The sequence below is a fragment of the Crassostrea angulata genome, chromosome 9 (genome assembly GCF_025612915.1).
Source record: "Crassostrea angulata isolate pt1a10 chromosome 9, ASM2561291v2, whole genome shotgun sequence".
Classification (NCBI taxonomy): domain Eukaryota; kingdom Metazoa; phylum Mollusca; class Bivalvia; order Ostreida; family Ostreidae; genus Magallana; species Magallana angulata.
In genome coordinates, this window is record NC_069119.1 from 33,746,770 (window position 1) to 33,890,948 (window position 144,179).

Consider the following 144,179-nt stretch of genomic DNA (forward strand, 5'->3'; position numbering starts at 1 on the left):
TGGATTGGCCTTTATCTTGTTAAAAAGGTTCTTGAGAAGGACTTAAAAATGTATGAACGGCAGTTGACTTAAATTATACCTGACCGGAATTAGATCCTCCATTCAATCAACAAAGCACCCTGAAAAGAGAGAATAACATGACCCTAAAAAAAAGCAAGCGTTTTGAAGTTGATGTTGAAAAAGACACCAATGGATCCCCCAATCATATTGAAAAGAGCTTTGGGGGGGGGGGGGGTTGTAAAGACAAAGATGTCACCTTTAATAAAAATGCACGCGCTCTGAGGCTAAAGAAAATATTGACCCCAAATTTTCCTGTCAAGGTGGTGAAAATCCGTCAGATACTTTCTGATGTGAAAAGACAGTGACAACATTATAGTTGGGCACTATGAAGGGATCACGTTTGTGGACTTGTGATTAATGACAGAGAAAGAAATCTGTCATGTTTGTTGTTCAAAGAAGAAACATCAAATGGCAATGGAAAACGAACATCACAGCAGAACCAGGAAAGTTTGTAAACATAAAATGAGAAGGGAACTGTTTGTTCCACGCATTTTGTTTCAATTTCTTTTGGATTCAATCGTATTACAAAAGCGATAAAGAAATACTAGCCTTAGACTCTTTCACGTAGGAAAATAGCATTTTGTTTGCAAAGGTAGAAAGCCCAACAATTAAAAGGTATCTTTCAGTGGAGGATTGATACCCTAAAAGTGTCATTTGAATATGAATTATAATGTCAAGTTACTTTTTGTTTAATACAATAAAATGACAATATTGCATAGGCTAGTTTACAAATAACAAGAAATGATGCTGAAAGTCGTAAACTTATTATAAAGGTTTTAATATTCTACAAGGGTCAGTTTTTCACTCATTTTTATACAAATAGGGCTTATTATTCATGCAAAAGGGTCATTATTCTAGGCTGAAAAATGACATCTCGGGTAATCTTCTCGGGTAAACGTTTTGTTTTTTCGGTGTATTTCCTGGTTATTTACTTCAGTTTATTACAATGTTATAAGATATATACACAGTGTTGTGTGTATTTTCTGAGCCTTGTATATTAGTTCTGAGTGTTCTTTGGACCTCAGACATAAAAAATCGAGTTTGATCTGCCCATAAACACAAAGAAGATGACAATATTCAGTCCATTATACACATTACGTTTTAGTGTGAACTTCAAATTAGGAAAAAGACAAAAAACAAAAACGTTAATTGATCAAGAAATCAACTGAAGAGTGTATATATGTATAAAGCTGTCAGTTAAATGTTAAAAATAAACGTCAGAAGGCACAACATAATACAATTACAGAGAATTAAATCCAAGTAATGAAGGATTCCGTTTTTATTGGAGGATTCTCAACGATAGCAACAGTAAATATGAATCAACATATATATACAAACAAGACGGATATAATGAGGACTAGGCTTTTGTTTTTGCAAACTCAAATTCCATAAAGTGCAGTTGTTTATTACAGCAAATCGATTAATCAATATTGAATTTTAAAAAATATGATAAAACAAATGTTGAATTTAAAGGTAAAGTCGAATATAAAAATAATTTTTAACAGTAAAATCTCCATTGTTATAACTGCTTTATGCCCGAATAGATCTAATCTTCGAAATTGCGTTGCGGTGTTTTAGAAAACCAGAACAAGTCCCAAAATAAAAAAAATGGACAAAAATGTCGATCGACCTCCTTTTCGCTGCTTCAAAAGTAAGTATACACCCCGTTTACATCAGAGTATGCAGCCCGCATGGTGAGGTATGTTTGGTGTATATAGAGAAGTAAGGTGATTTTTAGCCGGGCTCAGCTGAAAACAGAGTTCTGGCTATAGGCAGGCAAATCGCCAATGTTACTATAAATAGCAGAACTTCAAAAGTAAACAAAAAACCAAATATCGTCAAAGTAAAAGCTACCGCTATACCAAATAGTTACACAAAGAGCCACGTTTTGTCAAAAGTGTTGGCATTTTGTTTCTTTTTTTTCAATTTCGAGAGAATTGTCTTTTTTAGTTTTCCTATTAGTAACGTGTTTTGAAAACAAGACTATGCATTTTGGACACATACAATGTGCATGAATTTCCATGAACTACTTTGCCGCGCATTGAAGAAATGAGGATTGAATATATAACGCTTGCTGCAAAATTTTGAGAGAGAGAGAGAGAGAGAGAGAGAGAGAGAGAGATTTTCAGTCTTCACTACACAATATGCATAATTAAAGACCCGCCAAAAGAGCCCGGCTTTCATTACTTCAATACTTTGTTTGATTGCTTTTATCCTAATCTTTACAAAGTTTGAACGCCTACCTAAAAACAAAAACCAAGGTATGCGCCTTTATTCTAAATGAAAAATTGTCATCTTTTTATTACTGTGCATTGACAATGAATAATTTTATTACTGTGCATTGACAATGAATAATTGAACTATGTTTGTTGTGTGTTTAAATGTGTATAAACCGCATGCTCCACATAAAATTCAAGATCGGTATTTGCAAATTCCACAGCAACAAACTGCTATAAAGTTTTCACACTTTAAATATTTTTTTGCATCCTCATGTATAGTTTAATTCATGACATCATCAATAGCATTTCAAACCAGTTTTTATTACAGAAGGTAAAAATAAATATGTTGAAAACAGTACCCAATGCAGTAAAATTATATTTGGTAATATTGCTTGAGTTTTGACCAATTTATAAATATATTTAGTGAATTGGCAAAACAAAACATGACAATTGTATCATTATCAACAAAAAAAGATCAAAATGAACAAAAACACACTTAACAAAACTTTAACACGTCAGACATACATTCATAATCAAATATAACCAAAACACTTTAGTAACACCTGCTATAAAAAAATCAAAATATCATGATTGTTACAACTACAGTATTTAGTAAATAAATTCTAGCAATATATTTTTTTCTTTAAATGGGACGTTGCCATTGCACTAATCAAAGTACTGAAGTACTGACGGGAGTTGATTTTATCGATTATCATTGATTTTAAAATCAACTTATCTTGCATGGCAATTAGTTTGTAGTCTGTATTTGAATTACGCGCTTTTTTATTCTATAAATTTTTAAACTTTTCCGACAATAATGTCGAGAAACCCCATATGAATCAAGTTGTGTAATATTTAAAGATAGATTTCAAACTATGTATCCGTAATCGAAACAATTCTAAAAATCGTATGGATCCAAGCACTATTGATATCGAATTCTAGTCTCGTTCAACCAGACGCTCGGCTGTCTCCGTTAATATCCGATTTCATTTTGGTTTGGATTTCATAGATATCACTTACCTATGGGTATAAGTGCCAACAAACAATGCAATTCATTCCTGGTCATCATTCACCATTTAAAAAAAATAGTTTCATTATCTATAGCCATTTTAAATGCCCCCCCCCCCCCTGCCAATAAAAAAAAATCAAATGAGTCCATAGAAGCATAATCCTTTGTATGAGGTAAACAAATTTTCAGTTTGTTGGCACACAGTTTACATGTTATACAGGATTTTCTTCACATATACTCAGCCACAAAAAGATGATCTTTTGTGCTTACATATATACCCCAAGGACAGTTTATATCACAGTTGCTAATGTAGCGGAGATAATGTCCGTCCTTATTTAGGATATGGATAAAACTGTTGTCAAAGTCTGCTGCCATGATTTGACATTGGCTATCTGTAGCCGACTGGATAAAATGTCCCTTTGCTATGGTAGCTGGTGTAGACAAACCGGAGATTTCCGGCCTGGTTGACCACCACTACTGCTCGGCCTCCATTGTCAGCAACGCATATGTCTAGATTTCTGTCATAACCAGATGAATAAAAAGGAATATCTTTCTTATTGAACTGAATAACCTGTACTTCTATTGAACCAAAGTAACGCACAGCTCTTGTTTGTTCTTCATCGTCATCATTGAGCATAATAACACACAAGCCACCAGAAGAAGTATAACATATGTTAAGCGGTATCCAACTGGATTACTTTTTAATCTGCGTACTAATATTTCTTTTTCTGTATACAGATTGATTTTCGCCAAGGGTATAAACTGTATTCCCATTATTTTCCACAGCTATATATCGTGGTATATTCCCTTTCTTTGTTTCGATCGACCTCACAAGATCATCCTGGATGTTGTACAGCCTCCAGTTTCTCTCTTCACTACTGGTCCATATTTCCACGTCATTGACGCAGGTCACACTGTGCAAATACTTATAGCCTGTGTCTATTCTTGCGATTGTCTTCGGGACATTAATCAATTGTTTGTTTATCATGGATGTAGAGTTCCATAGTCTTTGGGGCCCCAGAGGGGGTTCAAACTTTAACATAGATATCCGTAGAAAACATGATTAAAATCTTCGAGAAGTACAATGTTACAGTTTGTGAGATTCTTATGCAAGGATCCTTAGTGAAGATTCTAAATTATAAAAGCATTACCCAAGGACCAACACTGGGAACTCAGAAGGGATTCAATGCTTAACATGCTAAAACATTGCCGGGAAACTAGAGCTGATTTCGACAAAACAGTAATAAATACAAACAAAACACAAACTTCATATCCTATTTATTACAACACTTGTACAGGAATATGTTCACTCAGACAAAACAAGAGAAACAATATAAATATATATATCATCTTGATTTAATTAGGTAAATAAGAATGAAACAATTATTTACATTGATATTCAAAGCTCAATGATGACTTAGTGAAGACAGACGATCACCAAACGTAGTGATATATCAAATGTAATGGTTTTTTTTTTCATTTATGTACAAAGTGTTATCTCTTTCATGTGCATATAATTACACAAACCGTGAAATCATTACTATATCTTGATTTTTTAATTTATGAAATTGACTAATGATTGTTACATGTATATATACATAAAAGCGATTCAACAAAATAAAAAAAATTGGACCCCGCAAAGTTTTACGATTCCACAATAATGTGGAAAAATTGTTCATTTTCAAGCTATTCTTTGTCCAAAGATATTTATGCAGCACACGTGGACGACTCTGGATAAATAATATGCATTCCTAAAAAAATGTCAACTGAAAGAAAATTTCATTCACCCATTATCCTCTTAACTAAAAAACCCACAAGAACGAAAATTGATTTCTTACGAAGATCGATAAATGGGAATATTGACATCTTTTTCTCCATTTGGAAATCATTTGGAATACCTCGCACAAATTTTCAACGTTGTTTAGGAGTATTTTGCAATACAAATCCCCGTAGACATCACATTTTTCAGCTACAATGAGTGTTTTAAAAGAGAAATATTGGAAATTTTTCATACTCTCACTCGAATTCTGAGGTAATCACAAATATCGAGAGATTTAGCAAAGTGTGACTGATATGCTTGGACAGATTTGAGTGTGTGCAATTCATGTATACACAATTAGAAGGACACACTTTTGTAGTAAATTAACACAGGATGAATGCTTGCAATTTTGTAGAGCATAGTCTGATCCAGCTGCTATTCTTCTTCGACTCAATGACGTTATTTGATGGTTGATTTTTTCAGTGCTGTGCAATGCTGAAAAAGACAATTAATTATGCATTTTTGAATTTAGATTGATATTTGAATACCCGTTTATCAGTAATTTTCTAACAAAGCCTCTACCTAAATGAGCTTCCCTATGTACATAATGTACATTCCCTATATACATAATTGTAAAAGCGCTTTGAGAAATACATCAGCAATTTATAAGCGCTATAGAACAATTGCAATTATTTAAGTCATGTATTACGTAATTAGGGGTTTTTAGGGGCCAAAAGTCAAGAATTTTGATCACCAATATCTCAGAAAGGAAAAATATTTTGAAATGCAGTATAGAAGAAAAGATGCTCAGAATGATGTATTAAATCATATCCAATTTTCAAAATTTTGTTAAACGGCCCCTACAAGGAGTTAAGGGATCGGCCCCTAAAATGTTCCTTATCATATAGCTCAAGAACGGTAACGAATTTCTAAACAGTTGTTGAACAAAATGGGTTGAGATTTAAATGCCCTTTTATTTGATATCAAGAAAAAGAGCCTGGCCCCTTAAATTAAGGGACCAAAGGGCTCTAAAGTCTTTTATCTGTAGCCCTTTACTGAGGGATATTTTGTGAACGGTTATAGAGGCAAATATGTTTATCTTAAAGTTATGTATCCAAGCAGTGTAATGATTTTATCATGTGTAACAAAATAACGGTTTTTAGGAGCCAAAATTCCAGAATTTTGATCACCGATATCTCAGACAGGATAAATATTTAGAAATGCATTATAGAAGAAAAGATACTCAGAATGATGTACTTCATAATATGCGATTTTTAAAATTTTGTTAAACGGCCCCTATAAGGAGTTAAAGTAACGGCCCCTAAAATGTTCTTTATCATAAATCTCAAGAACGGTAACGAATTTCTAAACAGTTGTTGAACAAAATGTGTTGAGATTTAAATGACCTTTTATTTGATATCAAGAAAAAGGGGCTGACCCTGCAAATTTGGGAACTAAAGGGCTCTAAAAATGTTCATATGTAGCTCTTTGATGAGGGAAACTTTATGAAAGGCTATAGAAGCAAATATGTTTATCTTACAGTTTTGTATCCAAGTAATGTAATTATTATTATTATTACAGGTACCAAAATTTTTGTTAAATTGAAGTAGTTTAACAGAAAAATGACAATTCCTGACAATAATATGTAATAATAATTCAAAATTATAATGAATTATATCATATGATACAATAATATACAAATATTGACAGAGTTGGGTGCTACATGGATCATATTAGCCCCCAAAGAACAACATGTTTTCCGACGCAAAACATAAGGCAATAAATTCGTCCGAAGGGGGTTAATATAATAAATGTTCCCGAGAAACATAGTCAACATTTGTTTTTTATATGAATTAACAAACCAAAAAAAAAAATTAAAAACAAATTACAGTTTTTACAACGACATGATTATATCATATAATAACTATATTATTTGATATTGTTGCAATGTTGTATTATACAAATGAATTCACTCATTCTTCGCAAACTGTTCTTGAAATTGTGTTCAGTGTTCAAATATCGTTTACTCACCATTTACTCACATGTACATGTTATGGGAAAGTTTGAGGAATGAATTGTTCATGATAGTGTTTAGGAAGTGGTAGGTTCCTGTTGAATTTGTCTTCTTTTGAATAAATCCTTTCATAACCTACTGATGAATAACACACGTTAAGAACAGCTTAACGAGTGTGTTCGAGTTCAAATTGAACTAGTATTTAAAAAATATGATGGTTTGTACACTTGACAAATAAAGAAGATGAAAAAAATCACTTAAAAAATGAACAAAGATGTTATGAGTTGATATTCATTTTGGTGAAGTCATTTGATTAATCCAAACTGTCTGGTCGGTATCTCTACAGCCTTTATACACAATTTTTTTTCTCCTCTACCATCGACTAAATTGAGTTGTATTCAAAAACAACCACCATCATGTTTTCCGATTTGTGACCATGTATTTTACCCGTCAAGTTCTATAATTCTCTTAGTATTGATGATACTATAATCAATAAATAGTTCTGTTCGCCGTTATTTGCCAGTTCTTTGCTTGGTCTCGGGAGAGATGTAATCTTATGGCATGTCAACCCATATTGCATGCAAACAGACGACTTACCATAACAGCTGCAACTAGCAGACCTAAATAGACCTAAATAGATGTGTTTTGTACGCATAACGATACATGCACATGTATTAAACGGATATCATTCTATAATACCCACATACAATGAACGTAGAAATGCAATGCAACAAAAACTTATCCCCACTCCAGAGGCTGTTTTAAAGAATAGATGGACAGATTAGGTAGTTATTCAAATTAAAGCAACATGTCAACAAGTCGTTGAGCTTTACTATGGTTGGTTTTATAAAATGATATACAAGTAATAATGTACTCTATTTACAGATTGGGGTTGGAAGGAACAAAGTATCAAATTTTGAAGTATAACATAATAAGAAAAAAAAATACTTACTGTTTTTTCCATTTTAAAAAGCATGTTAGCAATATTTCTTAAAGATTGTATTTTCTTAACTATTTTTCACCTACATATCTTGAGAAAATTAGACAAAATAGCCACATCAAACATTTGGAATATACGCCAAATTTGAGTCACCAGCTTCAAAATAAGCATGAAAATGGCTTTTCTCTTGTATCATGTACAGCTATAAATGCCATGTAAATAGTATAGGTAAATAATATTGAAGGTACTGATAAAAAAAACATTTCATATGACATCACATTCACAATATTGTCTTACTTTAAATGTGTCTCTTTCAATGGAAACCAAGGTAGTGAAAGTAAATTTGATTATTAGTAATGACAAACTTAATTATCTGTCACTTGAGAAAATTTCCTAAAAATCCGAGGTGCATTAACTCCACTGTAATATTTTGGTTTTTTAACAGTTAATTGATGTTAAAAGCCAAAGAATAATCCTTATCCCTAAAAGACTGACTCAGTTTTAGACAATTACGTGTTCTTTATAAAGAAACAAGACCAAATAAGACTTATACACTTACGCTCTGTCTCATGTATACATTTACGAATGCAACGCTTGATTTTATTGCGGAAACACCACAGGCAGATTATAAGAGATACTATTAGAAATATCCTTTGCTGTGCTCTAGTGATGACACAACAAGTTTCGTATTCAGTAAGGTTGTCCTTTGATTGTTTGTTTCCAATAGTTTCTGTGACGAATTAAGGTTGTTGTTGCGATGTTGGGCGGTTTATGGGTTAAATATATACTTCTAAATTCAAGAAAAAGGACATTATTAAACAACTCTGTGTGTATAGCTGAAATATTTCTATTTCAAAGCAAATCTTAGCATTAAACAAACAATGCAGTTTCATTCTAACAAACGCAATTTCATTCAAAATAAGAATTTACATTTTCAGTTCTTTAATCAAATGTCCAAATTTAAGCTATGCATTAGAGCTTGTCACACGGTTCCATTCTATAAACCACATATTCCCACCGCATTTAATTGACCGTGATATTTCACTGCTGCCTGCACTACATGCAGATGGCATCAATACTATCTCTGAAATATGGCATCAAAATCTTCCTGACATAATTGGGGGGGGGGGGGGTTCAAGAATTTCTAAGCATGCAATGTACGAATGTCTTTATGCTCAATTGAGTGTAATTTTTGTCCAGCCCTTTCTTCTCTCTGCTGTTCGTTGACACCCCTCCCTTCCAAGTTGGTAAAGTTGGTAAAGTGGTGTCGCGGTGGTCACCCTCCCAGTAAGTTTCTATTAAACCCTACCTCGTTCATTATGTCTTTTAAATACTTAAAATAAATTTCTACCAAATGCATTAAATGGAATAATACACTTGGAACAGGATTGTAACACGTTGTAAACACTATTTGGATTATTAATCATATTCAACTAGTTAATGATTTAACATATCACGTATGTCTTTATGAGTGTCACTCCCGGTTTTTTTTTTAGAATGACCTCCCTAAAAGTGTAGATAATTACCGATTTTTTGTCCAAAATGATATTGTTCTAATTGAAGATTGTTACGCTTGTCCTTGAAATGCAGACCAAGAGTTTAACGAGAATATTTTTGCTGTGGTTAGTTTAAATATGACACCAAGATGACGCACGCAAAGTTTATAGAATTAAAATAAACAGTCTTGTTATCATGCCTAGTCTCTTCTAACATTAATCTTTTAATTCAAAACTGCACTATCCCACTTAACGTCTTCTTTGCTCACATCTGTTCTAGAATCAAGAGGGAGTTCTTCAAAGGTTTTCATATTTTGACGTTTGTTCCTTATATTATAGTAAGGTAATCCCTGACCGTCAGTTAACGTTACTTATTCTGTTGACAAAAAATTGAGATATTTTCTTTTCGTTTCTGGGGTGTCTTATGACCAAAATACAGTTAAGACCACCACAACAAAATGAATTGGAGTTAACCGCAATTGAGCAATTACTTATTTTTTTACTTATATTATTTGCATCATTGAGCATTAATTCCCACAGTTTGTATCGGCTTCCCCCCCCGGAAAAAAGCATACTGTTTGTACCTGTCGTTACGCCGTGATGTCCGGCAACATCAACAATTTAGTCAATTTTAAAAGAAATATCTGTCTTCTGTAATCAATTTTTATATTTCTATATTATTTGGTTTGTTTGATATGACAATACTTAATTTGAGATTTTAGTAATATTTGGTTTTAAGGCCAATTCATTGAAATATCACTTTCTACATTAAATGATATATTGTTGACCTAACACAAATTTTGACCATGCGCCGTGACCTCTTCTTTCGAAGAAAAAAATTAAGATACGTATTTCTAAAATAATAATAAAGAAATATTTTTGATTTGTTGATTTTAAATTATTTCAAGCGATTGCTCAATTATTTTTACCAAATATTGTAATAATTAGACGTTAAGTTAAAAAGCTATAGCTAGCTCTATACTTTTGATTGGCCTTCGTTCCAAAGCAATGCGTTGATTTGAAGGCTTTAATTACAATTAACCTCTTTGTTTCTAGCATGTATATGGTTTGAACATATTTTATTGTATAAACATATACAAATGGTTCGAACACAAGTTCTTACAACTTACGAGGTTCTTACCAAATATAACAATTTACAACTGTATAGTAGTTTGGAATGGAAAGTACATAGAAATGGATATTACTAATATAGTTAAGTTATTGAACAAACATACATGTATAAACAGTTCTGTTGAATTTGGTCTAGGCAGTAAAATTGAAATTACAAGAATCTGCCACAATCTCTTATAAATCTTTGAACAGCTAAAAAAATATGTTGGTTTAAATTGACACTCAGAGATTCATCTCCCCACAAAAGTAAATGACAATTAATAAAATTAATTTGATTTAAGTTCAAAAGGTTTGAAAACAATTCATTTCGTGCATTGGTATAATTTTTACAACCAAAAAACAAATGATACGAATCTTCTGGTAATCCGCATTGGCAATTAGGGCTTTCCAAAATATTTTTTTCTGAAAAGGTCGAAGTTTAAGATACAGTTGTGTCTAAGTTTTGTGTGTATGATGTTAAGTCGTCTCTTGCCGAAGCAAAAATAGGACGGAGGTTTAATTTGGTTTAATTGAATACTGCTTTTGAAACTTGTAAAGGAGGAATTGTTTCTGATAAGTAAACTTAAACTATTCCATTTATTGATCGTGTCAGGAACAAACGATTTCTTGAATATTTCTAGTCTACATTTCGGAATAGTATAGTTTTCTCGATTGCGTGTATTGTAATTCAATTTTAAAGTCCTGATAGAAGGGAAAATTTCTTTTAAATAATCAGTTACCAAATTATTATGAATTTTATACATTGTGCTCAATTTTGTTAATTTTCGTCTCTCGGAAAGAGGCGTCCAACCTGTTTCTAAATAAAGGAACTCTCTTGAAGATAATGTGGGTAAGCCAGTGATGATTCTTGCTGCATAGAGTTGAACTTTTTCTAATTTTTCGACATCTTGTAATGAACAACCATCCCAGACAACTGAGCAGTATTCAATTAAAGGTCGAATAAAAGTCATGTACATTTTTGATAAAGTATTTCTTCCTATGCTAAATTTGAGCTTCTTCAACAAGCCAAGTCTTTGGTATGCATTTTTAACAATATTATCGATATACTCTGGTTTTGACAAAAAAGTAATCTTAAGTGTTTGTGTGATAAAACATATTCTAATCGACTATTTTGGAATTGGAGTTTGGGAGGATAAAAATTTGTTTTGAGTGTAAAAAATATTGCTTTTGTTTTGGATGGATTAAATCTTAACAGCCAAGTGGATGACAAGTTTTCTAGAACTTTCAGATCGTGATTCAGGACATATTCAATATTGGCAACATTGTATGAAGAAGATTGTAAAGAGTTATCATCAGCGAACAGTCTACACAGTGAAAGCATATTTTCTGACACATCGTTAACATAAATCAAAAATAGAAGAGGGCCAAGAACTGAGCCCTGTGGTACACCAGCAATGACACCTCTACAGGAGGATAATATGTCCTTATACATAACTTTTTGTTTACGATTACATAAGTAGCTTTCAAACCAATTAAGAATATTGCCACATATACCATATGTTTGTAATTTAAAAAGTAGACCTTTGTGCCACACTCTGTAAAAAGCTTTCGACAAATCCAAAAAAAACCATGCAACAAAATTTCCCTTCATCTATAGCTTTAACAATACTGTGATATGTTTCTAGCAATCGATATAAAGTTGAGTGGCCAGGCAAAAAACAAGCTTGATATTTATAAAATAGGTTATTTTTAATAAAATAAATGTAGACATGTTTGAATATAATTCTTTCCATAATTTTGCTAACACAGCTCAAAAGTGATACAGGTCTGTAGTTTGTTGCTACAGAAGGGTCGTCCTTTTTAAACAATGGTAAGACATGAGCAATTTTCCAATCATTTGGATACACATTTTCAGTCAAAGATTTGTTGAATAAGAAACATAGTGGTTTGGCGACAGATTGTAAAGTAGATTTTAACAGTTTGTGACTTATTGCATCTGGACCTATGGCTTTGTTAACAGGGAGTATTTTTATTATCTCAATAACTTCTTGCTCCTCAATAGTTACATTGTTTAATTTGTCATTACATATGTGATATAGTTGAGGTAGTTGACTTAGAGAGTCATCAACGTTTGAAACAGATGAAAAATATTTGTTTAATACATCAACTTTTTCTGTATCGGTAAAAACAATATTAAATCCACCCGTATCAGACGTATACTGTATCGGTGGAATGTCTTTCGTTGGTTTTGCATGGAAAGCGTCTTTAATAACTTCCAGTATAATTTGTTATTATTATTCGAGCTCGCGTCCGACAATTGTAAGTCAATACTCTCATAATTCTTACAAAGTGCACGTTTTTTCATGTTGTTAACTTTGTTTCTGTGTTTACGATAATTTATTCAATCAGATTCATTCTTTGTTTTTAAAGCTTTGTTTCGAAGCCGGTTGCGTATTCTAATGGTTTTTCTAAGCGTTGAGTCAAACCATGGTTTGTCCTTGGGCCGGATAGTGACCGATTTTTCGGGTATACATTCACGTACAAGCTTTAAATATTGTAAAGTTAAGTGTTCAGTTGCAGTATTGACATTTTCTGCGTTGCTTAGTATGTTGCGCCAGTCACAGTCATTAATTAGTTTGTTAAGTTTATCGAAATCCGCATCTTTGTATCGCCAGACATCGCCATATCGCATGTATATGCACAACTACTTACCATTTAAGAATTGAATTAGTACTAGTTCAAAACGCCAACGATTGAAAACTGATTTACCTGTTACAAGATGGTTCGGCAAGAAAACACCCATTTCTAATAGACACACACCGCTGATCTGATATAAATATTAACTATTTTTAAAAATACGCATGCTAGACATGAAGGGGTATTTTTCCGATCTTTTTTTTCAGGATTATATAACAAGCGTTTAAGTAAAATAAAAAGAGAAAACTTTTAACTTAAACGTGTCCCTTCAATCAGATAAAAGAAATATATATTGTGTTAATCTGGCATTTAAAGCAATATGAGCTGTATTTTTTAGAATTTTATTTTGCTGCAAAAACCTGCTAGTATGATAAGTCTGCATATAACTTAAACTTTTATGATAAATAAGGTTTGAAAAAATCATTAATTTTTGTCAAAGGAAATATTTCTCTTCTAAGGAATATATAGCAAATCAATTTTTGTACAGGACGACAATAATTCAATTTTGCTCCGAATAAGGCTTCTTAACGGCCTTTTCCACAAAAATATGGCAAACAGAAATTTAAAAACCATGATATTTTTGTCATTTAAGTAGAAAAGAACATTTTAGTAAAAACAAAAATTCAACATGAAAAATGCAGCTCATATTGCTTTAACTGTATTTAACCAAAGCAGACATTTGCATAATTCATTTTGATTCACTTTTCTGTTTATTACTTCACTATTTACCGTTAAACATATTTAAGATTAAAACGAAGAATCTGAAAAATGTATACCAAATTATGTAATGTACTTTATATACTAATAGTAGCATATATCTGCACTCATTGAATAAAATCTCAGACTTGGAATATGAAATAAACTAATAGTTGTATTTTTTCATTTTGTTCTTCTACCAAACGTTACACGTTTAATTATAAATAGTGAACTTATTTAAAGAAGTTGCAAAATTCATTGTGTTAAAATCAAATATTGCATCTTAAATATTAGTTTTATATGATTTGACATTCGATATACATCTAAATCAATTGATACAGTTTAACAAAACATTTAAATTGCCATCTTGTGACGTAGTGTTTTAAAAAGTACAAGTCTCGGTGAAGTGAAGTACCTTAAGAGCGCTTTTGTGGAAAAATAAATATACTAACTGCAATTTTTAGGCTGAAATTAAAGCTATACCCGCTTTCCCGTGGATCTACAGTTCTGCAGCTACTAGTACTAAATTTAAATGACTGTTCTTGTAAATATCTGTATATTGTACACAAGAATCGCTCACTAAAAGAATACCAAAAAAATCTGCCCTTAACATGTGGTCCAGGCCCCCTATACATGTTGCGAGTTGTCGTATAAACAAGGCACTTGTTAGAGATAATGGTGTTTAGATTGTTCAAAGAACTTAAAATCAATGTATTTTGTTTATATTTACCAGGATCATCACATGCGTGGTTTGCAAACTCCTCCAAGTCTCGAAAAAGGCATTGACATGTATCACATTCACAGAGCGTGGCTCTGTTTTGTGCATTCGTCGCCATGTTGAATTCTGGCTGCACTACCTCTTGCACGTGGACAGAGAGAACAGTCCGAGAACAGCGTATTTTTGCACTCCTTTGACTTTGCACATGTGCGGGGTGTTCCGAACAGTCAATGGAGCGCAGCAAATGTTCACATTGAAGATAAGTGGTAAACTTTGGCTTTTTATCATGTTACTTCCAAATGTGTGTAACTCATCTGTGTATGGAGGCGTTTTTTATCAAATCTCATAGCATACCATGGCATAGCAAGCATACAATATCAATAAGCCCTTTATATCAATCTCTCAGCATAGCATACAAATCTAATAGCATTGCATTGCATTGAAACCTCATAGCATATCATTAAAATCGCATACCATAGCATAAAATTGAAAAGATATGCATGAAATGGTTGTAGTCTTTGTCTTTGGTTGCTGAAGCTGTAGATCGATAAATAAACTGATTAGTAGTGGATTGTGTACTAGATTTTATCTTGTCAGCTGTGAATTACAATCAATTTCCGTAAGAAATATAGGGAGTCATAATTGGATGTAAATATTGAGTTTTAGGTAAAAAAAATAATTTGTATACATGTAATTGGAGAGACAGATCAGTGCATAAGTTGTTAAATCATTTGATATTAAATGTTCAATTAAGTTAATGGTTGAGTTGATTTGTTATATTTACAAATAATCTGGACATTACTGATTTAGATAAAAAGTAGAACTTGAACTCATGATATAGCATAGAGCATGACATGTTTAAGAGTCCCTAGGTGATTTGTATATCTCATTAGCATGTACTTTAGCATCACAGGAAAATATAAAGTTTAGAGAATATCATAAGTAATATATGGATAATATTAATTATTATATTAATTTGATTAAGATTGGTAATTTAATGGTTTTTATTTAATGATAAGTTGTACATTACTCTAGTATTACTTTTCGGGATACGCAATTTTAAATTATTCAACGAGTATTTGACAGTGGCTCGACTTAAAACTCCGATACCTTGAATGTTATCCGTGTGAAAGGTATTACCAATAAGATATTAATACTCTACAAGATAATACTCTAATTATGGATCTTAATATCGCTGTGGGAAATTAAATTCCTATTATATGCAAACAACTAATTTGCATTTTTTTGTTCACTGCGTATCCAATACAATTTTTTTTTACCAAACAAAACAAATTAAACATAATTCAAAAATAATGAAAAGTGCAGAATTGTAAAAATGGTAAGATTGAAAACAAACGGTTTCATTTTTCACTAGATTACATTCATATGGTTTTGCTTTAAAGTTTTTGTCCTCATTGGTTAAAGATAATTTGCTTTAATAAAAAGAGGCAATAAATGTCTATAAATAGTCACTCATAATGGATATTCAAACAATAAAAGCTTTTTTGGCTACTTATGTTGGTATGAACGAGGCTATCATCTCAGAAAAGAACTTATTATCGCGGGATATAGAATTTTTTGCTAGCAATATATACTTTTATAGCTCAATTAGAATATCAAAAAAATTAAATGAAGATATTTACATCCATATCTGAATTATTCAATTAATACGTATTTAAAAGTGAATAAAAGTATATAAGTTATCATTTTTGCCGCTTAGACAGATGAAATAGCAAATTCCATACATATGAAGGTTAATTTTCGATCGATCAGTAACAATCCAAATGAAGTTAACATCGAAAGTATGAAAAAACCAATAATGAATTATGTTAACATTACCTATCAGGGCTATTTAAATTAGAATTAGAATATAGTAAGCTCAACAATGAATTCGAAAGTTAAAGGAGTGAATTTATTTATTCGCAAATTTAGACAAAAATCATCATAATTTATCAAAAAGATATTTGAATGATATATACATGTTATTTCAATAAAGTAGAATTTCAATGAAATATACTGTAAACCAACTTTTATTCGCGAGCGTGAAATATTCGCGAGAATCGCTACAGCCTCCTTGTCGCAAGTGTATCTTGCCGGGAACTAGTCTTTGTTGTATGGGTTTCATATACAGTAAAGCGTGTTCGAAAAAAAATAGCCGTGAATCTTTTTATCTTCGGTAAATGGCAGAATAAAGTCGTTGCGAATAATAGTTGGTTTACTTTAACACCATTGTTCATTTCGCATGCGTTTATGACGTGACAAAAAAGGGTCATTTCCGCTGTTTCCTAAAACATGTAAAATCATTTAAGGTCAGACGACACGTTCCTCGAGAATCTATTTTGTATCTCCTCGTAATAAAGAGTTGCAATAATAAATATTAATTTTATAATTACTTTAAAAATTATCAAAATTTACGTGGATTTGATTAATGTCTACATGGTCGAGTGGTTAGAACCGTGGCCGCTTACTGCCAGTAGCGTAAAGGTTTTAGAGGTCGTGAGTGCAAAGCCCCGCCCCGGCGGAGATTTAGTTCTAATCTAGTGAATTTCGCTGTGCTGTAGATGTATTTATTTTTATATCAGCAAGTCAAGTGTATTTTCAAGAAGAGGATATATAGGAAATTGCATACTCTAGTATTTTCCAGAAATGCCTGGTAAGGTACCCTAATTTTTGCAAGAAAGCTTGTCAAAGTAGTAGTAAACCATTAACAAATTCCTGGAAAAAGTTATCTAAAATTGAGGAACGTGTCGTCTGACCTTAAATCTCTATTCAGATTCAACAGAAGGAAGTATAGTGCGATAGATTATTCAATAACCTGTTTCACATAAATAAAAGTCCATATTGTCATGCAGTAAAAATTTAAAATCGATACATGATTTCTATATACTTGTATAGTTCACCTGCATGATGCAAACAAATTTCATTAATCAAAAATTTCGGGAAAGATATAGAACAAAATATGCAATATCAATATTACATCAATGAACTTATGCAAAATATTCTACAATTGTTTATGGATAAAAAAGTTGATAAGATGTAAAATATTAATTCAAATACATAAATGACGGTTGTTAGAAAAGTTAGCTGACAAAGTAAATTACGGAAAAATTACTGTGTTGTTTGACTGATGACATATTTTTTATTAAAAGACTATCGATTAAAATGAAGTATGCAAAAATATCACACGATTTTAAGAACTTTTAAGAATAAACAGTGATTTTTACTTTGCATGAATTCGGTTTACGGGGCACCATTTTATATATTCCACGACGTCAGGTGACGTCAAACAACTGAAAGGCAAACCCGCACTCTTTTACAAAGTCAGTACCTTTTAGTTCCACACGCTATTCATGTCATTAAACCCATTTATAAAATGCATTTTTAAGTTTTTGTATAATGTCTTGTTGCATAACATAGTCAATTTAGGCCCACAAATCTCTGTTTCAGCAGTTTTGAGTTTAGATAAGGAAATAAAACGAAATCCATAGGTGCAAAATTCGAGCTTGGGTTCTCAAGAAATCAGTTCCTTCACCTTTAAACCTCTCATTCCAATTGTGAACCTTTGGTTTACAAAAATAAACACATGTTGGTCATCTCCGGTAGCATCTAAAAACCTTTTGGTCACCATCAGAGATTTTCCTGCTTGCACACAAAATTTTATGATTGCTCGGTGCTCCAAGATGACAATCGACATTAATGTTTTTGACTCAATTTTCAAGCGTTAATTGTTCATATTCGGCAAAAAAAAAAACAGTAAAAAAAGTCTTCAATTGAATTGAAAATTTCACAAACCGACTTTTACGAGTTATTTTGACGTCATATGAAATATCGTGCATTTTTTGGGCTTAAACGGTACCTTTTTAATAAGGAAAAATGCGTACGATTTTTTTTAAAAAGTCAAAAACTGACATGCTTCGTGGATCATATCTTATAACAATGATTAAGCTGTATATTTTTATGGTGCATTTAACAACTAAATCTTTACTTTTTTTTAAAAAAAAAATACGTCAAGTTAAATTCTTAAAAGTTTCGCTGAAATCATGCAAATATTCTGCTTACATTTAGACTTGTCCGCAAACTTTTCTAACAACCCTTATAGATATTTTAATACATCACTTAAAAAAATTTTTATTGTTAAAAAATTAAGAACCTGATAAAGCATGCAAAAATCATAAAATCATGACATTAACAATACAAAATAAAAAAAAATTAAAACAAAAAAGCAAAAAGATTTCATATATCAAATGGATAATTATGATCCTTATATACACAATAAAGATAATAACAGATAGAGGGGCTCTCACATAGTCCTGGACTTAGGCTTAACAAACAAAAATACTCATTTTATTCCAATTAATTTGATGGGTTTTCTTTATAACGCATATTTTACGTAAATGTAAAGCGTTTTGTTGCATAGCTAATCACACACTGTTGTTATAAATCAAATTCAGTACACCTGGCGATGACACTACACTACTATAAAGTCGTACAATGTTACTGCACTAAGCAGTATACTCAGATTACCATTCAGTAGTAACACTTCTTCCTGTTGTCTCGAACCGTTGAAAAACCACTCCTTATAATTATCAAAATCCGAACAAAAGCCTCTTATATGTCATGAAAAAGATATAAAATTGAAAAAAATAAATAAATCGTATATCAGAGAGCGCTGTTCTAATTTTCACGTTATGGACAACATGTTCATTCGCGCTTTACTTTCGTTGTAAATAATGATCTTTTTTCTTATTAACAATTTTAAGCTATCACATAAATCGAGATTAGTACAATTGAATGAAATACTGTTTTTGTAAACAGTTTCTTCCAGTCTTTCCTAAATCTAAGAAAAATTTTAAATACCGCGCTGCTAAAGATCACAGCCTGTCCTAACATCATTGTTCGCATACAATGCTTAATATGAAAAAACGGACAAAAACAAAAACCAATGAACCTAATGGGATGACCTAAAAATTTGCAGCCAAATATAAATATAAATACTACAGTACTTGTCTGTGGTTTTGGAAATTTTTTTATGGATACAATGTTAGTTTCGTAAATGTAACTATAAACAGAATATATGCAAAAGATGCAACACCGCGCCGATATAAGATGTTTAAATACAGTCAATAAAAATCTATGATGATATTTGAATTTAATAATTATCGAAGTTGTAAGTTTTGTCTATCTATTTGCAGACCATATTTTATTGAAGTAGCAATGTGTATCTATGTAAAGTCCTTGGATTTTATTGTATTCCTCAGGACTATATAATTTCCTAGTGACCAAAATAACATCACAATGTTGAAAAAAAATCTAAGATAAAAATTAACCTGTGACAAAACATGGACACAGATAAAATGTTTAAAAAATTACAAATTTCAAAATATAATACGCAAATTTTATTGTTATTAACAAGCGCATTTGTTGTTGCAAAACCTCACGTTGCTCCAAGTCTCGAGATACGTCAGTTTTTGTAGAGGAGCAAGAGCACCATTGCACCGAGTGTTGATATCAGCCAAGTATTGATACTAAATTGTTGGCGCGGTGAGTTGGAAGGTTTATGTACCGAAGCAACTAGATCATCTGCAATTTACACGTTTAAAAGAATTACAAAATTAAAATACTTTCTGGTTGAAATTTCAAAATATGAAATAATTACCTTATTTATTACAGAACATCGAAATATTAATAAATTCTATGAACTTCATATTCATAATAATTCAGCCAAAAAACAGGTCTCTTCTAATATAGCCAATATTGGAATTTCGATAACAAGTATTAGTCTACTTTAATGTTTTATTGGAAATATTACAATAAGCGAGACATGTACATTCATCTAGTTTTTCAATATAACAATAACAATATCCTCCCCATAAAATGAAAAATTTCATAATTTCTCCTCTAAAACACCCCTCCGTCTTGTCTGGTTGACACGGCTAAACTTAAAAGCATTTTATATGACAATAAACTGACCGGATACAGAATAGAAAAATACCCTAAGACGTTCTGAGCGATTTCCGTGCAAGAATTTCCCATAAGAAGTTTCTGAATGAAATTACAAGTAGTTATCTTTCTTGTGATTTTTAATTTTCTAAATAAAAAAGAGATAGTGTGGAAAGAGAAAACTTTTATCTTCTTCCTTTCCATCGAATTATGTTGATGTGTGATATATATATATATATATATATATATATATATATATATATATATATATATATATATATATATATATATATATATATATATATATATATATATATATATATATATATATAACCTTTTGATTGCAGACAGCTGATAAAAACATCCTTTCCTGAGGAACATTTAGAGTAATGTTCCCATGTGCATTCCTTAATGCTTCTTTCAGATACATCACAATTCAGAATTTCCTCCGTGTAAAAACGTTTCCTGTCCACAGCCTTAGAGGAATTCCTGAAATAATGGAAACGCAGCAAAAGTCGATTTAATATTTTTATCCGAATCATTATTTTCACCGTACTATGCAACAGATCATTTATATCTTAGGTATTTCACAAATAAGCTAACGTCACAAAAGTTCACAATGTTTACTTATACAGGTAATAACTTATGTCGTTGAATTGGTTACAATATTAAAAGCTACCATTCAGTGAACTGAATTTTAACTGAAAGGGTTGGACAAGTGATTTAATGGCTACGTTTATTCAGTTACCTTTTATTTCCTTTTTAGTCACCTTTTAGTTGGCTGAATAAAAGAGTTTTATTCTGTGGATGTCACTTGTGTTGACCAACATTTGTGCGTTGGACATGCAATTATAGCTTAACTTCGAGTACAAATCACAAAAAGGGACACACATTACGAATAAAAACAAAATTGGAATCTAAGCAATGGATCTGACATTTTCAAGGTATACATATACGGTGTCTGATTTCCAGTAAACCTGTTTTCTTAGAATCAATTCATCATCTTTGAAGGAATTAAAACTGTGTTATTACATATAAACCAACTTGTTAGATGAAATACAAATGATATTTACTGTCAGTTTAAAACATAACTTAGTAATAAAAAAAAACCTTACCAAAGCAGACCTAATGATTGACACACGGTATCATAGAATGGAATAATCCGATCATCAAAACACACTGTTCCCCATCTTTCCAATTTGTAAACCAACAACCGACCTTCATAATCTGACGCCTCTCCAACAAGTCGGAAATCGTATTCTTTATATTAAGTAAATAAACATTACTGTTAAATCTAAACAAGTGTTAAGTGAAAACGTGAGTTTAGCTAACAATAATGATTCACGGAACATTATCAGAATAGTTTGTAGGGAATTGTTGATATCTAAGGTCCTTATAATAATAACTAGCGTCACTAGCGGTTTTCTTTTAATTACTCATGTTAAAAACCATGACTAGGAATTCTGGGAAATATTCATAAGTGCTCTTTCCAATTCATATAGTTGTCATGTTACTATGTATGCTTATTATTCAAGCTTTATTCAACCCATTCTACGCATAAAAATAAAATTTAGCCAACTTTTTATTTGGGCATCAGACTAGAATGTAGCAATTAATGTGACTACAGCGCACCTAACGATTGATGCAGTGACAACTTTTTGTACGTGTACTTTTCCAACAGAGCTCGGAATTCATTTTCTTGAATTGTGACCCAAGAAATCGCATGTAGTGATTACCTTTTTTATCTCGTTGACTACAACATGGTGGCATATGTTTTGTTGATTGCGTTTGAATGAAAAATATAAAAAATGTTTTATATAAAGACATTTGGTTTTGGTCCTTTGCAAAAATTGTAAACTTTATCGTTCCTCATTTTATATAGACTTAAAAGACCAAACATACATGTAGACAGACATCTAAGTTAAAGATTCTTAACCATTTTAAAAAATAATTTGGTAAAATCGTTTCTTTCATTTTACCTTGTTGTGATATATTGACGTGTTTTCAGATAGCTTAGAAACATTCAGACAAAAAGTTGTGAAGGATATATAATAAATGTATGAGCTTTTGACCTGTTGAAAGTATAAGTTTGTGTAAATGCACTTTGATCCGAAATAACACATCACCATAAATTCCTTATATTTCGCGAGTACTTTATTCTGCGATCCAGCTGTATTGTATCAAATCGCGAGAATATAAAATCGTGAATTTTGAATTCTTCTCTTTATTTCTGATTGTTTTCAACTTTCAGAAAATAATGGCGAGATTTAAAAATCCACGAAGGATCCTTATGGGGATTATAAGTGGATATTAATTCCTCGCGTTTAATTAGGAATTTACAGTCATACCATTAAGCGGTTTTTGATTGTTTCAGGAAGTCAGATTGAGTCATTAGTACTCATCTTGCTGACAGTGCTAATCACAGTTCTCATGAAAAACATTCATATGTGGTATAAATGTTTTTGGGGTTTTTTTTCTTTTTTTTTTTTTTTTTTTTTACACTTTTTAATAATCTTATTGTAAGGAGAAACTATTACTTTTGAAAAGTAAATGCAGTAAAAGAAAATCACATTTTTGAGTTTAATAGTATGGTTTTCAGGAAAACTAAAAATTTGTTACGAGTACAGAAAAGGTCTTCTGTTATACTTCATCTTGTTCGGAATGAAAAGTTTTAATGCATTGCTCCTTATACAAGCTCAAACCACCATAAAAACCAAACATAAGAGAAAAAAAATTAAATATGTTTTTCTTCAGACCGGAACATATAACAGTAAACCATTTCAAAACAGTGCTAACCGACTTTTGGTGTTATCCTATTCATAAAAACTCAGATTTCATTTCCTTAACGTCAAAGCAATTTATAATGGCTCTTGCAAATTTAAAGTGGGAACAATCGAAAAATAAAACCCTTTCCCCTCTCTGAGATTTCCTGGTATATTCCTACAAAGTTCACGTAGTTTTAACGGCATAAACCTGTCGATTTTTAGCAGCCCTAATTACTGAAGATACTTAAGATATCAAGAACATTAACATTGCTCTTGTTTATGTAATGGAAGTACCATTCCACCATCGTTCAACTTTGTGAATGCATCTTTTTGGTATAACAAACAAAAAATGTGAATAACATGTTAATCAAAGTACACGACTGATAATGTTCATATTCTAAAATGTCATTATACAAGCTCTACGCAATACAGTGTATGTATAATATGGAATACGTTTGTCTCAAAACAATAAACAATGTCAGAAAAAATGGGAATGCAGGCTTTTACCTTCAGGTGGCAAACAGAAGATAAAAACTTCTGATTGACAAATGTATCGTTGTTTCTTGCATTTGTCAACGCTTCTCTCAGACCCATTGCATAGTATACGCAATTTATACGCTCCATCAATGAATGGTTCATTCGCAAAAACCATTGATGTATTCCTAAATATTTCAAAACAAAGAGTATCATAATGAAAATCGGCTGGGTTTTCTAATCCAATTTTTAATTGATAAGACTTAAAAAAATATATATAAAATTGTACTTTGTTGTTATATTACAAATGTCGCTTTTGTTTTTCATTAAACCTCACCAAGGTAGGTCAAGAGATCGACACACCACGGCAGATAGTTTATCATCCAACTCATTAAAACACACTGATCTCCATCTTCCAAATTTGTACACCTGTAAACGACCTTCATTGTCAGTCACTCCTCCAATTAGTTGGACTGCGTTATCTGAATATACAGTGATTAACAAGATGCATTTAAGACTGTTGTTAAATCTTATCCAGTCAGTGTTTATAAAATAAAACTAAGAGTTGGTAACTATAAAGTATTTATCACGAACTATTTCCAGTGTGTAACGGCTATGAACGGATAACATGTAATATTGTTATAAATAATGACAATAAAAAAACCCAGACTATATAACTTTAAGTTTAGAAAAACATACTATATTTGTTTGAATGAATGAACAGTCCTACAGTAAACTCAGCGTAGTTAACCGCATATAGGTTTACTGCTTAAGTGGCACTTTAGGTAACAGGCACAAAATGCCCGTTGTTGCCGGAGATAAAACGTGTAGAAATAGATTGGACATATATGTAAGACTCCAAAGTCTGATGGTCACGCCAAAGTCCGATGGTCTCGCCAAAGTCCGATGGGTTGTTGGAGATACATGTAGGGACGCCAAAGCCCGATCGTTACGCTAGGGCCCGACGGTCTATCTCCTATAGACACGTTACGCCAAAGTCAGACAGTCGAACACGCCAAAGTCCGATGTTCCGCCGTTTGTTTACGCGCAAAGCTACTCCGATGTTGCGCAAAAAAAAGATTACGTCTATGACGTCACGTCACGAGAACGTTATTGGTAACGTCGATAATAAACAATTTAAATCCAAGAATCCTAAGATGGATGCGGCAGGCCTTCGAGATGAGGGATATTTTTTGAGAAAGTGAGGAAAAAAGCGAGAGACAAATGTTATTTTCATATTTTGTTTAGTCTGTTGTAAGTTCATACTACACGGACCCGTACGAACGAAGATTTCAAAGTCCACCAGACACACACAACAAAAGACGGTACTCGAACTCCTTATGGGAAATGAAAGAGGTAGGATCGATACTCGTATACTTTTTCGTTGGAATTCGATAATAACAAAGATGGAAACGTTCTTTCAGTGCATTAACTCTGGTTAGTTTTTTGTTTAAAGGGGCATGGTCACGATTTTGGTCAAATTCTATTTTCATGGCTTTATTATTTACAATGCTTTAGAAATGCATTTCTAATAATCAAATAAAATTTGAGAGTCATTCGTAGAGTTATAAGCAAGATACTGGGCTTACATAATTTTGTCATGTAAACAAGACTCGTGGCCTTGTTTTTGTTTACATAGGTTCAATATACCAGTAAAAATCTTTATCCAGCTTATTTGTCTATCTTTTTATTTATTTTAAGCATAAATAAACAGTTCCTAAAGTTAAACCCATTCGTTTTAGGTTTAAAACTGAAATTGTTACTTCAACGTTCAAAATGTAAACAAACGCTTATTTTACATAATGTAGATTTTCATGCTCTGTAACTCTCTTATAACTCAACAAATAACACTCAAATTTCGGTTGACTTTTTAAAATGCCTTTCTGAAGCATTGTAAATATTAAAATCGGAAAAATGATTTTTTACCAAAATCGTGACCATGCCCCTTTAAATTTCTTACAGAACCCTGATCATTGGAACCATGATCACTACCCCCTTGAACTGTTTTCCAAGAAACCGGCTCCGTTAAGGACACTGGAAAAATTCGACCCGAGCGTGGGCGACTTTGTTGATTTTAAACAAAATTCTGCCATTTCCGCCGGAACAAATGTGTTTCTGTCTGGTTACTGGAGAAAGGGACAGATGATGAAAATTGACACAGATGATTCCAAGGGGTCTCTACGGTGGAAGATTGTGAAAACGGAAAAGTGCACCGTCTCTCGAAATATATTTTGCGCCCCAATTTGCTTTGAAACGGGAGGCGGAAAGTAAACTATATAAATAATGACTATGGCCTCAGTGGTTTTGTTTTTAATTTCTAATTCGGTTTAATTTCGAACTTACGTAAGTCGTTTCGTTTAAACATTGATTGTATTAAAGCGGATCGTGAAAAGTTTCGCGCTTTTTTGTGAACCATTGGATTTTGGCGTGACACACCATCGGACTTTGGGGAATGACGTCAAGCATCGGACTTTGGAGTGACACACCATCGGACATTGGCGAATGACGTCAACCGTCGGACTTTGGCGAGTCACACCATTGGACTTTGGCGTAGACCATCGGACTTTGGCGTGACCGTCGGACTTTGGAGTGCCAACACAGTTTGGAGTCCTACATATATATTAATTGGAGTACAGGTAGTGTTATGCGGCTATGTTGCTGCAATTTCTAAATACCGATCTCGATCTATAATACTAACCTTTATCCAAAAACCGCCATCTTAGTCGATTTTAAGGAGTCTCGGGGGAGAATGTTTCAAACATACGATTTTTAAATTTTTTTTTACAGTGAAATGTCAACTTATGAGTAAACTATGTGCAAAATATAAAGTAAATTGACCAAATAGTTTATCTGTTTGTCGCGCTCAAATTTTGGTCGTATGTCCGATTCATCACCGACATTTTATATAGGATTATACAGGAAAATGAGGGTTTTAAAATTTTCAATTTCATATTTAAAAAATTAAAAACATACGATTTTCTTTCAATTTTCAGCGATGGAAGGTTAACGTATAAGTAAACTTTTTACCAAATTAAAACGAAATTGACCGGATGGTTTTTAGGCTATCCGTTCTCACATTTTGATCCAATAAACGTGCCGTGCCAGCCATTTTACATTATAGAATTGTATAAAACAAAAGGATGTTTACGAATCAAATTTAATTTTATTTGTATTAGAAGAAAAAATATATTCCCACTCACACAGAACGTAGAAGGGTCGCGTATATGATTTTATTTTGCAAATTATAGTTTTTGATTTTAATTATTGATGCAGTAATAGAAAATGCACGACGTTAATTTTTGTCAATTGTTACGTCAGAGTCTCAACTGACGTCATCCTAAGACGTTGACCCCGACGACAAGAACGTCGATTTTGAAGAAGCGGCGAAAAAAATAAAATACTTCTGACATTATTCTAACGATTCATTTCACTTAAAATAATTTTTTGATAAGTCATTTTTCTGACATAAAAACGTTACATGATAACCTGTATCATTGAACATTTTAATTTAAATTTGTGTTTTACAACAGTAATGCGCAATACCCCGCGCAGAGGGTGCAAAATTTTAAACCCACTACCGACCTTAAATGATACATTATGTGCAGTTTTTTTCAATCATGTTTTCTATAATAACAATAAGTTAAAAATATGTTTTAGAGTTATGAAATAACTAACCTTCGCAACGTTTTAATTTTACGGAACTTTTTTGAAAATATGTATCTTATTAATTTTATACAAAAAATACGCCCAATGTGATCCTTAAAAGGCCGGAGTAATTCTATTTTCGATTGATTAGGGGTTTTAAGGGGTAAATTATATCAATATCTCAGAGAATTCTGAACATAAAATAAAATACAAGTGGTTAAATTCTCTTTAAGACATAACACGTTATTATCTTGATATTCATAGAAGTAAAAAATAACAAATACCATAGCAAAATCTTTTGAACAAATATTAGGAATATTGAACTGCGTTTCGCTTTTCTTTACAACAAAAAAGAATGATGAATCTGATCTTATTGTTACTTTAATGTTGTCTAAAAAATTTGTTCATGACGTCATATATATTTTATCAAATTTATGTTCAGTAAAATTTATGAGTAATAAATTTCGTTCAAGCGTTTAAAAAAAAAGTTCGTTTGCCCGACTGCTAGGGAGCAACTAATCGAAATATCTGCAGTAGTGTACTACAGCAGCAGTAGAAGTTTCTATCTGGTGGAGAAAAATGTATGGGACAAGAAGGAAGACGATAACAGCAGCAATACTGAGAAATGTAGAAGTCTGCTACCCCAGAGAGGGGATGATCCCAGTTTTTAAATTCAACGCCTGCATCAGCAAAGATAAGCAGAAAAATAAAAACGAAAATTAATCTATTTTTTTTCGCATTTAAGACTGAAAACCATTCGTTTTACGCTGGTTTTTTTAAAATCTCTAAAAATCTGACTAAAAGCATTACGAAATTAATTATTAAAACGAACCGTCGAAAACCGAGTTTGATCATTTTCTTTTTTTTGTAGAAAATTATTGGTTTCTCTTTTTTATGTTCCAGGCATTTTTTGTGATCGTTGCAATAAGAATAAATAATTTTCTCACCGTCAGATGGCAAGCAGTTAATAGATACGTCCTCGCTATGCCAACAGTAGTGTGATTCCCAACCCTTGTGTTTGCACTCCGTAATACTTGTCTCAGATCCAGAACAGTTTACATTATACAACCAGATGGGACCTGACCCTTCTCCGTATGCAGCATTTCTATAAGCCTCAGATGTTTTCCTTAAAATTTAAAATCCATGACCATGATTTGTTCATGATAATTTGTGTGCAAAGATATAGTTTAATATTTAAAAAAAAGTTATTTGATCTTAAGATTTTTTGTGTAATTGAGACATTTATCGCCTCATGTTATTAAAATGGCTTTTTCTATTACGCAAAGCAATCATTTGAAAAGTTCATGGATTTTGAAACATAAATTACATTTGTAGACAAGCTGGGAAATTTTAAAAAAAATGTAAATCTAATCATTGAATTAAATTTTTTAAAAGACGTTGCCATAGTCATTGCAAATTGTCGACTACAAACACGCAATAACAAATTTGTTTGTAGTACATCTCTCTAAAAAACAAGGATTTTAAGACAATATATTGGTTATCATTTTACCAAGGTAAACCTAGAGATCGACACACCACGACAGAAAGATTGTTATTCAAATAATCGTCACAGACCGTCCCCCATCTTCCAAATTTGGACACCTCTAATCGACCTTCATATTGAGTCGGTCCTCCAACAAGTCGAACAAGACCTTCTAGATATACAAAAATATAATAATAAATGGCCTGACTGCTTTTTTTTTTGTCATAGTACAGTTTTGTTTGTTAAATACACATTAAAAGTAAATTGTTGTAAACTTTATTGTTATAAATAATTTTTTTTTACATTATTGTGCACGCGTAGAATTGCTTCGTATCGTTTTTCAAAATTACTGAGCTTTTTAAATACACAATAACGGTAATTTGCCGTAAACCCCATTGTTATAAATAAAACCAATTTTGTTCACACAGATCTAGAATTGCTTTGTATTGTCTTTCAAAATTAATGAGCTTTTTAATCTGATTTTTTAGAAATTGATAATATGGTAGTCTAATCAAGACCAATTATTCATGAACATCGGAGGCTTTTTTGAAGTTCTAGTTTTTATTAAATTATTAAAACAAAACGTCGAAAACCGAGTTTTATTATTTCTATTTTTATGGAAATTTATTGGTTTCTCTTTTTTATGTTCCAGGCATTTTTTGTGATCGTTGCAATAAGAATAAATAATTTTCTCACCGTCAGGTGGCAAGCAGTTAATAGATACGTCCACACCATGGTCACAGTAGTGTGATCTCCAACCCGTGTGTTTGCACTCCTTAATACTTGTCTCAGATCCAGAACAGATCACATTATTCAACCAGATGGGACCTGACCCTTCTCCGTATGCAGCATTTCCATAAGCCACAGATGTTTTCCTTAAAATTTAAAATCCATGACCATTATAATCATTTGTTTATAATAATTTGTGTGCAAAGATATAGTTTAATATTTAAAAAAAAGTTATTTGATCTTAAGATTTTTTGTGTAATTGGGGCATTTATCGCCTCATGTTATTAGAATGGCTTTTTCTATTACGCAAAACAATCATTTGAAAAGTTCATGGATTTTGAAACATAAATTACATTTGTAGACAAGGCTGGGAAATTTAAAAAAAAAATGTAAATCTAATCATTGAATTAAATTTTTTAAAAGACGTTGCCATAGTCATTGCAAATTGTCGACTACAAACACGCAATAACAAATTTGTTTGTAGTACATCTCCCTAAAAAACAAGGATTTTAAGACAATATATTGGTTATCATTTTACCAAGGTAAACCTAGAGATCGACACACCACGACAGAAAGATTGTTATTCAAATAATCGTCACAGACCGTCCCCCATCTTCCAAATTTGGACACCTCTAATCGACCTTCATATTGAGTCGGTCCTCCAACAAGTCGAACAAGACCTTCTAGATATACAAAAAATATAATAATGAATGGCTTGACTGTTGTTTTATTATAGTACAATTGTGTTTGTTAAATACACATTAAAGGCAAATTGTTGTGAACTTTATTGTTACAAAAAAAACAATTTTACATTATTTTGGTTTCACAGAATTGCTTCGTATTGTCTTTCAAAATTATTGAGCTTTTTAATCCGATTTTATAGTAATTTATAATATGGTAGTCTAATCAATTAATTAGCCATGAAAATCTGAGGCTTTTTTAAATTCCAGTTTTTATTTTTTTTTATTTTGTTAGACATATTAACAAGTCGGCATTTCGATATGACATGACAACTAAAGAACATAATTTGTTCTCCCTTTAAAAACTATTGATTTGTTAATCTAAGCCTAAAAATCGACAAATCACCACAGAAAGTTAACTATTTAAAAGACTTTGACAGACTGTCCCTCATCTTCTAAATTTTGCTATAGAAGGTGAACAAAGAGTGCATTTCCCCGCCGGACTGAATGAAAATCAGAATTTTACGTCTACTCATGGGTAATGCTTTTTTCAACATATCAACTATTTCATGTTATAGAAAGGATACTTAACGGTAGGTCACATTTAAATAAGTGTGGACACCTATTATTAAAACAACAATGTTTCAACATCAGGCTGCAACGTTTAAATCAGAGTTGAACTATGGTTGCATATGAAAGTGGAGCAAAATAAAAAATTTAACTTTGTTTCAACGTCATATCAGCGTTGATTCAGCGTAGAAATCATGTTGAAATCTAGTTGAAAATATGTGACAAGAAAATCTAGTTACATTTAATTGTTACAACTTGCTTATAAATATATTTGTTCATTAGTTCGTGCTTTCCCTACTTCAGAATTAAATGTATTGAAGCGAAGTTATGATCAAAATCGAAAATATCCCTTCGGTTCCCTGTGGTAGAATTGTGCTGACTAACTTCCGGTTTAATGTACTCATCCCATTCGATCCTCAGCTGGTCACGTGATACCCGAAGGGTATATAAGCCGAGAAAAATCAGTAGGATCGGGGATTCTGTGTTTGACGGCCGAGACATCAACACATCGAAGCCAGGGAAGTAATTAAGGTCGGTAACCTGTCAATGGTCTTACGTGCCTGTAATAGGCTTTCGAGACTATAGGAGTATATTTGGATTAATAAATATACAGATTGGCTTGTTAGTACGCTACAGTCCCGGAACAGCGCGTGCGCTCCTGTCTCCGAGCAGCGCATACGCAATAGTAATTTGAAGTGCGTGCGCCACAGAGAGCCAGGGGATATTATATGTACATATTTCAAATTAAAATCTGTGATTGAGGAAATAGATTATTTAATTCACTCTTTGACTTGCTCAGGCAGAGCAGCCGAATCCCATATCGAACTCAGAAACGTTACAGTATACAGTATCTATAATAATCGTCTTATGTTGTCTTTATATTAATGTTGATATCCTCTAATATTTTATGATAATGGAATTGTAAATACACTGTCATTAAGATGTCAGATTTTAAAAAGATTTCAAAAAATAAATGAAAAATAAACCAGTTTAATCTTTATATAATCATTTTTTAAACCATTTTGTTTTCCGTCATTTTAATTTTTTTCTTTCAATTCTGTAAATAAGGAATATCTTCTGACCGTTGGGTGGCAAACAGTTGATTGATACGTCCTTTCCATGATCACAATCACTGACTCCCCAACCTCTGTGTCTACATTCCGTTAAGTTTGCCTCGGATCCACTACAGTTAACAGTATCCATCCAGATAGGACCTGACCCTACTCCAAATATAGCACCTCCGTAAGCCTTAGATGTATTCCTAGCCATATTAAAATAACAAAAAATACAATTTGACTTTATAACTTTTTATTTCATTTGGGTAAAAATCAGAGTTAAGAATTTGAATAGGGATAAATATTATGCTTTGTGGATAATTGGGTATGTAAGATGAGTTTTAGATATTCCTATCATTTGTCTACTCATACCAAGATAGGCCTAGAGATCGACACACGACCACAGCCAAGTTATCATTCAAATCAGCATCACATACAGTTCCCCATCTTCCTTGTTTGTACACTTCTAATCGACCTTCCAATTCGTTTTCTCCTCCATAAAGTCGGACAGCGGTAACTAAAAAAGTATAAATATCAAAATCGATACCGCTGGTTTTTTTTAAAAAGAAAGTACAAGTCTTCTTAGATATATTGTAGGGTTGTTAATAGGCTGATAATATTTCTTTATTCGTATTACCGTAATCTAGATTGTTTAAATCAATTTTGTCAATATATATATATATATATATATATATATATATATATATATATATATATATATATATATATATATATATATATATATATATATATATATATATATATATATATATATATATATATATATATATATATATATTATTTATGATTAACCGTGTTTCGTCTAAAACCAACAGACAAACGTACACAAAACAAGCATGGGTAAACAAATTTATCACGTGACTACTAATACCCAGACGAACTGCTACCTAGTTAAGTGATAGCTTTTAACCGATGACATGGTTAACTAGACTTTAAACGATTTTAAACTTTAACCCGTCAAACGGAAGTAGCAAATTGGATGATAAAATAAATATTTCATACTTAGAAAATCAGTCAGACTCTTGCGTTTATGAATCTAAACATATGCATGTAGGCATATGTGTGGATCGAGAATGATACGAATGATATTTTCTTACATTATTCTATTACATAAACATTGTGTATGACATCAACATTAAAAATAATAACTCGTACGTAGATTAAAAATTTTGTCTCAGTAATAGCTGAGTCGAGTAGGGATGTTTCAATGTTTATTTATAGCTGATGATCCATAAGGAAATCATTTGTATTCTGTTGAACTCTGCTCCGGGTATTTGAAGATGCTCTGCGCTCTGAATCACATTATTTTCTTATATGTAGCTGCGGTATTTCAATCTTTCATATCTGGAACCTTTAAATCATTTTCATGATAAAAATGACTTTCATTATTTAAACAAAAACCCAGATGTATTTAATATGGAAACATTAATACTTTGCTTTACATTTTTTCATCATTCATACATTAGACTTTAAATCTGTCAATTGTAACGCTGCTATATTTAAATGAAAATGGCTTACTGGTCAAATTTGGTCGGTATGAAGGTTAAGGGGTTAACTTTATTTGGTGCTTTATGCAGGTATGAAGGTAGCTTATAACAAAATTATGACCCGCTAATGCAGGTAATTTTTATTATTTGTAATGCTAGCTAGCCAAAATAAAGCACTGTAGAAAGCATTTTATTGATTATATTTGCATCTAAATTTTGATATAATTTTAAACAAAAGCTCGTCTTTAACAAATCTATTTCTTAATTGAGTTAAATAAATCTAAACAAAAATATCTCACCTCTTGTTGGCAAGCAGTTGATGGACACATCGTTATCATGGGTACACTGTTTACTACCATTGATTGATTCTAATCCAATCAGCATACAAGACGTAATTCGCGACTCACTTCCGTTACACTTAATACCTTGCCAAACGACAGGACCAGATCCTTGACCGTACAGCGCCCCGCCATAGGCCTCAGGTGTATTCCTGATTATTTAAAGACCGAGGAATATATATATCTTTAGGCTTTTAAAATTAAAAAATCATTGAAACAAAAAAAATTGTTCCAATTTAGAAACGAATCTTTTTTCTTGACAAAAGTAACATATGTGTATGAATGTATTGTGCGTTTCATCCCGTGGTTTCATCAATATTCGCTGAATACAAATGGATTTTGTTGTTGATTTTATCCACAAAATTAAGCGTTCATTGAAAGAATAATTTTCAATAACACATTGTATTGGTATGAACATTATCCACGATTTTACGTATTTATTTCATTCATGAAAGCTGATTTCCACTTTTATTGATGAAATCACAATCAATTTTGTATTTTTTATATAATAATGAATTTATGAATGCTTTAAAAATATATATATCTGTTAATCTTACGAAGGTAACCCCAATGATCGACAAGCAACAACAGCGAGTTTATCGTTTAAATGATTATCACAGATTGTTCCCCATCTTCCCCATTCTCCCCATCCTCTCTGTGTTAATATTTCCAGTCGACCTTCATATCTGTTGGATCCCCCTACAAGCCGAAGAGTTTCTGAAAAAAAAAATTGCAAATAGCTCGGCTAGATCAATTTATTGATAGTTGTCAGTTCTATGCATCTCACGTGTGTTTTCTTTATAAAAGATGTCTTACATTAGAGTAGTATTATTAGGGGATCAATATTCAATCAACTTTGATCAAATAGTTTCACAAATTTAGAAATAAAAAAATAATTATGTATTTGAAAAAATAGAAATTTCATGAAAACTTTGGCCGTATAACAAATACATTAAACGATAGGAAATACACATTACATTAATATTAAATTAGTTGATTGAGAGATAATCTAGCTTAAGCTGTCAATTTAATCAGCACTCGACAATATATATATATATATACAATATTGTCCGATATCGAATATCAACCTTTTCAAAGCAAAAATTAAATTCTTATTAACATTTCATTTTTTTTTTTACATTATTTGGCTATCAATTTACTTGTTTGATTTATCTTTACAAAATCGATGGTTTTTATCGTTTATGCAGTTAATTATAGAATTTTAGCTACAAATATAAGCAAATAATTGTTATATAAAAATTCATTTTTTACTTTAATTTAACTTTGATCATATTCTTATAATGCCAAGAAAAAATAACAATAAAAGAAGAAATTTAAAATGATCTAAAACTGTGTTTAAAGTTATCTTGCATTATATATATATAATTGTTGTGTTCATAAGTGTTTTATTTTTTTTGTTCTTGTTTTGTTTTGTTAGTGCATGCTCCGGACCAAATATAGAAACTGCGTCAAGCTATTTTAAGTGACTATATTTTGTGGCGGAAAGTTTTCAAGAAGAAAATGAGCAATTTTCATAACTTTTTTTTTTACTTTAATGAGACATTAAGGGTATGTCCATTTGTATGAAAAGTTTTGGAAAGTTTGCATTAGTATTGTTTGTTTTATTTGCGTTATGTTTTGATTACTCATAATAGTTCAAACTAATTCTAAGCAATAATTTCAGGAAAATTATTTTTCCTTTTAGGACCCCGTATTACCAAAAAATGGCAAATGGCATAGATCACAAATAAATTAAATGAACATACTAGGTTCCCATTTTTATATCCTAGATGTTTTTGGATGATTGACATTACTGGTATTTCAAGTGTCAACCTCCTTAAGTCATTTAATATCTTTTACATATAAAACAAAGAGCATTTTACCTCGTAGAAAATCTTAAATCTTAAATTTACATCTTGAAATGGCAAAGATGAGATATCCGTAGAGTGATACTGGCAAATCGCCTGAGAAAAAAAAACAGGAAGAAATATGACACACTGGCTTGAACCTCCGTCCTGGTTTTCAGATGACGTAAAAACAAGTTAGGTTAGAGAGAGAGAGAGAGAGAGAGAGAGAGAGAGAGAGAGAGAGAGAGAGAGAGAGAAACGTATGAAGTTTGACAAGGATATTGCAGATCTATATATGAATTTTTTTGAAGCGCTCGATCTAAAAATCTAAAATGTAATAAATCCTCAATGCTATTAAAATGAGAAATCACTAAGCGTTGTTGCTTTATGCTTTCGAAATAATGCTTTATATATCCTACTGAATTTATAGGAAAATTATTTTTGGAGGGGATGGGTGGTAGAAAGGGCATGGTTTCGACAATTTTTTTAATAATCTCCTTTTTCATATTATGTTTATCTAGCTCGATCAATATGTGCCTGCACATGTTAAATCTAGTACAAGCTAAACAACTACACATTAGTATGGCACTCTAGATTTCTGTAACTATTTTTTCATTTAACAAAAAAAGTATTATATCAGAGGAAAAACTATAAAGTGATCTGTATTATGATTATGTATTAAACCTGCGAAGACTCATTTGAGATCCGAGATTCGGAATACGAGAGTTAAAATACGAGATTCGATATTTAAAATTCAATATCTAAATGTATAAAAGAGACTAGACTTTGACCCATGCGTGCACGGGTTGCCATTGCATATGATATCGGAATATAGGAAAATGATACACACCGTATTTTTGACATTTACATTACCAAGCTTTAAGCCTACAATAATGATATTAATTTCACTACATTCTGCCTAGGTAGAATGATGTAAGTGTTTCTCAGGACAGGTCTTCACTACAGTTAAAATGCTTTCCGTAATATAGACAAAAATTGCAGAATCGCTCTGAAACAATTTTGGAGAATATTGATAAATTGAGTTAAAAGTAACAGCCAGATTATTCATAACAAACCATAATTATGCTGTAGGATTTCAACACTTCTTCACCAACTTTTTTTTACCATTTTACTTGCTTTAAATTTACACACCATGTTGACATTGGACACTTTTCTTATCAAATGCACTGAGTTTGAGTTATCTCCTGTATTTTCTTTGATAAACAGAATATATAGCCAATTTTCAATGAAATTTTACACGTATTTATCCATGCAAATGTGATATTGTGGAATCATAAGATAAAGAACCTCCCGTGATTTAGCGTGAATGCAATGCGCATGCGCAAAATTGTAAAATACAAATAATCCAGATTATTTCCTTAATTTTTTGAAGGAATTTTTGCTGATGATTAAAACACAAATTGCAAATCTTTAAGTACTAATGATGTTCAAAATATATAAAACAAAAGACAGTACTCTTCCGATTTCTCAGTATTAAAGCCCAAATATTCGAGTCATTTTAATATAGTAGTATAAATATGGCTTCAGCATAGTTTGTCGTACTCGTAAGAATTTATTTGATAAAGTGTGTGAAAGTTACATTTCTTAATCATAGATTTCAGCAAAAAAATTCTTTTCTCAGTTTTTACATTCTATCAATTTTAGAAAATCATTGTGAAAAAAATACTCACCCCTTTGATAGAGATAAGCTTCAATTTCAATGAAAAAGCAAAACGCGATTAACACCTCACATGCTCTTAATTCTCTGCGCATTTTTATGATTTGATTGCTATGGTAAAATACGCTTTTATGAGTTAACTTTGGGGTTTTTGGTGGTTTTATTTCGATATCTGTAAGTCTCTTTTTTCCGGAAAAAAATTAAGTTGATCCTATCTCCTCGAAAAATATGTTAACGTTGGATCAGATTTTATGATAAAGCTGACATAAACGTTGAAGCTTGTCAGGCAGAACTGTTATTGTGAGAAATAATTAACATTTTTACTTACATCAAACACATGTATATGCATAACACATACATTCTTTAGTTTTAATAAAGATTAAAAACAATAATATTATGTAATAACTGAAACAATATATGAAGATTATATCACGTATGGCATTTATGCATCAACATTTAAAAAGGGAATGAATAGCATCGGTAAAGTTTAAGTTGATTCTCTAGATGCATGATCTTAACAAATACTGTTTATAAATTATGAGATTCATTTTAATGATTCTTCAATGTTTTTTGAGTTGGCCCCTATTTTTTTATATTTCGTTCTTTTTTAAAAAGTAAACAAAGTATAATGCGTTCTCATTTGAACTATGTGATTAGCTTTTAATTGATATAACATGAACATGTTTTAAAACGAAACGTAATAAAACTAGTAGAAAGAAACCTTTTTGTATTGATTATAAACATATAAGAAACAACTGCTTTTATTTCTTTTCTCTTTTGATGACTGTATATATAGACCAAATTTTGATATAATATACGATGTATAACCAACCAAAGATTTATTTTGACATGACAACTAAAAAGTCTTCCTTTTCAAAGGACACACAAAAGGAATTATATATAGTTATAGTAAAGGAAACAATAAAGACAGTTGTTTCTTACATGTTTATCAATACAAAAAGGTTTCAAACTGCTGCTATTATTATGTTCCGTTTTGAAACATGTACATATAATATCAAACAAAGGCTAAATTTTAATTGGATTTTTTATCTTCGATATGCTCTATTAATATGGCACCGAAAGTGATTTTAAGTATAGTATTACTGATACTATCTTGTGTTTAATGTTTCAAAACACGCGGACTACCGTTTTTTTTTTTGCATTAAGTCAATCAATATCTTTCATATATAAACAAAAAGCATTTTACCGTCCTAAAAATCTTTGATATACATATTTAAGTGGACCAGATGAGATTTCTAGCGAGGTAAATTGCCAAATCGCCTTACAAAACAGAAAAAAATTGTGATTTTGTAGATTGTGTTTTGCACATTGGCTTGAACTTCCGTCCTTGTTTTCAGGAGAAAAATGTGTTAGTGTTATTAGTTCTTTTTTTATTGTAAGAATGAGAGAGAAAGGGAGAGAGAGAGATAGAGAAAACAAAACTCAAAAAATCGTATAAAGTTTGATGAGGGTATTGCAGATCTTATTGAATTCATTTGAAGCGCTCGATTGAAAACCTAATAGAGCCTTTAGTCTATAAAAAGATCACTATGCGCTGTTGCTTTTAAGCTTTTGAAGTAACGCTTTATATATATTACTGAACTTATGGAAGATATTTTTTTGGAGGGAACGGGTGATAGGAAGGGCATGATTTCAGCAATATTTGAATATATCCTTTTTCATGATCTGTTTACCTACCTCGACCAATCTTTGCATGCATAAACTATAACAGGCACGTAGCATCGGAGGGGGGAGAGGGAGGAAAAGGGGGCCTGCAGCAAAAAATTTTCTTTTATTTACAAGCTACAAATTGAATTGACATGGAGTTGCCCCCCCCCCCCCCCGTCCCACTTTTATAGGACGATGTAAAAAAAATTAATTGGAAATAAGGAAGTAAACAAGCAAAATTGAAGTAAAAGGTATACCCCCCCCTCCCCCAAGGATTGGGGTCTTCAGTATTTTTGAAAGTAACCTTTTCCCTATTTTTTTTTTATTTTTTGCTTGTTAAGATATTTTGGATGAGTCTGCCCTCCCCCCCCCCCCCCCCCCCACACTTCAAAAACGATGCTACGTGCCTGTATAAAGTTATCTATTTTATAAATATGTATACTTAGTAAAACCTTAGAGGACTCATTCAGGATTCGAGATTCGGAAAACGAGAGACGAAATACGAGATTTGAGACTTGAAATTTAATATCTTAAAGTAGCAATCAAATCATTCGAATGAATCAGGTATTTACCTGTTCTAAATTAAGAACAATCCTTATAGTCTCTGACTAACAATTGTATACTGTTGCCCAGGTCTGGCATATCTTTGGAAAAAAAGAGCTTTAGTGATGTAGTTGTTAATTCAAGGGTTTAGCCGGCATTTAAAAGTCAACCTTGTTGTACCCCTGTTCCGGTGTAATGAAGAATAATGACCCCCGTAAAATATTAACCGGGGTCATTTTTCGACGTAAAATAAAGACCCCGGTCATTATTCTACATAGAAAATTGACCCCGGTCATTATTTTACGAGGGTCATTATTCTTCACTACACCGGAACAGGGGTACAATGCCTGAAGAATAAGTGTCATGTTCATAAAAATGAGCACATTCTACAAGAAGAAAAGTGACCCCTGTAGAATAATGACCCCCTTATACATTAAAGTTTTTCAGTATATATTTTTTTATTTTATTATTTGTGAAATGGTCTTTACAATATTGTAATTTTTATTGCAGTTTGCAGAAAGTAACAGAAATTATTATCCATAATCAAATAAACTTAAAGCTGCTTGGTCTGATTTTATATTAATTTTTATGCACGCTTTTAAACGATGGTTATGCTAAGTATATGTGTAATGATAGATATTGCAGCAGTTTTCCCAGTCAATTAAGCCAACTTTCAATGAAGAAAAATACTTACAAAATTTGCTAACAAAAAAAACGACATAAATGGGGACCGCATAATTTCGCCTCAGGTTAAATTTTACCCCTGACGACGAGACGGGTATGGTTGTATTACGATTTTGACATCGCTTTAAATAAAGGTCGAAATAATCAGACAAACTACAAATAAACATGTGTACGTTTTACTCGCTAATTTTCTAAAGTTTGCTTTATTTACAATCGATAAATAGCATGTGAGTGTACAGCCCCAATCATTCGGGGGAAGAAAAAACCAAACGATTTCCTTTTCTAAACATTCTCGTGATGCACTTTGGTTTGTTTTTTCGTTTGCCCAAAAGGAAATTATTTTTATTTACATAGTATATTTTTAACTTTGAAAGGAGATTGATTCTGCTGGTATAAATAGAAAAAAGTCCATAACTTTCTATGATAAATGGTTTGTATGGGGAAAAAATGATACTGTAATAACAAACAAAAAAAAAAAACAAAAAAAAAAAAAAACACACAAGCAGTTTAAAGTGAAAGAAGGGGCATATCTTAGAAAATAAAAATCCTTCCGTTATTCTGTAACAAGATACTGACGTATTACATCGGGGTATGGTTGTCATCTTAACGATTACATTTACATGTATTTATGGTGTTCCGATAGGGTTACATCGACCTTCGCACTTTCTTTTATATTTTTAGGGTGAAAGTGCGAAGATGCGACGGAGAAATAGCGAAAGTGCGAAGATGCGATGGCTAAAGTGCGAAAGCGAAGGAGCGATACTACTATTGCCCCTTCGCCTTTGCACTCTCGCCTTCGCATTTTCGCACTTTCGCCTTCGCCTTTTTTGATTGAATTCAGCAAGTCTCGGCCGATTACATATAATAAAATGGGTGGGGGAGGGGGGTCCGAGGGATAATTATATTTGCCGGGGGGGGGGGGGGGGGTTCTAGGCCTATTATCGGTCAATTTGATGAGTGAATATAAAAACTTTGAATTCCCTCACTCCTTAAATCCACGATTGCATGCATCATCCCATTTTGATTTTTCTTAGAACAATTATTTTTTGTTACAACAGGTTTACTAAAAAGAATATATGTTAGACAAATATAATGCTTGATATAATATAATAATACAGTCAATATAAACGTCACAAATTCCAAAACTTCGAATTTAGAATTGAACAAATTTTTAAAGAAACAAAATACTTTATAGATGATTCTGTGTGAGTTTAAAATCGATCTCTATTGTATTCAAAATAAAATGAACTTGCAAACTTTAGTATATAACAGTGATATCACAAAGCAAAGTAACAATGACACTAAAAGGGCTTTACATGTAGCACTGACTTTGACTCCTATTGAATACAACCGCGGTACTTACATGTATAAACGACATCTGAATCTAGCAATTAATATCGGCATATTCTGACTTAACATTAAAGGGGCATGGTCACGATTTTGGTCAAAAATTATTTTTTCGATTTTAATGTTTACAATGCTGCAGTAAGGCATTTTTAATAGGCAACCAAAATTTGAGTGTCATTTGATGAGTTATAAGCGAGTTACAAAGCTTACAATTCGCTTCGCTATGTAAACAAAGCGTTTGTTTACATTTTGAATGTTGAAGTGAAAATTCCAGTTTTAGACCTAAAACAAATGTATTAATCGTTAGGAACTGTTTATTAATGCTTTAAATGAATAATAAGATAAACAAACCAGCTTTAAAAAAATTTGACCAAAATCACAACCATGCCTCTTTAAACTCTCCTTTGATTTAGCAAAAACATGCAAGTGTTCCAGGCATTTATACTCAATCTAGAATATCTAGAAAAAAACCAGCGGTTATTTTATTAATATTCTTGAAAAAGTGAACTCTTAACTGAGAGTTAATAAAGTATATCATCTATTGAGATATGTTTGCTGATAAGTAAAAAATGTAGTCATCGTCAACATGTTGCATACAGAAAATCCGGAAGGGAAGTCCTTTACAATTTTGTATGATCTGTCAGGTGAAAAGCATTCGGTCTAATACATGCATTAATGTTTAATAATTTAAACAATATTCATTATGTGAAATATTACATGTAAATAGCATAATATATTATCATACTTTCATGTTAAATACAGAAATTTGATTGGTTTACACGCAGATGATAATCCGTTCTATTACCCTCAACGTAAGCAACTCACTTAGCAACGGGTAACACAACGAATTGTTACATGCGCGTAAATTATGCGTGTACGGTTCGCCGTAGAATCCACGTTATTTCTATATAAAAGCAATATAAAAATTCTCTAAAATTAAGACATTCAGTATAATAAAATAAATAGTGCCTGTCTGGGAGGATAACAGTTGAAATTGACACCCCTCGAAAACCATTGTCAACTTCCGCTTCGCGTCGGTTCACAATGGTTTCCTCGGGATGTCAATTTCAACTGTTACCCTCCCAAACAGGCACTATTTATATAATGTCATTTGTGAATCACTGCAAAATTGCATCCTCCAATAACTTTTTTCAGCGATGCGTTAATCGTTACCTTTTGATTAGAGTCAAGTTTCTTGCACATGTTGTTTGTATATTTAGGAAACAAGTTTTTCCTATTGGGGAAACTTTGATATAAGAATTTGAACAAAGCAAACCAGTTTGCGACCTTTCGTGTTTGTTGGAATACACTAATTGGTCTGTGCAATTTTGTTTTTCTCAAGTTTAAACTTTTGGATGTTTTTAAGCGAGGTCAAAATTTGAAGGGGCCAGTTTTCAACGTGTGGGGGTCGTAGATGTACAGGTCTGAAATGGTTTTCTACTGTAGAAAAAGAACCCTACTTGTCATAGAATACTGACCCTGGGTCACTTTTCGTCGTATATCGAATCAGTATTAATTAAAACTACGAAAAAATGTTGATATAATAGGCGTTTTCTTTTATTCCTACAAATGCATTAAATCAGTTAAACAGTAGTCATATGCAGACACATTAATTAGATATCAGTATGTAATGTAATCAGCTTCAGCTCACAATAAGGTCCAAATATTAAACTGCCAAATATAAATACAATGAAGCATGATCTCAAGAGTTATTATGCACAAAAATCCATCATGTTAGGTCATATTTTTAATTAAAATTTAATGATGGTCTTGAACTAAATAATCTCTAATTGACTTTTCTACAGAAAAAATAAGAAAGAAATATTACATTCATTCGTCAGACGACCTTTAAAAAATTCACAATATCGAAAGGAAAATTTTCAATGGACAAGCCGACGTAGGTAATAACACTTAGTAACTTTATTATCGCCGAAACAGACAAAATAAACCGGCATATTTAGAATGTACATGTAGCGATAAACTCAAAGTGTTTTTGACAGTATTTTAAAATGCCACGTTTAATTACAAACAAATTCTGCAGTAGATTTTTTGGAAGTTAAAAACATGACATAAATTTCATACAGAACTAAGATTTTCTCACATGCGTCTGACGTTCAAAATTTTTCTTTTCACAACAAAATTATTCCCAGGAATATAATAACACTATTATAAAACAGGGAAATATTTTATTATAATACCTAAGAAATATTTTTAACGTCAGGCACATGTGGATATTCTTTCTGTCGATAATTGTAAACATACATACATTAAAATAGGCGTATGGGAAGAAAAGAAGTAACTTTGTTATAAAAGTCTGTGCTCAAAGGCGCTATAAAAGCTCCGCGAATGTAAATGAGCGAAAATACAGCGTGACGTCATTTTTTCACAATGCCCACTGCGCATGAGCATTGTCGGTAACTAAGAATTTAGTTTGCACTTACGACTGTAACAAACGTACGACAACGTTACTATCTTACGACAGCTTTTGTAAATAGCACCATAAACGTAAACGTACGTTTGTCGTAAGTTCAAAGTGTAATCGTAGACGTACGATTTTTTGTGAATAGATCCCCTGCAGCTACAAAACACAATAAAACACATTCTGATTATTGGCGATGAAAGAGTAGACTGGATATTGTTCATGAATTATACTTACATTGACGAGTTTACTCCATTGTTAGGCATAATAACCATGCTGAAGTTATCAGGCACTGACAGCAACCATTACGCCAGTAGAAGTTAACGGCAAATAAGGAAAATCATCAAAGCACTGAGAGTACTCGAACAAAATATATATTTTACTTTAATATGGGCTTAACTTAATTAATATCAAGATGAATAATGCATCAATAGCTTGTATAAGCATTGACTATTTTGGATGCAGTAAAGATCGTGTTATCAAAATCAAGGATGATATAAACCCCTAACATGGGCCCGAACCTTTTATCAACTCTTTTAGTAACAATTTCTTCTTATTATAATCGATCAGTGTTTATTATCTACATTTATTAAGATTTGCTATATTCAGGTACTCTTCGCACATTTGCTCTAAAAGAATAAAGTCTAATCATGATCACAAATACAACATTACAACAAATGTTTAGAATATTGATGTTCAAGTATTACGTAGAAGAAAAACAAAACTAACGTAAAAGTATTTTTAACAACACCCCCCCCCCCCCCCGAAAGAAAACAAAACTAACGTAAAATGATTTTTAACAACCCCCCCCCCCGAAATGTAAATAAGAAGTATTCATACTCCTACGTTAACTGCCTCCATAGTCTTTTTCGATAAAAATATTAGCATTTATTTTCTTCAATAGAAAATAGATGACTTGATTTTACGAGAAAATATTTGAATTACTGTATATTGTATGCAAAACAAAATTAAGTCGGGATCGGTTGGGGTCCCCCTTTTCAACTTATTGGGATCGGGTTCGTCCTTTCAAATCGTCACCCGGGGCTGAAAACATCCAAAAAAGGTGGGCAATTTATTTTCCAAAAAATTGTGCTCATTTTATGCATCTGTCAAAATCCCACCGTCCCTTCCCTGACAGTTATATTTTCCTTTTTTCTGCTGTTGTGGTCTTTATGTATTTCAGGTCATTAATGAGGACGAAGATGTTCAATTTGAAGAATTTTAAAAAGACAGTTTAATTAATCATCGTGGCATATACCAGTGTGCCGTTTGCGCGCACCAAATCAACTGATGCCTCTGTATAGTTGTGTTGACTTATTGAAAAACATTGTGACAATTGATTTGTGCATGTTAAGTTGCTGAACTTTTGAACCAGTAAATTGTGTAAAGTTGTACTTGTCTTATTATATAATTTTCATTTAACAATAATTCAACATATTATTAAATAAGTTTAAAGTACTTAAATATATGACCATCCGCGGTATATAAATCCGGTGTGGTCAATTTCAAACTATTAATATTAATGATGTGTTGATTGTTGACAACTGTCTGTTGTGACTTGTTTGAGTGGGTTTGTTTAGATGCTGTCAATGACATCAAACATTTCATTTATGCCATGGCCAAAACTCGGCAAATAAATCTTTAAGCATAATATTTTTTGGCTAATTTTTCTCTGTGTAAATAAATACATGTATCATTTTTCGATTGACAATTCATTCACCAATGAATATTGCTTGTATTATTACAACAATTATTCTTTCATGATTATTGTTCGTTTATTATCACACAATATCCTCATTGTGTATGAATTTGTTTTCTTTATTTGCGTCATTTCCCGCCATATGTCGACGAAAGAAGTGAAATAAATGTTAATAATCGATTTGTGGCAATGTAAGAGTGTTTTGTGCGTGCTTGCTATGGATATGAAAAACTTTATACAGTACAGCGATTTATTTACAAGTTTAGTGTTTATAACTTCAAAATCAGTTAAACATTGTGAAAATTCAAGTATTCTTTGATGCGGGGTCACTTATTTCTTTTCTTGTTTACAGCGGGGGTCATTTTCTTCATGTTCAACATGAAGTAAAATAACTGCTGGGTCTTTTTTCTTCAGAAAAATCAATTTTTTCTTCAGCAAGGGGGGGGGGGGGTCATTATTCTACGTCGAAAAATAACCCCCGTTCATTATTCTACCGGGGTCATTATTCTTCATTACACAGGTCCTGACGCTGCTCTGGGCATGTAAAATATCAATATAGTTTAAAAGGCTGTAAAAAGGCAGATATTTTGGACTAAATTGTATGTTGCAATCGTTTCATGTTTAAAAAAATGTTGTGTAGTCCAGATCTTGTTCATTCTGTAAACCGGCCACGATGATAATAACCGACTGCTGATAATTAGTAACATTACACAATAGATAAGCAACAGGTGCATGTATCTATATATGTGAATAAGTACTTTACCTATCAAAGCCATGTATAATAATTAAAACGTGGGTGCATTGTTAAATGTTATGTGCATACAGTCATTGAGATGGCGGCATTTCTTTGATGCCAGCAAAGCGATCAAGCGAAACCTAATGCGGTCGAACTGCAGGGGTGCTTCTGCGGCATGTCTTTAATGCCGGTACGGTGTAATGAAGAATAATGACCCCCGTAGAATAATGACCGAGGGTCTTTTTTCAACGTAGAATAATGACCCCCCTTGCTGTAGAATAATTGGATTTTTCTGAAGAAAGAAGACCCAGAGGCCATATGGGGATATGGGGAGACAAAATCAAATCAAAGTACTGAAGTACTGACGGGAGTTAATTTTATCGATTATTTATTTTAGAATCAACGATAATGTTATTTTGCATGGCAAGTGGTTTTTTATATGTATTTGATTTACGCACATATTTTTATAAAACGAATACTCGAACTCTTCCGAAAAGAATTTTGAGAAAACCCTATATGAATCATGTCGTGTAATATTTACAGATACTATTAATTCCATCGACGTACAAATCAGTAATCGAAACATTTCTGAAAAATTGTATATATCCAAGCAATATTGAACTCTAGCTTCGTTCAACCAGACGCTCGGCTGTCTCCGTTAATTTTCGACAAACAAGAGAATTCCTTTGCTTGTCGAAGATTTATGGAAACCACCGATCGTCTGGTTGAACGATACTATAGTAAACTCTAGCGTAGGAATACATACATGTACCACTACACAAATGTCTAAATTGTTTCCTACCATTTAAAATCTGACTATTTTCAAGGTATCAATAAATAAGTTTTTTTGAAAAACAATGCTTCAGAATTCATTACAACGAATCTATCGATTATTTCCGAGAACTAAGTCTTGTCAGCGGTGATGATTTTTGCTTAGGTCCAAACAAGGTTTCACTTTCGATTTGCCAGAGTAACTGCATAAGAGAGTTGATTAAAATCAACTCCCAGAAAAGAAAAAAGAACAATATCCAAATTTATTCAAGATAATATGTATCCATATATTGAGATTATACCAGTTACTAGCAGATCCTTCTTTTGATCTCCTTTATGTGTTATATAAAACAAAAAGCTCTGGTTTGACTTTTTGTCATTCTAAAACATATGGATCCATTCACTATTATCTTATCCAAATTTTTTAAAAAACCCAGAAAACCTTTTTTATGAAAACTTAAAAACTATTGCAATTTATCATATACTGTATGTAGAACCTGTATGTAAAACCTTCAATAGTTCATGATAAAGAGAGATAACTCATGCTGTTTTAAGCAGTATTTGTTACAAATCTTAACAACAAAGTGCTCCCTCTGAACTAAAAAGCAGCGCTTTACTATGTTTTGTAAGATGATTTGACATTGTGTATAACTAAATATTTTTTTTATATGCATTTAATATTTTTAATTTCATAAAGGTTTGGTTTTATAATCACCTTGTCTAATTTTCCTCATATTATGATTACACAAATTGTCAATTATGGAGAAATCTAGCAGCGCTTAATCTCTAACTTTGTTTCATGGAATCTCTTGGTATTGCCTTTGATGAAAATCAAAACTAATTAACAAAATATATGGTAGAATTAATAGCGGAGGGATATTACACCTTAAAAAGAAACATTTTACATCAGTTTTATTTTCTTCTACGAACATGTACAATGTTCATGCAATAAATATACATCGATATCCTAAACATTTGTTATAATTTTGTGATCACGAAAATACTGTTTAGAGCAAATGTCTGAAGAGTATCCGACTATAGTAAATCTTAAATAGATAATAAACATTGATCAGATAATTTCTAAAAGATTTGATAAGGGGTTAAGGGCTCATTTTGAAGGTTTATATCCCCCTTGATTTTAATCACATGAACTTAGAAACTCACGCGTGAAGCAGAGGGAGTTTCTTAATATTGATAACAAGGGTCTGAGGGCTTCTGTTATAACTAAATATGTCCATTTAGCTCACTAGAACCTTGTCTTTTTGAAGCTCTTCACAACGATATTGTGGTGCATAATGGGCTGTTATCTCCCTTTTCTTTATAGTGTACATCAAACAAATTACAAGGCAGTGCAGGAGACCCATAGGGCTAATATTTACTGTTCCGAAATTTGGGTTGCACGGGTACCACCAGGAATTCCAAGGTGTTTATATCTCCCTTGATCTTGATCACACGATCTTCACTGCCTCCGAAGTTGTCAATGCTCACACAAACTACTGATGTATTTATCATCTTGATGTTAGTTAAAGTATGCCGATGATAAAGTAAAATATATTTTCTGTTTCAGTACTCTCAGTACTTTGACGATTTCCCTTATTAAATGGCTGCTGTAAGAGTCTACTCTTTTATTACCACTAAACAAAATTTTGTTTTATAGTGTGTTGTATATACACATGGCATATACAGGTAAATGTAACTCGTTTTAAAAGATATCAACCATACCCCTATACAATACGTCAGTATCTTGTTATGACGGAAGGACTTTCATTTTCTAAGATTTACCCCTTCTTTCACTTGAATTCTATTTGAATATAAAATATAATTTTTGTTACTTTCTTTAAACTGCAGTAAAAGTTACAATGCTGTAAAGATTATTTCACAAATAATAAAAATTATACTAATAAACTTTAGTCTATAAGGGGGTCATTGTTCTACAGGGGTCATTTTTTTCATGAAGAGTGTGCTCATCGAATTGTATGAGATAAATAGAACATCTATAATTGTGTGATTTTATATTTGCTTTATCCAACTCGTTGAAATAGTTATATTCGCACGGCAAGCCTTGCGAATATATATACCATTTCAACTCGTTGGATAAAGCAAATATAAAATCACACAATATAGATATTCTCTCTCTCTCTCTCTCGCTGTATATATATATATATATATATATATATATATATATATATATATATATATATATATATATATATATATATATATATATATATATATATATATATATATATATATGAAAATACATGTATCTCCATATTAGAGCGAATTGCATACTTCCATTTTGTAAGTGGGGTAGAATACACTGATGATTCAATCTATAGCCGTACGGTCTGTCAATTCAATTTCCCGGAAAACCAAATATCATTACCTACAGATTCATGTTTTACCATGCATGTGCATCTACCAATCCTTCAAAATAGATAAATTAAACTAAAACATTTTTGAAATTGTAAACTATTGATTAATGACCGGTGGCGTACGTGTAAAATTACCCTCAACCTTCCGTTACATGCATCTTAAATCGAGACACAAAAAGAAGAACAGTTATTTACAATTTCAATCATTTATCGATAGTCATTCTTTCCAGCTCTTGTTTTTGTACGCTTTTTTTTTAGTTGTAGTCTGGTGAATTGACTTCAAACTTGCTGAATAGCTTTATAAAGAGTAACCACAGATTTTACACATAAAACGACATCATTTTAAAATGTGAGTACCAAAAAAGAACCATCGTATCAAGCCACGGTCCGGAGTCAGCATAGCATTCTCTCCAGATGGGAAAGGATCGTACATATTGCCTGTGGTTTGCGAGGACAGTAGAAATCACGTACATCTATTTCAACGACCATGTCAGCAAATACTAGTACAATCTTTCACTGGGTCGATTGCTGACTGACGTTTTTCATACTAATTGTTAGACCATTATTTATCACCTTATTGTCTACGGACTTTTCCGGGGGGGGGGGGGGTTCTCGGATTTTTGATATGGTTGACGGTTTGTTTTTGTCATTTTTCATTATGCAATACTTTCAAAATGATTGGTGTTTGTTTTATTCAAAAAATGAATGTTATGCTATCGACTGGTTACTTTTCCTTGTCGCCAATGAAAATGAACATCTATTTTCTATAATGCCCAATCAAAACAATTCATATGGGTCTTGCATATATTAAATTTCTTGATGTTTATTAATAAAAAATGTAAAATTATACATGTAGATGCTTTATTGTTAAATATTATTGCAAGCTGCATACCAAACTATTGATCATCGCACGCATATATATATATATATCTATACCGGTATATATATATATATATATATATATATATATATATATATATATATATATATATATATATATATATATATATATATATATATATATATATTTATATACTTTGAATTTTAAGAAAATCACAATATTTTATGTTTATCTGTATAAAATATTCATTTTACAAAAAACAAGATCGTGAAAATTAGTCATAACTAGCGCAGGGGATTGCAATGAAAGAGATCTGTGATTTCCAGGAAAATCAAAAATATATCTTCTGTATAAAAGATTAATTCCATAAAGTGCAAGTCCGTGTAAATCAATAAAAATCGGAGGCAGGAGAATACTTTGAAAGAATTCTCTGAGGTAGAATTTAAACCAAAAAAATATTTTTCTATATAAAATATTTAATTCACAAAGTACCAGTCCGTGCAAATCAGCCAAAACTAGCGTAGGGGATTACAATAAAAGAATTCTTTGATTTGCACGTAAAGATATAATATGACTTCTGCATAAAAATAAATATTCCAAAATGCACCAGTTCGTGTAAATCAATCAAAACTGATGCAGGAGAGAAATTTAAAAGAATGCTCTGTATTTCAATTTAAACCAAAATTCTGTTCTTTATTAAAACAATGATTTCATAATGTACCAGTCCATGTAAATAAGTCAAAACTATTATAATCATTAATTTAAACAAGTTCCAATTAAAAGCATATTTAAAAGCATACTATTTGATTAGCGAAAAAACACCCCCCCCCACTAATCCTAGAACTGTTTTATGTCTCGTTGACTTCCACGGAGCGGAAACTGGTCAGTCTTGGGCAAGTGAAGGTTCGTCATCCTCATCATCAGCCTTTTGTTCCTCTCTTTTACTTCTTCTTCTTCTTCTTCTTCTTCTTCTTCTTCTTCTTCTTCTTCTTCTTCTTCTTCTTCTTCTTCAGGTTTGTTCTCAGGATCATACTGATAGAAAACACATTTTTGAAGCTTCTCTAGTCATAAAATGGTCTTTATAACCTTGACTAGAGGTACCTGGTAGAGTATTCTGTTATAACACGGTTACCAAAAAAGAAAAATTAGTTTCAAAATCTGAAATAGAAACATTCTTTTAATTATCTGAAATGTCTACCGGTACGTACGAAAGCCGGGAAGGATCATTCGAGATTCGAGATTCAAAATACAAGATTCGAAATACGAGATTCGAGATTCGAAATTCGAGATTCAATATCTAAATTAACCAATCAAATCATGGATCTGAAACCTGTATCCTAGCAACATCAAACTGTTCTAAATAAAGATCATTCGTACATGCTCTTTCCTACAAATAAATGCTATGTTCACTTCTCCCTACCTAACTAAATGATTATTTGTATTTACTTTTACACAGAATATGTTAAGTAGACTAGTAAAAATGCAGTGTGCTTCGCGGATCTAAGTGATTTTGTTTGCCCTGGTGCATTTCCACCTGACGCGTTTGAACCCTGGGGTATTACACCACCAGTAATAGTTTAAAACCCGGGTTTATTCACCCCTTTTGTGTAAAAATGCGGTTATGGTAGAGAAATTCATAAGCTAATTTTTTCTGTAGGTGGTCCTAGGCCAATTTTTGAAAATTTTACTATGTAAATTTAATAAGCTCCAATTTTTCCGAGGAGGGGGTCCAGATCCCCTGACCCCCTCCTTTCTAGATCCCCGCATGAAGATTAGTACACGTATCTAAATAATCTAAATATAAATAATCTGTCCTGTTTCACTAAGTAATAAATATAAGCATTACTTATCGTTTTTATGTATGCATACAGTGATACACTAGTACTATGATTATAAACAAATCATTGAGATATTATCACATCATACGGAATTATTAATAAATACAATTTTTTTTCCTTTTCCTCAGTAAACAACTTATTATGACTCTTACTTTTGGAATTGTTTTCAATATAGAAGGATACCTACAAATGTACGAATGATCTTTATTTAGAACAGTTTGATGTTGGTAGGATACAGGTTTCAGATCCATGATTTGATTGGTTATTTTAGATATTGAATCTCGAATTTCGAATCTCGAATCTCGTATTTCAAATCTCGTATTTTGAATCTCGAATCTCGAATGATCCTTCTCGGCTTTCGTAGGTACGTCTATATGTCGTTTTACGTCTATATTATGGGCTTACAGAACTGTTTAGAACTTGGAAATATCTTTAGGAAAAAAATAATTCCCTATTCTATTACTGCAAAATTTAGCATCTTGATCATAACGAGGTTTATCTAGAAGGTTTTTCCAAATGCAAAAGAAGTTATTGAAAATATCTTCAATAATAGTCTTTGCGGTCTGGTTTTTGTTCCCCCTTTTGATGACTCTTACATAAGGTAGTCCATACATATGCTGAGACGTACTAATACCAACTAATTTTGCCTTATCATTAGCCCTTTACCTATTGACACATCTGTCACAGTAGTCTATCTACCAAGACAGATCTCTAGACATCAGGGGTCAGTAAAACATATGTCTTACCAAAGACACGCATAGTTTTTATCTCTGCCCAGATATCCATTTTAGTGCTGGACACATCTAAACATATTCGGTATGAATGCTGCTGGAATGGCAGACTATAGAATTATCTTGTTATCAGAATTTACTTTTCTAACCAAAATGCTTTCTCTCACTTTCAGTTTTGAAAAATATGATGTCAATCTTTGTTAAATAAGTCTAGCTTGGCTTTGTAAACACCTGCTGATTCCAGAAAGAAATAGATAAAACTGAATCCTGCAAGGTGACTTTGTGAAATTGCTCTTTCTTTACAGAGTGCATGTAGAATCAAATCCTTCCATCAAGTAAATCTCGGTGTTAGGTTGACAAATCTTGCAGTTGACTTAGAAGTTAGATGAAATGGTCTCGGTATAACTGTTTTATCTTGATAAACTGTTTTCATCATCATTGTTTTTCCTGTTTCCAGACCTGAAAAGAATATTAAATTTAAAACTTGCCAATGAAGAAATCCATCTGTGTCCTGTGACATCTAAATCAGCCGTGTTGAACACATGTGTAAAAGGTTGCTGCTGGGTACTGTTTGCACATTTCAATGTAGGAAACTGGAGCTTGTGCGTAATATAACTGTTTTCTGAGTGCATAAGCGATAACACGATCCAGCTTACCTGTGTGTTGTAGAGTAATGTGCCCAATCCAGTTTGGCATGCAATTTGATTAGCTGAGTAAAATTGGAATAGGACAAGATATGTGGTACAATGAAGTCAGCTTTTAGTCGTCAAACCACTTCCAAATTGGAAGGTACTGACTAGTTTTTGACCTTGGCAAACTTGTCAGGGTCTGGTTCAACCCCATTTGTAGACGTTGGAAAAACTGTTTGAGCCGATCAATGTGTACTCTGAAAGAATAAGAAAATATAATTAAATCAGCTAGATAAATAAAACATACCTTAAGATTAAGATTTCCTAAACATTCTTCTTATAGCTGTTGGGATGTGGCAGGCCATGGGGCGTTTGATTAACCAAACTCATCTTATTTAATTCATAGAAGCCAGAGGGCCCTACCGGTAAATGCAAACCTTCCTTTATGGTTTTCCTCAATCTCTATGTGAAAGTATCCTGATCTCAAGTCAATACGATAAAATAAGAATTTCCTGAAAAAGAGACCAGAATCTTCACTACTCTGGGTTATGCAAAGTTACCCTTAACGGTACAAAAATGGAGTTGTCTGTCATCAATATAAAGACGTCACGACGTATTACTCTTTGTTACTAGAACAACGTTTAACAAAAAAGACTGGGATGGGTTGTTTATTCCTTTTGCCAACTAGTATTTGATGTAAGAGCGAAAGTAATCTACCTAGTCAGGCGGTGTTTGTCTATATTTCTGCTTAAAAGGATTTCCTTGTCAAAGGTTCCAATATCTCTATCACTAGTTGAAAATATATCAACATAAGATTTCATCAAATCTCTGGAAGTCTGTCGTTCCCTACATGTAATGTCACCTGTTTTGGTGAAATAAAATGAGTCCCTGTAGTCACATTATTTATGTTAACAGTAAAAAAAAATTCTATCATCGTGTACATACATGTAGGAATGCAGTGTTGTTTCTTTGTGCAACAACATTGGTGCCAAATCACAGCGACTTGATGACATCCTTTCAGACACTTAGCCAGTAATAGTAATGTTAGGAGGAATAAAATCATGGCTGCATTATGCCTGTGAAAATCGATACAAACAGGTGCCGTATGATTTTTATTATCCAACAAAAAACTAAACATTTATAATGACACAATTTGTAGGATAACACATAAACAACGGTAAATGTACAGTTATGTCTATTTAGGAGAGAGAGAGAGAGAGAGAGAGAGAGAGAGAGAGAGAGAGAGAGAGAGAGAGAGAGAGAGAGAGAGAGACTATAACACTTAGAGTTTGTGTCCTTTGTAGTCGTAAGAAGTATACAATCAAATTTGATTGAATAAGAAACCTAAGTCTTTAAAGACATTACGTGATACTTCGAACAAGGTGTCAAACTGACAATTTATTAGGTCGATGATTGCAACGTTCACGCCTTTAGATCTTATTGTGTATACAATACACAGTTATTGCCTCGCTAATCTTTCTGTGAAGCAAAACCTCTACGACATTTTGTAGTCCTGACCAGTTATCTTCTCTATTTGAAAAAAAACCCATTATTTTGAGAAAAATGAGTTTTTATTTGTTGAGGAAAATTTGTCCTCCGCTATTTAGAAAATATACAATACTTGTGTAGTCTGTCTTACGTTATAATTTTTGCTAATATTAAGTCAAAAGTGTGATTTGCGTGCCTCCTACAGTGCTCAATGTTTCATCAAAGCTATTAAATGAAAATAAGTCTATATATAAATTGAACTCGGACATATATCAACCGAATACACACATGAAAAATAATCGCGATAAATCTGAATGATATCTTAATATCTTAATTAAAAGACACTGATTTAAGCAAAAAAGATATTTTCAGTAAAGATTAGCAATTATCAGTCGCAACAGTTAGTCATTGTACATGTATATAACAATATTATCGGAAGGCAAGGGAAAAAGTCAGCAACTATCAGTTAAAAACGGAACTTAAAGCAAGTATCAGTAACAACAGTAACATATCAGTAATAATCAGTAAGACATAACAGTACAATATCAGTAAATATAGGAAATAAGTAGTAAAAATGGTTCTTCCGGTACGTTTTTAGAGTCAGTAGTGCAAAATCGAATTGAACAAATAGGTAAAAACATATCACATGTATCAAGTGTTTTATTTAATTTAACCATTTTGATACTAGGTATCATCTTGCAATAGAAAGAGCATGGACTAAACTATGGGTGATTGTTTGTGTTGTTATTTTCGATTTACTCCCATTTTTAATAAATATTCAATACAGATGATTCTTTTTCTTATTTATCATTTCAAAATCCTTTTAACTTGACTAGAGAGTTAAGTTGGTTCTAATATCAACCGCATATATTTGAGGTCATGTCATAACTCAAATAACTTAACTAACTTAACTAACCATATAAATAATAGTTAAAGAAACATAATTTTACGACGTTTTGATTCAGAGCCATCTTTACTCGGGCCAGTTTTAAGCAAAGTCTTCAAAAGCTAATGTATAAAAGCTGATGCATGAAAAAAATAATTTCTTCGAGTGCAAAAATACCAATATATTACAGTGTTTGAGTGCATAAATTGCACATTATTGATATATCGTATTTTCCCCCAAAATATTATCAGTCGATTGCTGTAACATGACTTTGCTAAATATTATTTTATAAACCTTACTATACTAAATAAAGATCATTGATAAACCTTACTACATGTATACTAATTTTCCTGGGTTTGGCATGTGCGATGTTGTGACATCAACATTACAAAATCACTGTCTATATGTTATAAAGCAAATATTTTACTGTCAAATCATTCATAACAAACCACTTTTAGACTGTAAATACCTTTCATCTAAGCATTTAATTCATATTTATGAAGAATTCAACACTTGTCAACAAGATTTTTTACACGCTTCGATATTTACACACAATGTTGACATTCGGAACTCTCGGGATTTTGCATAATAAATGCACTGAGTTAGAGTTATCTCCCGTATTTTCTCTGATGAACAGAATACGGTATATTGCAAATTTTCAATAAAAATTAACACGTTATTAAGGTCTTCCGTTTCCGACGGAAGACCTTATACTGATTCTGATGGCAATTCTTCATTATTGTTAATCTTCTTCTAGACGTTTTTTAAACCTAAATAACTTTTTTGTTTGTTATCCGATTTCATTCAAATTTTCAGGGTGTATTGTAAATTAGATTTTATTTTTAAGTCACAACAAGATGAGAAATCGTAACTTACTGCTTTGAGTTATTCCCCTTTTTAAATTTTTTTTTAGGAGCAATCGTTTTCGGACAAAGGCTCCGAAATGGTCCGTTGCAAATAATCCAAAGTTAGAAATCTTTAAAATTGACACTTTGAATGTTGTCCTCTGATTTTTGTATTTTAGTTTTTTTTAATTGTACCACTTGAACTATAAAATTGAAGTCTATGTTTTAAAAATTTCTAATTTTTACTCATGATTATGCTTCGTAATTTTTTAGTTTGAAATATTTTCCAAATGCATATACAACAAAAGTTGTGCATAAATTAAAGGGCTTTCATTTGAGACCAGTAGAAAGGGGCTGGCCCCTTAAATAAGGGATCTTGTTGCCCGTAAAGTCTTTGCTGTATAACTAAAAAACGATACGGGCTTTGATAATGATGTCGCTGGAAAAGTTGTTCTTCATTATCTTATCTTAGTATTGTTTGGATATTGCGTAATATGAGAGTTAAAAGCTTCACATGAAGACATGCATACCCGCTTTCATTTTGCTGATAGGGAATAGCTCCCTGTACGTAATAGTGTTTTTAAGTAGCAGTCAATACTTTTCTTGTTTAAATATATCTCCAACTTATCACAGACATGCCTTTATCTGTTTTTCGAGAGATTTAATACTCTGCAGTCTGGGGTTTACAGTAATACATAGAAAATAAATTTTCTAAAGCCTTAATTAGTCAGAAGTTAAAGTAGTGTGAAAATAACCTCCTATCAATATCTGTAAGACCCTGACAAGTGTAAGGAGAAGGGGTGGTTTTATTAAGACTGAATGACTTGAAGCTGTAACGGAAGATATCCTCGTTGCTTGCAACGAGCTCAGCTCTAGTTGTTTTATCATTTCTTACTTTATCAATGCAAATGTGCTATTGTGGAAAGATAAACTTAAGAGGCATCCGAAATTTAGCTTGAATGTGATGCACATGCGATTTCAGCGTACGTTTTGCTGTCATATGATATCCATGATCATAGTTTTAGCTCATTAGCTTTAAAGAAGCAAAGGCTCGGGGATAGGAAACACAACTTGTTGGATAAAAAGCATATACCATCGCAATTCCATAGAGATCCTATATTTGTTTAGTTTACCTTAAGGAATTCAAGCTCGTCTTTCAGTTGATTTGGCTTAGACAGAACCCTTTGAAAGTTTTCCAGAATACTTTTTAGAACAAATGTGCCAAAAATACATCAAAAGAGAGGGGGCAGTTAAGAACATATCAAGATGTGAGATTGTGTACTAGAAATGCACGCGCTCTGAGGCTAAAGAAAATATTGACCCCAATTTTCCTGTCAAGGTGGTTAAAATCCGTCAGATACTTTCTGATGTGAAAAGACAGTGACAAAATCATAGTTGGGCACTATGAAGGGATCACGTTTGTGGACTTGTGATTAATGACAGAGAAAGAAATATGTCATATTTGATGTTCAAGTAAGAAACATCAAATGGCAATGGAAGAAGAAAAACATCACAGCAGAACCAGGAAAGGTTGCAAACATAAAAGGAGAAGGGAACTGTTTGTTCCACGCATTTTGTTTCATTTTCTTTTGGATTCAATCGTATTACAAAAGCGATAGAGAAATACCAGCTTTAGTCTCTTTCACGTAGGAAAATAAAATTTTGTTTGCGAAGGTAGAAAGCCCAACAATTAAACGGCATCTTTCAGTGGAGGATTGATACCCTAAAAGTGTCATTTGAATATGAATTATAATGTCAAGTACTTTTTGTTTAATACAATGAAATGACAATATTGCATAGGCTAGTTTACATATAACAAGAAATTATACATATTCAATCCATTATACACATTACGTTTTAGCGTAAACTTCAAGTTAGGAAAAAGTCAAAAAAGAAAATCGTTAATTGATCAAGAAATCAACTGAAGAGTGTATATATGTATAAAGCTGTAAGTTAAATGTTAAAAATAAACGTCAGAAGGCCCAAAAGAATACAATTACAGAGAATTAAATCCAAGTAATGAAGGATTCCGTTTTTATTGGAGGATTCTCAACGATAGCAACAGTAAATATGAAACATATACAAACAAGATGGATATAATAAGAAATGGGATTTGTTTTTGCAAATGGAAATTCCAGAAAGTGCAGTTGTTTATTATAGCAAATCGATTAATCAATATTGAATTTTTAGAAAATATGATAAAAAAAATGTTGAATTTAAAGGTCAAAAATAAAAAAAATTTTAACAGTAAAGTCACCATTGTGATAACTTCTTTATGTCCGAATAGCTCTAATCTTCGAAATTGCGTTGCGGTGTTTTAGAAAACCAGATTAAGTCCCAAAACTTAAGAGACACCCGTAATTTAGCTTGAATGTGATGCACATGTGCAAGATTGTAAAATCCAAAAAATCCAGACGATTTCCGGATTTTTGTAAGGAATTTTCGTTGATAATTAAATAGCGAAGCTTGATTGAGAAAAATTAAAAACAAATTGGTAATTTTTAGGTACCAATGATGTTTGAAATACATAAAACAAAACAGAGTACTTTTCCGATTTCTCGGTTTTAAAGGCAAACAATTCGAGTCTTTTTTGTATAGTAGTATAGATGGGGTATTTTAGACAAAAAGGTTTGATATCGAAATAATGCATTTATTATGTTTGGAAGAAATAATTTATTGTTAAACGTATCACGAAGTACGATCATACAGTGACGTGGTCCGGTTGGTGTAACTAATTAGTTAATCAAAAGACATACATTTGAAAACTTAATTGACATCCTCTGAGACCACTCTTTTTAATACTGGGATTCTGATCACACATCAGATACATCATATACAAATTCTAAACAAAACAATTCCTCTCACTTGATATATATGATAATGATCATACTTACATTCGTTTAAGGACACTTCCATAAACAGCAAGGCCGGAAACATGCAGTTCGAATTCTTCAAGAAAGTAATTGCTTGTATTCTTGCTTGTCTCGAACTTTCACGAAACCAACAGTCTAGATGTACAACATACACCATGAATGAAAAGTTTATCGGGTCACTTCAGGAAGATCGAGCAAAGCCTCTCTGGGCATTCGAGAGGGAATCTGTTGGTTTGGTCATGCATTTTTGTTTCTCTCAATGTGAGAGAGACCAGCGATGTGTCGGGATCGAAATTTGCACGATACGACCAGACTTGTCACGGTGTAGGGGATGTTTTGAGTGGTATGTAATTGACAAAGATGGAGGTCTCCCCGGAAATGCTACCGATGGCTGCAAATATTTTGAACTGGTATGTGATCTTCATTATGTTTAAAGTAGATATACCTGTAAAAAAAAAGTCCTATATGTTTTTTATTGTAACGTACATTTAAATTAGATGTCGTAAAATGGTCGCGAAACTGTTATTTCCATTAAATTCAAACATAAAATGAAATCTTTGATAAAATTCCTATACATTTTTTCAGAGAAAAAAAACACAGCACCAAACTGCAGTATGTTATTTTATATTCAAAATTATTTACTTTCCTTTTCTTCTTTTGGTGATTACGTTTAAACGTAAATTATAAACAAAGCAGATATTATGTCTAGTCATGTTTGCTATGAAAATGACTGGACTAAAAAATAAAGGGCACATATTGCATAATATATTACATATCCTTTAAAATAGGGTAAGCGGCGCTAATCGATTTCTAAGGAAACTATTATCAATAAAGTATACATTAATATTTGAAATATTAAACAAGAATGATCAACAACAACTGAGGTAATGATATGGTACATTTATACGTAGCCCGAACAACAATTGGTCATGCACTGTAGATACACATGCATTTTCTTGTCATAATCTAATCAGTTAACAATCATTAGAAAAGATTTATGGATGCAAAATATATGACAGATTATATTCATTATATTTCAAATTAAAGTTTTCATTCAACTGTTAAAAAAATTATAGTATTATTTAATTCATTTAAGAATGCCTTTTATTTGATATAATTTTTTAACAATAAATCTTACATCTATCTTGAAAGCCACATTGGTTTTACTGCTGTTCTTTGTTATAAGTAATTCATGAGTATATAAATCCAGTAGGTTAGGTCGGTATTATTCAGACTCTCATTGTTTGTAATGTTGGAATATATGTATCAAACATTTGCGTTCATTCATAGAGCAAAGATAGCATGGAATCAAGAGGAAGCAGAGGTAAGTATAAGACCCGAAACAATCTCATTGCAAACAACAAGTCAAATTTTCAGAGTGTATAAATAATACCCTGATTTGGAAATGATGTATTCGACAATATAATTAATATCAACTCAGACTTCCATCTCCTCTGCTTCGAAAAAGGAACACAATAATAAAAATATTTGAACTAAATATCATGAAAGTTAATTCAATAGCTAAATAATGTATACGAATAAATTATGGGGTAGAAGATTACATATAGACATACAGGTTGATCGATTTAAGGTCAGTATAAAGTCGGTAAGAATATGTATACATGCGTATATTTTGAAAATTAGCCAATAAAAATAGAAATTACATTATTGGAATTTTATGCCTGAACATAGCTATCTTTAAAATATAACTATCTTTAATTATCATATACAGTGTCCGCAAACTTATCAGCAGTAGCAAGTACCACATGGTGGCCGATCAAAAACAACATCGTTTCCAATGTTCTTGATGGGATCCCCGACTGCAATAGAAGTAATGTATACAGTTCAGCTAGTGAACCAAATCCATGGCTAGAAGTAACACTGCCCGGGGCAATAACGATTTGGAAAATAGTAATCTACAATGGTGATATATTTAGTAAGTATTGTTAAATTTGGATCCACATAGAACAGAATTTCATTTTGTTACGAAAAAATCTCAAAAATCATAATTTTTATTAGAAAATTGATTTATCCACATAAGCAAAAATAAATATCAAATGATATTCATCAGAATAGAATGAGAGAAGTTTTATTTAATTATTTTTCAAAACATATATTCTTATTGGTACAGTACGATTTAATCAATAATTATCTATATGTATAGACAGATAATTACATATCTTTATCCTTTCACTTTTGCAGGTTTTGCTTTTGTCAACGTAAACGTTACGTACAGTAAAAACGGCGTCACCGACATCTGTGGCTTTTATCCGGGTGTATTATCACGTGACAGTGATCAAGTTACGTTCTACTGCCCACCGGAAGCTCATGCTACTACATTAAAACTGCAAATTCAGTCCAAGCCAGGACAACTCGATTTTCTCTATTTGTGTGAAATTGAAATCTACCGGAAAAGTTAAATCCTACCCAATCCAATTCGATCAAAACCGGTTTTTTTCTTATTCTGAGCCTATATATAGATTTACTCTTTTCATTGACACTATTTTTGTCATTTTTGGTCATCACTAGAAGCGAAATAAAATATAACTCTTTTAAGATTTGAAGATTTTTAGTGCATTTTAAAGTTTCAATATAGGCAAACTATATATGCTAGAAATTTGTATAAGTTTCAAAACATATATATATATATATATATATATATATATATATATATATATATATATATATATATATATATATATATATATATATATATATATATATATATATATATATATTACAAATATTGACTGGGGTTTAGGGTAACATTGATTATATTAACCCCCGAGGGACGAAATATTGCCTGACGCGAAGCGGTTACAGATGTTGTTCCTGTTTTACTTTACAGTAATTCGCAGATCCTTATAACCGTTATGATAGCAAACCGTTGCATTGTGCGTCCGTTGTTTACTTGCCTTGACTGATTGCCTATTATGACGTCACCTTGCTTTGGAATCACGAAGTGTTATTTACGTCACCGTTTACGAATAAAAAATTAAAAAGCGATAACTTGAAATAGAGGGAATATTCTCTGGGTATTATTCCTAGCCGGTCAATATTTTCCGGACGAGCTTATATTACAAATATTAACTATTCGTCTATATAGAGTTATATAGTGAGAATATACTACTGAATATAACAAAATGTAACTCGGGTGGACAATTCTACAATTCATCAACAGTTAAACATGTCGAATTACATTTAAGTGACAAATTTATGACCTTTTCTTTTTCATAAAGACCTATCATGAATTTTTGAGTTATTTATCATGAACATATTATACTTTTTACTTAGTCCGAATAGATATCTTCCAAACTTTTGAACAAAAAACGAAAGTTCTATTCTTATCTCAGTAGCGTGTTCCTGTTTATACCATGTTGTATTGTGCACGTACTATACTTAAATAGTAGTCAGGGTTTGATACAATGTACATACTGCACATTCCTGACTACTTTTTAGCCATATTGCATGCAAAACGCAACACTGTTGTTTTATTATATTGACTGCATTGCTTATACATGTACATGTAGTAGCTTTGACGTTTAAATGTTTTTTAGCCTCTAAAGATAAACATCGGAAAATTTCAGAGCAAGACTTTACTCTTTCAAAGAGCTCAATTGATTTGATTTATCTTTTATCACAAATTTGCTGTACAATCCCAGATATTCGACAGACGTTTAGTTTCTTTCCAAAAAGAGAGACAGGATTGACGTTACCGAGAGAGCTCAAGTTGTTTAGCAGACGACACTTCATTCATATTTTTTCGTGCACATTCTTCATCAGGCGTATTAAAATGTTTAATCAATTTCTTCAAAAGTTTATTAGAAACTTTAATTTAAAAATTCCTGCCAATTATGAGGCATTTTAGAAAGATAATTAATATTAATTCCTAATTACAATTGTATTTATCTACATTATAATATAAAAACCACCTTATACATAACGGCTGATGGTGGGGGGGGGGGGTGGTGTAACGATAGCAAGAGTTAGGAAACCGCTGTTGACACTTGTAAGATTTTTGGTAAAATTAGTTGCCAGGCTATATTCGGCATAGTATGCTCACGCCATGTAAACCCTTTGTAAAACATGCGAAAATAGATGAGTATTGAATATATAGAAACAAATTGACAGGAGGCATAAAAATATGAACTAGCAGCCCTCAAACATACGTTTTATCTGTGTCACGCTGTGAAACTTTGCACAGAGAAATATATTGTACTTAGTTGAACAAAACTTAAAAAAAAAGTTGATAAAAAATAGTGAAAGTATTTTAAAGTAAAATAAATGTAATGAAAACTTCTTTTTGATTTTAAACTTATTTACAAAAATGGAAAAAAAAATTGATAGATAATAATTTAACAAATAAGGAAAGTCATATCATTCAGTATTGTGTTCAATATCACTATTTGGTACCAGTATCATCTTGCTTAAGACAGAGCAATAATTTACATTATGTGTGTATTTTTGTGTTGTTATTTTCAATATACTCTAAATATTAATAAATATTCAATTTTTGATCCTGAATGCGTTTTACTTCCACCTATTCCTTTAAACTCGGCGAGATTCGTCGAGATTGAACATTTTTGACGGACGTCTTTCTCGTATTTCAGACCAGTGCCACACAAAGTGGTTCGGGTAAATTTGACATCGACTTCGGCGAGTTGTTACGATAGAATACGCTTAATTAAATAAACTGCCATTTTCCTCGGTTTACTTGTAACATTCTTTTAACTCTATATCAACATAAAATGTTAGTTTCCCACCGTTAACAAGTTTAAATTCTACAAAAAATGAACTTGTTTATTTTTCAATTCATTTCCACATTTTTGAACCTCTAATATTAAAGAGTTCCAGTCAAGGTCAAATATAGCCTGTTAATTTTCCCGAATCACTTTGTTTGGCACTGGTCTGGGATTCGGAAAAGACGTCCGTCAAAAACTTTCAATATCGACAAATCTCGCTGAGTTTATGATTTCTCCTACGGCACGAAGAGTGATGCGATTGCAGCGTACGTTTTGCTGTCATATGATATCCATGATCATAGGTTTAGCGCATTAGCTTCAAAGAAGCAAAGGCTCGGGGATAGGAAACACAACTTGTTGGATAAAAATCATATACCATCGCAATTCCATAGAGATCCTATATTTGTTTAGTTTATCTTAAGGAATACAAGCTCGTCTTTCAGTTGATTTGGCTTAGACAGAACTCTTTGAAAGTTTACCAGAATACCTTTTAGAACAAATGCGCCAAAATTACATCAAAGGGGAGGGGACAGTTAAGAACATATCAAGATGTGAGATTTTGTACTAGTAAACAATATTACAGAGACAACAGAAAAAAGAGGGAAACTTTCAAAGAACTGGATTGGCCTTTATCTTGTTAAAAAGGTTCTTGAGAAGGACTTAAAAATGTATGAACGGCAGTTGACTTAAATTATACCTGACCGGAATTAGATCCTCCATTCAATCAACAAAGCACCCTGAAAAGAGAGAATAACATGACCCTAAAAAAAAGCAAGCGTTTTGAAGTTGATGTTGAAAAAGACACCAATGGATCCCCCAATCATATTGAAAAGAGCTTTGGGGGGGGGGGGGTTGTAAAGACAAAGATGTCACCTTTAATAAAAATGCACGCGCTCTGAGGCTAAAGAAAATATTGACCCCAAATTTTCCTGTCAAGGTGGTGAAAATCCGTCAGATACTTTCTGATGTGAAAAGACAGTGACAACATTATAGTTGGGCACTATGAAGGGATCACGTTTGTGGACTTGTGATTAATGACAGAGAAAGAAATCTGTCATGTTTGTTGTTCAAAGAAGAAACATCAAATGGCAATGGAAAACGAACATCACAGCAGAACCAGGAAAGTTTGTAAACATAAAATGAGAAGGGAACTGTTTGTTCCACGCATTTTGTTTCAATTTCTTTTGGATTCAATCGTATTACAAAAGCGATAAAGAAATACTAGCCTTAGACTTTTTCACGTAGGAAAATAGCATTTTGTTTGCAAAGGTAGAAAGCCAAACAATTAAAAGGTATCTTTCAGTGGAGGATTGATACCCTAAGAGTGTCATTTGAATATGAATTATAATGTCAAGTTACTTTTTGTTTAATACAATAAAATGACAATATTGCATAGGCTATTTTACATATAACAAGAAATGATACTGAAAGTCGTAAACGTATTATAAAGGTTTTAATATTCTACAACGGTCACTTTTTCACTTTGAGTGGGCTCATTTTAATACAGATAGGGCTTATTATTCATGCAAAAGGGTCATCATTCTAGGCTGACAAATGACCTCTCGGGTAATCTTCTCGGGTAAACGTTTTGTTTTTTCGGTGTATTTCCTGGTTATTTACTTCAGTTTATTACAATGTTATAAGATATATACACAGTGTTGTGTGTATTTTCTGAGCCTTGTATATTAGTTCTGAGTGTTCTTTGGACCTCAGACATAAAAAATCGAGTTTGATCTGCCCATAAACACAAAGAAGATGACAATACTCAGACCATTATACACATTACGTTTTAGTGTGCACTTCAAATTAGGAAGAAGACAAAAAAGAAAATCGTTAATTGATCAAGAAATCAACTGAAGAGTGTATATATGTATAAAGCTGTCAGTTAAATGTTAAAAATAAACGTCAGAAGGAACAACAGAATACAATTACAGAGAATTAAATCCAAGTAATGAAGGATTCCGTTTTTATTGGAGGATTCTCAACGATAGCAACAGTAAATATGAATCAACATACATATACAAACAAGACGGATATAATGAGGACTAGGCTTTTGTTTTTGCAAACTCAGATTCCATAAAGTGCAGTTGTTTATTACAGCAAATCGATTAATCAATATTGAATTTTAAAAAATATGATAAAACAAATGTTGAATTTAAAGGTAAAGTCGAATATAAAAATAATTTTTAACAGTAAAATCTCCATTGTTATAACTGCTTTATGCCCGAATAGATCTTATCTTCGAAATTGCGTTGCGGTTTTTTAGAAAACCAGAACAAGTCCCAAAATAAAAAAAAATGGACAAAAATGTCGATCGACCTCCTTTTCGCTGCTTCAAAAGTAAGTATACACCCCGTTTACATCAGAGTATGCAGCCCGCATGGTGAGGTATGTTTGGTGTATATAGAGAAGTAAGGTGATTTAAGCCGGGCTCAGCTGAAAGCAGAGTTCTGGCTATAGGCAGGCAAATCGCCAATGTTACAGTACCCGCAACGTTATTTTTTACAAGATAAACGATAGGATAGGATTCACGCACGATAGGATAGCATTAACGCACGATAGAGCAAGTATACACGCACGAAAGGATAGGATTAACGCACGATAGAACAGTATACACGCACGATGTGATAGGATTGATACACGATAGGAAAGGATAAACGATGTTCATGATAAACGTATGATCGCTTTAAACGATATTTACGAACAAACTGATAATGGCAGAATTTGAGAGAGAACACGTACAAATAAAGATTAACGTGGAATTTCTTTTCAGTAACAATTGCCGAGTTGTTAATCATTGCTGCATCATTTATAGAATGTATAAAAATGACCAGTTAATTTTTTTTCAACTAAAATTATGAGGTTTAATGATCAATAAATTTTCTGTATTGTTAAAATTGTTTTCATTACCGAACACCCTAGCCAATCACCGCGAATATTTCAGCCCGAGATTAAATCACTCGGAAAATAGCGGGTTTAATAAAATATAAATCCAACTCTATATATATCGAGTAAATATAAAATCTATCATAAGTACATTTCTCTCTGTATAAGAAAATGATGCATTAAAAACGAATTATTACAGACAAGTTAAATAAATATTTACGCAGAGACACATTCTGCGTACGATTTGTTAACATTGTTTTCATTACCACACACCCTAGCTGATTGCCGAGAACAATTCAGCCTGAAATCAATTATTACACGGAAAATAACGGGTTCAAAATACAACTCAGGTTTTAATTAAATATAAATTATATCATCAATAGTTTTGTTTCTGTAAAATATGATGCAACAAAATTATATTGCATACAAGTTAATGTTTACGCAGGGATACACTCTGCGTACGATTAAATATATTCGATATACAGGTAAATATGTTACCTTGTTCCTAAGAACTTCGTTTTTCATTTTCAATGTTAACAGATATGATTTACATATAATATTGGTTAATTTTGATCTAAAAAATTTAAAAAATTATTATCCTGACGGAATGTTGGATAGGATTCTACAATTCTTGTTATATAAATATTCGTATACGGCGCACCGAACGAGTTGCAACTTAGTAATAAATTTACTTGCTTATGAAAAGGCACGAAACGATTAACACGATAGGATAAACGGAAGAATTGTTGAAATTAAACGATAAACCTGATAGGATTAACGCACGATAGGATAGCATTAACGCACGATAGAACAGTATACACGCACGATAGGATAGAATTAACGCACGATAGAACAGTATACACGCACGATATGATAGGATTGATACACGATACGATAGGATAGGATTGTAAAAAATAACGTTGCGGGTACTGTACTATAAATAGCAGAACTTCAAAAGTAAACAAAAAACCAAATATCGTCAAAGTAAAAGCTACCGCTATACCAAATAGTTACACAAAGAGCCACGTTTTGTCAAAAGTGTTGGCATTTTGTTTCTTTTTTTTTTCAATTTCGAGAGAATTGTCTTTTTTAGTTTTCCTATTAGTAACGTGTTTTGAAAACAAGACTATGCATTTTGGACACATACAATGTGCATGAATTTCCATGAACTACTTTGCCGCGCATTGAAGAAATGAGGATTGAATATATAACGCTTGCTGCAAAATTTTGAGAGAGAGAGAGAGAGAGAGAGAGAGAGAGAGAGAGAGAGAGAGAGAGAGAGAGAGAGAGAGATGTTCAGTCTTCACTACACAATATGCATAATTAAAGACCCGCCAAAAGAGCCCGGCTTTCATTACTGCAATACTTTGTTTGATTGCTTTTATCCTAATCTTTACAAAGTTTGAACGCCTACCTAAAAACAAAAACCAAGGTATGCGCCTTTATTCTAAATGAAAAATTGTCATCTTTTTATTACTGTGCATTGACAATGAATAATTTTATTACTGTGCATTGACAATGAATAATTGAACTATGTTTGTTGTGTGTTTAAATGTGTATAAACCGCATGCTCCACATAAAATTCAAGATCGGTATTTGCAAATTCCACAGCAACAAACTGCTATAAAGTTTTCACACTTGAAATATTTTTTTGCATCCTCATGTATAGTTTAATTCATGACATCATCAATAGCATTTCAAACCAGTTTTTATTACAGAAGGTAAAAAAATAGGTTAAAAACAGTACCCAATGCAGTAAAATTATATTTGGTAATATTGCTTGAGTTTTGATCAATTTATAAATGTATTTAGTGAATTGGTAAAACAAAACATGACAATTGTATCATTATCAACAAAAAAAGATCAAAATGAACAAAAACACACTTAACAAAACTTTAACACGTCAGACATACATTCATAATCAAATATAACCAAAACACACGTTAGAAACACCTGCTATAAAAAAATCAAAATATCATCATTGTTACAACTACAGTATTTAGTAAATAAATTCTAGCAATATATTTTTTTTTAAATGGGACGTTGCCATTGCACTAATCAAAGTACTGAAGTACTGACGGGAGTTGATTTTATCGATTATCATTGATTTTAAACTCAACTTATCTTGCATGGCAATTAGTTTCTAGTCTGTATTTGAATTACGCGCTTTTTTATTCTATGAATTTTTAAACTTTTCCGACAAGAATTTCGAGAAACCCCATATGAATCAAGTTGTGTAATATTTAAAGATAGATTTCAAACTATGTATCCGTAATCGAAACAATTCTAAAAATCGTATAGATCCAAGCACTATTGATATCGAATTCTAGTCTCGTTCAACCAGACGCTCGGCTGTCTCCGTTATTATCCGACAAGCAAGAGAGCCTCTCTGCTTGTCGGAGATTTACGGAGACAGCCGAGCGTCTGGATGAACGAGACTTTATTAAACTCTGGCGTTGGAACACATGAGACTACAAAAATATCTAAATTGTTCGTATTATATAAAATCTGACTATTTTCAAAGTGTTTATAGATAAGGTTTCTTGAAAAACAATGCTTCAGCATACATTACATCGAATTTTTAAGGTCTTCCGTTTCCAACGGAAGACCTTATAGTGAGTGTTAGGTTTTTTTTTTCTTTCTTTCTTATTATCATTTTTTTCCCCTTTTTCTCTCGTGAATTTCTCAGAGATGTCTTGATGGATTTTTATAAAATTTTTAGGAATGACAGAAAATGAAAAAATCTAGAGGATTTGAATTAAAAATGTTCTAAATTCAGTTCCGGTCGTCCGTTTCCTGTCCCGCGACAAAAAGCTTGTCACCTCGAGATCTAAAAAACGGTAAAGACTTAAACATTCAAACTTTGTGGGATGATAGACCTATAGCTGTAGAAGTGTTTAAACACTTTTGTTTTGTTTGTCATAACTTCCGGTGTTCTCCGGAAGCACTTAAAAAATAAATTTTTTTACGCATCAAATTTTTTGTCGATAGAATAAATATATAAGAATAAATCTATACATAGGAAGTCTGTGCGATGTAATATCAACAAAAAATTTCTACTTTCGGTGAGATATCTCAATTATCTCAGGTAGATTTTTAAAACACATTTTGTACCCGCGAGATCTCAGAAACTATAAGCGATCGAGACACGAAACTTTCATGGATGATAGACATTTGATTGAAGATGTGTTTAACCGGTTTCATTTTGTCTTCCGTCACTTCCGGTCCATACCGGAAGAGTTAAAAAAAATCGAGCTGTTTATCAGTTTATCTGTTTTCCTTAGAATATTTTAGTTAGATAAATGAAAAATAATGTACAAAAGGCAAGTATACAAGAAATATTTCATACAATTTACATTGAACACTTCCGTTTGCCCGTTTCCTGTCCAGAGACCAAAAACCTGATTTCGACGAGATCTCAAAAACAGTAACGACTTGAACAACCAAACTTTGTGGGATGATAGACCTATGTATGTACATGTGTTAACACTATTTTGTTTTATCCGGCGTAACTTCCGGTCGTCACAGGAAGTACACCAAATTTTGAAATTTTTAAAAATATTTTGGTTATTTAGCATTGAAGTAACATTTTAGCTATAGAAATACAAAAAGTCATCTACACATGGTAAAAAAAAAAAGATCTACTTCCGGTGAGACATCTCAAATATCTCAGGTAACCTTCTTTATTAAAAACAAAGTACCCACAAGAAATTGTGATAGATCAAGACTTTTATAGATAATGGACATTGATTGAACATGTGTTTAACGGGTTTCATTGGGTCCTACGTCACTTCCGGTTAATACTTGAAATGTTCAAAAGCAATAGAACTTTTTTTAAAACTTTTAACTTTTTTAGAAACATTTTACTCAATGTGATGAACAGTAACGTACGTAGGTAAATGAACTAACATATATACTTTCCGTTTTTTAAATCACTTCCGTTTGTTCGTTTCCGGTCCCTAGATAAAAACCCTTTTTCAACGAGATATTATAACTAACGATAACTTGAACATCCAAACTTTGAGGAAAGACAAAATGTACATGTATCCATTTTCTGTTTTCAAGATAACTGGATTTTTTGTGCAGATTAATACATGAGGAACGGAAGACCTTTTTGTTGCTATAGCAACAAGAGTCTAGTTTTTATTATTTTCAAGAACTATGTCTTGTCAGCGGTGATGATTTGTGCTGAGGCCCAAACACTGTTTCAATTTCGGTTTGATAGAATAACTGCATAGGAGTGTTGATTAAAATCAACTCCCAAAAATGGTATTGTAGAATCTTCATTGTTCATCTATTTTATTATGTTGTTTGTTTTTGGTTTTTTTGTGGTAATTATTGTTAATTTTTGGTTTGGATTTCATAGATATCACTTACCTATGGGTATAAGTGCCAACAAACAATGCAATTCATTCCTGGTCATAATTCACCATTAAAAAAAAATAGTTTCATTATCTATAGCCATTTTAAATGCCCCCCCCCTCCCCCCCAAAAAATCAAATGCGTCCATAGAAGCATAATCCTGTGTATGTAGTAAACAAATTTTCAGTTTGGTGGCACACAGTTTGTATGTTTCCATGTTATACTGGATTTTGTTTCACATATACTCAGCCACAACAAGTTGATCTTTTGTTCTTACATATATACCCCAAGGGCAGTTGCAAATGTAGCGGAGAAAATGTCTGTCCTTATCTAGGATATAGATACAACTGTTGTCAAAGTCTGCTGCCATGAATTGACATTGGCTATCTGTAGCTATCCCGACTGGATAAAATGTCCCTTTGCTAAGGTAGCCGGTGTAGATAAACCGGAGATTTCCGGCCTAGTTGACCACGACTACTGCTCGGCCTCCATTGTCAGCAACGCACATGTCTAGATTTCTGTTTTTACCGATGTACCTAGTGTCATAACCAGATGAATAAAAAGGAATACCTATCTTATTGAACTGAATAATCTGTACTTCTATTGAACCAAAGTAACGCACAACTCTCGTTTCTTCTTCATCGTCATGCATCAGTGAGCATAATAACACACAGGCCACCAGAAGAAGTACAACATATGTTAAGCGGTATCCAACTGGATTGCTTTTTAATCTGCGTACTAATATTTCTTTTTCTGTATACAGATTGATTTTCGCCAAGGGTATAAACTATATTCGCACTATTTTCCACAGCTATATCTCCTGGTATATTCCCTTTCTTTGTTTCGATCGACCTCACAAGATCATCCTGGATGTTGTACAGCCTTCAGTTTCTCTCTTCACCACTGGTCCATATTTCCACGTCATTGACGCAGGTCACACTGTGCAAATACTTATAGCCTGTGTCTATTCTTGTGATTGTCTTCGGTACATTAATCAATTGTTTGTTTATCATGAATGTAGAGTTCCATAGTCTTTGGGGCCCCAGAGGGGGTTCAAAGTTTAACATAGATATCCGTAGAAAACATGATTAAAATCTTCGAGAAGTACAATGTTACAGTTTGTGAGATTCTTATGCAAGGATCCTTAGTGAAGATTCTAAATTATAAAAGCTTAACCCAAGGACGAACACTGGGAACTCAGAAGGGATTCAATGCTTAACATGCTAAAACATTGCCGGGATTAGATTATAAACTATAAAATTGCCTTTCAACATTAATATTATTTAAGCTTGACCTTTTTATGGAAAGCTTTTGGTCTGAAACTAGAGCTGATTTCGACAAAACAGTACTAAATACAAACAAAACACAAACTTCATATCATATTTATTACAACACTTGTACAGGAATATGTTCACTCAGACAAAACAAAAGAAACAATATAAATATATATACCATCTTGATTTAATTAGGTAAATAAGAATGAAACAATTATTTACATTGATATTCAAAGCTCAATGATGACTTAGTGAAGACAGATGATCACCAAACGTAGTGATATATCAAATGTAATGGTTTTTTTGTCATTTATGTACAAAGTGTTATCTCTTTCATGTGCATATAATTACACAAACCGTGAAATCATTACTATATTTGATTTATGAAATTGACTAATGATTGTTACATGTATATATACATAAAAGTGAATCAACAAAATAAAAAAAATTGGACCCCGCAAAGTTTTACGATTCCACAATAATGTGGAGAAATTGTTCATTTTCAAGCTATTCTTTGTCCAAAGTTATTTATGCAGCACATGTGGACGACTTTGAATAAATAATATGCATTCCTAAAAAATGTCAACTGAAAGATAATTTCATTCACACATTATCCTCTTCACTAAAAAACCCACAAGAACGAAAATTGATTTCTTACGAAGATCGATAAATGGGAATATTGACATCTTTTTCTCCATTTGGAAATCATTTGGAATACCTCGCACAAATTTTCAACGTTATTTAGGAGTATTTTGCAATACAAATCCCCGTAGACATCACATTTTTTATCAGTGTACTGAAACCCGAACAGCTACAATGAGTGTTTTAAAAGAGAAATATTGGGTATTTTTCATACTCTTAATTGAACATCGCTCGAATTCTGAGGTAATCACAAATATCGAGAGATTTAGCAAAGTGTGACTGATATACTTGGACAGATTTGAGTGTTTGCAATTCATGTATACACAATTAAAAGGACAAACTTTTGTAGTAAATTAACACAGGATGAATGCTTGCAATTTTGTAGAGCATAGTCTGATCCAGCTGCGATTCTTCTTCAACTCAATGACAGGGTACATCTAATGACGTTATTTGATGGTTGATTTTTTCAGTGCTGTGCAATGCTGAAAAAGACAATTAATTATGTTTTTTTGAATTCAGGTTGATATTTGAATACCCGTTTATCAGCAATTTTCAAACAAAGCCTCTGCCTAAATGAGCTTCCCTATGTACATGTACCAATATTTGTGTTAAATTGAAGTAGTTTGACAGAGAAATGACAATTCCCGACAATAATATGTAATAATAATTCAAAATTATAATGATTTATATCATATGATACAATAATATACAAATATTGACAGAGTTGAGTGCAACATGGATCATATTAGCCCCCAAGGGACAACATGTTGTCCGACGCAAAACAGAAGGCAATAAATTCGTCCGAAGGGGGGTTTATATAATAAATGTTCCCCAGAACCATAGTCGACACTTGTTTTTTATATGAATAAACAAACCAAAAAGAAAAGGATTTGAAAACAAATTACAGTTTTTACAACGACATGATTATATCATATAATAAATATACATGTATGATTTGATATTGTTGCAATGATGTATTACACAAATAAATCCACTCATTATTAGCAAACCGTTCTTCAAATTGTGTTTACTCACCATTTACTCACCTGTTCAAGCTATGGGAAAGTTTAAGTAATGACTAGTTCTTGATAGTGTTAGGAAGTGGTGGGTTCTTTTTGTATTTTTCTTCTTTAGTAGTTAACCTTTCATAACCTAATGATGAATGACACACGTTAAGAACAGCTTTACGAGTGAGTTCGAGTTAAAATTGAACTAGTATTTAAAAAATATGGTGGTTTGTACACTTGACAAATAAAGAAGATGAAAAAAAATCACTTTAAAAAATTAACAAAGATGTTATGAGTTGATATTCATTTTGGTGAAGTCATATGATTAATCCAAACTGTCCGGTTGGTACATGTATCTCTACAGCTTTTACACACATTTGTTTTTTTAATTTTGTTCCTCTGCCATTGACTAAATTGGGTTGTATTCAATAACAAACACCATCATGTTTTCCGATTTGTGGCCATGTATTTTACCCGTCGGGTTCTAGAATTCTCTTTGTATTGATCATAGTATAATCGATGAATAGTTGTGTTCGCCATTATTTGCCAGTGATTTGCTTGGTCTGGGAAGAGCTGTAATCTTATGGCATGTCAAACCAAACTGCATGCAAACAGACGACTTACCATAACAGCTGTAACTAGCAGACGTAAATAGATTTGTTTCTACGCATAACGATACATGCACTTGTATTAAACTGATATCATTCTATAATACCCACATACTATGAACGTAGAAATGCAATGCAACAAAAACGTATTCCCACTCCAGAGGCTGTTTTAAAGAATAGATGGACAGGTTAGGTAGTTATTCAAATTAAAGCAACATGTCAACAAGTCGTTGAGCTTTACTATGGTTGGTTTTATAAAATGGTATAAAGTAATAATGTACTCTATTTACAGATTGGGGTTGTTGAGAACAGTGATGTTTAAGAAGAGTCTGACATATACAAAATCAGGATTAAAATCGGATATTCAGAGCTAGATGAACAAATTGTAAACAAAATGAACATTCAAACATGTAAAGAAATATTTTGAGTTATTATTCCTTTGTTTTTAACCTAAACCGAAAAAAAAATTTCATCTCTAGAAAAGTAGTTTGATTAATTTATTACATAGACATGTTTGCGATTGGAATTATATGGTCTACATACTTTTTGCTTGAATAGGCTCGTTAAGCTCGTGTAAAAGGTTTACCATGCTCGAAGGGTTCTGTCCTTTAAGAAAATAACCAAATTATCATTAACATGTCTAAGTTAGATTGAAATGCAATAAAAATGTTGAATTATAGATTTTACAAATATAATTAGTTTTTTATTCTTAATAAATAATAACAGTTTTAAAAAACTGTTTCATCATCGACTTATTAATTGTTCAAATATATTTAAAAAATCCTTAGAAGGAACAAAGTATCAAATTTTGAAGTATAACATAATAAGAAAAAAAAATACTTACTGTTTTTTCCATTTTAAAAAGCATGTTAGCAAATTTTTTTAAAGATTGTATTTTCTTAACTATTTTTCACCTACAGATCTTGAGAAAATAAGATAAAATAGCCACATCAAAAATTTGAAATGTACGCCAAATTTGAGTCACCAGCTTCAAAATAAGCATGAAAATGGCTTTTCTCTTGTATCATGTACAGCTATAAATGCCATGTAAATAGTATAGGTAAATGATATTAAAGGTACTGATAAAAAACATTTCATATGACATCACATTTACAATATTGTCTTACTTTAAATGCGTCTCTTTCAATGGAAACCAAGGTAGTGAAAGTAAATTTGATTATTAGTATTGACAAACTTAATTATCTGTCACTTGAGAAAATTTCCTAAAAATCCGAGGTGCATTAACTCCACTGTAATATTTTGGTTTTTTAACAGTTAATTGATGTCAAAAGCCAAAGAATAATCCTTATCGCTAAAAAACTGACTCAGTTTTAGACAATTACGTGTTCTTTATAAAGAAACAAGACCAAATAAGACTTATACACTTACGCTCTGTCTCATGTATACATTTACGAATGCAACGCTTGATTTTATTGCGGAAACACCACAGGCAGATTATAAGAGATACTATTAGAAATATCCTTTGTTGTGCTCTAGTGATGACAAAACAAGTTCCGTATTCAGTAAGGTTGTCCTTTGATTGTTTGTTTCCAATAGTTTCTGTGACGAATTAAGGTTGTTGTTGCGATGTTGGGAGGTTTATGGGTTAAATATATACTTCTAAATTCAAGAAAAAGGACATTATTAAACAACTCTGTGTGTATAGCTGAAATATTTCTATTTCAAAGCAAATCTAAGCATTAAACAAACAATGCAGTTTCATTCTAACAAACGCAATTTCATTCAAAATAAGAATTTACATTTTCAGTTCTTTAATCAAATGTCCAAATTTAAGCTATGCATTAGAGCTTGTCACACGGTTCCATTCTATAAACCACATATTCCCACCGCACTTAATTGACCGTGATATTTCACTGCTGCCTGCACTACATGCAGATGGCATCAATACTATCTCTGAAATATGGCATCAAAATCTTCCTGACATAATTGGGGGGGGGGGGGGTTCAAGAATTTCTAAGCATGCAATGTACGAATGTCTTTATGCTCAATTGAGTGTAATTTTTGTCCAGCCCTTTCTTCTCTCTGCTGTTCGTCGACACCCCTCCCTTCCAAGTTGGTAAAGATGGTAAAGTGGTGTCGCGGTGGTCACCCTCCCAGTAAGTTTCTATTAAACCCTACCTCGTTCATTATGTCTTTTAAATACTTAAAAAAAATTTCTACCAAATGCATTAAATGGAAGAATACACCTGGAGCATGATTGTAACACGTTGTAAACACTATTTGGATTATTAATCATAGTCAACTAGTTAATGGTTTAAAATTTCACGTATGTCTTTATGAGTGTCACTCCCGGGGTTTGTTTTGGTGGACCTCCCTAAAAGTGTAGATAATCACCGGTTTTTTGTCCAAAATGATATTGTTCTAATTGAAGATTGTTACGCTTGTCCTTGAAAAGCAGACCAATAGTTTAACGAGTAATTTTTGCTGTGCTAAGTTCAAACATGACATTAAACGCACGCAAAGTTTATAGAAATAAACTAAACAGTCTTGTTATCATGCCTAGTCTCTTGTAACATTAATCTTTCAATTCAATACTGCACTATCCCACTTAACGTCTTATTTGCTCACATCTGTTCTAAAATCAGAAGTGAGTTCTTCGAAGTTTTCCATATTTTGACGTTTGTTCCTTATATTACGGTAAGGTAATCCCTGACCGTCAGTTGACTTTACTTATTTTGTTGAAAAAATATTAACAGATTTTGTTTTCGTTTCTGGGCTGTCTGATGTCCAAAAACAGTTAAGACCACCACAACAAAATGTATTGGAGTTCTCACAAATGAGCAATAACTTATTGACATATTATTTGCATCATTGAGCATTCCCACAGTTTGTATCGGCTTTCCCCCGAAATAAATGCATATTGCTTGTACGTGTCGTTGCGCCGTGAAGTCCAGCGACCTCAACGATTTAGTCAATTTTAAAAGGGATATCTGTCTTTTGTAATCAATTTCAATAGTTCTATATTATTTGGTATATTTGATATGACAGTACTTAATTTGAGATTTTAGTCATATTTGGTTTTAAGGCCAATTCATTAAAATATCACTTTGTACATTAGATGATATATTGTTGACCTAACACAAATTTTGACCGTGCACCATGACCTCTTCCTTGAAGGAAACATTTTTAGATAATTATTTCTAGAAAAAAAGAAATATTTCGGACTTATTGAATTCAAATTATTTCAAACGATTGTTAATTTTTATTTTACTAAATTTTAAAATAATATGACGTTAAGTTAAAAAGATGTAGCTAGCTCTGTACTTTTGATTGACCTTCGTAGCAAATCAATGTTTTGATTTGAAAGGCTTTAATTACAATTGTACGAAAGCCGAGAAGGATCATTCGAGATTCGAGATTCGAAATACGAGATTCGAAATACGAGATTCGAGATTCGAAATTCGAGATTCAATATCTAAATTAACCAATCATATCAAGGATCTGAAAATATGTATCCTAGCGACATCAAACTGTTCTAAAAAAAAAATCATGCTCTTATATACAAATAAATGCCATGTTCACTTCTCCCTACCTAACTAAATAATTATTTGTATTTACTTTTACACAGAATATCTAAGTAGACTAGTAATAATGCAGTGTGCTTCGCGGATCTAAGTGATTTTGTTTGCCCTGGTGCATTTCCACCCGATGCGTTTGAACCCTAAGGTATTTCACCACCAGTAATAGTTTAAAACCCGGGTTTATTCACCCCTTTTGTGTAAAAATGCGGTTATGGTAGAGAACTTCATAAGCGTAGCTAATGTTTTCTGTAGGGGGTCCTAGGCCAATTTTTAAAAAATTTACTATGTAAATTTAATAAGCTCCAATTTTCCCGAGGAGGGGGTCCAGATCCCCTGATCCCCTCCTTTCTAGATCCCCGCATGAAGATTAGTACATGTATCTAAATAATCTAAATATAAATAATCTGTCCTGTTTCACTAATAAATATAAGCATTACTTATCGTTTTTATGTATGCATACAGTGATACACTAGTACTATGATTATAAACAAATCATTGAGATATTATCACATCATACGGAATTATTAATAAATACAATTTTTTTTCCTTTTCCTCAGTAAACAACTGTCTTACTTTTGGAATTGTTTTCAATATAGAAGGATACCTACTCTCTACAATTAAAGGTAGGGATGATAGGGTGCCAATTGGTTCACATTGCCGATTTCTTGTGCAGAGAACAGTAAAACCTTTTATTTGATTGTGCATGAATATTTCAAAATTAATTGTTGTACATATATTTTGTTAAAATTCATTCATTGATATATCAACAAGAAAGAATAAAAGCATATGTTTCACAGCCAAGTTAATTTTCTCTGTAGTTTTCTACCCCTCTACCTCCCACCGCACCAAAATTGACAATAATTACATATAAGTCACACAAATGTTTACTTTTTTTTGTAAGTTAATCTCTAATGATGTAAATAAGCACTGCAAACAAAGATGTGTGTATTTAATATACTACTACATTACACTTAGCCAGATAAAATGTAATCAGGATGAAGCTACAAGGGGTGAGTGGTGCAAATTTACCAATTTGTCGCCATACACACAGAACACCAAATAAAGAAACTGTGAGTGGTGTGTGGAATGCATAAAAGATGGCGGCAAATTATCTCAAACAATCAGTGCAAAAACCCACAAATAGGCTGTTATTTGTTACATATCCTGCAAAAACATTGATAAAAAATGTTATCGTTCCATAACAGCCGATTAAGTTAATGTGTACATATGGTCAACGTACATGTATTTCTAATATACAAGAAGGCGGACGTATCAGGCGAGGATCCAGAAAATTAAATTTCAAAAATGATCGGTTGAATTACATTTAATGCTTTGAAAATTGTTTTAAACTATCGCACGGGTCAAAATGCGTGATAGAAGCTATGTACAGTGTAATTTGAAACTTTCATTTTATACCAATATGTAGTATTACCTATTATAACAAATGAGAGTATAGCACAACTGCCACAAGCAATACATGTCCTTTACCGGCACCACCTCCCTCCCCATAAAAAATGAAACAACTGTCGTTTTATATGCTAAAATGTGTGTGGTTCAAGATTTTTCTAAAGGACATACCCGATTAGAATTGAAAAAGAGTCGTACGTTTAAAACTAATTTTGTCAAAATTTTTAGATTCATTTGGTTATATTTTGGTCCATTTTGGTAAATATATGCACCAGCGCAGCTCTAATTTATATATAATCAGGCCATAAATTCAAAATATTTTCAAAAATTAATAGCTTTAAATCCAGTGGATGAAAGAAAAGGAAAGCAAGTCGAACTCGATGAGTGCTAATACCTGTGTTGAATGAATGGTACAGTAGGATATGCGCAAAAAAGTCCCGTCTACTCTTTCCTACACTATAATTATTGGAATATTAAATCAGATTATAAGAGTCAAATTAAAAAACAAGTACGGATATGTACCTGTTTATCAAAAGTAAAACTACTCATAATTTATCTACAGTGCATCGTTATGGAGCTACACAGAAAGTTTTATATTAATTTGCCGAGCCAAATAAAAAAAACCTGGAAAACGAAGAGAAAACAAAGAGGGGACAGAATAACTGACAAATTAATTAGGACTATATAGCCCCCCACCCCCCCCCCCCTTCTTGAAATGTATATACTGAAAACAGATTATTGGCGTACAACATCCGCACACAATTTAAAGAACAGTTCATGTTTTTTTATCATTTTCGCTAGCTAATGTAAGACATCAAAAATACCCCAAACCCCCTCACGGAAAAGGAAATGCTAGGTGATGAGAGAGAGAGAGAGAGAGAGAGAGAGAGAGAGAGAGAGAGTCGATGTAAATCACAGGTGCGCTAACACCGTTAAAAGTAAAGCTTGCTAGTTGGTCTGCCCTACCCTAGCTACCTCCTCTCTTTTCTCGTTTTAGAGGCTTAATTATTGTCTATATATGCTTGTAACAAATGAAATCAATTTCAAATTCAAAATCAAACTGAATTTGACACTACAAAACTCTCTCTGTGTCTGTCTGTATGTCTGTCTGTCTGTCTCTCTCTCTCTCTTTCTCTCTCTCTCTCTCTCTCTCTTGAGAAGTGGACAGGCATAGCCTACATGGATGTAGGCTATGCCTGTCCACTTCTCAAAAGAGAATCTCTCTCTCTCTCTCTCTCTCTCTCTCTCTCTCTCTCTCTCTCTCTCTCTTAATCGACAATGGCATTGTCATACCCTACAATACACTATTCGTATCTGGATTTTTGTCTTTGAGGTTGTAAATCATTATATCTTCTATGGTTTAAAACTTTATCATAACCTATATTTTGACATGTCGATTATTTCATTGAGTTTCGTTTCATAGCTTAAACATTTAGATTAAACAGACCTTTCTTCGCGAGCCGATTTTTACACAGTTGGGGCGAATACACTTCGGGTTAAAATTGTTCGGGGGGAAATACATACAGGACAAACAAAACCACTTAGATTCGCAAAGCCAACAGTGTTTTTTCTAATTTAATTGTTTATACTGTGTGGGGTTAATTCATCAATGTTAATTTAACCATTTTATAACCACTATATAAGAGCTATTAAGACATTTATTTGTAGGAAAGAGCATGAACGAATGATCTTTATTTAGAACAGTTTGATGTTGCTAGGATACATGTTTCAGATCCATGATTTGATTGGTTAATTTAGATATTGAATCTCGAATTTCGAATCTCGAATCTCGTATTTCGAATCTCGTATTTCGAATCTCGAATCTCGAATGATCCTTCTCGGCTTTCGTACAATTGTCCTCTTTGTTTCTAGCATCTATATGCACACAACTTACCATTTAAGAGTTAAATTACTAGTTCAAAACGTCAACGAATGAAAACCGATTTACCTGTTACAAAATGGTTTAGCAAAAATAAACATATTTTTCTAACAAACACACATTGCGGATCTAAAATACACAATTATTCAATATTTTTAAAAATACGCATGCTAGAAAGAAAATGTATTTTTTCGATTTTTTTTTTCAAGATTAAATTAGAAGTGGTTTGATAAAATAAAAAAGAGAAAACTTTTAACGTGAACGTGTCCCTTAAATCAGATAAAAGCAATATATATTGTGTTTTTCTGGCAGTCATCTATACTTAACTAAAGGAGAAATTAACTAATTCATTTTGATTCACTTTTCTGATTATTGCTTCACCATTTACCGTTAAACATATTTAGGATTAAAACGAAGAATCCGAGAAATGGATATCAAATTATGTAATGTACTTTATATACTATTATTATGCCTTCTGTCAGTTTGTCACTATATATTCAATACTCATCTATTTTCGCATAGTATCAAAGGATTTATATAGCGTAAGCATACTACGCCGAAATAGAGCACGGCGAATATTTTCCACGAAAATCTTACAAGCGCCGACAGCGGGATTCGAACTCACGACGCTGAAATCATTGATTCTAGCATGAAGCCCAACGCGTTACCGCTACGCTAAACTAGCCGTTATTATGAGTACCGGTATTTAGGTATATAAAAACTACATATATACGACTGACATCAAGCAATTAAAATTATTCATTTTTCCAAAAAAAACTTCATTATTGACGGTAATTTTAAAGTTAAAGTTTCCTATAAACTTTTGAACAAATTGATTGAACATATTTCAAAGAAATTCTACATGAGAATCACAAAAACGCTTTTTTAAATGACGCTTGATAAAGAATGTTCAAGAAAAAAATTCACTGAGATTTCGTCTGCTAAACATTTCGAGTTTTCTCGGTAAGGCAAAACGTCTCTCTATTTCTTAAAAAGAACATAAACCTTTGTTGACTTTTTATTGTACAACAACTTGTTGATTAAATAAACAATCAAATCAATTGATTACCGTACACGTAATTTGAAAACAACAACAAACGCTTGCTTTTCCGGTGATTATTTTAAGGGACTTGTCAACACTCGAACGTCAGAGCTACTTATAGCAAAGCACGTCAGTATATTTAACAGTCGGCATAATAATAACAATAGTGTTGTGTTGTGCATGTACTATGCCTAAATAGTAGTCAGGGTTTGATACATAGTGCACTCGCCTCCGGCTCGTGCACCATGTATCAAACCCTGACTACTATTTAGGCATAGTACATGCACAACACAACACTATTATATAAATAGAAGCATATATCTGCACTCATTGAATAAAATATCACACTTGGAATATGAAATAAACTAATAGTTGTATGTTTTCATTTTGTTCTTCTACCAAACGTTACACGTATAGTAATAAATAGTGAACTTATATAAAGAAGTTGCAAAGTTCATTTGTGTTAAAATCAAATATTGCATCTTAAATATTAGTTTTATATGATATGACATTCGCTATTCATCTGAGTCAATTGATACATTTTAGCAAAACATTTAAATTACCATCTTGTGACGTAGTGTTTTAACAAATATCGGTGAAGTGAAGTACCTTAAGAGGGCTTTTGTGGCAAAATAAACATACTGCATTTTTTAGGCTGAATTTAAAGCTATACCCGCTTTCCCGTGGATCTACAGTGTTGTAGCTACTAGTACTAAATTCAAATGACTGTTTTTGTAAATATCTGTATATTATACACAATAATCGCTCACTAAAAGAATACAAAAAAAAATTCTGCCCAGAACATGCGGTCCAGGCCCCCTATAAATGCTGCGAGTTGTCGTATAAACAAGGCACTTATTAGAGATAATGATGTTTAGATTGTTAAAAGAACTTAAAATCAATGTATTTTGATTATATTTACTAGGATCATCACATGCGTGGTTTGCAAATTCCTCCATGTCTCGAAAAAGGCGGGGACATGTATCACATTTACAGAGCGTGGCTCTGTTTTGCACATTTGTCGCCATGTTGAATTCTGACTGCACTACCTCTCGCACGTGGACAGAGAGAACAGTTCGTGAACAGTGTATTTTTGCACTCCTTTGACTTTGCACATGTGCGGGTTGTTCCGAACAGTCAATGGAGCGCAGCCAATGTTCACATTGAAGATTAGTGGTAAACTTTGGCTTTTTATCATGTTACTTCCAAATGTGTGTAACTCATTTGTGTATGGAGGCGTTTTTGATCTAATCTCATAGCATACCATGGCATAGCAAGCATACAACATCAATAAGCCCTTTATATCAATTTCTCAGCATAGCATACAAATCTCATAGCATTGCATTGCAATCTCATAGTATATCACTAAAATCGCATACCATAGCAGAAGATTGAAAAGATATGCATGAAATGACTGTAATCTTTTTCTTTGGTTGCTGAAGCTTTAGAGCGATCGATAAACTGATAAGAACTGGATTGTGTACTAGATTTTATCTATTACAATCAATTCCCGTAAGAAATATAGGGAATCATAATTGGATGTAAATATTGAATTTTAGGTGAACAAAAAATAATTTGTATACATGTAATTGGATAGACAGATCTGTGTATTAGTTGTTAAATCGTTTAATATTAAATGTTCAATTAAGTTAATGGTTGAGTGGATCTGTTATTTGTACAAATAATCTGGACAGTACTGATTTAGATAAAAAGTAAATCTTGAACTCATGATATAGCATAGAGCATGACATGTTTAAGAGTCCCTAGGTGATTTATATATTTCATTAGCATGTACTTAGTATTAGCAAATATGAAGATTAGAGAATATCATAAGTAACATATAGATAATATTAACTATTATATTAATTTGATTAAGATTGGTGATTTAATGTTTTTCATTTAATGATAAGTTGTACATTACTCTAGTGTTACTTTTCGGGATACGCACTTTTAAATTATTCAACGAGTATTTGACAGTGACTTGACTTAAAACTCCGATACCTCGAAGGTTATCCATGTGAAATAAGCATTCTTATGTTCAACTGCTGACTAGGTATTATCAATAAGATATTAATACTCTACAAGATTAAACTTTAATTATGGATCTTAATAACGCTGTTGGAAATTAAATTCCTATTATATGCAAACGACTAATTGGCTTTTTTTTTTGACTGCGTAGCCAATACAATTTTTACAAAACAAAACAAATTAAACATAATTCAATAATAATGAAAAAGTGCACAATTGTAAAAATGGTAAGATTGAAAACAAATGGTTTCATTTTTCACTAGATTACATTCATATGGTTTTGCTTTTAAGTTTTTGTCCTCATTGGTTAAAGATAATTTGGTTAAATAAAAAGTGGCAATGTCTATAAATAGTCACTCATAATGGATATTAAAACAATTAAGAGCTTTTTTGGCTACTCATGTTGTTATGAACGAGGCTATCATCTCAGAAAAGAACTTAATATCGCGGGATATATAATTTTTTTGCTAACAATAGATACTTTTATAGCTCAATTAGAATATTAAAAAAATGATTATATTTACATCCATATCTGAATTATTCAATTAATACTTATTTAAAGGTGAATACAAGTATATGTTATCATTTTTGCCGCTTAGACAGATGAAATAGCAAATTCCATACATATGAAGGTTAATTTTCGATCGATCAGTAACAATCCAAATGAAGTTAACATCGAAAGTATGAAAAAACCAATAATGAATTATGTTAACATTACCTATCAGGGCTATTTAAATTAGAATTAGAATATAGTAAGCTCAACAATGAATTCAAAAGTTAAAGGAGTGAATTTATTTATTCATAAATTTAGACAAAAATCATCATAATTTATCATAAAGATATTTCAATGATATATACATGTTATTTCAATAAAGTATCATTTCAATGAAATATACTGTAAACCAACTTTTATTCGCGAGCGTGAAATATTCGCGAGATTCGCTACAGCCTCCTCGTCGCGAGTGTATCTTGCGGTGAACTAGTCTTTGTCTTATGGGTTTCATATACAGGAAATCGTGTTCGAAAAAATAGCCATGAATATTTTTATCTTCGGTAAATGGCAGATTAAAGTCGTTGCGAATAATAGTTGGTTTACTTTAACACCATTGTTCCTTTCGCATGCGTTTATGACGTGACACAAAAAGGTTATTTCCGCTGTTTCCTAAAACATGTAAAATCATTTAAATCTCTATTCAGATTTAACAGAAGGAAGTATAGTGCCATAGATTGTTCAATAACCTGTTTCAGATAAATAAAGGTCCATATTGTCATGCAGTAAAAATTTAAAATCGTAACATGTATATTTTCAGATAATTTCTAAATACTTGTATAAATGACCTGCATGATGCAAACAAATTTCATTAATCAAAAATTTCGGGAAAGATATAGAACAAAATATGCAATATCAATATAACATCAATGAACTTATGCAAACTATTTTACAATTGTTTATAAATAAAAAAGTTGATAAAATGTAGAATATTAATTCAAATACATATATGACGGTTGTTAGAAAAGGTCGCTGACATGTTGTGTTGTGTTGTGTTGTTTGACTGATTAAATATTTTTTATTAAATGCGCAGGTAGGTTAAGGCAACTCCGAGTTTAATGACTGTCAAAATTATGATCAATTTAAAAACTGGGTTTTTTTAAAGAAAACAGTGCGGAATATTAATAGCAAGGGAATGTGTTCACCAAGATATTATTTTCCTACTTCGGAATCTACTTGATCTTTGAAGCTGCCTTGCCATGGTATCACGTGACAGTTAAAAATAGATCACTTTTTTACCTTAACAAAAAATCAAAAAGTGTAACACTACCCCGAAGTTCATTTGTATGTTTGCTACAATAATTCGATCGGCAATTAGTTCATCTTTATTAGTATTACTGCTAGAATCCTATTGTTAATCGCATAAAATAAATATTGTAAATATTTATCGGAAACACTCTCAACTTCTATAATTTCATTGTAAATACTACGTATTTTTCATTTAAAACAACGAAGCACAGGATTCTAGCAGCACTTTTCAAGGAGTTTAGGTCATATACCGTTGATATTTCCCAAAGTCATCTTTCACAATATCCGGGGTAGTGTTACACTTTTGCCTTTTTTTGTACACACTGACAGAGAAAAGGCTGGTCAAGCCATATAAATGTCGATCTGCTTACTTTATAACACTCGCTAATTAAACAAAATATCCATGCCTGTATTATTCTGATTATATCCTTACTGACACTCATCTAAATCTTAGGTATCTGTATTAAATAAGTCTTATTTCGGCATTGTTTACACTGCATTCCGATGATTTGTCTCCCGACATGATCTTCTCTGTTAGACATGCTTGTGACGTCATCAATGATAATTATACGTAATAGAGAGAAATCGAAGATATATTCAGTTAGAAGAGTTTCTAGTGATATTTTATGACTGTAGTTTTTATATTTTAAACCAGAGATAAAGTTAAAATCGACATGTTTCTGAGTAAAATATGACATCATGCTGCTTATTGTGACGTCATATCTATAAGATGAATTTGATCGCTGAGAGTTGCCTTATCATACCCGCGTGACTATCGATTAAAATGAAGTATGCAAAAATATCACACGATTTTAAGAACTTTCAAGAATAAACAGCGATTTTTACTTTGCATGAATTAGGTTTACGGAGCACCATTTTATATATTCCACGACGTCAGGTGACGTCAAACAACTGAAAGGCAAACCCGCACTCTTTTTCAAAGTAAATACCTTCTAGTTCCACACGCAATTCATGTCATTTAACCCATTTATAAAATGCATTTTTAAGTTTTTGTATAATGTCTTGTTGCATATCGTAGTTCATTTAGGCCCACAAATCTCTGTTTCAGCAGTTTTGACTTTAGAAATAAAACGAAATCCATAGGTGCAAAATTCGAGTTTGGGTTCTCAAGAAATCACTTCTTTCACCTTAAAACCTCTGATTCCAATTGTGAACCTTTGGTTTACAAAAATAAACACATGTGGTTCATCTCCGGTAGCATCTAAAAACCTTTTGGTATCCATCAGAGATTTTCCTGCTTGCACACAAAATTTTATGATTGCTCGGTGCTCCAAGATGACAATCGATATTAATGATTTTGACTCAATTTTCAAACGCTGGTTGTTCATATTCGGCAAAAAATAAAACAGTAAAAAAGGTCTTCATTTGAAAATTTCACAAACCGCCCTTCACGATATATTTTTACGTCATGTGAAATATCGTGCATTTTTTAAGGCTTAAACGGTACCTTTTTAATAAGGAAAAATGCGTACGAAATTTTAAAAAGTCAAACACTTACATGCTTCGTGGAACATATCTTATAATCATGATTAAGCTGTATATTTTTATGGTGCATTTAACAACTAAATCTTTACTTTTTAAAAAAAATACGTCTAGTTTAATTCTTAAAAGATTCGCTGGTATCATGCAAATATTCTGCTTACAGTTAGACTTGTCCGCAAACTTTTCTAACAACCCTGATAGATATTCTAATACATCACATAAAAAAACTTTATGTTAAAAAATCAAGAACTTGATAAAGCATGCAAAAATCATAAAATCATGACATTAACAATACAAAATAAAAAAAATTAAAACAAAAAAGCAAAAAGATTTCATATATCAAATGGATAATTATGATCCTTATGTACACAATAAAGATAAGAACAGATAGAGGGGCTCTCACATAGTCCTGTACTTAGGCTTAACAAACAAATATACTCATTCTATTCCAATTAATTTGATGGGATTTCTTTATAACGCATATTTTACGTAAATGTAAAGCGTTTTGTTGCATAGCTAATCACACACTGTTGTTATAAATCAAATTCAGTACACCTGGCGATGACACTACACTACTATAAAGTCGTACAATGTTACTGCACTAAGCAGTATACTCAGATTACCATTCAGTAGTAACACTTCTTCCTGTTGTCTCGAACCGTTGAAAAACCACTCCTTATAATTATCAAAATCCGAACAAAAGCCTCTTATATGTCATGAAAAAGATATAAAATTGAAAAAAATAAATAAATCGTATATCAGAGAGCGCTGTTCTAATTTTCACGTTATGGACAACATGTTCATTCGCGCTTTACTTTCGTTGTAAATAATGATCTTTTTTCTTATTAACAATTTTAAGCTATCACATAAATCGAGATTAGTACAATTGAATGATATACTGTTTTTGTAAACAGTTTCTTCCAGTCTTTCCTAAATCTAAGAAAAATTTTAAATACCGCGCTGCTAAAGATAACAGCCTGTCCTAACATCATTGTTCGCATACAATGCTTAATATGAAAAAACGGACAAAAACAAAAACCAATGAACCTAATGGGATGATCTAAAAATTTGCAGCCAAAAATAAATATAAATACTACATTACTTGTCTGTGGTTTTGGACATTTTTTTATGGATACAATGTTAGTTTCGTAAATGTAACTATAAACAGAATATATGCATGTAAGATGCAACACCGCGCCGATATAAGATGTTTAAATACAGTCAATAAAAATCTATGATGATATTTGAATTTAATAATTATCGAAGTGGTAAGTTTTGTCTATCTATTTGCAGACCATATTTTATTGAAGTAGCAATGTGTATCTATGTAAAGTCCTTGGATTTTATTGTATTCCTCAGGACTATATAATTTCCTAGTGACCAAAATAACATCACAATGTTGAAAAAAAATCTAAGATAAAAATTAACCTGTGACAAAACATGGACACAGATAAAATGTTTAAAAAATTACAAATTTCAAAATATAATACGCAAATTTTATCGTTATTAACAAGCGCATTTGTTGTTGCAAAACCTCACGTTGCTCCAAGTCTCGAGATACGTCAGTTTTTGTAGAGGAGCAAGAGCACCATTGCACCGAGTGTTGATATCAGCCAAGTATTGATACTAAATTGTTGGCGCGGTGAGTTGGAAGGTTTATGTACCGAAGCAACTAGATCATCTGCAATTTACACGTTTAAAAGAATTACAAAATTAAAATACTTTCTGGTTGAAATTTCAAAATATGAAATAATTACCTTATTTATTACAGAACATCGAAATATTAATAAATTCTATGAACTTCATATTCATAATAATTTAGCCAAAAACAGGTCTCTTCTAATATAGCCAATATTGGAATTTCGATAACAAGTATTAGTCTACTTTAATGTTTTATTGGAAATATTACAATAAGCGAGACATGTACATTCATCTAGTTTTTCAATATAACAATAACAATATCCTCCCCATAAAATGAAAAATTTCATAATTTCTCCTTTAAAACACCCCTCCGTCTTGTCTGGTTGACACGGCTAAACTTAAAAGCATTTTATATGACAATAAAGTGACCGGATACAGAATAGAAATAACCCTAAGATGTTCTGAGCGATTTCCGTGCAAGAATTTCCCATAAGAAGTTTCTGAATGAAATTACAAGTAGTTATCTTTCTTGTGATTTTTTTTTCTAGATAAAAAAGAGATAGTGTGGAAAGAGAAAACTTTTATCTCCTTCCTTTCCATCGAATTATGTTGATGTGATATATATATATATATATATATATATATATATATATATATATATATATATATATATATATATATATATATATATATATATATATATAAAACCTTTTGATTGCAGACAGCTGATAAAAACATCCTTTCCTGAGGAACATTTAGAGTAATGTTCCCATGTGCATTCCTTAATGCTTCTTTCAGATACATCACAATTCAGAATTTCCTCCGTGTAAAAACGTTTCCTGTCCACAGCCTTAGATGAATTCCTGAAATAATGGAAACGCAGCAAAAGTCGATTTAATATTTTTTTCCGAATCATTATTTTCACCGTACTATGCAACAGATCATTTATATCTTAGGTATTTCACAAATAAGCTAACGTCACAAAAGTTCACAATGTTTACTTATACAGGTAATAACTTATGTCGTTGAATTGGTAACAACATTAAATGCTACCATTCAGTGAACTGAATTTTAACTGAAAGGGTTGGACAAGTGATTTAATGGCTACGTTTATTCAGTTACCTTTTATTTCCTTTTTAGTCACCTTTTAGTTGGCTGAATAAAAGAGTTTTATTCTGTGGATGTCACTTGTGTTGACCAACATTTGTGCGTTGGACATGCAATTATAACTTAACCTCGAGTACAAATCACAAAAAGGGACACACATTACGAATAAAAACAAAATTGGAATCTAAGCAATGGATCTGACATTTTCAAGGTATACATATACGGTGTCTGATTTCCAGTAAACCTGTTTTCTTAGAATCAATTCATCATCTTTGAAGGAATTAAAACTGTGTTATTACATATAAACCAACTTGTTAGATGAAATACAAATGATATTTATTGTCAGTTTAAAACATAACTTAATAATAAAAAAAAAACCTTACCAAAGCAGACCTAATGATTGACACACGGTATCATAGAATGGAATAATCCGATCATCAAAACACACTGTTCCCCATCTTTCCAATTTGTAAACCAACAACCGACCTTCATAATCTGACGCCTCTCCAACAAGTCGGAAATCGTATTCTTTATATTAAGTAAATAAACATTACTGTTAAATCTAAACAAGTGTTAAGTGAAAACGTGAGTTTAGCTAACAATAATGATTCACGGAACATTATCAGAATAGTTTGTAGGGAATTGTTGATATCTAAGGTCCTTATAATAATAACTAGCGCCACTAGCGGTTTTTTTTAATTACTCATGCTAAAAACCATGACTAGGAATTCTGGGAAATATTCATAAGTGCTCTTTCCAATTCATATAGTTGTCATGTTCTCTGTACGCTTATTATTTAAGCTTTATTCAACCCATTCTACGCATAAAAATAAAATTTAGCCAACTTTTTATTTGGGCACCAGACTAGAATGTAGCAATTAATGTGATTACAGCGCACCTAACGATTGATGCAGTGACAACTTTTTGTACGTGTACTTTTCCAACAGAGCTCGGAATTCATTTTCTTGAATTGTGACGCAAGAAATCGCATGTAGTTATTACCTCTTTTATCTCGTTGACTACAACATGGTGGCATATGTTTTGTTGATTGCGTTTGAATGAATAATATAAAAAATGTTTTATATAAAGACATTTGGTTTTGGTCCTTTGCAAAAATTGTAAACTTTATCTTTCCTCATTTTATATAGACTTAAAAGACCAAACATACATGTAGACAGACTATTAAGTTAAAAGATTTTTAACCATTTTAAAAAATAATTTGGTAAAATCGTTTCTTTCATTTTACCTTGTTGTGATATATTGACGTGTTTTCAGATAGCTTAGAAACATTCAGACAAAAAGTAGTGAAGGATATATAATAAATGTATGAGCTTTTGACCTGTTGAAAGTATAAGTTTGTGTAAATGCACTTTGATCCGAAATAACACATCACCATAAATTCCTTATATTTCGCGAGTACTTTATTCTGCGATCCAGCTGTATTGTATCAAATCGCGAGAATATAAAATCGTGAATTTTGAATTCTTCTCTTTATTTCTGATTGTTTTCAACTTTCAGAAAATAATGGCGAGATTTAAAAATCCACGAAGGATCCTTCTGGGGATTTTAAGTGGATATTAATTCCTCGCGTTTAATTAGGAATTTACAGTCATACCATTAAGCGGTTTTTGATTGTTTCAGGAAGTCAGATTGAGTCATTAGTACTCATCTTGCTGACAGTGCTAATCACAGTTCTCATGAAAAACATTCATATGTGGTATAAATGTTTTTGGGTTTTTTTTGTGTTTTTTTTTTTTTTTACACTTTTTAATAATCTTATTGTAAGGAGAAACTATTACTTTTGAAAAGTAAATGCAGTAAAAGAAAATCACATTTTTGAGTTTAATAGTATAGTTTTCAGGAAAACTAAAAATTTGTTACGAGTACAGAAAAGGTCTTCTGTTATACTTCATCTTGTTCGGAATGAAAAGTTTTAATGCATTGCTCCTTATACAAGCTGAAACCACCATAAAAACCAAACATAAGAGAAAAAAAATTAAATATGTTTTTCTTCAGACCGGAACATATAACAGTAAACCATTTCAAAACAGTGCTAACCGACTTTTGGTGCTATCCTATTCATAAAAACTCAGATTTCATTTCCTTAACGTCAAAGCAATTTATAATGGGTCTTGCAAATTTAAAGTGGGAACAATCGAAAAATAAAACCCTTTCCCCTCTCTGAAATTTCCTGGTATATTCCTACAAAGTTCACGTAGTTTTAACGGCTTAAACCTGTCGATTTTTAGCAGCCCTAATTACTGAAGATACTTAAGATATCAAGAACATTAACATTGCTCTTGTTTATGTAATGGAAGTACCATTCCACCATCGTTCAACTTTGTAAATGCATCTTTTTGGTATAACAAACAAAAAATGTGAATAACATGTTAATCAAAGTACACGACTGATAATGTTCATATTCTAAAATGTCATTATACAAGCTCTACGCAATACAGTGTATGTATAATATGGAATACGTTTGTCTCAAAACAATAAACAATGTCAGAAAAAATGGGAATGCAGGCTTTTACCTTTAGGTGGCAAACAGAAGATAAAGACTTCTGATTGACAAATGTATCGTTGTTTCTTGCATTCGTCAACGCTTCCCTCAGACCCATTGCATAGTATACGCAATTTATACGCTCCATCAATGAATGGTTCATTCGCAAAAACCATTGATGTATTCCTAAATATTTCAAAACAAAGAGTATCATAATGAAAATCGGCTGGGTTTTCTAATCCAATTTTTAATTGATAAGACTTAAAAAAATATATATAAAATTGTACTTTGTTGTTATATTACAAATGTTGCTTTTGTTTTTCATTAAACCTCACCAAGGTAGGTGAAGAGATCGACACACCACGGCAGATAGTTTATCATCCAACTCATTAAAACACACTGATCTCCATCTTCCAAATTTGTACACCTGTAAACGACCTTCATTGTCAGTCACTCCTCCAATTAGTTGGACTGCGTTATCTGAATATACAGTGATTAACAAGATGCATTTAAGACTGTTGTTAAATCTTATCCAGTCAGTGTTTATAAAATAAAACTAAGAGTTGGTAACTATAAAGTATTTATCACGAACTATTTCCAGTGTGTAACGGCTATGAACGGATAACATGTAATATTGTTATAAATAATGACAATAAAAAACCCCAGACTATATAACTTTAAGTTTAGAAAAACATACTATATTTGTTTGAATGAATGAACAGTCCTACAGTAAACTCAGCGTAGTTAACCGCATATAGGTTTACTGCTTAAGTGGCACTTTAGGTAACAGGCACAAAATGCCCGTTGTTGCCGGAGATAAAACGTGTAGAAATAGATTGGACATATATGTAAGACTCCAAAGTCTGATGGTCACGCCAAAGTCCGATGGTCTCGCCAAAGTCCGATGGGTTGTTGGAGATACATGTAGGGACGCCAAAGCCCGATCGTTACGCTAGGGCCCGACGGTCTATCTCCTATAGACACGTTACGCCAAAGTCAGACAGTCGAACACGCCAAAGTCCGATGTTCCGCCGTTTGTTTACGCGCAAAGCTACTCCGATGTTGCGCAAAAAAAAGATTACGTCTATGACGTCACGTCACGAGAACGTTATTGGTAACGTCGATAATAAACAATTTAAATCCAAGAATCCTAAGATGGATGCGGCAGGCCTTCGAGATGAGGGATATTTTTTGAGAAAGTGAGGAAAAAAGCGAGAGACAAATGTTATTTTCATATTTTGTTTAGTCTGTTGTAAGTTCATACTACACGGACCCGTACGAACGAAGATTTCAAAGTCCACCAGACACACACAACAAAAGACGGTACTCGAACTCCTTATGGGAAATGAAAGAGGTAGGATCGATACTCGTATACTTTTTCGTTGGAATTCGATAATAACAAAGATGGAAACGTTCTTTCAGTGCATTAACTCTGGTTAATTTTTTATTTAAAGGGGCATGGTCACGATTTTGGTCAAATTCTATTTTCATGGCTTTATTATTTACAATGCTTTAGAAATGCATTTCTAATAATCAAATAAAATTTGAGAGTCATTCGTAGAGTTATAAGCAAGATACTGGGCTTACATAATTTTGTCATGTAAACAAGACTCGTGGCCTTGTTTTTGTTTACATAGGTTCAATATACCAGTAAAAATCTTTATCCAGCTTATTTGTCTATCTTTTTATTTATTTTAAGCATAAATAAACAGTTCCTAAAGTTAAACCCATTCGTTTTAGGTTTAAAACTGAAATTGTTACTTCAACGTTCAAAATGTAAACAAACGCTTATTTTACATAATGTAGATTTTCATGCTCTGTAACTCTCTTATAACTCAACAAATAACACTCAAATTTCGGTTGACTTTTTAAAATGCCTTTCTGAAGCATTGTAAATATTAAAATCGGAAAAATGATTTTTTACCAAAATCGTGACCATGCCCCTTTAAATTTCTTACAGAACCCTGATCATTGGAACCATGATCACTACCCCCTTGAACTGTTTTCCAAGAAACCGGCTCCGTTAAGGACACTGGAAAAATTCGACCCGAGCGTGGGCGACTTTGTTGATTTTAAACAAAATTCTGCCATTTCCGCTGGAACAAATGTGTTTCTGTCTGGTTACTGGAGAAAGGGACAGATGATGAAAATTGACACAGATGATTCCAAGGGGTCTCTACGGTGGAAGATTGTGAAAACGGAAAAGTGCACCGTCTCTCGAAATATATTTTGCGCCCCAATTTGCTTTGAAACGGGAGGCGGAAAGTAAACTATATAAATAATGACTATGGCCTCAGTGTTTTTGTTTTTAATTTCTAATTCGGTTTAATTTCGAACTTACGTAAGTCGTTTCGTTTAAACATTGATTGTATTAAAGCGGATCGTGAAAAGTTTCGCGCTTTTTTGTGAACCATTGGATTTTGGCGTGACACACCATCGGACTTTGGGGAATGACGTCAAGCATCGGACTTTGGAGTGACACACCATCGGACATTGGCGAATGACGTCAACCGTCGGACTTTGGCGAGTCACACCATTGGACTTTGGCGTAGACCATCGGACTTTGGCGTGACCGTCGGACTTTGGAGTGCCAACACAGTTTGGAGTCCTACATATATATTAATTGGAGTACAGGTAGTGTTATGCGGCTATGTTGCTGCAATTTCTAAATACCGATCTCGATCTATAATACTAACCTTTATCCAAAAACCGCCATCTTAGTCGATTTTAAGGAGTCTCGGGGGAGAATGTTTCAAACATACGATTTTTAAATTTTTTTTTACAGTGAAATGTCAACTTATGAGTAAACTATGTGCAAAATATAAAGTAAATTGACCAAATAGTTTATCTGTTTGTCGCGCTCAAATTTTGGTCGTATGTCCGATTCATCACCGACATTTTATATAGGATTATACAGGAAAATGAGGGTTTTAAAATTTTCAATTTCATATTTAAAAAATTAAAAACATACGATTTTCTTTCAATTTTCAGCGATGGAAGGTTAACGTATAAGTAAACTTTTTACCAAATTAAAACGAAATTGACCGGATGGTTTTTAGGCTATCCGTTCTCACATTTTGATCCAATAAACGTGCCGTGCCAGCCATTTTACATTATAGAATTGTATAAAACAAAAGGATGTTTACGAATCAAATTTAATTTTATTTGTATTAGAAGAAAAAATATATTCCCACTCACACAGAACGTAGAAGGGTCGCGTATATGATTTTATTTTGCAAATTATAGTTTTTGATTTTAATTATTGATGCAGTAATAGAAAATGCACGACGTTAATTTTTGTCAATTGTTACGTCAGAGTCTCAACTGACGTCATCCTAAGACGTTGACCCCGACGACAAGAACGTCGATTTTGAAGAAGCGGCGAAAAAAATAAAATACTTCTGACATTATTCTAACGATTCATTTCACTTAAAATAATTTTTTGATAAGTCATTTTTCTGACATAAAAACGTTACATGATAACCTGTATCATTGAACATTTTAATTTAAATTTGTGTTTTACAACAGTAATGCGCAATACCCCGCGCAGAGGGTGCAAAATTTTAAACCCACTACCGACCTTAAATGATACATTATGTGCAGTTTTTTTCAATCATGTTTTCTATAATAACAAAAAGTTAAAAATATGTTTTAGAGTTATGAAATAACTAACCTTCGCAACGTTTTAATTTTACGGAACTTTTTTGAAAATATGTATCTTATTAATTTTATACAAAAAATACGCCCAATGTGATCCTTAAAAGGCCGGAGTAATTCTATTTTCGATTGATTAGGGGTTTTAAGGGGTAAATTATATCAATATCTCAGAGAATTCTGAACATAAAATAAAATACAAGTGGTTAAATTCTCTTTAAGACATAACACGTTATTATCTTGATATTCATAGAAGTAAAAAATAACAAATACCATAGCAAAATCTTTTGAACAAATATTAGGAATATTGAACTGCGTTTCGCTTTTCTTTACAACAAAAAAGAATGATGAATCTGATCTTATTGTTACTTTAATGTTGTCTAAAAAATTTGTTCATGACGTCATATATATTTTATCAAATTTATGTTCAGTAAAATTTATGAGTAATAAATTTCGTTCAAGCGTTTAAAAAAAAAGTTCGTTTGCCCGACTGCTAGGGAGCAACTAATCGAAATATCTGCAGTAGTGTACTACAGCAGCAGTAGAAGTTTCTATCTGGTGGAGAAAAATGTATGGGACAAGAAGGAAGACGATAACAGCATCAATACTGAGAAATGTAGAAGTCTGCTACCCCAGAGAGGGGATGATCCCAGTTTTTAAATTCAACGCCTGCATCAGCAAAGATAAGCAGAAAAATAAAAACGAAAATTAATCTATTTTTTTTCGCATTTAAGGAGGCCGATTTGGGTTTTTTTGCGGAAAAACTACAATAGCAAAACTCTTTATTTTAAAACCATATGTTATTTAAACCAACTCTAGTTTATTTGCGAAGGTTCGTGAAAATCGACCGTCTGGTTCTTTTTAGGGACCATCTCAAAATAGAGGTACATTTACTATAGGAATATATAGGAAACTGTCATTTTCCGCACATCAAAGCAGTTTAAAAATATACTACAATAGCTTTTTTTCTCAAATTGTTATATATGATTAGTAATATCATTTCCTACCTTATATGTAAAAAACACAAAATTCTACCGTCTGGTTTTTAGTGGGGGTCATCTCAAAATATTAAAATGCACCAAATTTTGCTATATATTTGGATCATCACGAATGATGATTGGTATAATGGATTCATTCCAAAAATGAGGAAAATGTTCTCAAGGATAGCATCATTCTGTATATAAAATTTCAACAGCATACAATTTTTACTTTTTCTTTTATGTAATTTCTTATAACGTAATCCTACAAAGCTTCATTTTATCATAACGTCATAAAAGCGCAATGGCAATGCTCCCCTACCGCACAACGTAAAAATCGTGTTAAAAATAAAAATTTCCTTTAAAAATCTTAATATTTTTATCTGTATTTTGTTAATTGTGTTCGATTTTATAAATGATATCGAAAAAAATTCATAAGAAGTATAAATCAACTGTATTTTATAAGAATGCGCAAAAACATGCGCAATGCAAACTAAAGTCGGCCTCCTTAAGACTGAAAACCATTCGTTTTACGCTGGTTTTTTTAAAATCTCTAAAAATCTGACTAAAAGCATTACGAAATTAATTATTAAAACGAACCGTCGAAAACCGAGTTTGATCATTTTCTTTTTTTTGTAGAAAATAATTGGTTTCTCTTTTTTATGTTCCAGGCATTTTTTGTGATCGTTGCAATAAGAATAAATAATTTTCTCACCGTCAGATGGCAAGCAGTTAATAGATACGTCCTCGCTATGCCAACAGTAGTGTGATCCCCGACCCTTGTGTTTGCACTCCGTAATACTTGTCTCAGATCCAGAACAGTTTACATTATACAACCAGATGGGACCTGACCCTTCTCCGTATGCAGCATTTCTATAAGCCTCAGATGTTTTCCTTAAAATTTAAAATCCATGACCATGATTTGTTCATGATAATTTGTGTGCAAAGATATAGTTTAATATTTAAAAAAAAGTTATTTGATCTTAAGTTTTTTTGTGTAATTGAGACATTTATCGCCTCATGTTATTAAAATGGCTTTTTCTATTACGCAAAGCAATCATTTGAAAAGTTCATGGATTTTGAAACATAAATTACATTTGTAGACAAGGCTGGGAAATTTAAAAAAAAAATGTAAATCTAATCATTGAATTAAATTTTTTAAAAGACGTTGCCATAGTCATTGCAAATTGTCGACTACAAACACGCAATAAAAAATTTGTTTGTAGTACATCTCTCTAAAAAACAAGGATTTTAAGACAATATATTGGTTATCATTTTACCAAGGTAAACCTAGAGATCGACACACCACGACAGAAAGATTGTTATTCAAATAATCGTCACAGACCGTCCCCCATCTTCCAAATTTGGACACCTCTAATCGACCTTCATATTGAGTCGGTCCTCCAACAAGTCGAACAAGACCTTCTAGATATACAAAAATATAATAATAAATGGCCTGACTGCTTTTTTTTTTGTCATAGTACAGTTTTGTTTGTTAAATACACATTAAAAGTAAATTGTTGTAAACTTTATTGTTATAAATAATTTTTTTTTACATTATTGTGCACGCATAGAAATGCTTCGTATCGTTTTTCAAAATTACTGAGCTTTTTAAATACACAATAACGGTAACTTGCCGTAAACCCCATTGTTATAAATAAAACCAATTTTGTTCACACAGATCTAGAATTGCTTTGTATTGTCTTTCAAAATTAATGAGCTTTTTAATCTGATTTTTTAGAAATTGATAATATGGTAGTCTAATCAAGACCAATTATTCATGAACATCGGAGGCTTTTTTGAAGTTCTAGTTTTTATTAAATTATTAAAACAAAACGTCGAAAACCGAGTTTTATTATTTCTATTTTTATGGAAATTTATTGGTTTCTCTTTTTTATGTTCCAGGCATTTTTTGTGATCGTTGCAATAAGAATAAATAATTTTCTCACCGTCAGGTGGCAAGCAGTTAATAGATACGTCCTCGCTATGGTCACAGTAGTGTGATCTCCAACCCGTGTGTTTGCACTCCTTAATACTTGTCTCAGATCCAGAACAGATCACATTATTCAACCAGATGGGACCTGACCCTTCTCCGTATGCAGCATTTCCATAAGCCACAGATGTTTTCCTTAAAATTTAAAATCCATGACCATTATAATCATTTGTTTATAATAATTTGTGTGCAAAGATATAGTTTAATATTTAAAAAAAGTTATTTGATCTTAAGATTTTTTGTGTAATTGGGGCATTTATCGCCTCATGTTATTAGAATGGCTTTTTCTATTACGCAAAGCAATCATTTGAAAAGTTCATGGATTTTGAAACATAAATTACATTTGTAGACAAGGCTGGGAAATTTAAAAAAAAAAATGTAAATCTAATCATTGAATTAAATTTTTTAAAAGACGTTGCCATAGTCATTGCAAATTGTCGACTACAAACACGCAATAACAAATTTGTTTGTAGTACATCTCCCTAAAAAACAAGGATTTTAAGACAATATATTGGTTATCATTTTACCAAGGTAAACCTAGAGATCGACACACCACGACAGAAAGATTGTTATTCAAATAATCGTCACAGACCGTCCCCCATCTTCCAAATTTGGACACCTCTAATCGACCTTCATATTGAGTCGGTCCTCCAACAAGTCGAACAAGACCTTCTAGATATACAAAAAATATAATAATGAATGGCTTGACTGTTGTTTTATTATAGTACAATTGTGTTTGTTAAATACACATTAAAGGCAAATTGTTGTGAACTTTATTGTTACAAAAAAAACAATTTTACATTATTTTGGTTTCACAGAATTGCTTCGTATTGTCTTTCAAAATTATTGAGCTTTTTAATCCGATTTTATAGTAATTTATAATATGGTAGTCTAATCAATTAATTAGCCATGAAAATCTGAGGCTTTTTTAAATTCCAGTTTTTATTTTTTTTTTATTTTGTTAGACATATTAACAAGTCGGCATTTCGATATGACATGACAACTAAAGAACATAATTTGTTCTCCCTTTAAAAACTATTGATTTGTTAATCTAAGCCTAAAAATCGACAAATCACCACAGGAAGTTAACTATTTAAAAGACTTTGACAGACTGTCCCTCATCTTCTAAATTTTGCTATAGAAGGTGAACAAAGAGTGCATTTCCCCGCCGGACTGAATGAAAATCAGAATTTTACGTCTACTCATGGGTAATGCTTTTTTCAACATATCAACTATTTCATGTTATAGAAAGGATACTTATCGGTAGGTCACATTTAAATAAGTGTGGACACCTATTATTAAAACAACAATGTTTCAACATCAGGCTGCAACGTTTAAATCAGAGTTGAACTATGGTTGCATATGAAAGTGGAGCAAAATAAAAAATTTAACTTTGTTTCAACGTCATATCAGCGTTGATTCAGCGTAGAAATCATGTTGAAATCTAGTTGAAAATATGTGACAAGAAAATCTAGTTACATTTAATTGTTACAACTTGCTTATAAATATATTTGTTCATTAGTTCGTGCTTTCCCTACTTCAGAATTAAATGTATTGAAGCGAAGTTATGATCAAAATCGAAAATATCCCTTCGGTATCCTGTGGTAGAATTGTGCTGACTAACTTCCGGTTTAATGTACTCATCCCATTCGATCCTCAGCTGGTCACGTGATACCCGAAGGGTATATAAGCCGAGAAAAATCAGTAGGATCGGGGATTCTGTGTTTGACGGCCGAGACATCAACACATCGAAGCCAGGGAAGTAATTAAGGTCGGTAACCTGTCAATGGTCTTACGTGCCTGTAATAGGCTTTCGAGACTATAGGAGTATATTTGGATTAATAAATATACAGATTGGCTTGTTAGTACGCTACAGTCCCGGAACAGCGCGTGCGCTCCTGTCTCCGAGCAGCGCATACGCAATAGTAATTTGAAGTGCGTGCGCCACAGAGAGCCAGGGGATATTATATGTACATATTTCAAATTAAAATCTGTGATTGAGGAAATAGATTATTTAATTCACTCTTTGACTTGCTCAGGCAGAGCAGCCGAATCCCATATCGAACTCAGAAACGTTACAGTATACAGTATCTATAATAATCGTCTTATGTTGTCTTTATATTAATGTTGATATCCTCTAATATTTTATGATAATGGAATTGTAAATACACTGTCATTAAGATGTCAGATTTTGAAAAGATTTCAAAAAATAAATGAAAAATAAACCAGTTTAATCTTTATATAATCATTTTTTAAACCATTTTGTTTTCCGTCATTTTAATTTTTTTCTTTCAATTCTGTAAATAAGGAATATCTTCTGACCGTTGGGTGGCAAACAGTTGATTGATACGTCCTTTCCATGATCACAATCACTGACTCCCCAACCTCTGTGTCTACATTCCGTTAAGTTTGCCTCGGATCCACTACAGTTAACAGTATCCATCCAGATAGGACCTGACCCTACTCCAAATATAGCACCTCCGTAAGCCTTAGATGTATTCCTAGCCATATTAAAATAACAAAAAATACAATTTGACTTTATAACTTTTTATTTCATTTGGGTAAAAATCAGAGTTAAGAATTTGAATAGGGATAAATATTATGCTTTGTGGATAATTGGGTATGTAAGATGAGTTTTAGATATTCCTATCATTTGTCTACTCATACCAAGATAGGCCTAGAGATCGACACACGACCACAGCCAAGTTATCATTCAAATCAGCATCACATACAGTTCCCCATCTTCCTTGTTTGTACACTTCTAATCGACCTTCCAATTCGTTTTCTCCTCCATAAAGTCGGACAGCGGTAACTAAAAACGTATAAATATCAAAATCGATACCGCTGGGTTTTTTTTAAAAGAAAGTACAAGTCTTCTTAGATATATTGTAGGGTTGTTAATAGGCTGATAATATTTCTTTATTCGTATTACCGTAATCTAGATTGTTTAAATCAATTTTGTCAATATATATATACACATGTATATATATATATATATATATATATATATATATATATATATATATATATATATATATATATATATATATATATATATATATATATATATATATTATTTATGATTAACCGTGTTTCGTCTAAAACCAACAGACAAACGTACACAAAACAAGCATGGGTAAACAAATTTATCACGTGACTACTTATACCCAGACGAACTGCTACCTAGTTAAGTGATAGCTTTTAACCGATGACATGGTTAACTAGACTTTAAACGATTTTAAACTTTAACCCGTCAAACGGAAGTAGCAAATTGGATGATAATATAAAATATTTCATACTTAGAAAATCCGTCAGACTCATGCGTTTATGAATCTAAACCTATGCCTGTAGGCATATGTGTGGATCGAGAATGATACGAATGCTATTTTCTTACATTATTCTATTACATAAACATTGTGTATGACATCAACATTAAAAATAATAACTCGTACGTAGATTAAAAAAAATTCTCAGTAATAGCTGAGTCAAGTAGGGATGTTTCAATGTTTATTTATAGCTGATGATCCATAAGGAAATCATTTGTATTCTGTTGAACTCTGCTCCGGGTATTTGAAGATGCTCTGCACTCTGAATCACATTATTTTCTTATATGTAGCTGCGGTATTTCAATCTTTCATATCTGGAACCTTTAAATCATTTTCATGATAAAAATGACTTTCATTATTTAAAAAAAAACCCAGATGTATTTAATATGAAAACATTAATACTTTGCTTTACATTTTTTTATCATTCATACATTAGACTTTAAATCTGTCAATTGTAAACGCTGCTATATTTAAATGAAAATGGCTTACTGGTCACATTTGGTCGGTATGAAGGTTAAGGGGTTAACTTTATTTGGTGCTTTATGTAGGTATGAAGGTAGCTTATAACAAAATTATGACCCGCTAATGCAGGTAATTTTTATTATTTGTAATGCTAGCTACCCTTATAGCCAAAATAAAGCACTGTAGAAAGCATTTTATTGATTATATTTACATCTAAATTTTGATATAATTTTAAACAAAAGCTCGTCTTTAACAAATATATTTCTTAATTGAGTTAAATAAATCTAAACAAAAATATCTCACCTCTTGTTGGCAAGCAGTTGATGGATACATCGTGATCATGGGTACACTGTTTACTACCATTGATTGATTCTAATCCAATCAGCATACAAGACGTAATTCGCGACTCACTTCCGTTACACTTAAAACCTTGCCAAACGACAGGACCAGATCCTTGACCGTACAGCGCCCCGCCATAGGCCTCAGGTGTATTCCTGATTATTTAAAGACCGAGGAATATATATATCTTTAGGCTTTTAAAATTAAAAAATCATTGAAACAAAAAAAATTGTTCCAATTTAGAAACGAATCTTTTTTCTTGACAAAAGTAACATATGTGTATGAATGTATTGTGCGTTTCATCCCGTGATTTCATCAATATTCGCTGAATACAAATGGATTTTGTTGTTGATTTTATCCACAAAATTAAGCGTTTATTGAAAGAATAATTTTCAATGACACATTGTATTGGTACAGTGTATGAACATTATCCACGATTTTACGTATTTATTTCATTCATGAAAGCTGATTTCCACTTTTATTGATGAAATCACAATCAATTTTGTATTTTTTATATAATAATGAATTTATGAATGCTTTAAAAATATATATATCTGTTAATCTTACGAAGGTAACCCCAATGATCGACACGCCACAACAGCGAGTTTATCGTTTAAATGATTATCACAGATTGTTCCCCATCTTCCCCTTTCTCCCCATCCTCTCTGTGTTAATATTTCCAGTCGACCTTCATATCTGTTGGATCCCCCTACAAGCCGAAGAGTTTCTGAAAAAAAAAATTGCAAATAGCTCGGCTAGATCAATTTATTGATAGTTGTCAGTTCCATGCATCTCACGTGTGTTTTCTTTATAAAAGATGTCTTACATTAGAGTATGTATTATTAGGGGATCAATATTCAATCAACTTTGATCAAATAGTTTCACAAATTTAGAAATAAAAAAATAATTTTGTATTTGAAAAAATAGAAATTTCATGAAAACTTTGGCCGTATAACAAATACATTAAACAATAGGAAATACACATTACATTAATATTAAATTTGTTGATTGAGAGATAATCTAGCTTAAGCTGTCAATTTAATCAGCACTCGACAATATATATATATATATATATATATATATATATATATATATATATATATATATATATATATATATATATATATACATGTATATATATATATATATATATATATATATATATATATATATATATATATATATATATATATATATATATATATATATATATATATATATATATACAATATTGTCCGATATCGAATATCAACCTTTTCAAAGCAAAAATTAAATTCTTATTAACATTTCATTTTTTTTTTTTTTTACATTATTTGGCTATCAATTTACTTGTTTGATTTATCTTTACAAAATCGATGGTTTTTATCGTTTATGCAGTTAATTATAGAATTTTAGCTACAAATATAAGCAAATAATTGTTATATAAAACTTCATTTTTTACTTTAATTTAACTTTGATCATACTCTTATAATGCCAAGAAAAAATAATAATAAAAGAAGAAATTTAAAATGATCTAAAACTGTGTTTAAAGTTATCCTGCATTATATATATATAATTGTTGTGTTCATAAGTGTTTTATTTTTTTTTTGTTCTTGTTTTTTTTTGTTAGTGCATGCTCCGGACCAAATATAGAAACTGCGTCAAGCTATTTTAAGTGACTATATTTTGTGGCGGAAAGTTTTCAAGAAGAAAATGAGCAATTTTCATAACTTTTTTTTTACTTTAATGAGACATTAAGGGTATGTCCATTTGTATGAAAAGTTTTGGAAAGTTTGCATTAGTATTGTTTGTTTTATTTGCGTTATGTTTTGATTACTCATAATAGTTCAAACTAAATATTTGTTTGATTTCCTCAAATAACCACTTTCAATGAAAATTCTAAGCAATAATTTCAGGAAAAGTATTTTTCCTTTTAGGACCCCGTATTACCAAAAAATGGCAAATGGCATAGATTCACAAATAAATTAAATGAACATACTAGGTTCCCATTTTTATATCCTAGATGTTTTTGGATGATTGACATTACTGGTATTTCAAGTGTCAACCTCCTTAAGTCATTTAATATCTTTTACATATAAAACAAAGAGCATTTTATCTCGTAGAAAATCTTAAATCTTAAATTTACATCTTGAAATGGCAAAGATGAGATATCCGTAGAGGGATACTGGCAAATCGCCTGAGAAAAACAGGAAGAAATATGACACACTGGCTTGAACCTCCGTCCTGGTTTTCAGATGACGTAAAAACAAGTTAGGTTAGAGAGAGAGAGAGAGAGAGAGAGAGAGAGAGAGAGAGAGAGAGAGAGAGAGAGAGAGAGAGAGAGAGACAGAGAGAGAGAGAGAGAGAGAAACGTATGAAGTTTGACAAGGATATTGCAGATCTATATATGAATTCTTTTGAAGCGCTCGATCTAAAAATCTAAAATGTAATAAATCCTCAATGCTATTAAAATGAGAAATCACTAAGCGTTGTTGCTTTATGCTTTCGAAATAATGCTTTATCTATCCTACTGAATTTATAGGAAAATTATTTTTGGAGGGGATGGGTGGTAGAAAGGGCATGGTTTCGACAATTTTTTTTATAATCTCCTTTTTCATATTATGTTTATCTAGCTCGATCAATATGTGCCTGCACATGTTAAATCTAGTACAAGCTAAACAACTACACATTAGTATGGCACTCTAGATTTCTGTAACTATTTTTTCATTTAACAAAAAAAGTATTATATCAGAGGAAAAAATATAAAGTGATCTGTATTATGATTATGTATTAAACCTGCGAAGACTCATTTGAGATCCGAGATTCGGAATACGAGAGTTAAAATACGAGATTCGATACTTAAATTCAATATCTAAATGTATAAAAGAGACTAGACATTGATCCATGCGTGCACGGGTTGACATTGCATATGATATCGGACATTTAGGAAAATGATACACACCGTATTTTTGACAGCTTTAAGCCTACAATAATGCTATTAAAATCAATACATTCTGCCTAGTTACAATAATGTAAGTGTTTCTCAGGACAGGCCTTCACTACAGTTAAAATGCTTTCCGTAATATAGACAAAAATTGCAGAATCGCTCTGAAACAATTTTGGAGAATATTGATAAATTGAGTTGAAAATAACAGCCAGATTATTCATAACAAAACATTGTGATGCTGTAGGAATTCAACACTTCTTCACCAACTTTTTTACCATTTTACTCGCTTTAAATTTACACACCATGTTGACATTGGGAACTTTTCATATTAAATGCACTGAGTTAGAGTTATCTCCTGTATTTCCTTTGATAAACAGAATATATAGCAAATTTTCAATGAAATTTTACACGTATTTATCCATGCAAATGTGATATTGTGGAAACATAAGATTAAGAACCTCCCGTGATTTAGCGTGAATGCAATGCGCATGCTCAAAGTTGTAAAATCCCAAAAATCCAGATGATTTCCTTAATTTTTTGAAGGAATTTTTGTTGATGATTAATAGAAAATAAATAAAAATAAAAACAAATTGCAAATATATCTTCAAGTACTAATGATGTTCAAAATATATAAAACAAAAGACAGTACTTTTCCGATATCTCGGTATTAAAGCCCAAATATTCGAGTCTATCATTTTAATATAGTAGTATAAATATGGCTTCAGCATACTTTGTCGTACTCGTAAGAATTTATTTGATAAAGTGTGTAAAAGTTACATTTCTTAATCATAGATTTCAGCCAAAAATTTCTTTTCTCAGTTTTTACATTCTATCAATTTTAGAAAATCATTGTGAAAAAAATACTCACCCCCTTGATAGAGATAAGCTTCAATTTCAATGAAAAAGCAAAACGCGATTAACACCTCACATGCTCTTAATTCTCTGCGCATTTTTATGATTTGATTGCTATGGTAAAATACGCTTTTATGAGTTAACTTTGGGGTTTTTGGTGGTTTTATTTCCATATCTGTAAGTCTCTTTTTTCCGGAAAAATTTAAGCTGATCCTATCTCTTCGAAAAATATGTTGACGTTGGATCAGATTTTATGATAAAGCTGATATAAACGTTGCAGCTTGTCAGGCAGAACTGTTATTGTGAGAAATAATGAACATTTTTACTTACATCAAACACATGTATATGCATAACACATACATTCTTAATTTTTAATATAGATTAAAAACAATAATATTATGTAACAATTGAAACAATATATGAACATTATATCACGTAGGGCATTTATGCATAAACATTTAAAAAGGCAATGAATAGCATCGGTAAAGTTTAAGTTGATTCTCTAGATGCATGATCATAACAAATACTGCTTATAAATTATGAGATTCATTTAAATGATTCTTCAATGTTTTTTTCAGTTGGCCCTATTTTTTTATATTTCGTTCTTTTTAAAAAATGTAAACAGAGTATAATGCATTTTCATTTGAACTATGTGATTAGCTTTTAATTGATATAACATGAACATGTTCTAAAACGAAACGTAATAAAACTAGTAGATAGAAACCTTTTTGTATTGATAAAAATATCAGAAACAGCTGCTTTTATTTGGTTTTATTTTGACGACTGTATATATAGACCACATTTTGATACAATATACGATGTATAACCAACCAAAGATTTATTTTGACATGACATAACTAAAACGTCTTCCTTTTCTAAGTACACACACCAGGAAACAATAAAGACGGTTGTTTTTATATGTTTATCGACACAAAAAGGTTTCAAACTGCTGCCATTATTATGTTCCGTTTTGAAACATGTACATGTTATATCAAACAAAGCTAAATTTTAATTGGATTTTTTATCTTCGATATGCTCTATTAATATGGCACCGAAAGTGATTTTAAGTATAGTATTAATGATACTGTCTTGTGTTTAATGTTTCAAAACACGCGGAATACCGGGTTTTTTTTTTTGCATTAAGTCAATCAATATCTTTCATATATAAAACAAAAAGCATTTTACCGTCCTAAAAATCTTTAATATACATATTCAAATGGAAAAGATGAGATTTCCGGCGAGGTAAATTGCCAAATCGCCTTACAAAACAGAAAAAAATTGTGATTTTGTAGATGGTGTTTTGCACATTGGCTTGAACTTCCGTCCTTGTTTTCAGAAGAAAAATATGTTAGTGTTATTAGTTATCTTTTTTATAAAAAGAATGAGAGAGAAAGGGAGAGAGAGAGAGAAAGAGAAAACAAAACTTAAAAAATCGTATAAAGTTTGATAAGGATATTGCAGATCTTAATGAATTCATTTGAAGCGCTCGATTGAAAACCTAATAGAGCCTTTAGTCTATAAAAAGAGAAATCACTATGCGTTGTTGCTTTTAAGCTTTCGAAGTAACGCTTTATATGTATACATTACTGAACTTATGGAAGAAATTTTTTGGAGGGAACGGGTGATAGGAAGGGCATGATTTTGGCAATATTTTAATATCTCCTTTTTCATATTCTGTTTACCTACCTCGACCAATCTTTGCCTGCATAAACTATAACAGGCACGTAGTATCGCAGGGGGGAGGGGGAAAAAGATTGCAGCAAAGATTTTTCTTTTATTTACAAGCTACAAATTGAATTTACATGGAGTTGCCCCCCCCCCCCCGTCCACTTTTATAGGACGATGTTAAAAAAAATGAATTGGAACTAAGGAAATAAACAAGCAAAATTGAAGTAAAAGGCATACCCCCTCAAGGATTGGGGTCTTCAGGATTTTTGAAAGTAACCTTTTCCCTATTTTTTTTAATTTTTTGCTTGTTAAGATATTTTGGATGAGTCTGCCCCCCCCCCCATCCCCCCCCCCCCCCCCACACTTTCAAAACCGATGCTACGTGCCTGTATAAAGTTATCTATTTTATAAATATGTATACTTAGTAAAACCCCAGAGGACTCATTCAGGATACGAGATTCGGAAAACGAGAGACGAAATACGAGATTCGAGACTTAGAATTTAATATCTTAATGGAGCAATCAAATCATTCGAATGAATCAGGTATTAACCTGTTCTAAATAAAAATCATCCTTATAGTCTCTGACTAACAGTTGTATACTGTTGCCCAGGTCTGGCATATCTATGGAAAAAAAGAGCTTTAGTGATGTAGTTGTTAATTCAAGGGTTAAGCCGGCATTTAAAAGTCAAACTTGTTGTACCCCTGTTCGGTGTAATGAAGAATAATGACCCCCGTAAAATAATGACCGGGGTCATTTTTCGACGTAAAATAAAGACCCTCGGTCATTATTCTACATAGAAAAATGACCCCGGTCATTATTTTACGGGGGTCATTATTCTTCATTACACTCTACAAGAAGAAAAGTGACCCCTGTAGAATAATGATCCCCTTATAAATTAAAGTTTTTCAGTATATATTTTTTTATTTTATTATTTGTGAAATGGTCTTTACAATATTGTAATTTTTACTGCAGTTTGCAGAAAGTAACAGAAATTATTATCCATAATCAAATAAACTTAAAGCTGCTTGGTCTGATTTAAATCAATTTTTATGCAGGCTTTTAAACGATGGTTATACTAAGTATATGTATAATGATAGACATTGCAGTAGTTTTCCCAGTCAATAAAGCCAACTTTCAATGAAGGAAAATACTTACAAAATTTGCTAACGAAACAAACGACATTAAAGGGTACCGCGTAATTTCGCCTCAGGGTAAATGTTACCCCTGACGACGAGACGGGTATGGTTGTATTACGATTTTGACATCGCTTTAAATAAAGGTCGAAATAATCAGACAAATTACAAATAAACATGTGTACGTTTTACTCGCTAATATTCTAAATTTTGCTTTTTTTACAATCGATAAATAGCATGTGAGTGTATAGCCCCAATCATTCGGGGGACGAAACCAAACGATTTCCTTTTCTAAACATTCTCGTGATGCACTTTGGTTTGTTTTTTCGTTTGCCCAAAAGGAAATTATTTTTATTTACATAATTTATTTTTACCTTTGAAAGGAGATTGATTCTTATGGTGTAAATAGAAGAAAGTCCATAACTTTCTATGATAAATGGTTTGTATGGGAAAAAAATTGATACTGTAATAACAAAAAAAAAAAAAAGAAAAAAAAAAACCACAAGCAGTTTAAAGTGAAAGAAGGGGCATATCTTAGAAAATAAAAATCCTTCCGTTTTTCTGTAACAAGATACTGACGTATTACATCGGGGTATGGTTGTCATCTTAACGATTACATTTACATGTATTTATGGTGTTCCGATTGGGTTACATCGACCTTCGCACTATCTTTTACTTTTTTAGGGTGAAAGTGTGAAGATGCGACGGAGAAATAGCGAAAGTGCGAAAATGCGATGGCGAAAGTGCGAAAGCGAAGGAGCGATACTACTTTTGCCTCTTCGCCTTTGCACTCTCGCCTTCGCATTTTCGCACTTTCGCCTTCGCCTTTTTTGATTGCATTCAGCAAGTCTGGGCAGATTACATATAATTTGATGCAGGCACCGCACTGTTCAATGTTTTCCATGCTATCATTCGTACGCATGCGGTAGGTCATCGTGGTTACTATGAATTGCTTACTAATATTTTAATGTGTACATGTGACATAGATGTTTACCAGTGCTGGCTATGCCTTATCATTATATACTCCACATAAAATGTAATGTCCGCCATAATGTGTACATATGCACGTCTAGACTACTGTCAGTTAACAGCCGTCTGTATACCGTGGATCAAACAGGGTAACATTCTGATTTCATTGTGCGACACTCTTTGCTCATGCATGGATCTAGAGGGGGAGAGGAGGTCCCCCCCCCTTTGGAAAGTTCAATATTAATAATTTTTACGCAGTAAAATGGGAAAGGGGTTCCGGACCTCATCCCCCTCCCCTGGATAATTTAATTTTATTAATTTTATAAAATAAAATTTCCAACATATGCTTTGGAACCATTTAAACAATAGAGAGCTCCACAATTATAAAAAACGCAAAGATGCAAAGGCGAGAGTGCGAAGTTACGAAGGAGGCGAATGAGCGATGGTAGAATTGCTTCTTCGCCTTCGCAACTTCGCATCTTCGCCGTTGCATCTTCGTACTTTCGCTCCTTCACTGTTGCAACTTCACACTCTCGCATCTCCGCCCTACAGGCGAAAGTGCAAAGGTCAAAGTGGCCCCATCGGAACATTATATGTATCTCATTTTTACGAGTGACAACACATTAAAATTATTCCGAGATACAAGACACTTAGCTGCAGGTCTGTAGCTCCCGGTCTGAAAAAAGTTGGATGGACGAACTGGGAGCTACAATGCCTCCCATAGTAAAAAACTGCAATTTACAGCGCACAAAAAATTGCGCTAGTTTTGGACTGATTAACCTTATTTTCACACAAATTCTGTGAAAACAATTAGTACCATTAAATTCTTTAGACAATTTACTGATATTATTACTTTACGTGCCCCCGACTTTCTTTGAAACATGCTAACCGACCTCGGAAAATAAAGTATGTTAATTCATGTCGAGATCGAGAGTTGCCATTTTTACATGTAAACAAATTGCACCACTTCACTTTACAGGGCTGGTGATCGTGTTTAGAAGAATATCAGAGGCAAGTGAAGTGACGATATCTGTAGTAAATTGTCCGAGGAATTTTTTGGAATCAAATATTTGTACAGAATAGGTTTGGAAATGAGATTAAACAGTCCAAAACTAGCGCAATTTTTTGTGCGCCGTAAATTGCAGTTTTTTATTATGGGAAGCACTGTAGCTCCCAGGTCGTCCATCCGAATTTTTTTCAGACCGGGAGCTACAGACCAGGGGATCTATTCACAAAAAGTCGTACGTTTAATCGTAGACGTAAGTTTGACGTAAGAGTTTTTCGAAAGCTTTTGCTTATTCACAAAATATCGCACGTGTAACGTTACGTCAAAAAACAGTCGTAAGTTTACGTCTACTATTGGATTGACGTAATTCTATAATTGGTATGTTTATAGTTGAGTTATGGCAGTTCTACCTTCTTTTTGTCATTAGCAAAATTAAGAGAAGAAACTCCTATTTGATAACGCGCTGTGGTTTGCCATGAAAAAACAGTGCCGAAGAGCCTTTTGTATCCCGTATTGCAAAATATGTTAATAGTGGTTGAAATTTATATTTCTTAATCTTATTTGAAGCTTAATTATAATCATTCAAGTATATAATCCAAAATCACCATTACAAACCTTACACATATTGGAAAAGATGTTACGGGACAGCAATGCCGGTGTAACGACGAAAAGTGACCCCCATTGAATATTGAGCGGGGGTCATTTTTCTACGTAGAAAAATTACCCACTTCGTTGTAGAATACTTGGATTACATCATAGGAATTATGGCTTGTGGGTCATTATTCTCCGTAAGAGTTGTAGAAAAATGATCGTGTAGAATATCGACTTTATATTATTATTGTCTTTAGGGTGGATGCAGGGGTGGTGCTGGTGCTGGTGCTGGGCCGGGGGGGGGGGGTTGCCTGTTTGATACTAAATTGTTCGAAAAACCAGCTTAAGTACGCTTTTCCGATCACCTGTTACTGCTTTTCTGCATTGTTATCTTAGTCTGTTATTTAATTTTTCAAATTGAAAATGAAAGATATAGTCACGTTTAGTTAATTAAAGTACATTGATTAAAAAATGTTTCCCTCACATTAAATCAAGGCAACAGAAGGAAAAGACATACCTTAGAAAAATAGATAGTTAAAACAGGCGCAAATCTAGGAGAAAAAAATTTAAAGGTTAGGGGAGTTGAGGGGGGGGGGGGGATGACATATCTTTACATGCCTTATTGTATGCAGAAAGAAAAACATAAAAGAAAAAATGGGTGGGGGAGGGGGATCCGAGGTATAATTATATTTGCCAAAGGGGGGGGGGGGGGGGGGGGGGTAGGCTCTAGGCCTATTATCGGTCAATTTGATGAGTGAATTTAAAAAGTTTGAATTCCCCCACTCCCTAAATCCACGATTGCATGCATCATCCCATTTTGATTTTTTTAAGAACAATTTTGTTCAATTTTGTTACAACATGTTTACTTAGAAGAATATATGTCAGACAAATACAATTATTGATATAATATAATAATCGGTCAATACAAACGTCACAAATTCCAAAACTTCGAATTAAGAATTGAACAAAAGAAACAAAATACTTTACAGATGATTCTGTGTGAGTTTGAAATCGATCACTATCGTGATCAAAATTAAAATGTACTTGCAAACTTCGGTATATAACAGTGATAGCAAATCGGAAAGTAACTATGACACTAACAAGCGCTTTACATGTAGCATTGACTTTGACTCCTATTGAATACAACCACGGTACTTACATGTATAAACGACATCTGAATCAAGCGATTAATATCGGCATATTCTGACTTAACATTAAACTCTCCTTTGATTTAGCACAGGCATTTATATTCAATCTAGAATATCTAGAGAGAAAAAAAAAACAGCGGATATTTTATTAATATTCTTGAAAAAGTGAACTCTTAACTTTTTCATTAATAAAGTATATCATCTATTGAGATATGTTTGCCGATAAGTAAAAAATTAAGTCATCGTCAACATGTTGCATACAGAAAGTCCGGAAGGGAAGTCCATTACAGTTTATTTGAGGCAAAATGATCTGTCAGGTAAAAAGCATTCGGTCTAATACATACATGTATAATGTTTAATAATTTAGACAATATTTTATTATGTGAAATATTACATGTAAATATTTGTAGCATAATATAATGTCATTTGTGAATCACTGCAAAATTGCATTCTCCAATAACTTGTTTCAGCGATGCGTTAATCGTTACCTTTTGACTAGAATTAAGTTTCTTGCACGTGTTGTTTGTATAATAAGGAAACAAGTTTTCTCCTATGGGGGAAAATTTGATATAAGAATTTGAACAAAGCAAACCAGTTTGCGACCATTCGTGTTTGTTGGAATACACTAACTGGTCTCTGCAACTATTTTTTTCTCAAGTAGAAACTTTTTGATGTTGTTTTTCAGCGAGGTCAAAATTTGATGGGGCCAGTTTTCATCGTGTGGGGGTCGTAGATCTACAGGTCTGGAATGGTTTTCTACTGTAGAAAAAGGACCCTACCTGTCATAGAATACTGACCCTGGGTCAGTTTTCTCCGTAGAAATTTGACACCCGGGTCAGTATTCTACAGGGTCACTTTTTGTCGTTACCTCGGGTATATCGAATCAGTATTAGTTAAAACTACGAAAATTATTTGATACTATAGGCGTTTTCTTTTATTCCTACAAATGCATTAAATCAGTTAAACAGTAGTCATATGCATACACACTAATTAGATATCAGTATGTAATGTATTCAGCGTACTACATATCATGCATGGATCGGGGGGGGGGGGGGTCCGTCTGGTCCCCCTAAACAATTTAATTATTTAAGGTACTCCCAGCCTTTAAGAAATTTGTGTCAAACCTTTTTTTTTAAACAATTTTTAAACTTATTAAAAAGACCGAAATATTAATACCATTGCACGTTGGTTTTCCTATTCTGAGCTTCAGCTCACGACAAGATCCAAATATTCAACCGCCAAATATCAATACAATGGAGCATGATCTCAAGAGTTATTTAATTATGCACAAAAATGCATCATGTTAGGTCATATTTTTAATAAAAATTTAATGATAGTCATAAACTAAATAACTTCTTATTCACTTTTCTACAGAAAAAATAAGAAAGAAATATTACATTTATTCTTCAGACGACCTTTAAAAAATTCACAATATCGAAAGGAAAATTATCAATGGACACGCCGATCTGGGTAATAACACTTAGTAACTTTATTATCGCCGAAACAGACAAAATAAACCGGCATATCTAGAATGTACATGTAGCGATAAACTCAGTGTTTTGACAGTATTTTAGAAATGCCACGTTTTATTACAAACAAAGGACTAAGTGGGGTTTTATGCAATTTTTGCCCCCAAAATCAAAGTTCTAGAAACAGCTTTAAAATAAGGTGAAAGATAGTTATAATCATATTGGAAATAAAGGTGTAAAAGGTTATCACCACAGTGACGTCATAATGTAGAAATGACGTCATGAATATTGCATTATTTTGATAAATTGATGTTTTGTGGCAAAATACGGGTGTTTTCCGATGGTTTTTTTGACTGGGAAACATCGAGCGCAGGCTTGCTCAAGTACCATTTTTTAGTATGATATGTATAATTATCTGAAGGAAAACATATGTTAAAATCGCACTTGAGCAGACCTGCGCTCTATACTTCCGAATGCAAAATATAGAGCAAAAATTAGAATATCTTCATTTGTTTGCAAATTTGCGGGAATTAGGTCATTTAGGTGACGTCATAGACAAACAGCGAGTGAGCAATGATGACTAAAATCAAGATTAAAGTTATATGCATCCTCTTTACAATGATTTGTGAAGATTTCACTTTTATACGATACTATTTAAAAATTGGTTGAAATCGGGGGCAGATATTTGACCATACCGCACATAGTCCTTTTGCAGTATATTTTTTGGAAGTTAAAAACATGACATAAATTTCATACAGAACTAAGATTTTCTCACATGCGTCTGACGTTCAAAATTTTTCTTTTCACAACAAAATTAGCCCAGGAATATAATACATTTGTAACACCATTATAAAACAGGGAAATATTTTATTATAATACATAAGAAATATTTTTAACGTCAGGCACATGGGGGTTTTCTTTCTGTCGATAATTGTAAACATACATATATTTAAATAGGCGTATGAGAAGAAAAAAGTGACTTTGTTATATACGTCTGTGCTCAAAGGCGCTATAAAAGTTCTGCGAATGTAAATGAGCGAAAATACAGCGTGACGTTATTTGTCCACAATGCCCACTGCGCATGAGCATTGTCGGTTACTAAGAACTTAGACGCACTTACGGCTGTAACAGACGTACGACAACGTTATTATCTTACGACAGCTTTTGTGAATAGCACCATAAACGTAAACGTACGTTTGTCGTAAGTTTAAAGTGTACTCGTAGACGTACGACTTTTTTTGAATAGACCCCCAGGGGATCTATTCACTAAAGATCGTACATTTAATCGTTGACGTAGGTTTGACGTAAGATTTTTCGTAAGACTTTGCTTATTCACAAAATATCGTACATGTGACGTTGCGTCAAAAAACAGTCGTAAGTTTACGTCTACTATTGGGTTGACGTAAGTCTATAATTGATATGCTTATCATTGAGTTATGGAAGTTCTACCTTCTTTTTGTCATAAGCAAAATTAAAAGAAGAAACTCCTATTTGATAACGCGCTATGGTTTGCCATGAAAAAACAGTGCTGGAGATCCTTTTGTATCCCGTATTCCAAAATATGTTAATGGTGGTTGAAATTTATATTTCTTAATCTTATTTGAAGCTCAATTATAATAATTCAAGTATATAATCCAAAATCACCATTACAAACCTTACATATATTGGAAAAGATATATGTTACGCGACATCAATGCCGGTGTAACGACGAAAAGTGACCCCCATAGAATATTGAGCGGGGGTCATTTTTCTACGTAGAAAAATTACCCACTTCGTTGTAGAATACTTGGATTACATCATAGGAATTATGGCCTGTGGGTCATTTTTTTCCGTAAGAGTCGTAGAAAAATGATCTTGTAGAATAACGACTATATACTATTATTATCATTGTCTTTAGGGTGGATGCAGGGGTGGTGCTGGTGCTGGGCCGGGGGATTGCCTGTTTGATACTAAATTGTTCGAATAACCAGCTTGATTACGCTTTTCCGATCACCTGTTATTGCTTATCATCGTTATCTTCGTCTGTCATTTAATTTTTCAAATTAAAAAATGAAAGATATAGTTATGTTTAGTTAATTAAAGTACATTGATTAAAAAATGTTTCCCTCACATTAAATCAAGGCAACAGAAGAAAAAGACGTACCTTAGAGAAATAGATAGTTAAAACAGGCGCAAATCTAGGAGAAAAAAAAACTGTTGGGGGGGATGACATATGTTTACATTGTCAAACCATGACTGAAAAGGTATGATATCATTCTGAATGAATATAAAACATGCCCTTATTGTATGCAGAAAAAAAAGAAAGAAAAAATGGGTGGGGGAGGGGGGTCCGAGGGATAATAATATTTGGCGGGGGGGGGGGGGGGCTCCAGGCCTATTATCGGTCAATTTGATGAGTGAAAATAAAAAGTTTGAATTCCCCCACTCCTTAAATTCACGATTGCATGCTTCATCCCATTCATTTTGATTTTTCTATGAACAATTATTTTTTTGTTACAACAGGTTTACTAAAAAGAATATATGATAGACAAGTACAATGCTTGATATTATATAATAATACAGTTAATATAAACGTCACAAATTCCAAAACTTCAAATTTAGAATTGAACAAATTTTTAAAGAAACAAAATACTTTATAGATGATTCTGTGTTAGTTTACAATCGATCTCTATTGTAATCAAAATAAAATGTACTTGCAAACTTTAGTATATAACAGTGATATCAAATCGCAAAGTAACAATGACACTAAAAGGGCTTTACATGTAGCACTGGCTTTGACTCCTATTGAATACAACCGCGGTACTTACATGTATAAACGACATCTGAATTTAGCAATTAATATCGGCATATTCTGACTTAACATTAAAGGGGCATGGTCACGATTTTGGTCAAAAATTATTTTTTCGATTTTAATGTTTACAATGCTGCAGTAAGGCATTTTTAATAGGCAACAAAAATTTGAGTGTCATTTGATGAGTTATAAGCGAGTTACAAAGCTTACAATTCTCTTCGCTATGTAAAAAAAGTGTTTGTTTACATTTTGAATGTTGAAGTGAAAACTTCCAGTTTTAGACCTAAAATAAATGTAGTTATCGTTAGGAACTCTTTATTTATGCTTTAAATGAATAATAAGATAAACAAACTAGCTTTAAAAAGATTTTTACTGGTATATTGAACCTACGTAAACAAAAACAGAAAAATAAAATTTGACCAAAATCGCGCCCATGCCCCTTTAAACTCTCCTTTGATTTAGCAAAAACATGCAAGTGTTCCAGGCATTTATACTCAATCTAGAATATCTAGAAAAAAAAACCAGCGGTTATTTTATTCATATTCTTGAAAAAGTGAACTCTTAACTGAGAGTTAATAAAGTATATCATCTATTGAGATATGTTTGCTGATAAGTAAAAAATGTAGTCATCGTCAACATGTTGCATACAGAAAGTCCGGAAGGGAAGTCCTTTACAATTTTGTATGATCTGTCAGGTAAAAAGCATTTGGTCTAATACATGCATAATGTTTAATAATTTAAAATATATTTTTTATGTGAAATATTACATGTAAATAGCATAATATATATTATCATACTTTCATGTTAAATTCAGAAATCTGATTGGTTTAGACGCAGATGATAATCCGTTCTATTACCTTCAGCTTAAGCAACACACTTAGCAACGGGTAACACAACGAATTGTTACATGCGCGTAAATTATGCGTGTACGGTTCGCCGTAGAATTCACGTCATTTCTATATAAAAGCAATATAAAAATTCTCTAAAATTAAGACATTCAGTATAATAAAATAAATAGTGCCGGTTTGGGAGGATAACAGTTGAAATTGACACCCATCGAAAACCATTGTCAACCTCCGCTTCGCGTCGGTTCACAATGGTTTCCTCGGGATGTCAATTTCAACTGTTACCCTCCCAAACAGGCACTATTTATATAATAATACATAAGAAATATTTTTAACGTCAGGCACATGTGGATTTTCTTTCTGTCGATAATTGTAAACATACATACATTAAAATAGGCGAATGGGAAGAAAAGAAGTAACTTCGTTATATACGTCTGTGCTAAAAGTCGCTATAAAAGCTCCGCGAATGTAAATGAGCGAAAATACAGCGTGACGTCATTTTTTCACAATGCCCACTGCGCATGAGCATTGTCGGTAACTAAGAACCTAGTTTGCACTTACGACTGTAACAAACGTACGACAACGTTATTATCTTACGACAGCTTTTGTGAATAGCACCATAAACGTAAGCGTACGTTTGTCGTAAGTTCAAAGTGTAATCGTAGACGTACGATTTTTTATGAATAGATCCTCTGCAGCTACAAGACACTATTAAACAAATTCTGATTATTGGCGATGAAAGAGTAGACTGGATATTGTTCATGAATTATACTTACATTGACGAGTTTACTCCACTGTTAACCATAATAAACATGCTGAAGTTATCAGGCACTGACAGCAACCATTACGCCAGTAGAAGTTAACGGGAAATAAGGAAAATGAGTACTCGAACAAAATATTTATTTTACTTTAATATGTGCTTAAATTAATTAATATTAAGATGAATAATGCATCAATAGCTTGTATAAGCATTGACTATTTTGGATGCAGTAAAGATCATGTTACCAAAATCAAGGAGGATATAAACCCCTAACATGGGCCCGAACCTTTTATCAACTCTTTTAGTAACAATTTCTTCTTATTATAATCGATCAGTGTTTATTATCTACATGTATTAAGATTTGCTATATTCAGGTACTCTTCGCACATTTGCTCTAAAAGAATAAAGTCTATTCATGATCACAAATACAACATTACAACAAATGTTTAGAATATTGATGTTCAAGTATTACGTAGAAGAAAACAAAACTAACGTAAAATGATTTTTGAACAACACCCCCCCCCCCCCCGAAAGAAAACAAAACTAACGTAAAATGATTTTTAACAACCCCCCCCCCCCCCCCGAAATGTAAATCAGAAGTATTCATACTCCTACGTTAACTGCCTCCATAGTCTTTTTCGATAAAAATATTAGAATTTATTTTCTTCAATAGAAAATAGATGACTTGATTATACGAGAAAATATTTGAATTACTGTATATTGTATGCAAAACAAAATTAAGTCGGTATCGGTTGGTGTCCCTCTTTTCAACTTAATGGGATCGGGTTCGTCCTTTCAAATCGTCACTCTGGGCTGAAAACATCCAAAAAAGGTGGGCAATCTATTTTCCAAAAAATTGTGCTCATTTTATGCATCTGTCAAAATTCCACCGTCCCTTCCTTGACAGTTATAATTTCTGCTGTTGTGGTCTTTATGTATTTCAGGTCATTAATGAGGACAAAGACAGTTTAATTCATCATCGTGGCATATACCAGTGTATCGTTTGCGCGCACTAAATCAACTGATCCCTCTGTATAGTTGTGCTGACTTATTGAAAAACATTGTGAGAATTGATTTGTGCATGTTAAGTTGCTGAACTTTTGAACCAGTGAATTGTGTAAAGTTGTACTTGTCTTATTATATAATTTTCATTTAACAATAATTCAACATATTATTAAATAAGTTTAAAGTACTTAAATATATGACCATCCGCGGTATATAAACCCGGTGTGGTCAATTTCAAACTATTAATATTGATGATGTGTTGATTGTTGATAACTGTTTGTTGTGACTTTTGTTTGAGTGGGTTTGTTTAGATGTTGTCAATGACATCAAACATTTCATTTATGTCATGGCCAAAACTCGGCAAATAAATCTTTAAACATAATATTTTTTGGGTAATTTTTCTCGGTGTAAATAAATACATGTATCATTTTTCGATTGACAATTCATTCACCAATGAATATTGCTTGTATCATTACAACAATTATTCTTTCATGATTATTGTTCGTTTATTATCACACAATATCCTCATTGTGTATAAATTTGTTTTCTTTATTTGCGTCATTTCCCGCCATATGTCGACGAGAGAAGTGAAATAAATGTTAATAATCAATTAGTGGCAATGTAAAAGTGTTTTGTGTGTGCTTGCTATGGATATGAAAAACTTTATACAGTACAGCGATTTATTTACAAGTTTGGTGTTTATAACTTCAAAATCAGTTAAGCATTGTGAAAATTCAAGTAGTCTTTGATGTGGGGTCACTAATTTCTATTCTTGTTTACAGCGGGGGTCATTTTCTTCATGTTCAACATGAAGTAAAATAACCGCTGGGTCTTTTTTCTTCAGAAAAATCAATTCATTCTTCAGCAAGGGGGGGGGGGGGGGGTTATTATTCTACGTCGAAAAATAACCCCCGTACATTATTCTGAGGGGGTCATTATTCTTCATTACACAGGTCCTGACGCTGCTCTGGGCATGTAAAATATCGATATAGTTTAAAAGGCTGTAAAAAGGCAGATATTTTGGACTAAATTGTATGTTGCAATCGTTTCATGTTTAAAAAAATGTTGTGTAGTCCGGATCTTGTCCATTCTGTAAACCGGCCACGATGATAATAACCGACTGCTGATAATTAGTAACATTACACAATGGATAAGCAACATGTCTAAATAAACGCATGTATACGTGCGTGCATGTATCTATATATGTGAATAAATAATTTACCTCTTAAAGCCATGTATAATAATTAAAACGTGGGTGCATTGTTAAATGTTATGTGCAAACAGTCATTGAGATGGCGGCATTTCTTTGATGCCAGCAAAGCGATCAAGCGAACCCTAATGCGGTCGAACTGCAGGGGTGCTTCTGCGGCATGTCTTTAATGCCGGTGTAATGAAGAATAATGACCCCCGTAGAATAATGACCGAGGGTCATTTTTCAAAGTAGAACAATGACCCCCCCTTGCTGTAGAACAATTGGATTTTTCTGAAGAAAGAAGACCCAGAGGTCATATGGGGATATGGGGAGACAAAATCAAATCAAAGTACTGAAGTACTGACGGGAGTTAATTTTATCGATTATTTATTTTAGAATCAACGATAATGTTATTTTGCATGGCATGTGGTTTCTTATATGTATTTGATTTACGCACATTTTTTTATAATACGAATACTCGAACTCTTCCGAAAAGAATTTTGAGAAAACCCTATATGAATCATGTCGTGTAATATTTACAGATACTATTAATTCCATCGACGTACAAATCAGTAATCGAAACATTTCTGAAAAATTGTATATATCCAAGCAATATTGAACTCTTGCTTCGTTCAGCCAGACGCTCGGCTGTCTCCGTTAATTTTCGACAAACAAGAGAAATCCTTTGCTTGTCGAAGATTTATGGAAACCACCGATCGTCTGGTTGAACGATACTATAGTAAACTCTAGCGTAGGAATACATACAGGTACCACTACACACATGTCTTAATTGTTTCCTACCATTTAAAATCTGACTATTTTCAAGGTATCAATAAATAAGTTTTTTTGAAAAACAATGCTTCAGAATTCATTACAGCGAATTTATCGATTATTTCCGAGAACTAAGTCTTGTCAGCGGTGATGATTTGTGCTTAGGTCCAAACACTGTTTCACTTTCGATTTGCCAGAGTAACTGCATAAGGGAGTTGATTAAAATTAACTCCCAGAAAAGAAAAAAAGAACAATATCCAAATTTATTCAAGATAATATGTATCCCTATATTGAGATTATACCAGTTACTAGCAGATCCTTCATTTGATCTTCTTTATGTGTTATATAAAACAAAAAGCTCTGGTTTGACTTTTTGTCATTCTAAAACATATGGATCCATTCACTATTATCTTATCCAAATTTTAAAAAACCCACCTTTTTATGAAAAATTAAAAACTATTGTAATTTATTATATACTGTATGTAGAACCTGTATGTAAAACCTTCAATAGTTCATGATAAAGAGAGATAACTCATGCTGTTTTAAGCAGTATTTGTTACAAATCTTAACAACAAAGTGCTCCCTCTGAACTAAAAAGCAGCGCTTCACTATGTTTTGTAAGATGGTTTGACATTGTGTATAACTAAATATTATTTTCATATGCATTTAATATTTTTGATTTTATAAAGTTTTGGTTATTAATCACCTTGTCTAATTTTCTTCATATCATGATTACACACATTGTCAATTTTGGGGAAATCTAGTAGCGCTTAATCTCTTTAACTTTGTTTCATGGAATCTCTTGATATTGACTTTGCTGAAAATCAAAACTGATTAAAAACAATATATGGTAAAATTAATTGCGGAGGGATATTACACCTTAAAAAGTAACATTTTACATAAGTTTTATTTTCTTTCACGAACATGTACGATGCACTTGCAATAAATATACATCGATATTCTAAACATTTGTAATAATTTTGTGATCATAAAAAAACTGTTTAGAGCAAATATGTGAAGAGTACCCGATTATAGTAATCTTAAATAGGTAATAAACATCGATCAAATATAAGTAATTATTTCTAAAAGATTTAATAAGGGGTTAAGGGCTCACTTTGAAGGTTTATATCCCCCTTGATTTTAATCACATGAACTTTCTTAATAGGAAGTTTCTTAATATTGATAACAAGGGTCTGAGGGCTTCTATTATAACTAAATGTGTCAATTTAGCTCACTAGAACTTTGTCTTTTTTATTAAACTCTTCACAACGATATTGTGGTAAATTGTGGGCCGTTTTCTCCCTTTTTTTGTAGTGTATATCAAACAAATTTCAAGGCAGTGTGGGAGACCCATAGGGCTATTATTTCCTAGTCCGAAATTTGGGCTGTACGAGTTCCACCAGGCAATTTCGAGGGGTTTATATCTCCCTTAATCTTGATCACACGATCTTCACTGCCTTCGAAGTTGTCAATGCTCCCACGAACTATTGATGTATTTATCACCTTGATGTTAATTAAAGTATGCCGATGATAAAATAAAATACATTTTCTGTTTGAGTACTCTCCGTACTTTGACGATTTCCCTTATTAAATGGCTGCTGTAAGAGTCTACTCTTTTATTGCCAATAAACAAAAAATATTGTTTTATAGTGTCTTGTATATACACATGAGATATACAGGTAAATGTAACTCGTTTTAAAATATAATAGCCATACCCCTATACAATACGTCAGTATCTTGTTATGACGGAAGGACTTTTAATTTCTAAGATTTACCCCCTTCTTTCACTTTAATTCTATTTGAATATTAAATATAATTTTTGTTACTTTCTTTAAACTGCAGTAAAAGTTACAATGTTGTTGAGATTATTTCACAAATAATAAAAAATTATACTAAAAACTTTAGTCTATAAGAGGATAATTGTTATACAGGGGTCACTTTTCTTCATGTAAAGTGTGCTCATTTTTATGAAATGACACTTATTCTTTAGACAAAAGGGGCCATTTTTCGACGTAGAATAATGACCGGGGGGGGGGGGGTCACTTTTCTGCGTAGAATAATGACCGGGGGTCACTTTTCTAGGTAAAATAATGACCGGGGGTCATTATTCTACATCAAAAATGACCCCCTTTCATATTTCTTCGGGGTCATTATTCTACGTTACACCGGCGATGCGACGAGCGTCTGAATTTAGCGAACTGCTAACAAAAACGAGCTCTATATTTGTACTGAAAAAAAAAGCCGCTATTATTTTTATCTTTGACAAAAATAAAACGGAAAATATTAAAATCCATTATTTTAAAGATAAAATCGTAAAACAAAATACAATTAAGAGAAAAAAATAATATTTGGCACGGGGACGAAACGCTGCTCGCCTAGGCACAAGTCTAACACTCTAACGACTGAGCTACTCGGACTCTCGCTTCAGGACTTTGGAGTCCGAGTTCTCATACACGAAAGTTTTGAAAGCGTCTCTGTCGAGTTAAAGCATAAAAACATTCAAGTCCAAAAAAAATCAGGTTTTTTATTTCCTTCCAGTGACAACCAGAAGTGTCGGCGGACGTTCGGATGTGCGAGAGTCACTGCGGCTGAAGACTCTCTGCCATCCCTGAAAACTTAAAAGTTTAATCTTTCAGATTTTTTTAGAAAAATTTTTTAGCCACAAACAAAATCATACAAATTTTAATTTCTCGGGACCGGAAGTGACTATCACAAAAATTGATCTACCGGGTTCTTACATATTATTTCTAGAGTAACTTCTGAAAGTTTCATAAAAATCGGCTAAGGCATATTTGAGAAAACGTTAAAGAAAAAAAAAATAATAACAGAGGAAAAGAAACAAAGCAATAACAATAAGGTCTTCCATTTCAACGGAAGACCTTAGTTAGACATAAGACAAAAGAACGCAGCCAATATAGTTAATTTGTTGATAGATGTAGAAATATGAGATAGTAACCAAAATAAACAACTCAGAGTGAAAAGTCTAAAAAAAAAAAAAAAAAAAGAAGAAAAGAAGCAGTTCTACATGTATTTTGTTGTATTTTTTTTTTTACATTAAGACAAAATGGCATAACAATTTAATTTACGGATGAGCTTGAAACAAGTATTCCTTTTAAAGAAATGATCGGCAATAATGATATATTGATAGCTAGAAGCAATCAACATGATCAGATTGATGTAAAATAATTTAAAATTAAAGTACTGAATTTTTTTTTTTTAGAAAATATAGAATATGTTGAATCTATACACCATAATTTCATCATTATTAACCGTCAACAAATTTAATTTTGAAATAAATTTGAGGAAAAACGTTCGTAGACTCCTTGTTTAGTTTTATATTTTTAATGTAATAATTAAATGTTAATGTATCTTCTTCTTCTTCAGAATATACTAGGTAGGGCTCTTCAAAGAGCATTAACACGTAAACAAAGAAAGAGTTGTATTAAAATAATTTAATGCGACTGAAAAACATTGAATGCCATCATGACTTGCTATTGAGGTCGCATTATAACGTAACCTTGTTTATAAATCAAGCCGTCTTCCTAGCTACTATTATGCAACATCAATAGATCAAGGTCAGTTCATGGAACATCTTCTTATGATTTAGGTCAGTTCATCGAGGTCAACTGCATTACTGAATGAATCTTTCGATCGAAATTTTTACGCGTGAGACAAAATGTGCATTCTTGAAATAACAGGTCGAACTGTATTTTATATATGTTTGCATCTCTCAGGGTAAATGAATTGAAATAAAACTGAGTAAAATGTTATATAAGTACTAAACCAAACTTCAAGTTTTTATAAGAACTACTTAAGCAAGCGGAATGTGTGCGCACTGGAAGCATTTGCCAGATGCCTCATATGGACACAACAGTACAAAAAGTAATTAAGGGATACAGCATATTCAAAGAAACATAAAAGTTATTCCTGCCGACAGTGCTTTTTACTGTGACATAATAACATTTTTAAATACATACAAATTCGGTATTTCACTGTTCAAATTGTAATAAAGTTGAATAATTATACATTTACAAGACAACGTAATCAGTTAATAAAAGTCATACTCCATTACACAAATAACTTATTTATTAAGTAATTGACGTTTGAATTACAGCTCAGGACCAGCCTGGGAATGGAGATAGCTTGGAAATTGCGGGTTGTAAATGTTTCTGAACAAATCTTATCTGCTCTTAAAACGCTACTTACATCCTTAAATTCCGATAAAACTCCTGAAATACTCTCCAAACCGAATTTTCTTCTGCGGCAACATCAACTTATGACCAGACCGGTCAGTTTGATAGCTAATGTTAAACTCAATTTCATTAGTTATTTATTCCTGATGGTCCAATCAGAATCAGTCTTTCTCGAAGACGTCAGAATGGCTGGCTCCGTTAGAAGTCAATGTGGTTACCGAATAAAAGTTCAGTATGGGGAGTATTTATGTAATTTTATCGGAGTTTTTGTATATAAGTAGCGTGCGTTTCATGTAAGATTTTCAAAGATTAGTGCGAATGTTTCTCGACTTGTTGCAATACTGCTGTTGTCATAGACAAAATCCCATCGTGAACCCTGGACCGGTAAATTTCCGTATAAAAATAAACTTATGACTTCGAGAGAATAATGACGTATATCTCCGCTATTTTAAGACCCATCAACTTGAAATTCGGCATAAGTGTATCTCATACATTACTCTACTGAAAAATGAATGCATTTTGCAAGTGTTGTAAAAATAATTGATTAATTAGGATTTTGAAGCGAGCTGGTTGTTTTTAATCTGGGTCAGAGTTCAACCCCTTTCTTTATTTATGGTTACATTGAAATTAATGTTAAAACGGGCTTGGTCCCTGTGGGGTAGTCATGTACCTCTATGAAACTTTTTGTACTTTTTGTCTTCCTTGTATGTAAAAGTGTTTAAGCTAATCATGTCTCAAATAAGATTTTTTTTTATCTAAATAGTAAATCATTTTGTTCGGCTAGTTATCTACGTAGTGTTTTGTAGATGTATGTATATAGATTAGATGTAGAATATACTTAAATTCATTGGTTTCACTGTTTGAGTATACATTTTTTAGGTCTGTTGCAAGGATAACTTCCTATTTATTTTTCAATCGCTGTAATTTTTCTTATTACATAAAGTATTTTCGCACATCATTCAATAGATTTGTTTCACAATTCTGATATATCTAAATGATAATAAGAAAAATCTAATTATCCTATGTATTGTGTCGTCTTTCTTAGTACATGTAAGAAAAGTTTAGATTTAGAACAAATATTTGACAATTATTCAACATGCTCATCTGCTACTGAGCGTTGGGTACCTGTAAAGTGTGAAACGAAATCAAATCGAAACAAAACCAAGCTAATCGAAACAGCCGAAACCAATCAAAACAAAACGAAACCTAACGAAACGAAATCAAAATTCGTAACGAAACGAACAAAACGGACTTAACAATTCCAAGCTCAACTTAAATTTAATTATGATTACATAACAGTGAGAGAAAAAAATTAAGCAATTCTTCTGATGTGAGGAACTGGTAATATCTGGTACTATCCAGTATGCTCTAAATCTTTAGTTATGATGATCGTATGAAATATGAATAACTGAAACTTAAGATCAGATATTAAACTAATATATTATAGATTATAGAAAGTCAGTATTTTCTAGCTTTTACAGTGCTGAATTCTGTTAGTCCATTTATCATTTACGCCACGTATACTTGAATTTAATATGTTATATGCCCTATTAAAAAAACAGAAAAACTTGTGATTGGAAATTGTATCAGGCCTAACAAAAAACATGCTTGTTTACGGTTACCCGACCGACCCTAAATTTAATCGCCGACCCTCATTGTTTTTTTCCATCGTTAGAAATCCGGAGGTCACACGTGGGTACGTTTCACTTTATAATCATTTTAATCGGTCAAGGGTTTGAAATCGAAATCGAAAGTGAAAAAAATGGCGTCGATATCTACGTCCACATGTTCTCTGCAGTTCGAAGAATACACACACATAGAGCAAATGAAGTTGATATCGGCATTGCCGAATAACATGACATTCATGTAGGTGTTCGATCGATATCATGGGGGGGGGATGAAAAGGTTCCCGATTTTGAAGTACGAGGCAAACAACATGGATGGTCAGATAGTTTTGACCACAGGTGTTGGCGATTTTATGAATTTCTTGCAAAACATGCAAAAAACATGCAAAATTCTGCCAGTGAGCTTCGTGAACGTCGCGAGCGAATCAACAGGATAGCAACGAGTTTTCTAGATTTTCTTTATTTCGCTATCCAACCGATATTGAACACCAGACATCAACCCTGGTGTGTAATCTTATCAATTCTCTGCATTTATTTCCCTAAAATTATCCTCAAAATCATTTTAAATCCATTTTTGCACATCTCGATCATGGCCATGTTTGATGCTTATGGTGTGCAATATCATGTTTAAAAAAAAAATAATGGGTGTCTGTTTTCTATAAAATAAAAATAAAAGCATATCGAGCCATTTTCAAGGAACATTCTGCATAAAATAGTATAGTCTGTTGCACTATTGATACTATTACTAAGTCAGGCGCGATCGAAAATTAATCCTCAGAAGGATCTCTACTAAGCATGTAAATTGTTGCAACAGCAGACAAAAACTATTTTTGTTTTTGTATTGTCACATTTATTTCTAGAACATATTTCATCCACCAATTAATGAAGATAAAGATTAAAATCAATTAACCCCTAGATTTTATATTTGTTTACAAGTACTTAGATTCTATAAAATAGACTATAATACGAGGCACGATTTTTACTTCGAAACTGAAAGGGTCAAATAAAACCACGTGGTCTAAAATTTAAATGACAATAACATTCGCAGGGGTGCATATGGCAAACAAAAGTAAGCATGACACAATGGCAAAACAGTTTTGTATTATCAGTTTATGTGACGTTTGTAAAGTTGTGTTGAAATAAAAAAAAATAAATAAAAAAATAATCCTACCTACTGACCCTATTTTTGTTCAGCATGTAACAGTAAACAAACATTGTTTGGCCTCACTGTATGCCTAAATACACAATTTACAGTATTCAAAATACATTTTCCTTTTATAGTGAATAATTATATACCAAACAAATCAACGAAACTTTTCCTTTACTTGTGTTTCGTTTCGTTCCGATATTTGGTTTCGTTGTGGCTTAATTGTTTTCTTTTCGTTTGGTTTGGTTTGGTTTTGTTCGTTTTTGTCTATCGCGATTTCGTTTTGCACTTTACAGGCGCTCTTTGAATTTTTAATGACCAAATAAATGTGTTAATTGTAAACTTTTGTAAAGACAATTTTAGACTAGTATTGAGAAACAAGGCGGACATGTTCTAAATCGTTGAAACAGGTTTACAGTTTTAAAAAATGTCTATGAAAAACGAATAATTCAGCTTTATTCAAACTTTTAATTTCATAAAATTTTACGATTCTTAATACTTTGATTTGCAAATTTTTAAAACTGCATGCATTGTCAGGAACATTTCTGGATTTATTAGACGGTACATTATAGGACTTGCAGCATAGCGCATTTACACGCATCGGAAATATTTAGTAATTTACAAGACAATGAATTTAAAACATCTAAAAATACTCAAATTATGAAGTCATGCTTATATTTGCCAAACCCGATGATAGCAAAAGATTTTGAATTGAGCACGGTGAAATGTATGATCCTGCAGTGTAAAAACTTGAATCATCAATAAAACCAAGAAAAATAATTGTTACAGAATTTTTAATACACAGTTTCGTTAAACTTTGTTATGGTTTAACATTTAACATAATGTTTCAATAAGTAAATTTTCTAATACGCAATGATATTTAATTGAGTGCATCCTTGAATTTTGGTAGAGCATTTGTTCACTGATTCAATCCTCCTAAGTTATTAATATATTTTCTGCACTAAGATGTGATACCCAAATGATTTCCATTGAGTATACTAGATATATTATGAGTGCCATCCCTACCCAAATTAATAAATCTTTTCAGTACTGCTCTCTAAGGAATCTTTTCTTAACAATTAATTATTCAATTTACAATTGTTATTTCCATACTTAAATCGACTCGATATATCCTAGTGAACTTGAAAAAAGGATACCACTGAGTCTTTGTCATCTGTTTCATATTTGGATATTTTACTGAAATTGGACATTGATGGCAACCTAACAACAAAACTTTATGATAAACGCGATGACTAAAATAGTATATATATATATATATATATATATATATATATATATATATATATATATATATATATATATATATATATATATATATATATCATATCATATCTGCTATCTGCTTCACTTTTTGAGGAAAAAACATCGTATTTTCAGATTCTAAAAGCCTAGCGAAATATCACGGACTTAATCCATCTACAATGCCGAAATTAATATCAGCTTCATACTCTAGTTAACGTTGAACAATGTCGTCATATTTATTAAGGCAAGCTACATAGAGAGGACTGGCTTCATATTCATAGCATAGATACCTACACCATTGTTTAGTAAAATATGTACGATGGTTTTATATTCGTTTTGACAAGCAACATAAAAAGGACTGGTGCCACCTTTACTGCAAAAGTTTATGTCTGCCCCTTCTTGAAGAAGTCTCACTGTGTTCGTATGACCATTGGCACCATTTTCATTACAAAAATTGATATCCACGCCGTATTTAGTAAGAGTCGAACTATGTTATAATGTCCATTTTTACCAGCTACTGAAAGAAGACTTCTTTCCTCTTGATTTTAAAAACGAATATTACCATATTTTTCAGTGTTCAGTATACGATGAGCAATGTCAGAATAACCATTTTTACAAGCAACAGACAATAGACCAAACCACTTGTCATTTGTCTTTAGCAATTGTTAACGCCCACTTTCACCGCGATATTAAGAGGATATTTATTGTTTTTTGAAATGAAAACTGCACAATCGCCGTGTAGATCGTTTAACATTTTGTATTTTTCTTTGCTACTCCTGACCATTTGATTTGCACTTTAAGATATTTCTTTGCAAATTGTTTTCTCTCAAGTGGCTTCGAATTTTATGTTGCATGCTATAATTAGATAAAGTAAAACAAAATGTTAATGATAAGTATATATGGAAGCAGAACAAAAAGAAGTGCATGTGGTGTTAGGTTTAAAACATTTACTTAACAATTATTCATTGTTTTTGGGGTTTTTTTAAATTAAAATAATTCAATAACCTTTATGAACATAGCAATATCATTTTAAAATCTTTTTTTAACAATATTATATAAGTACACATTTAGGAAGGCAATGCTTGTTACCATAATGCTGTAATCTGTATAAGGTAATAGTAAATTCGCCTTATTTAGAAGAAATTTAGCATTCATGTTCATTGATTAATTAAAAATGTTGATTTTTCTCACCTTTTGTATTTCGAACAAAAAAATCAATAAATTAGACAACAATTTCAAACCAAGATCAATTTAAACTTCATGCCATATTTGATCGAGTAAAACATTTGTAAACGACACAAACGTACCAAGTTACTTTGTTATATTCTTTAACCTGATTTACCTGATTTATATTGAAATGAAACTGATTTCATATGCATCACCTTTAAACAGACATATGTTTTACAGTGTTTCAAATTCATGACCTTAGTTTTTATGCATTTACGATCCATATCTAGAAAATATTCTATGAGTCTGATTTAGTTTACTTGCTAGCTTGGTTTTCAAAGGAGTGTTTCTTGACATGACCTTAAAACTCATGCAAAACGATACCCAGAACATGATAATATGTAGAGTAGGCCTAACATTAATATAGGAGAGAGAGAGAGAGACTATTTGATTTGTTTTATGAATTTGAATCGCTAGAAATAGGAAAATCACCGAAATTTGTGTTTGATTTCTTTTTTCATATTCTAGTGACAGTGACAGTTAATAGCATATTTTCTCAATATTTACAAAACAATTAAGATCGGTAATATCCCCCTTCAACTGATTTTTTGTTACGAAGATTTGCTAAAAGGATTGATTTTTAAAATTTCATGAAACTCAAAACCCCTTTTTTACTAGGTCAATACACTTTTCAAAATTGTATATCGCAAATTACTATTTAAAAAATCAGACGTGATTTGTGTTTATGCATATGCATCAACAAATACTGATCATTATCTGCAGATATACCTTGTTTTCTTTGATGCAGAGTTTTGTTCTATATCCAATACATGTATTTCTGATAAAGACTCCTGAACTTCATAACTTCTTCATGATTGTTTGGTTGTTTTTCTCTGCTAATGAGGTACATATAAAATCAATTAAATAAAGAATAGGCTACAAATTAAATCAAATCACATCAGTCATTAACACCTTCATAGAAATACAAGACCACATCACTTATTTGGCAACAACAACCTATCTTTAATTAAACTATTAATTATTTGAATTAAATCAGAATGTAAAATACATAATTTTCATCTTACACAATTCCAGGATAACAATTAAATATTAAGGAAACATTTAATGACAAAATAAAAGAATACGTTTTTATAATAGAAATAAAGAAATAAGTTAAAGAGTACTACAATATTTATAACGTTCTACATTACATTTTATTTTTTGACGAAGATTCGTGATCTGTCTATATTATACCTTAACCGCTGAAAATCGACAGTGTCAAGCAGGCTTGGGGCGAATTACATTGTAAAGTAATGCATTACATTACCATTACTTCATGAATTTGGGCATTACCATTACCATTACTTGATTTTCTTGAAGTAATGCATTACATTACCATTACATGAGTAAAGTAATGCATTACCATTACTTTTTTTTTTAAAGTAAAGCTAATAAAAAGTTTTTGCAAATGTTTCAAATATACAACACTCTTTAACATATCTACAGCTTCATGCTCAGTATCAGGTTCAAATTCAATGAATAAACAAGAGTCATTCTTTATTTGCTCAATATATAATCATATTGTGGCAATATGAACAACATATTACATAAGTAAAATGATATTTATAGACATTTGGCATGATACAATATCAGATATGAAATAGAGACACAGGATAACATGCGTATCAAAAAACAATTTATGAAATAATGTTGCGGTTTTTAAAAGCTAAATATAGATATATCCCCAGATTACACAAATCTTTATAATTTTGGACACTTAATTTTATTAATTTATAAACAGATGATTTTTCCCAGTGATATTTCTTAATATATTTTAATTTTGTATTTCTTTTTACGGAGGACACTTTAAGACAAAAGATTGCTGTTGCACTTATGATCGAAGTTTCAAAGGGTTCATCTTTTAAATGCATCCATCTTCCGAGCTATACTAAATAAATGTTTTGCAGGAGCAGTCAAAGCTTGGGCTTGAAAATACTGTTTGACGATCTTTATCTTAGGATATATTAAGTGCAATAATAGATTGAATACATAAATCTTGTATTTTCTATCAGTCCAAACTAATGTACAGTGTAATTAATATACGAGAGAGAGACAAAGAGACAGAGAGAAAGAGAGAGGAAATAAATAAGATTATTTTCAAATGGGTTATAATATTGGAAGTGATATTGATTTTCATCATGGATGGACAGTGCATTCATTTTGCTTTTAAAGGTGCATGTCTGTCTCCTATTCTATTGTGACATAGCGAAGGGAAGGGTATTGGGGTGTTTAGCACTTCTTATAACAATAGGTTGTTTTGATACTTAGATTATCCTGGGGGCATAGTGTGTTGTTGACACATTTCTTATTGAATTGCAAACTAATTGGAGTAAATTGTTTAAATGATTAAAAACTCTTAATAACAACACTCTTAAAACTGTTATGAAATTGTGCTGTTATCTTTCGTAATATAAACAATTCAAAAATGAATTTTAAAAAACTTGTACAATTAAAACATTTTTTTCTTAATAAGAATTATTGCTTTCTTCTTTAAAAATAAAATTGATTTAACCAACACGCCATTAATCTATACAGTGTGAACGGGCTACTTACAATACAATGTAAAGATCGTTCTACATAAAAATTATTTCTAAAATTGATATATATGTAAGTTCACTAGTTTTTAAGTTGTACGACTACTTTTATCCACATCATGATTGAAAAAAAACACATTGCACAAAGTATGGAATATTAAGAGTCTTCATCATGACCATTTATTAATTTCACCATGTGCTTTCCTGTTCAAATGTGACATCAAATAATATGGTTAACAATGTCTACGTTTGACCAAAAATTGGCATGTTGATAAAGCAAGAAAAAGTATTTCTCCTAGTAGATACATGTACGAAGTTTGTTCGGAAATTAATATATCACAAATATATCCCTTTCTAAATGAGAAATTTTAGTGAAAATGGGCATAAACATTGAAGAAACCAAAAAAATCTGATAATGTTTTTTCTTCTTTTTTTTAACAATGTCCTGAATAAGTTTATGCGTGCAACAGTCTTCAATTGGCGTTATTCTAAATAATACCAATACCTTTAATTTTATAAATAATGTGTCTTATATTTTGTCAAACTTTAATTAGGATCAAAGGGAAATAGAACCATTTTAATTAACAAAAGCCTGGTGTGGTGACAAACTAGATATATCTTCTGTATTCGAGGGGTTTGGTCCATTTCGCTTCCCAACAAAGAAAAGAAATCAGAAATTCATGAGTCGGAAGATGATAAACACAAAAAAAACATTTTGTATCCCAAGAATCTAACGGTTTGGGGGAAAATGTGGTCTTTAATCCCGTGGCCAACGCTTCAAAAAGCATTGAAATTGAACGCCTTGTTGTGACTAATAGGGCAGAGCACTATTTAGTAGGTGACCGAGATTTTTAGTTGAGTGTTCAAAACCACTTACATGTAAATTAGACATATTACGTTTTTCTTTTCTCTTTACAAACATTCCAGACTATGGTTAAGATTGTACTTTTGCAAAATTGTATAATATCATTGAAATGGGCTTTGAGGAAGGAGTCTTCTTGTTATCACATATCCTTCTTATAATAAGAAATTCATGAAATTTTGATATAGTCAAACATGTCTTATAACTGAATGGTTCTATCAGTTAAATCAAATTTGACCTCCTTATACTCGCATAAGGGTCAGGTCAAGGTCACTACCTTTTTCCCTAACTTAAAGGATGATAAAAAAAAAATGAAGTTCTTTGCGGTTATGTGGACATCTGTTTAAGATATAAAAATTCTATTCTAAATAATAGAATATCAGAATGTCTATCAGCTTTTATAACTAAATTGGAATGAATTGGAATAAATATTGAAACTGAAATTGATATTGCTTATCCCGCATTTCCTCTAGTCTTCTTAAATTTTGAAGATATATTGATTATTATTTTATGCTTCCAATATTGACAAATTTCTGATTTTTACATATTATGAAGACTTTATGTAAAGATATAAAGTGATAGAAAAGCTTATATATTGACCATTTATCAAGAGAGAAAAACTGATTCTAGTGATTTTTTACACAAATCAATGTAAAGAATGGGCGCTTTAAAAAGCTTATAAAATGTAATTTGATAGACAAATCATATTTTAAAAACATATTCTGAAACCCAAGTATCATATCATTAATTCACATTAGTAAAAAAAAATCCAACATTAATGTTATTGTTTAAAAAAAAACTAAAACAGACTGATTAATTCAGCAATTCTGAATTGCGAAACATGTTATATTTTCCTACGCCAAAATTCTGCCAAAAATATAGTCCTTGTTAGATTCTAAACATTAATTACTAATTTTATGCCAAGTTGTATGATAGTAAATAACAAGAAAAATATACTATTTTAATTTCCTTTCATCTTGATTTAATAAACAATTTTGACAGTTACTCTTTTATTTATCATATTATACTGAATGTCTTATTTTTAAAGAAAATCTTACTGCTTTTAAATAGAAATGAAGTGAATTCTACGGCGAACCGTACGCGCATAGTTTATGCGCATGTAACAATTCGTTGTGTTACCCGCTGCTAAGTGCGTTGCTAACGCTGAAGGTAATAGAAAGTATTACCAACTGTGACTAAACCAATCAGATTTCAGTATTTAACATGAAAGTATAATAAAACGAAGCGTAAATGATGCACAAACGGATCGCCGTAGAATTCAAGTCATTCCTATAGGAAAGCAGTTAAGTTTTCTTTAACATTATGAAATTTAGTATAATAAAATAAAAAGTGCATGTTTGTAAGGATAACAGTTGAAATCGACACCCCTCGAAATACATTGTCAAACTCCGCTTCGCGACGGTTGACAATGGTTTTCTCGGGGTGTCAAGTTCAACTGTTATCCTCCCAAACAGGCACGATTTATATATTGTACGTATTGGATATTTTTGGTTTGTTTTGGCGTTTGAAAAATAGTATATTCCACACGTACGCTGACAAAAAAAAAAAATACTAATATTTGGTATATTGTGTATGAAGTGTAAGCTTGTTCTTAATTTTCGACCATGACCAAAAGTCAATCAAGAAAACATATAATGACTATTTAAGATAAATAAATAAAGAAAAGCCTTACCTTTTGTTTCGTCGTTTGTAAAAGAAGCATACATGTAGGATACAGATAAACATCGATATGATTAATCCTGCATACACATCAAGAACGAAACAGTCTTCTTTATGATTAATAGCTGATGTTATTGTTGAGGATGATAACAATTCTGTTGTTGTTGAACTAAATATAAAAATTGCAATATTGATTTAAATTAAAATCAACCTCAGTATTCATGTAATAATAATGATATGTTTATATTGTTTTATCTTTTTAAATGTAATTTCCTGTTGTAAGTTCGTTTTAACAGCACACAAGAAGAAGTAGGTAGACTCTTTTTTATATATATTTATAAACTGCATGAATTTATTTCAGATGTCTTAACCATTACACTTAAGTTCTCTTAAAATGTACCAAAAGCTGCATTTATGTCAATATATATTTATATTACATTCTATTGTTTCTCACAAGTTGTTGTTAATTTTTGGAAACAGAATTATTATTTTTTTTAATTTTTTTTTTTTTTTTTTTTTGGGGGGGGGGGTCAAAAGTTGATTATTCAAGAATTGATTGAATTTTTTTTAACTCAAGCAATGCACTTCTGGTGAGTGCTGTTGTTATTAAACAGTGCACCAAAATTTGCACAATCCTAACTTATATTAAGATTTATTTATCAAAGGATCACTTGTATATAACAAAGATTGAGCTGTAGGGCCGGTATTGGTTTCTGATTTTACGAAAAGCATATTCATTTCCATTCCACTTCTTGATTTTAAGCCACTCACAGTAAACTCATAGGATCAAGTTTTCATAATATATATTGATTAAAAAAATGTTTCAGTCGCTGTCCAACAGTATAAGTTATGGACGCTTTTTTTTATTTTATTATCTTGAAATTTATTTTCCGTTTACTTTCTATAATACGATACATGTGCTTTATATGCGTTTATTTACAACCAGGAACATATTTGAAACTATTGAAAGCCTCGCGTGAAGCGATTTTAAAGGTTGTTTTATTGATTATATTTTTATTCTATTTTACACAGTAACACAAATTCTTTATAAAAAAAAAATAAGGAACATGTTAAATTACATGTACTTCTTTCCCGTATAGGATAATAAGTACAATGATTAAACTCTCACGTGCATATTCTAACATATAGCGTGTCTTTAAAGACGTTAAAATCTGTTATTTATTTTCCTTATATCTCAATCGGTTTTTAACATAATAATTCAGATTTTTGAATGAGATTCGTATCAACAAGAAGAACACATTCACTTGCTTTATTCAGTAGCAATGTTTTTACTGGGTTTTTTTTATTTCACAACAAATGACAAGCAAATTCTTTTGTTTTGCCTATTGCCTGCGTACACTTAATCATCCAACACCTTAGCGTACTACCGATTCAACTAAAACGGCATTTTACCACATTTATGAATAAAAAAAGTCTGTATATTTTGCTTTTGGTATTCTACAAATTGCTAAAGAAAGAGCAGAAGTTTACAATTTGGAATATCCCTTTTTGATGCATTTTTCTGTTCGTCTAATTGAAATTCCTTTTTATTTAAAACATGGCACAACACCACAGGCACCCAACGTTATTGCAATGTTGTTGAAATGATTACTTAATTCAGTTTTTTAGATGTCAGCGATTCTGAACAAAACGATGAAATAACATACCACTTCGGAGTTTGGAATTATAAATACGGTTCCTTGTTTAAAAAGATTTACTCAGTTGTATATGCAGCATCTTGAATTTGTGGATTATAGGAAGAACTACTGTGCGTGGCTGATTACGAGCATTACGAGCATAGCCTAAATACCAAAAGCAACATGGACACAGCACCTGAGGGTCCATTCACATTTTTTGCATTGGTAATACCAGCCAAGTATTAGAAAACTCTCTTTTTGACTGTTTTGAATCTAAAAAATGTATTTGGCGAGAATGAATCTTAACATGTATACTGTTTAAAATTAAAAAAAAATTAATTCTGATTCACAGAAATCTAGTCTACCCTGCATGTTAACATGTTCATTTACATAATTACCTGCCTGTTTCAACTGATATGTGTTAAGTTTTTTCTGAGGTTTTTCCCTGTATTATTTTGATAGGAAAGGAAAGTCTTTTTTGTCATCTGATGCATCTGCATCAAGCTTAATCCAATTTTCTTTCTTTGTAATTGTAACTAGATGATACACCGCGCAGGCACGGGAATGAACACTTTGCACATTATCATATAATGCATAATAAGCTGAACCATATTTTTGTTCATTTTTGTACATACTTGTAGGAACGGACAGGGATAAAAAACTTAACTGAAATTGATAAAATATAAATGTACAGAAGTATGGGGAGGATAAAAAATATGCATGCACGTGGCCCTATTCCTGTTTGTTACAGCTGACTGAAAAAAAATAAACGTTTTTATTGTATTTATTTCAAATCTGTTAGTGGGTATTTATAGTGTATCTTTCTCTAAAATAGGTTCTTTTGGTCAATTTTAAATATAATTTGTATTATTCTCCCAAATAAGAATTTCAGATAAAAGACTGTTTGAAAAACAATCTGGAGGGGGGGGGGGGTCCCAATTAAACTTAAAGACGTAGAATACAATAATTTGTTCATTAATGTTTACAAATTAATGTAAAAGGTTTACAACCAATCTGTCGTGGTATAAAAAAGCATGAAGTTAAAACACGCTAGGTTATGTATTATTATCAATTTGCATGCAGATTTTAACCAAAGTTGTCAGATTCAAGGTATCTGGCCGATGGTTAACTCGCCCGACACTTTTCGCCATGATGTAATTTAGTCAACCCGTTTCTATGCAATTCTTTCCAGAAAGTTCTTTCCATTAATATTAAAATCACATTTAATAATTGTTCAATTGTGTTTATTAACATTTTATATTAATAGAAGTCCAATCCAAGGTATCTGCCCGCAATGCATGGAGAACTCGTCCAACACTTTTCGTTAATCAGTCAATCCGCGGTTCTTGGTTACCCTGTTCTGGAAAGTTCCCAAGCGAATATGTATCAAAACTAAAATTGTCCACTAAAGAAACGAACTGAATCATTTTATTTATTCAATATTTGTCAAATCTATACATATATGTATTCTCTAAATAGGCTCACAGTAAACATATTCTTCTTTACGTAATCATTCAATATTATTTCATTGCAAGAATATATTTTGATGCAAACTATCCCTGACTTGGATCCTCCAAAGCGTGTCGACCAGCTTACTCTAACTTTTGCTATTTCGGGCTTGTTTATCGAAAATGAAAATAAGTTTTTGATTCATTTCACAATAGACATTTTGTAGTTTGTTTGCAAAATGCCTTAATTTATAAGTATAGATATTTGATACATGTGTATAACATGATTTGGTTTAGTTTTCATAGATAATATGCTATTAGATTATACCATTGAGGGATTGAACAAGATTCAAGTTCCCCGAAAGCAGGTTGTCGCTGGACATCGTATTAGTCAGGTTTGTATTTGCGCCAAGAATTGGATCAAATGGCACGGAATCTACTCTATCCAATGAAAAATCATTTTCAAGCAAACCCTTCACTAGGTCACTTTCAAGGAAGTCAAGCTGAGGATAACACTCGCTGCTAGCGGCAGGCATATTGGATGATGGTTGCACCGTAGATTAAGTTTTAGAGAAATTGATGTTTTTACCGAGAACGTCTGACGTTTCATGCTTGTTCTGATCACCCAATTTGGAACTGTATGACTTAATGGATGTTTCATTTTTATGACCACTTACACTCATGGTATGTCTTGCTTCAATCCTTTGGTGGTCTAATGTTGATATACTTGTAGCTCTAATACAGTGGTTAGTATAGCGTTTGATGAGATTTGACTCAAAGCTCAAATTTGACATTATTGAATACAAGGCATTTTTCTCAACAGAAAAACTGTCGTACCATGTCTCATCAGATTCATTAAACTTCTTATTTACCCTTTGTATATATACGTAGATGTTGTTTACGTAGCTTATGAGATCCGATATTTGAATGGCATCCTCAATAATTTGTATTTTGTTATTCGTAGGTTCTAAAGTATTTATCATTTTGCAAATCAAAATGCGGATATTTGTCACTCCACGATGCCTTTCATGGCACTGTTGCATCTGTAATATTTCTCTGCATCGTTCTACATGCCCACATACCATTTTCAGTACATTAAATAAAAATCTATCTCTATTAGTTTCTGTTAATTTTGTTAATCCGTAATTCTGTTAATCCGTTAATTTGCTTATCAACATAAAACAATATTTACAGTACTACATGTACATGTCTATGGTTAAAACACTAATCAACCGAAAACTTACCTTTTACATGTTGGTTCGGCAACAAAACAGCCATTTTGAATAGATGAACAACTTGGATCTACAAGGGAAAAGTTCTGTATAGATTCAAGTGTAATGGATATTGCAAAAATACATAAATAACATCTGTCGGCAAATTATCGATTTGCATCTTTGTTTAAATTTAACATTAAGAAAAGGTCATTGATGGTTACCTAACAATAAAACTACATGATAAACTTAATGATATCAACTTCTATTGTCAACTTTTCTTATTTATGTAGCAATATACCTTCATCGCCTACATATGGAGTTTTTGTCTCTTAATTGATTCGATACACAAGGGCAATCTTTACGAATGATCAATATCTTATACAAGTCAAGCTACTGACAAACAAGCTGAATAAACAAGATTATCAACAGTATCGATTGAAGTCTAGTAATTTTATAGGGTCTATGGTCGATACAACGGTCTTGTCAGCAAATACAATCTACCGCTAGCTCGAACGCATACAAGTTTTTAAGGTCTTCCTAACGTATCCGAACGGAAGACCGTACTATTATTCTTTAAAAATTCTGGAAAATTTCCAGGTCTTCCATTTCCAATTTTGATCCTTAATATCTCGCTCGTTTGCTTACAAATTCTTTTAAAATATACACGTCTGATAACATGCCGCGCGATGTTGTCGTTTCATATTTTACTTGATGAAAATCCCTGTCCGGTTTTAAAATTATTTTCCTTTCAGTGAAACAACTCTTTTTGTCGGATTGGTTTAGCTTTAATGATGACTGACAGAGCTTCAAATATTGGCTGGCTTTAAAACAGATACATTGCAAAGGTGAATGACACTGCAAAGGTGAAGGACACTTTTCATTTGTTATTTAAATGCAAATTGAATGAGTGGTATTGGTAAAGGTTAAAAAAAATTGCAGTTTTATTTGGTATGAAGAAAAAGAGGCTGACCCGTATTATTAGGGAGTTAGGGGCTTCAAAATGTTAACGTTTTTGTCAATTACTTGTAAAGGAAAAAAAATTGTTATTTAAATGCAAATTGAATGAGTGGTATTGGTGTTAAAACAAAGGTTTAAAAAAATTGCAGTTTTATTTGGTATGAAGAAAAAGAGGCTGACCCGTATTATTAGGGAGTTAGGGGCTTCAAAATGTTTTTGTCAATTACTTGTAAAGGAAAAAAAAGTGTTAAATGCATTACTGAAGCAACGTTTTTTGTTGGGTTTTTTTGAGAAATTAATTTTGATTCCATCCTTAGTATTGAATTTGATGTTCTTGTAATATATAGTCAGTTTTTTAAGAAACATTTTTAGCCAGATCGGCCTATTTTCCGTGGGGCCGTGCACATGCAAAAAGTTATGATGGGGGTTCTTGTTATGCACTGATACATGCTGCGCGTAAAGATGACTCAACATGAAATTCCAATTTTTTTTTTTTATTTGTTTGTATGTATAAGTTTACTAGAAAAGTTTAATCTAGCAAGTTGAATAAATCTATAGCTAAATACAATAGAACAAATGTTTAAAACGTTGATTAATGAAACTGCCGCGACTGAATATTGTATGATATTTTTTTTTTCAAATTTTCATTCACTTTCGTTGTGAGCAAATGGAAATAATCCACTAAAGTCGAAGATAAAATATTGATTGACTCTTCTGTTTCATAATGACGTGCATTCCAAAAGCAATACCAGTTTTATCAAACAGGTTCTTGTAAACC

At 32.1% G+C, this 144,179-nt stretch overlaps 2 protein-coding genes across 4 annotated transcripts; one reads left to right on the forward strand and one right to left on the reverse strand.

Annotated features, from left to right (window-relative positions):
- Positions 1-23,802: 23,802 nt before the first annotated feature.
- LOC128163861 (deleted in malignant brain tumors 1 protein-like) lies at positions 23,803-108,384 on the reverse strand. 3 transcript variants are annotated; one of them, XM_052827533.1, is made up of 17 exons: positions 108,281-108,384; positions 105,054-105,213; positions 104,451-104,641; positions 103,027-103,171; positions 102,682-102,860; positions 100,887-101,031; positions 100,316-100,494; positions 99,647-99,791; positions 99,082-99,260; positions 32,393-32,537; positions 32,048-32,226; positions 30,254-30,398; positions 29,683-29,861; positions 29,014-29,158; positions 28,451-28,629; positions 24,196-24,340; positions 23,803-24,046 (listed from the first exon to the last, which is right to left on the reverse strand). In XM_052827533.1, the coding sequence occupies exons 1-17, from the start codon at positions 108,360-108,362 to the stop codon at positions 23,863-23,865; spliced, it is 2,706 nt and encodes a 901-aa protein (XP_052683493.1). In that variant the 5' UTR covers positions 108,363-108,384; the 3' UTR covers positions 23,803-23,862. The 3 variants fall into 3 exon arrangements, with proteins under 3 accessions (XP_052683493.1, XP_052683494.1, XP_052683495.1); XM_052827534.1 differs by lacking the exon at positions 23,803-24,046 and having other exon boundaries at positions 24,192-24,340; XM_052827535.1 differs by lacking the exons at positions 23,803-24,046; positions 24,196-24,340; positions 28,451-28,629; ... (3 more) ...; positions 32,048-32,226; positions 32,393-32,537 and adding exons at positions 85,974-90,165; positions 90,834-90,988; positions 91,616-91,760; positions 93,767-93,921; positions 94,071-94,215.
- LOC128163863 (uncharacterized) lies at positions 59,797-62,327 on the forward strand. Its single transcript, XM_052827536.1, has 4 exons — positions 59,797-60,174; positions 61,055-61,088; positions 61,497-61,700; positions 61,967-62,327. Exons 1-4 carry the CDS (start codon positions 59,827-59,829, stop codon positions 62,182-62,184), a joined length of 804 nt encoding a protein of 267 aa, XP_052683496.1. The 5' UTR covers positions 59,797-59,826; the 3' UTR covers positions 62,185-62,327.
- Positions 108,385-144,179: the final 35,795 nt, after the last annotated feature.

Bases quoted from the DNA above. Each gene is read 5' to 3' on its own strand.
- LOC128163863 (XM_052827536.1), top strand. From the start codon at position 59,827: ATGCAGTTCGAATTCTTCAAGAAAGTAATTGCTTGTATTCTTGCTTGT. The intron at 60,175-61,054 runs GTATGTGATCTT...GTTCATTCATAG, and splicing joins GCTGCAAATATTTTGAACTG to AGCAAAGATAGCATGGAATC. The intron at 61,089-61,496 runs GTAAGTATAAGA...TATCATATACAG, and splicing joins GGAATCAAGAGGAAGCAGAG to TGTCCGCAAACTTATCAGCA.
- LOC128163861 (XM_052827533.1), bottom strand. From the start codon at position 108,362: ATGCGCAGAGAATTAAGAGCATGTGAGGTGTTAATCGCGTTTTGCTTT. The intron at 99,261-99,646 runs GTAAAATGATAA...TTAAATTTTAAG, and splicing joins CGATCTCTAGGTTTACCTTG to GAAAACATCTGAGGCTTATA. The intron at 30,399-32,047 runs GTCAGAAGATAT...TTGTATATCTAG, and splicing joins CAACTGTTTGCCACCCAACG to AAGGTCTTGTTCGACTTGTT.